General features: G+C 41.4%; 2 protein-coding genes across 3 annotated transcripts; one reads left to right on the top strand and one right to left on the bottom strand.

Moving 5' to 3' along the window:
• Positions 1 to 10,315: 10,315 nt before the first annotated feature.
• Positions 10,316 to 17,221, top strand: DCSTAMP (dendrocyte expressed seven transmembrane protein). Of its 2 annotated transcripts, XM_063080143.1 has the most exons (3): positions 10,316 to 11,344; positions 16,477 to 16,785; positions 17,140 to 17,221. In XM_063080143.1, the coding sequence occupies exons 1-3, from the start codon at positions 10,316 to 10,318 to the stop codon at positions 17,212 to 17,214; spliced, it is 1,413 nt and encodes a 470-aa protein (XP_062936213.1). In that variant the 3' UTR covers positions 17,215 to 17,221. The 2 variants fall into 2 exon arrangements, with proteins under 2 accessions (XP_062936213.1, XP_062936214.1); XM_063080144.1 differs by lacking the exon at positions 16,477 to 16,785 and having other exon boundaries at positions 10,316 to 11,142; positions 17,140 to 17,164.
• Positions 17,222 to 53,387: 36,166 nt separating this feature from the next.
• DPYS (dihydropyrimidinase) lies at positions 53,388 to 127,362 on the bottom strand. Its single transcript, XM_063079829.1, has 9 exons — positions 127,099 to 127,362; positions 113,568 to 113,726; positions 110,134 to 110,313; positions 108,682 to 108,871; positions 96,172 to 96,328; positions 94,906 to 95,047; positions 92,818 to 92,960; positions 63,768 to 63,975; positions 53,388 to 53,504 (listed from the first exon to the last, which is right to left on the bottom strand). Exons 1-9 carry the CDS (start codon positions 127,360 to 127,362, stop codon positions 53,388 to 53,390), a joined length of 1,560 nt encoding a protein of 519 aa, XP_062935899.1.
• Between the last annotated feature and the right edge of the window lie 16,817 nt (positions 127,363 to 144,179).

The following is a 144,179-nucleotide window of genomic DNA, read 5'->3' as shown; positions in this document are numbered from 1 at the left end:
TCAGGGTGATTTTTGGCACCTAGCCAGTATGGGGATCGAACCCTGGACCTGGGTGTTATCAGCACTACACTCTAACCAACTGAGCTAACCAGCCAGCTTCTGCATGTTTGAACTTGTCTGTATTGTTGAAGATATTGGATTATGTATGTGAATTAGATGAAAACATTTTGAAAGGGGGAGGAAATCAAGACTCTAGTCAAAAGACTATTTGTAAAGCATTGCTATGTCATATCTCAATGTACTTGGTACTTTTAGAAAAAGTTGTTAAATTGTAAATTTGCATGAGTAACAGTTTTGAAAATATTACTTGATAACTTTTGAAATTTCCTTTCATCTTCACTCAGTCATCAAACCAAAGTTATCAGTAATAGGATTTAAATCAATACCCTTCTTAGGGATATTTGCGTTTCAGCAGGAATCCATGAATTTTAAGATAAAGCTCTTGCAGATATATTATGGTCTCAACCAAAAGGTTAAAGCATAATTTTGTGGAAAGGTTTTGAGGTTTTCCTAATTCTCTAAAACCACGTAGGCTGGTCCTTTTGACTTGGAAGCTAAATTTCTAAGGTGGAAAATCCTATGCACGGTGAGAGGCATGACAGTGATTATTAGCCTGTCTTGGGTCACTAGTGCAGAGGTGGCTCCTTCAGGCAACCTGCCTCTTCAAGTGTGGATGGCAGGGGCTATGGCGAAGGCCTGTAATTCCCCCATTGCTGGGATGGAGGTGGGGAGTACAGGAGTGAGTGGGAAGGAGGATAGAGGGAGAAAGACCTTCTTAGTTTTCATAACTCACTCCCTTGTGTTTGAAAATATCCTATTTCTTCATTTACTGGCATTGATTTCTGTAACATCTATTCTGAGGAAAATTCCAGAAAGTATTATATACTTTTAAAATATAATATGTAATTCTCTTTGCATCAGTTTTATCCTTTGTTGATATTAAATGACTTAGTCACTTTTCAGGGGAAATAAAGAGATTGATTCATGGCGATGTGACCATCTTGTCACTTCTGGTTCCTTTTTTCCTGCCTTATATCAAGACTCACAGCCCCTCAGGAAGGAATTTTTGCACTCAAAGAAGGACCTGAGAGAAACCAGTAAGTAAACTTTCAGAGTAATCTTGATTCTAAAATTGCTTTGAAAAAAAAGTTTTGGTAAGCTAGTATAAACAACTGAGACCAGAGGATACTGTAAGACTCCCCCGCCTCTACCCCCAACAGTCTACCTATGTATAGAAATATCAGAAAGTCTTTTAATGTTGGTATCTGAATATTCTCCTCTCAGGGAAGACTGCTGCATAAGTACGCTCTCACTAGAGTAGCTTGGGTAAATTTGCACTGCGTGTTCCCCAGTTTTTGAAGAATTAATCCCTATGAGCCCATCTGCCTGGCCTGGTGAGGGGCCTCGCTGAGGGACAGCGGCCCTGCCTCACCCGCAATGGCGGCTCAGTGATGGACTGAATTGTTCCCTAAGTGCTGTTCTGTTTACCCGGCAGCTTTCATTAATCTTTCCTTTCTTGTGTGAAGGTTGCTTTCACAGAGTAAGGCATTTGCTGGCTTTCCCCAGGCAAGAAGGATGAAACAACATTAAGAGGAATTCATTCCACCTCAAACAGAGGCCTCGCTCCTGCTCAAGCTATTTTGGCAGTCTGTAAGAACAGTATGTTCTGAACCAAATTATAAGTTTGCAAGAGCTTTAAAAAAAAATGAAAAGGAAAAGAAACCCTCCATCCTTCTTTTGTCCCACTTACAGGTGCTGAGCTTTGATATCCTGTCTCAGAAGTCACTGCAAAATGCCAGCACCAAGAGCCAGCCCTTTGGCTCTTCCTTACCCTTCACTTGGGCTTGCGGGGACCTTAGAACCCAGCTAGCCCAAGGGAGCTGAGGTCCCAAGAGAGGCAGTGACCTATCCAAGGTCATGCCACCGGTTTTGGGTAGAGTCATGCAAGACCACAGGTCTCCTATGTCCCTGTCCAGTGCTTGTTTCCCATTCTGTTCTATCCTAGTGAATTTTCTTTTAAAATGAGATTTACATCTCGCTGTCATGAAGACAGCGAGAAAGGATGCTGGCCCAAACCAGGTTTCCACGGTGGGTGAGCAGAGCTGGTTGGAGGAGCACGGAGAGATCAGAGCAATTGTCTGTTTGGGTTTATTTTTCCCCAGGATGTCTGCAGGCTGTATCTGGGCTTGTTGAGCATAAGCCACTGGCTTCCGCATGGGAGCAGGGTCAGAATGAGCTGGTCTCACTTAATGGAAATTGCAGAATGTCAGATGAGGTGAGTGCCCTGCAAATGGGGCAAGAGGGCAGCCATGGGACAGATCCCCTGTCATTGTCCACAGGCCTTTCCCCAGAAGGCCACGTTTATTCCTCCTACGCTTGCAATAGCACCAGCCGTGGGGTTCTGTTTGCCAGCTCTGAAGCCTTGTTGGTGATGTGCATCTGCAGTATCCCCCAATCTAGAAAGCTCCTAAGGTGGGCCATTCATTTGGAGGCTCTCATTATTATTTTATGGCTTCATTTGTCATGGCTGCTGACCAGGCCTTGAATCTGAAGCAATGATGTGTTCTTCTGCACCTTGAGAGTTGATCTGTGCTCCAAGTACAGTGCTGGAGAATGGTGGTTTCCTTGACTCACCAAAAAAGGTGGGCAAACAGGGCTGTGGAGGTGGAGGCTGGAAGTGTGGTGCCCTCCATGCCAGGTTTCTGGCTGCTACCAGTGACATTTAATCCCCCAGGGAAAACAATTGAGGCTTATGCACCTTGCAGCGGTGTTTGCTAGCCTAGCTAGCCTGTGCAGAGTTGATGCAGAAGTCTGGCCACTTCTCTTTCCCATGGCCTCAGCTCTGCTCTGTGTAAAAGCTGGTAAATGTGGGCTCAGGCTGGATCCACAGACTGCACGGCTCTGCAGGGCTCTCTGCTTGGACGAGGGCTCCTCATCACCAACCCTGTTCTTTTCCTGCTTCCCTCCCACCCAGCCACACAAAAATTGCTTTAATCCTGTGAAAGAGAGATGGGGCCCTTGGTGATCCTCTGCCATGGACTCCAGCTAAGGCTTTTCTGTCCAGGGTATAGTGCAAGTTGTAGTTTAGGGATAAAAGCAAGAAAGTGGTCATTACTCTCAGGATATTGCTCTTGGTAAAAGCAAGCAGCAGGTACTCTATCCTGGGGAGACAAAGATGTTGAGTCAGTCAATAAACATTATTGATAATGGAGGCAAAATAAAGAGAAATTACAGGTTCAAGGGATCAGGTAGAATTTTAGAAGCTGCCGGAAGAAACAACGAAGAGTGGAAGGGAGGGACTCAGTTCAGTAAGCACAAGAGAGGAAGGCAAAATAGAGTTAGAGATCTTTGGGCAAAAATAAATATTCCTAAGACATAGAGAAAAACCTTTATGTGTGAGACTGGAAATCAGCTTACATCATTTAAAAATGTCCCAAAGGATAAAAAATGGGGAGGGTAACTTAGAGGAGTGGAGAAGGGGCAGGCTGAGGTGAGAGGGGCAGAGCAGAGAGAGGAGGAAACCTTGCGAGTGTCATCCGAAGACTGAGGGCTGCAGATGACATCTGTGGCCAAAATCAGCCAGCCAGAGTATTTAAAAATAATTTGAGCCAGTATTTTTTTTTTAAGTCAGGAGATATCACCCAAAGAAATCTAGATTTCTGACTTCTCTTGAAAAAAAAAATTAGAAAATCTGACAACTGGGTCTAAAAAGAGCCTTGAAGAAAATCTGCTGGGTTGGGGGCTGCTGGCTTGAAATTCAAAGGGGCTGGGGCTCTGCAGCTCCCCAGAGACCCACTGCTTACAGTCCTACACCCCACACCCCCAAGGAGTATCTGCATCCTCTTATTTCCTTTGCTCATTACGGCACTTGTCTGACCCCTGTAGGCATTTGAAATGCTTAGTGTTGCCCTCACTGCCCAGATTTGCCAGCACTAGAAGAGCCCCCAACTCTGACCCCCAGCTCAACAGAGAAGATGGGAACAACACTGAATGCATCTCTCTTACCCTGTCCCTGGTAGAGATGGCTCAGTTGGGAATGAAGGCCCCTTGGACTGGACCTCAGACCAGGATGGGCCTGAAATCCAGGGTGCCCTGATCTAAGGGATGAGCAAGGGGGACTCTAACACTACCTGTGCCAGTCTCTGAGTAAAACCTGGGTATTCATGAGCAGCACGATGCAGCTGGTCAGAAGCGCTCCTGGGGAGAGATCTGCAGTCAGCTCCAGAAGGCTCAGTGAGGCTGTGCTGGCAGAGGAAGGAGGTGGAGGATACTGGATGCCGGTGACAGTGCAAGGAGAGCTCCTGCTGCATTGTTGAATATGCATTTCATTATGCGTACGTGATGGGATCCTAGGAATACATTGCAACCAAATTTAGAGGCTACTCTTTGAAATTGTATTAAAGAGGGGCTAAGGAGTTGCCCATCCCAACCCCTTAGTGTCACTTAAACATGGGTTAGAACCTTGGTTCTTCCACTTATTGGCTGTGTGACCTTGGGCAAGTCTCAGTTTCCTCATCTGAGAAGATATAGATACAATAGTACAGGGCTGCCCTGAAGATTGGAAATCATGTATGTATATCAGATGTTATAACAGTGGCCAAGCACTTAGCAACATATCGATAACTATTACCTGTTATTAGTAGTGTTGCACTAAGTCTTGGACAGAGGCACAAGCTGGAGTGTGTCCACTTTTATAATTATGTATTTCGTGGTGCCTGAAGGCAAATTGGATATTGTTATGAACCGAGGGTTGGTATCCACCTTAAATCCATATGTTGAAGCCCTAAACATCAGTGTGACTGTATTTGGAAATGGGGTCTCTAAGGAAGTAGTTAAAAATGAAATGAAGTCATGAGGGTTGAGCCCTCATCGGACAGGATTAGTGTCCTTATAAGAAGAAAAGGTAACCGCCTCATCATTGCTGGAGAGAGAGATCAGAGACTGGCAGCTAAACAAAGCGTGGGTGAAACGATCTCTAGATGGCAGGCTGGGAAGGTCTTTGTACTTAATTAAAGATAATACAAATACAACATGGAAAAAAGAGAGAGAGAGAGAGAGGGAGACATCAGAGAACTTACGCTCCTCTCTTCACCATGTGAGGACACAGAGAAGGCAGCTGTCTACAAGCCAAGAAGAGGGTCCTCACCAGACCCTGACCCTGCCAGACCTTGATTTGGAACTTCCAGCCGCTAGAACTGTGAGAAATAAATTTCTGTTCTTTAAGCCACCCAGCCCGTGGTATTCTGTTATGGCAGCCCTGGTAGACTATGACAGGTATGTAGGAAATTTAGCTCCATTACCTAGGAGCCCTAGTAAGGATTTTAAAATAGGGCTCATGAAAAGTCAGAGATGAGATGTTGGTGAGATGACAAATGTGTTTCCAAGCAGTGGAAAACTGGGGTCTCACTCCTAGCTTTGCCGATGCCAGGATGGCCTTGGCAAGTCCCTTAGCCTCTTAGGGTTTTATTTTCCTCAACTGTGAAAATCAGCCGGTTAGGTATCAATCATCTGGAACTGTGCTAACCAATACACAGACACCAGTCGTTTATTTAAATGTAAACTAATTAGGTCTGGCCTGTGACTCACTTGGGAGAGTGTGGTGCTGATAACACCAAGGCCACAGGTTCGGATCCCTACATAGGGATGGCCGGTTTGCTCTCTTAGGAGAGTGTGGTGCTGACAACACCAAGTCAAGGGTTAAGATCCCCTTACCAGTCATCTTTAAAAAATAAATAAATAAATGTAAACTACTTAAATTTAATTAAAATTATATAAAACTAAAAATTCAATTCCTCCATGGCCCTAGCCCTATTTCAAGTGCTCTGTAGTCTCATGTGGCTAGCACCTACCATGTTGGACATGGCTTTCATCACAGAATGTTCTATCAGACCGCGCTGAATTCTAGAGCTTGCTCCTGAAGCCTGATCCTCAGATGAGCCATATCGGCAGCACCTGAGGACTTGTTAGGAATGCAGAATCTCAGATGCCCCCCTAGACCTTTCGAATCCAAGTCTGCATTTTAACAAGATTTCCCACGTGATTACATACTCATTTCTAAGGAACTCTAATCTATAAGATTCCCTCCAGCACTGAAAATGAAATGGGTATCTGCCTGACACAGTCTTTGAGAAAGAAACAAGCAAGCAGCTTGTCAAAACTCAGATTCACTGATTTGTCTAGAAGGGAAGAATTCAGAAGGATATCTGAAGAAAGATCAGCAGAATGGTCAAGCTCCACAGGAGCAAGAAGAAAGAAATCAGCAGATGACTAAAGGAGGCATGGATAGCATCCCAGTGCTGGGAGGTCGTCTAATCCAGCCCCTTTCTCTAAGCCTCCCATAGGCCTGGGCACTAAATCTTTGCCTAAAGATCAGAGAGTGGAAGTTCTCAATTTTCTAAATTTTCTAAGTTCTCAATTTGCCTAAAGATCAGAGAGTGGAAGTTGCATTTACTGGGCACCTTATTTCCAGGGAATCTCAAGGTGCTTGCTAAGCTTCCCCTTGATAAGCCTCACCAGGAAGGAGCTGGTGGGTCTTATAGTCAAGTAGGGAAAATGGGGAATAGAGAATGGGGAAGAAATCAACGCTACACTCAACAGTAACAGTAACAGAAAAGAGGAAGAGACTTGAACATCAGCCTCTGGGCTCGTGATCCGAAGCTCTGCTCTGTGGCTTGAGCTCCCACATAGGAGAGAATGCATTCAGTACTCCCACTGCTGACAGTTTGGGTGTTTTTTGGTGATGTCCTATGTTCAGCACAAATAAGGAGGATGACATTAGAGCCACTGTTTGTTAAGAAAACACGTGCCTCTTATAGGACAAATTGCAGCCATATATCTTATTTAATTGATATTAGATTTTATTGCAGAATGTTAAAATTTTAATATGTGTATAAATCCGTTTCATGCTTTTGGAGAAACGTCTGTATAAAGAAGCTACTCTACAAAGATAAAGGCAAGAGAAGGGAAAAATAAATCAAGAATATACATTATTAATTTTTTAGGAAGCAAGCAAAATGGTGCCTCAGAAAGGAAATTAGAAAAGAAAACAAAACAGCTGGGATTTCTGATTTGCTTTAGAGAAGAATCTGCTGATTTGACACAAATCCTTACAGGGTCAACTATTTTGATATGGGGGAAAAAAAGTGAACAGATAGTGGAAATAGGTCTGTAATATACAGGTCAGCTCTATAGTCACTGGCAGAAAGTTTCCAGCAGGGGCAAACACAGCGAGCTGAGCATTCTGTCACCTAACCCCGAGTCATGGAATCCGGGTGCAATGCAGGGAAGAGGGCCCACCCGGGAGTCAGAAAAGCCTGGTGTGAATCCCGCTGTCCCATCTACTCTACATGACCACTGACAAATTTCAATAAGCACTCAGAGCCTAGGTTTCCACTGTGTAAAATGCAAAGAGCATCCATCTCCATGGGCCTGGGGGGCGGAGAAGGGAGTGCAGAAAGGTACCTTATGAAAAGTGCCCTCAACACAATAGGCAATGAATACCTATTACATATCAATTAGTCCAATAAGGTTTGGGGCCACATCAAAGCAATGGCAGAGAAAGTGTACTAGGCATGGCTGATGGGAAAGGCAGCTGCTCCTGGCCTGCGCTGGTGCTGGGGGTCCTGCCCACTGCCCACCTGCCTGCCAGGTCCTCCCACCCATGCAGCACAGCAGATCTGACTTGGGTTGGTAATGCTGGGGAAGGTCAGGAGCACAGGGACCATTGGGAATGCCTGTTTCTATCTTCCCCAGGGGCTGTGCCTGTGAGCACTGCCAGCCTTCAGTCCAGTCTCCGACTGGATTCCAAAAGAACGCTAGCTTGCAGGAAAAAAGAACTTCGGCCTTTTGCTGGTCCCATTCTAATTATCATTTGAATTTCCTTTCCTCCTGATGGAGTAAGAGCATGCTTGTATGTGGAGTTATGAATCTCTGCTAAGGCAAGTTCCACATGGTAATGACCTTTCTTCAATACCTGAGTTCTCCTCATACCCGTTTTCTGCTCTGAGCATTTCTGTTCAGATTATGTGCCAGGAACTGCAAGCCCTCTGTATTCTTGCTGGAGAAATTTACACGTTTATGTCTAACCTGCCTATTTCTCTCATCTTATTCCTGCCCTTCATTAACCTCATTCAGCCTGAGCCCAGTCAGAGAATAAATTCCTCCCCTCGGGGTGCTCAGTTCATGCCCTCAAACCAACACTTAGATACACCTCTTACATGAGCATAAACCACTGGTTCTAACAGTACTAAGCTACTCCATAAATCCAGCTCCATCATATTTGATGTGAGAAGAGATTTATTTGAGAGTGCTTTAAAATCGATCAATGTCCTCATTAAAATCCCATTCGTGTGGTATAATGCTCATTAGATATTTTTATGTCAATCAAGAGAGAAAAATCTCACATTTATTTTAGATCATTCCAGATGAACTCAAGTCTCTTTGAGTGCATCACAGACTGAAATCCACATGACTGACAGGGTGGAAGCAACCCTTAGTACATTCACTGTAACTATTCAGATCTGAGAAAAAAGAAAAGATGATTAACTCAGTGAGATTCTCAGGAGGGAACAATACTCAGAGGGCAGGGGCAGAGGGGGAACGAAGCAATGGCTGCAGAGCAGAAATGCAGTGGCCTCAGTCCAAGTCCACGTTTGTCTGGATGCCTTTGGTGGGCTTTCTGGTCTGTAAAGAAGAGCACAAGAAAATAGATGACTGTTAAAGAGTAATTTTATATAATGCAGTTTATTGAAATTTCAGCCTATCCTTCAGCTTAGAGTTTGTTTCAACTATTAAGGCCTGTGATATAGTATTGTTGCCTTTATCAGTGAACAATTACTGCCTAACAGAACAATATGAAGTCAGTGGCTCAAAATAAATCAGTATTATTTCTTATATGTCTGTGATCAGTGGTAGGCTGGTTGGGGACTGGTTGGTCTAGGATGGCCTCTCTTACATGTCTGGCAATTGGATGGTGTATTAGTCCGTTTTCTCTTGCTCATAACAGAATACCTGAAACTGCATAATTTATAAAGAAATGAAATTTATTTCTTATAGTTTTGGAAGCTGGAAGTCCACGATCCAGGGGGTGTATTCGGTGAGGCCCTTCTTCTGCGTGGAAACTCTCTACAGGGTCCCGTAGTGAAACAGGCAATCACATGGAGAGAATGACAAGAGCTAGAGAGTTAACATGCTCACCTGCTCTCCTCGTAAAGCCATCAGAACTGCTCCCTAATAATCTATTAAACCATCAACCTGTTACTCCATGAATGGCACAGTCCTCGTGATCCAATCACTTCTTAAAAGTCCCACCTTTCAACAACCATAATTGGATTACCCACTCTCTTAACACTGTTACAGTGGGGGTCAAGTCTCCAGCACATTAATTTTGGTAGACACATTCAACTCATAGCAGATGGCCATTGGCTGAGTTGATGGAATTGACTGATCCAGTGCCTGTCATCATCCAGCAGTCCAACCTAGTGTAACAGGCTGAACAATGGTCCCCCAAAGACGTCCATGTCCTAATACCCAGAACCTTGAATACATTACCTTACATGGTAGAAGGGACTCTGCAGATATGATTAAGCAAAGGATCTTATGATGGGGTGACTATGCCGGATTATCTGGGCAGGTCCAATGCTAACACAAGGGTCCTTAGACAGGAGGATCAGAGTCATAGAGAGAAGATGTAAGGATGGAAACAGAGGTCAGAGAGGAGGGAAGGTGCAACATTGCTGGCTTTAAGATGAGGGAAGAAGGGCGCATGGGCCAGAGAATGCAGGCACCTTCTAGAAGCTGGAAAAGGCAAGGAAACAGATTCTCTCCCGGAGCCTCCAGAAAGAATGTAGCACTGTGGACTCACTTTAGACTTCTGGCCTCCAGCACTGTAAGTGAATAAATATGTGTTTCTTTAAAGCATGAAGTTTGTGGCAATTTCTTAGAGCAGCAATAGGAGATGAATGCAGCTGGACTTGTTCACATGGTAGTAGCAGGGTTCTAAGAGAGCATATAGAGTGACTCACAGGCTCAGGATTGGCACACGGTCACTTCTGCCACATTCTATTTGCCAAAGAAGTTACAAGTCCAGCCTGGATACAAGGGAGGGAGAAATAGACCCCACCTCTTGATGGATCCTATTTCTTTCACCTCTTGGTGGGAGATGATGTGAAGTCCCATGGAGGTGGACACGGAGGGGTGAAGAATTATGGCCATTTTTTGTAATCAGTCCACCACCGTGCCCTTTACAAATGACAGAAGACATTTGAAAGCAACTTCTGACCTTGGATTCTTTTTCATTTCCAGGGACACAGAGAGCATGGATGTCTGCACCTTAGGCACTGATATCTTCCTGCGTCTCTGGGAGACTTATGTGTCTCCAAGAAGCCCTGGATGGATGGACTTTTTCCAGCATTTGGGAGTTTGCTGTCTTGTCGCTTTCGTTTCAGTGGGCCTCCTCTCTGCGGCTTTCTGCTGGTTTCTGTCATCAGCCATGGCGTTCGCCACCTCCTGGGTTATCACATGCATCCTGCTGTGTGGCTCTAAGCACGCACGGTGTTTCATACTTCTCGTCTTTCTCTCTTGTGGCCTGCGTGAAGGCAGGAATGCTTTGATTGCAGCTGGCACAGGGATAGCGATCTTTGGACATGTGGAAAATATTTTCCACAACTTTGAAGGGCTCCTGGACAGTATGACTTGCAACTTAAGGGCAAAGAGCTTTTCCATACATTTTCCACTTTTGGAAAGATACATTGAAGCAATTCAATGGATTTATGGCCTTGCCACTCCACTAAGTCTATTCGATGACCTTGTTTCTTGGAATCAGACCCTGGCTGTCTCTCTTTTCAGTCCCAGCCATATTCTGGAGGCACAGCTAAATGACACTAAAGGGGACGTCCTCCAGGTCTTGTACCAGATGATGACCATGTCAGAAGTGATGTCCTCCCTGGGTCAGAAGCTACTTGCCTTTGTGGGGCTTTTGCTGGTCCTACTCAGCACTGGCCTCTTCATGAAGCGATTTTTGGGCCCTTGTGGTTGGAAGTATGAAAACATCTACATCACCAGACAATTTTTTCTGTTTGATGAAAGGGAGAAGCATCAACAAAGGCCCTGTGTCCTCCCTCTGAATAAGAAGGAAAGGAAGAAGTACGTTGTCGTCCCATCTTTCTGTCTGACTCCTAAAGAAAGGAAAAACCTGGGGCTGTTTTTCCTCCCCATACTCACCCATCTCTGCATCTGGGTGCTGTTTGCAGCTGTAGATTATCTGCTGTATCGACTCATTTTCTCAGTGAGCAAACAGTTCCAAAGCTTGCCAGGGCTTGAGGTGCACTTGAAACTGCACAGAGAGGTAGGGGCTCACAGCGCTTCTCGCGGTGTATCATGGCTATTTGCTGGTCTTTCTTACGAAAGATCATGAGCCTTCTGAGTCAGAGCAGTGTCTTATTCACCTTTGGATCCCTGGTGCCTGGCATGCAGAAGTCCTGATGTTGGAGTGTGATCCTGTATGACTTCCCTCTGGCTGTTGTAGCAAATTACCACAAACTAGGTGACTTAAAGCAACAGAAATGCATTCTGTTATAGTTCTGGGGGTGAGAAATCTGAAATCAATATCATTAGGCTGAAATCAAGGTGTGGTTGGCAGAGCCACATTCTTTTTAGACTCTAGGGGAGAATCTACACTTTGCCTCTGTCTTAGGGCATTTTCTGTCACTTATAATTGAATACTTGAGATGAGGTAATTTATAAAGAAACAGAATTTACTTCTGACAAGTCTGGAGGTTGGGAAGTCCAAGGCCAAGGGGGTGCACCAGGTGAGGGTCTTCTTCCTGGGGGAGACTGTCAGCAGAGTCCTGAGGCAGCACAAGGCATCACATAGGGAGAGGGCAAGAGTGTGCTCACTCAAGTCTCCCTTTCTCTTCTCATAAAGCCACCCGCTCTACTTCCATGATAACCCATTAATCCATTATCCCATTAATCCCTTAATTTATGAATGGATGAATCCATTCATGAAAGCAGAGCCCTTACAATCAATCACCTCCTAAAGGCCCGACCTCTGAAATTACACAATCAGATTTCCCACCCTCTTAATACTGGGGATTAAGTTGCCACATGAGTTTTGGAGGAGACAGGCAAGCCATAGCAGTGTCTCCCAGCTTCTGGTGGCTGCTGCTATTCCTTGGCTTGTATCACTCCCATCTCTGCTTCTGTCTCCTTGTTGCCTTCTTCATCGTATGTGGAAAATCTCTCTGCCTCCCTTTTAAAGGATGCATGTGACTGCATTAAGGTTCACCAGGACAATTTGTAATAACTTCTCCATCTCAAGATCTTTCACTTAATCACATTTTCAAAGACCCTTTTCCCAAATAGTAAGATTTACAGGTTCCAGAGACTATGGAGGGCCATTTTTCAGTCTCCTATAGTCAATGAACACTGAAATGTGAGAATAGGTGTCTCTGATGTTGGATACAAAGTTGATTCTCCAGCAGGAGTATCTGGCATGAACCTAAGACACCAGGATTTAGGGCCTGACTTCTCATGCTCAGACTGAGCATTTTTCTGGGTAAGAACTTCTTTTCTGTACATCCTGAGTCCTTATCAAACATAGGAGGGCTCCCAATGCTCCGGTGCAATGTTTAAAAGAATGATTGTTTAAAAAGGGCTCCTAAGTAACTCAATAATATAGCTGGCACCAGTACCTGTTAACACCCACTTTTTAAAAAATGCTACCCAGCTACACTTTGGTTTCCTTAGATTGCTTAGGTCAGTGGTTCTCAACCTTAAGTGTGTGTTAAGAATTACTGGGATGGATGCATAATATCAGGCCTCAATTTACAGAAATTTGTCTTAAATGGGAGAGCACTTTTAATGAGCACTCCATGTGATTTCAGAGTGGGTGGTCCATAGACCACACTTTGAGAAACACTGGCTTAGGTGCTGGAAAGCAAGGACCTTCTAAATCAGTGGTCCTCAATCTTGGCTGCGGAGTTGCTCCACTGCAAAGCTGAACAAACAGCAAACAAACCCAGAACTGGACTGGGGTGAGAGAGTTTTAAAACCTCCTTGAGTAACTCCACTGTGCAGCCAAGGTAGAGATCCACTGTTCCAAACTCATCACCCAAAGAATGAAGCCAGAAATGTAATCTCTAATCACCATTGGATGATCTTTGAAAAATCTTCATTAGCCAAGATAGTGTCTTTCTCTAAGCTGGTGCCTCATATGTCTGGAGGAATCTGTCCTCTTCTGTGTTCATCCTCTCCCTCCTCTCACAGCTGTGTGCCACCAGAGGAGACTGTGGTTTTTGTGCATCCTGTCATTTATCTTGTCTTTTCCATTTTCCCTGTAGAAATTTGTGATCATGTTGACATTTTAGAGGATCTCAATATTGTCAGACAATTGTGTTTTTTGTTTGTTTGTTTTTTGGTTGTTGTTGTTGCCTTCAGTTTTGTTTTGTTTCTTTTTCCCTCTGGCAGCTGATCAGGATGGGGATCTGAACCCTTGACCTCGGTGTTAGAACACCATGCTCTAAACAACTGAGTTAACTGGCCAGCCCTGTCTTATTTTTTTTGAAACCCAGAAATTGTGAAGCTGAGCTGGGTGGGGTATGTGCATGAGGGTGTATGTGTGTGCATGTATGCGTGTGTGTGCAAGTGGACGTGTGTGTGCGCACGTGTGTGAGATGCATGCTGGGGCTACGTACACTAGCCCAGGCTGGTGAAAACACCAAAAACTGTTTCCATGTGTCCTATTTGCCCTCCTCTTTATCAAGCCACAATAGGTGGTGCCAGGATGCTAGGGAAATCAAAGGAGAAATGGCAACAACGTTGCCTGTAAACACTCCTGTGAAACCTCACTTTCATTTTCTCTCTTTATCTCTCAGGATCTGGAATCCTCCTGCTGCATCCACTCTTTCTCTCCCTTTCCTTCTGGCTCAGCACATACAGTCCCCTGGCTCCTGCCCTCTTAATCCTGGGCTTCTGCTCAGAGTTGATTACTCTGAGCCCTCTGCCTCCGCTGAAGAGTTCAGTTAGTTACAAGGCACCCCGTTGCTCTGGATATTTGGGGCAGCGGGTGGATGATGGAAGCAGTGTTTCAAGTGAAAGCCAAACAAGAGTTTCAGACATGCTTGATCTTGTGGAGTGGCTGGTAAAAGGGCCTCTCTCCTTCCTCCCATTGTCCTCCTGGGTTCACAGTGTCTTTCTTTCTCAATTCTCTCTCACCCTCCTTCCTACTTTGCTTCTCTCTCAGCCAATACCCATGCCTGTTTTAGACGGGGAAAAAGAGCAAGTTCTGCCTTCCAAAAAAGCCCAGAAACCTTCCAATGACAATGTCCTGACACATTCATCTTTGGGCACTGCTGGGTACTGGGGATGCAAAGATGTCCAGACTGCGCTGGCCTCTACTGAAGGGCTCATATCTGGTTGGGGAGGCACTACGTACACACAGGACAGCAGGGAGGTGGGCACCCACCAGAGCAGATGCAAGTCCAAGACTGCTATGAGAGTGCCTCTCCCGCTCTCCCCTGCTGTGCCAGGGAGACTGTGCTGCCAGCAGGCAGCTTCCGCGTGACTGGCAATGCCCTGTCCTTATCCCAGGATGCCCTTGGAGGCTGCTGGTCTTCTCCATTGCTGCAGATTTTCAAAGAAGTCAAGCAGGAAGAGAAACATTGGCTCAAGGTTTTCCCAATATTTCTCTCACACTTTCATATGATTTTAAACAAATGTTTGAAATAAAGGAGAGAAATGACTCAAATTGAAATAGCTGTATAGATGGGCATTGTGAGTATAAATGGCCATAGTTCCTACTTATTGAGCATCTACTATGTGCTGGCATTTGGCTGCATTAACTTTTCAGGACTGTCTGACACCAGAGCCTAACCTCCATCCATTATTCAATGCTGCCTCAGCAAACTGTTTACTTAAGAGAGGTAAACATATTTTAAAAACATCAAGGTACTATTTAAAATATTGCTTGGCATTTTGAAAGATGTGCCTTCCACATTACCCTCAACCAACCCTGTTCAAAAATGTTGACTCACTCTTTATGAAGCCCTGATTCCCAACTGCAAAATCCCCAGTTAAATTCCTAGACTAAATAACTTCTTCCCAGCCCGAACACCCGCTGCTTTCTTATTGCAGAATATCTCATCACTGACTCAATCGATGTGTTTGTTTCTTCAATAGTATTAAAAAGAGTGCATGCCTTTGCTCTGGGGACTGAAATCTCTCTATTTAATTGTGGGCTGACTGTCTTTTTAATAAGAGAAAAGCAGAGGCAATACAAATGTTTTTCATTGCTTAGGCACAGTGCTGGGGGATATTACAGATTTGACTTGACATTTGTGTAGAGGTCCCAGGCTTGGGGTTTCCAGATTCTTCACAGGCACTGGGGTAGTTCCAAGGTGCATGGTGTTCTCTGGGTATGAACTCATGTACCTCTTCCTGGCCCCAGGGCTCTGTGGTGCTAGGGTGATAATAACTTACTAAGTGCTCCAGTCTATAAGGTTAATGCTCCATCCCCAAGGTGTTTAATTTACACTGGGAGCAGTTTATTCATGGGCAGGATCTGGCCCATTAATTCCTGTTTTACCAAATTAGAAAACAAATCCACTGAGAGATTAAATGACTTTCCCAGGTCAGGGAAAAGAAAGAGCTGAATCAGCACATGCTTCTCTTGCTGGTGGCTTGGCTGGGTGGCTCAATGTCATCGTCTGCCCTCTGTGTCAGTCTGCTGAGGGCAACTGCTTTGTCCTCTTCAAACAGAAAGGAATGCACCCCTCATGAGCATCCAAGAGAGATGAGAAAATGTCCTATTTTTAAGCCCTCTATACACAGGATTTTGCAGTCTCCTTCAGTAAAGTGCCTTGGGGTCAACATATAAACGTGGACAGGAATATTGCACACCATGTAAACTCCAGGTTGATTTAGAACATAATTTAGTGCTTCAACACCTTTGTGACCTTGTGATCTGCTGAAAGGGTGTTTGTCCAGACTGGGAGGACAATCTTCTCCCCCCAGTTTAGCTGACTCTCTCATCTTTTGGTAGCCCCATGTGCCCTAAAAGTGTAGAAACAAGAATTCCATGAAAAAGAGTTATGTGGTCAAATTTATTAGGAGAACTGCCAGCTAAAGTTAAACAGATTTCTCTGCCTTCTTCTCAGAGCCTTCAGCAGTCTAGTGGACATTGTAACTCTCTAAAGAAGGCATAGAGTAGACAAAATTATTTCATATACTTCTCAAGAGGGGATCTATATTTCCACAAACCCACTTTGGAAATATTTCAATAGCTACAAATAAGACTCATCCCTTCCTCTTTGCTCAATCATAACACACACATACACACAAAAGATGCGATAGTTCCTTTAGCCAAAGCTCCCTGCATATTTGAAGATAAATGCTACAAGTTGTAGGGAAATACTGAGAAAGGCAAGGACTGAGTACAAAAATGGCATGGGTCTTGATTATTTTTTTCTTTCATTTTAGAAGCAAAGTATTCAAGACATCATCCATGATTCTTCCTTTAATATATCTGTGTTTGAACCCAGCTGCATCCCAAAGCCAAAGCTCCTTCTATCTAAGACCTGGGTTCCTCTCAGTATTATTCTTGTGATATTAGTGATGCTGGGACTGTTGTCCTCTATCCTGATGCAACTTAAAATCCTGGTATCCTCATCCTTCTACCCCAGCGTGGAGAGGGAGCGCATCCAATACCTACATGCAAAACTACTTAAGAAGAGATCAAAGGAGCCTCTGGGAGAAGTCACAAGGAAACTGAGTCTGTACCTTACAAAGGTAGGGCCAAGATGCAGTGTAAGCTCTAATTAAGGAAGTGTTGAGTTTAAAAGGCAAATGAACAAGGGATTTTGAAACACTCTTCGACTTCACATCAGGCTTGTACCCAGCAGTAGATGGGACATGGGGGGAGGGGGGAAATTAACACATGTACATAGCCTAGGGTTCTTAGCTTTGTGATTTGAATGTTGGTCCAGAAAATTCTGCAAGGTAACCCCTGGGGATAAGATTTCCTGTCCATTTCAAAGGCTTTTGCACTTTTTCCTGACACCTTTAACCCCACAATGAAAAGTTTGTGTCAGAGGCATTTGAAATGACTCCAATGCTCATTCATCCACTTTTCTGTCTCTTCAGATTCATTTCTGGCTTCCAGTCCTAAAAATGATTAGGAAGAAACAAGAGGACATTGCAGGTGAAGACAATCCATGAGAGACCCTGAGCACCTCCTCAGCCACATCGCACCAGCAATTTCCTCAGGTCCACTGATGGTGGTCACTATTCACACCTAACAAGAGAACTATAGTACAAGGTCCTATCAGGGGGTTGAGTTTGCAGGGCCACCTTGCATTACCTGGTTATGCCACAAACTACTTTTCATCACAAAGCCAAAGGGCTGCCAGGCAAATGGTTATGTGGTCTGTCTCTCAAATGAAGCACTTGATCTGAAATGTTTCGTAGTGTATTAGACTCTTAATGGACCCCTTGGTGATGAGCAGAGTAATATTCAAAGAAAAAAAAAACTGAAAAAAAAAAAGAAAGAAAACAATTGAAATCCCTACTGCAGTCTCACAAGCAAATGTCGAGAACATACATGTATAAAGCCGGCAATGTATCTTTAAACTCTTCTGTCCCTTCTCTGCCCTTATTTCATAGCTATTCCCTGCTCCCACACCTGTCTCTTTTCCCCTGTCCCCTTATTCAAAAACTTTCTGAAAGCCATTTCCTGCAGTTCCTAGTTTCTTACCACCACCTCCGCTGCTACCCCCTGACTTGCCTGGATCTCTTTTGTTTTTCCCTCTCCTAGCAAATCCTTTAGCCCACTGTTTGTGACAGCATGGCCTAGGGACCGTGTGCATCAAAACCACAGGAAATGCTTGTTAAAATGCACACCTCATGCCCTTTTCACCTTTAACTATACTCAAAATACCTAGGAGAGAGAAAAACCTTCTTGAATACTGATTCTATTATCTCTAAAGTCCCAGAATTGGGGGGGGGGAGTAAAGAAACATTAAATTTTTGTTTATTTTTTAACTTCCATTTTGTAAATTTTTCACTTACAAAAGAGTTGCAAAAATAGTACAGAGTTCCATTTAACCTTCATCCATCATCCCCAGTGTTAACATTTTACATAACCATAATACAAAACCAAAAAAGTAACATTAAAAAATTCATAATCTATAGAGCTTATTCAGATTTTGCCATTTGTCAGCTAACATCCTCTTTCTGGTCCCTGATTCGGTCCGGGATCCTGCATTGCATTCACTTGTCACGCTTCCTTAGTCTTGGCCAGCCGGGCATGGTTTCTCAGACTTTCTTTTTCTTTCATGACCTTTACACTTTTGAATAGTACTGGCCAGTAATTTTGTAAAATGTCCTTTGATTTAGATTTGTCTGATGTTTCCTCAAGATTAAATCCGGGCGATGTATTTTTGATGCGAATATAGCAGTGATGATATGTGCCTTTCTTTGCAGGAGGCACTTGATGTCTTACTGCTAGGGAAGTTCCTTTTTAAAAAATTGACACATAATAAGTGTACATATTTATGGGATACATGGTGATGTTTCAATACATGTATACAATGTATAATAATCAAATTAGAGTAATTAGTATATTCATCACTTCACACATAAATCATTTCTTTGTGGTGGGAACATTTAAAATCCTTTCTTCTAGCTGTTTTGAAATATAGAATAAATTATTTTTAACTATAGTCACCCTACCGTGCAATGGAACACTAGAATTATTCCTCCAACTAACTGTGACTTATACACTGTTGGTGGGAATGTAGATTAGTGCAGCCACTACGGAAAACAGTATGGAGGTTCCTAAAAAAAATATAAATAGAACTACCATATGATCCAGCAATTCCACTACTGGATATTTATCTAAAGAAAATGAATCAGTATGTCAAAGCAATGTCTGCACACCCATGTTTATTACATCATTATTCACAATAGCCAAGATATGGAATCAACCTATGTGTCCATCGACAGATGAGTGGATAAAGAAAAGGTGGTACACACACACACACACACACACTCACACGCACACACACACGCACACACACACACACACACAATGGAATACTATTTAGCCATAAAGAAAGAACAAAACCCTTTTGCAACAACATGGATGAGCCCAGAGGACATGTTAAGTGAAATAAGCCAGACATGGAAAGACAAATACCACATCATCTCACTCATATGTGGAATCTAAAAACATTGATCTCATAGAAGTAGCAGAATAGAGGTTACCCAGAGGCTGAGAAGGGCAGGGAAGGAGGGGGAGGAGATTGCTAAATTTACTGTCGATCATTTGGCTAAGGTGGTATCTGGCAGATTATTCCTCTGTAAAGTTACTATTTTTCCCTTTGTAATTAATAAGTATCTTGTGGGGAGAGACATTGGCACTATGCAAACATCCTCTTTCTTATCGTATATTTACCTTCCAATTTAGTATATAAGGATGCAAAAATTATTACTGTAATGACCAAATAGTGATTTTCTATTTTCATCATTTCTTCTACATGTCATAATTGGAATTGTACTCTAAGGAACAGCTATGCCCCCAAAGGAACATATTTTGAAGAGTAAACTTTATCTTAGGTACCAGAGTAGGCATTTTACATGTACTATCTCACTTATGCTTATGAGGCAGGTATTAGCATCACTTCCATTTTATAGACTAGGAAAATTCAGGGACATAAGGAAAGTTTTCCATGAAAAACAGCAAGAGAGAGACCGAGAGTTTATGCTCCCTTCAAACAGCTCTCAGAATGCGGGCACTCACAGCAAGTTTTGCAGATGCTTCATTTCTTTCCCCTAATACCTGTCAGGGAAGGGGTTGAGCCATCTCAACAATTTTGTGATATAAATGACTACCAGTCAGCAGGGTCTCAGAGAACGCAGAGGTTTCCAGATCTTGGAGCCTGAGGGACAAGTCAATACTTGTTGGTACATTGAAGGAAGGGGAGAGGGCACAGTCAGGGTCTTTTCCCACTCAGCCTGGGGCCTTGGCCTTGAGAAAGGAGGTGCTCAGTTTCCGTGGGTTCAGGTTACAAGACATACCTGTGGGTTTCAAGCTACTCCCCAATGTCTCCAGCCCCTTTTCTAGGCCCTCTCCTAGAGGAGAGTTACTGTTGCTCATCGCACCTATTTTGGGTACCAACATTGGGACATTGAACTTATGCAAATCCGATGTCAGGGCATACTCAGTAGAAAGGAGCTATATAACCCTAGTAGCTGAGCATCTCAGTAAAATGGAGTTTATCCTTTGAACGACCTTCCACCAGAGGTGCTAAAGAGCACAGAAAGTTCTTGAATGTGTTTGGTGCATGTGACAGAATTTGACCAATGAGCATGCCCTGAAAAGAAACCAACTATGCATGTGCAAACCTGTTACATAACCTGTTATACAACTAGGAACTCCCCCTTAATTGAATATTCATTACATTTCATGACTATGTATTAGATAGCCAAACATAAAAGCAGAATCCTGGTAGGAGGTAGATTGTTGCTCAGTCTCTTGGGGCCGGGGCCGCACTTCTCCTGAGGTGTGTATTTCTTTCTTTTATATCAGATTTGCCTTTAGCAGGCTGCTGTTCACTCTCGAGCCAGCCCGTGCTTTGTCTGTGAATGTGTATTTCTTTTGTATTAAACTTGGTGCGGGCCCTGCTCAACCTCTGAAGCTAGGCTGCACTCTCTCTGTGAAATCCGTGTCTCTTATTCATTACATTAAACCTGCTCTCACTTTCTACTGTGACTCTGCTCCTGAATTCTTGCCTGTGGTGGAGTCAAGAACCTGGTAAGAAGACTGGGTGGTTTGGGGCTGGCTATTGGGCCTCCCTAGACCCTCTTCTCTGGTATCAGCCTCAAGCCCTCTGTTGCCTGTCTGTGGGCAATTCTAACAAAACCACTTACCAGGCACAGTGCTGGCCACCCAACATCTTTATATATAACCCATTCTACAGCTCTGCAAAGTAGGTATGTTACATAAATGGGCCAAAAAGGTAGCGTTTGTTTATTGGCCCCTACGTTGTTTATTTCTTTACAGTAGACCGAGACCCTTTAGCTCAAAAACCCACCTGCCAGCACCAAAGTTTTACATGTTCAATTATTTTTAAAATAGCAAAAACAAACAGATTTTTAGCCATCTAGAGGCTGCCTGCTTTACATAACCTAAGAAGCCTCACCCCACATCTGCTAGCAATAGGTAAGATAGAGCAATAGGTAAGAGAAGACTCCAACCCACTGCCACCCTTCTGAGTTCTCTGACCTAGGCACTCTTGGCCATTCTGTTGAGTGACATCACCTAGACGTGTAGCCCCCTCCCATCTGCCTCTACCCCCAGGAGTCCCCTTAACCTCCTCCTCTTCTGGATGTTGGTCCCCTGGCTGCCACTGGGTGGTCCTGCTGTGAGAGACTTCCCCTCCCATGCAGCCCTGTCCGAGAGCTGCCTAACAAAGCTTGTTTGTTACTGCCTGTCATGGTCATCTCTTTTTTCTCGATCAGCCCCCTAATGCTTCAAACTCTGACAAGATATTATGTTCATTTTGTAGTTATGAAAATGAGGTAGGGATACACAGGCAAGTTCTTAAAGGTGATTGTTGCTCACATGTGACAGAACTTGAACACAGATTCTTTGGAGTCTGTTGACTTTGCATACATCAGTTATGGATGAAGAGATCAACTTGCTTGGCCAGTGGGTCCCAACCTGGACCCAAGTCATTATTCCCTGGGGGGCAGGAGGGCGCCCAGCCTCATCCTCAGAGACTCTGACATTGCTGGTCTGCGGTGGGGCCTGAGCACTGGCATGTTTAAAGTTCCTTGGTAATTCTAATGTGCTGCTGGAATTGAGAACCACCTTCCAGGGAGTCTTACAGAATTGCTGGACTTCAGTGGTGAAATTTCTTCAACAAGAGCCTATATTAGAAATGCGTCTGATTTAGCATTTCCCAAAGTCTGTTCCTCAGACCACTAGCCTCTTAGCTGTTTCAGAAAAAGAGTTATGTGGAGAAGATTGTATAGTAAATTCATACTGTTTACCTTCTAACCTTGAAAATTCATAAAGCACATTGGTATAATAATAATAAAAAAAACTTTGAGAAACCTTATAATAAAGAAATCTCTTTTAATTTGTGTCGTCCAGAAGTTCCCCAAATTATTAAACCATGGGACAGTTTTATCTGTAATAACTATTAATGTCACATGGGACTAGTTCTACCACCCATAAATGTTGGTAAGTGCTGGTATAATTGGCATGAATGTGAACCAAAAAAAGGAATTTGAGAAGGTGAAGATGCAGTTGTAATTTTGACTTATTTAAATGCTCTGATGATTTTATACTTTGTTGTGTTTTCTAAACAAACATGTCTTTGTTAATGAACTGATATAGAGTATGAATTTGTGTGCTCATTTTGCATTTATTCCTCTTACGGAGAAGGGATCTGCCCCACTACAGCAAACATTTGCACAGGGCCAGAGAGAAGATGCTGGTGACGTCCAGGAGTTCACCTTGCTCCCTGCCTTTGGGAGGCTTCCAGTCTAGACAAGGAATCAGATGGACACTTTGACAATAAATAAAGATATATAGTAGTTTTAGGTAAGTGCCAAGGGCACACAACAGGCAGTGCCTTTAGTAAACCCAAATAAGGCTTGCTTATTACAAATGCCCAGTTTACCCCTCTTCTTTGTAAGAAGGGTACTAGAGGGGTGGTTAAGGGCTCTTAATTTCCTTAAAATCCAATCTACTTTAGGCATGTTGTTCTCAGTCTGAGGAGCTCTTCCCTGTTGGAAGGACAGACTAGTGAGAAGGTGCTGTCACAATAGGCAATTTTGATCTTAAAAACAAGATTTAGATTTGCTTAGCATCAATCTAACTTGGACATAAAATGCTTATTTAATTGCAGCTTATCCACTTTAAAGTTAAGTTAACGGTTAGTTAAATTTCTTGAGACACCTACTGTGAAATGTGCTCCGTTAATCTTGTAGAGACAGAGAGATACTGCCTAAGGTAATTTCATAAAGCTTCCTTTTTTCATCTCTAATTTTAATGGCCTATAAAAGTATATTGCATTATAGTCTAAGTCACCATTCATCATCTCACAAATCCCAATTTGTTAAGGTCTTTCAAGTGTCATTCTGATGTTCTCATTCACAGCATATTTTCTGTCAGTCGAGCTTCTCTTTGATGGGAAGATACAGTAATTCTAAAAACCTTCATAGCAATACATCTCTTTTATGCTTCTACTTGGGACATTATATATTATCTTCTTAGATTCTGTATCTGCTGCTTTCTCTGTTAGGACTTAATCGATCATAATTATAATATGGGATATCTTGAAGTCTTCACACATTATTTATTCCACTTAACAGAAAGAAATACACATATTTTGCTCCAAGAGAATATGAAATAGCTTTCTCACCTGAAGTCAATAATAGTGATTCCCAACAAGTAACAAGACCATTGAAGTTAATTATTTAAATTATATCATGGAAAAATGAGGAATTGGCTGAAAATGAGTGTGGGTTGAGTATATATACCTATATTTAAAAGCCTGTTGTATTAGGCCAATATAACCCCCACATGGTGAGGAGGAAAGATTTAAATTAACAGATGGCTGAGGCTTCCCAATATTCAGGATTCAAAGACCCTTCTTGTTTTAATTCATCGTGGTTGCCGTGACATTTTAAAGCAGTAAAGGAAAGGGAGATGAATAACAGGGTACAGGGGACAGTCACTTTCTGTCATCTACATTCTGAGTGTCTATGAAACTCATTTTGGACTAAGGAGCAGAAGAAATCCAAGTTGGGGTTGCCATCGGAGCAAATGCAGACAGAAAGGGAAAAAGACAATGACAGAAGCAAAAGTGCAATTAGCCACGGTAACTGCAACTAAGGCAGAAGGTGTTTGCACCACTTTACTGGACGCTGAGGAAATACGCAGTGTGGCATGCAAGGCGCCCCTGCTCCTGCCACAAGCCTCACTTGGAAAAGACAAGGAACAGGTGTGCCCACTGACCACAGCACGGGGCTCAGGAAGAGGACAGGCTTAGAGGACATAAGGAAGGACCAGGAAGGACTGAGGCCAAGATACATTCTTTGTCCACCCATTCATTCTCCAGAGTAGTACTTCCCAAAGGTGGCTGACAGTCAGGATGACCTGCAGAGGTTAATAAAATGAAATAGAACTACAGAGTCCCAAACCGAAACCCAGGTATAGTGACTTAGATAGTCAGGTGAGGGTCCTGGAATCTGTATTCTGAGGAAATTCATAGGCAATTCAGATGGTTAGACAACTCTGGTAACCATTGATTTAGAGAATTGTAGCAAGCCTTGGAGAGGAGGATTGCTGATTAAATAAAAACACACTTTACCAGGTGTCTATGTAACTAGTTGTGTGGACATACACACAGGACTTCCGTTCTGCCTGTTGCTGAGCCAGTTAGTGTCTCCAATAATGCAATATGCTAATTGCTTGTCAAGAAATGTATTGTTCTCAGTTTCTGCAGTCCATCTCAGCCACTTGTACAATGAGCACCCAAACAAAGACAAAACCTGTGATGACACTATGAATTATACAATTTTAACCTATAGTTAAGTATGATTAAATATGATTTGGTATCAAATATTACTTTTTTAATTAAACTATTCCCATTTAGGAGATGGCATATCACTTTTTTTTTTAATGGCAAGTAACCTTGACTATAACAATCACATGATATAGTAGAAAGAACAGAGGTTTTTAGAACGGGTAGGCTGGATTCAAATTCTAGTTCTGCTAATTATTATGACATAAACTTAGGCAACATAAGTCTTATTTCTCTGAGCTTTAGTTTTCTTATTTACAGAATGGGGCTTAAAATATCAACCTCACAGCATCTTTTTGAGAATTAAATGAGAGGACATATATAAAGTCTCTAGAATACTTCTATTCCAAATTAAATAAATGTTAGCTCTTTCCTTTCTCTTTCTTCTTCGCCATTGTTTCCTGCCCAACCTCGCTTTCTTCAACTTTTGACAACAGGCTCTGATACAAAAAGAGTAAAAACAGAAAAGAGAGGATTTCGACCAGGCTTGATATACAACAGGGATTGGCAAACATTTTTGTGAGGAACCAGATAGCAAATATTTTAAGCTTTGCAGTCATGGTCTCTGTTGCAACTCCTCCACTCTACCATTGTAGTGAAAAAACAACCATACACCTAAGTAAACGAGCATGGTGGTGTTCCAATAAAACTTTACTTGCAAAAACAAGTGGCAAGCCAGATTTAGTCTGCAGGCTATAGTTTCCCAACATTTGATAATACAAAAAGACTTTCTAGAAATTATAAATTTGCAGGATATGATGCAATGGGGACTCAGTCAGAAAAATGGTGAGGTTTTTTTGCCACCAACTAGCTGGATGACTTTGCAAGTCACTTCGCCTCTCTGAGCCCAATTTTCTCATCTATAAAGATGAAGGTGTGGAGCTAAAGAATCTATGATAAAGCTGCCATCACTTAACGTCTATGACTCTTTGGCAGACAACAGTATCCTGGAGAAATCGCCAGTGGGCTGTCACCTGAGTTTCAGCATTTTATTTGTTCTTTCACAGTTGATCAGTGAAGCATAAAGAACAACAGAAGCCGTCAGGTCATAAGTATGATTTATTTGATGAAAAATGGAAAAGATAATGTTTGGTCAAAATAAATATTATTTCCACAGACACAAAGAAGTAATCAGAATAGTTATTAAATTCTAAATGTCATATGTAATTTCATCCATTTTAAAGTCAGACTGTGATGTCAGAGCTGAAGATCTGAAAACTGGGAGTCTTGCTTTTCCAAAGTGAGCAGTGTGCTCACTCTAAATGTGACATATTAATTCAGGAGCGAAAGAAATCAATCAAAATTGTTTTTCAAAAGGAAATCATTGTGGAAGTATGTTTGTATTGAAACAATAAGTGTGCTATGTCTTGCAAGTGGAAATGCTAATGCATGCTGAAAAATAAATAATGCATTGTTTTAAAACATAGGGTGTGATGGATGAAAGGGTGTTGAATTAAAAACTGGAAGAACTGGTTTCTAATTCTGATCTGGCAAACCAGTAGCTTAGCCATGGCACCTCTTTCTTTTGACTCAATTCTTCATAAAAAAAATCACAATAGCTACTATTTAGTGAGCCTTTACTAGGCACCAGACACTGTTTTTCGTGTATTATTTCATTTAATTCCCACCAAAACCCCATGAAGAAAGTTCTGATACTATTGCTGTTTTACAACTGTGGAAACTGAGGCACAGAGGAGCTAAGTAACTTGTCCACAGAGTGTTCTGGAAGCAAGATTTAAACACACTTGCTCTCTACTATGCTGCCTCTCTGAGAGTGGCTTTCATGTGTCCTTTCCTAGTTCAGAGATCTGGATCCAAGTCATTTAAGCTCCTCTTCAATCTGATCCCAGCCTATTTCCCACCTTATTACTCACACTCTGCCTGCCTGAGCCCTTCCTGTAGTCGGAAAGCTCTTCCCACCTGGACCCCTTCGCTCGCCTGCATTCCCTTTCACACTTTTGCTTCCCTGGAACCCTCCATTTGCAAAACACTTCCTGATCTTTTCCCCCTATTCACTTCCTCTGGTCCTTCAAGGCCCTACCCAAGTCCTGCCTCCTCAGGACACAGGCACAGTGGGGACAGCATAGGAGGGCCACTATGTGGTTGGGGTGTTATCCTGGCTCTGTCACAAAGTCCACGTCGGAACTAGGAAATGTCATTTAACCTCTCTGGACCTCAATTTTTTTTTCACCCGAAAATCAGAAGATTTCAAAGTTTTTTGTTAACTATTATTCTTTTAAGCAGTAGATCCCTTTCTCTAATTAACTCTTAATTAACAGATCGCCCTTGCTTGAAAGAGAGGTGGGGGTGGCCTGAGACCGTCCTTTCCCCCTTCCCTCTACCTCGGCAGTTCCTGAGGCACCTGAAGGATCTGAAAAATAAAACAGGACACCAGACTAGAACATCTCAGGGCTTTTTCCTCCCCATCTCTAAAAGCAAATAAATTAAAACTTCCCAGGTTACCCTAATTTATAATCTCGCTCCTCTGAATTCATAGCTCTTCATGTTAGGTGCTTCGTTTATAACATAACATATTACATACGTTATAACTAATTTATCTTGGCTTCCTGACTAGACTAGATTCTAAATTTCTTACCAACCGGGATTGTATGTTTTACTTCTTTTTTATCTACAACAGCAACAGTATAGTCACAGGCCCTTGACAAATACACCATAGCATCTTCTATAAATATCCACCATGAAACCTTAATAAACACATGCTGAATGAATAAATGAATGACCCAGGCCAGAAAATATTTCTCAGGCCAGTCCATGCAAAGCATCAAGAGAATAAGGCCATGAAATGGCTTATTTTGTAACATAATTTAAGTTCTCTTTGAAGTAAGCCCAACATACTGCCTATTATTTCTGAGCCTGGGGCTGCTCAGAAATAAACCCCCCTGTGATGTCAAGGTTTCCCAAGCTTCAGTCATTCCTACACTACCTCCACAATTTTTTTTAAAAATAATATTGGCATAGGCCTGCTCTATCATTTACTTAAATGTTCTTTCAGTTTAGCCTTTTTGCTTAAATAGGTTCATTCTAAAAGGAAACTTTATGACACCACTGTAAATGGAAAAACAATATCACTTTCCATAAATAGAAAGTATTATAAATAATACAAACATATAAATAATACATACACATCATATATACATTATTTATATACGAGGGTACTTCAAAAAGTTTATGGAAAAATAGAATTAAAAGGTAATACAAATCTTTCCATGAACTTTTTGAAGTACCCTTGCATGCATATTATACAAATATACATTATATACACAGTATATACATTTTATATCTATATGTATATATTATATATATATTACACACACACTGAAAACAAAACATTATGACATCACTAACTTCTGACTAGATATTCACCTGCCAGAGCCTGCAGCCCACTTGCTCTCTGCATTAAACAGCTTATAGAACCATGCACAGGTGTTAACCCACCTGATGCGGGAGGGACTGGGGTATTTATACACCAACTCCTGCCAGTCGCTAATTGTGGGCAGCTGCTGCTTCTGGGTGGTGTCCATTTCTGGGCACCTCTGCACTGCCACAAAGGCAGAGTGGCTTTTCTGGGTTATGAAAAAGCCCCCAGGTGAAGAGATGCAGACCCTGGCAGCTGGACATCAACCAGAGCACACAGAAGTTGTGAGTCCTAGGGGGTTGGAGCAGGGCCTGCACAGCATCTTCAAAACCTCCATTTCTTCATCAGCAAAATGGGAAAGAGCTGCATTCTACAATCACCCAGGTCTGGGCTGACACTAAAGTCCTGCCACTGTCACGGTGTGGTTTTTGTCTGTAAAACATTGAGAACTCTTTGCTCTCATTCCTGGTTCCTTCTCTCCAATGAAATGCCCATTCCATTTTCAGGGAGAGCTATATAACTAGAAAATTGTTTTGCTAAAAATTCAGCATAATTCTCCATATTATCTACGTTAAAAACAGTCCTCAGCTGAGAGTACTTCAGAGTGCAAAAAGTCACGGGATCTTTAATTCAGTTTAAATTAATGAATGATTTCCCTTGGAAATGTTTGCATCATTCAACGATGAAATCCTAGACAACTTCCAGAAAGCTGTGGCCCAGAACACCCCAATCCCACGCAGAACACTATTTATAAGAATGCTCTGTGTGCAGTAGTCTTTATAGGGTTTTTTTTCTCTCAAACGTTCTTTAGCCTGTGTAGATGGCATTTATGCAATTCAGAGAAAGACGCCTCAACAAATTAGTCAGCAGCAATGTCCTCTGACGCAGCTTCTGTGATCTAGTTAAAAATAGGAAGGAGAATGTTTTGCATAAGTCATCACCATTGTGCGGTATGGGAGAATTGACCAACTTTTTTTGGTTCCCACACTCTGTTACTTTATCTAAGAATAGATAAAATCTCTGTCCCTGAATTTTTGGATAAGACCTTTTGCTTCTGTGACCTCGGCTCTCTTCTTGTTCCTGTGTTCCTTTATTCACATCCCCTCACCCCCGACGCCCCCATTTACAATCCCAATGGTCAGAATTGGGCTCAAGGCCTGTGCTTTCCTCCCCACTCCCATGGGTTGCAAACCCCAGGGCCTACAGCAGCAAGGTAGGTAATATAAGTTAGTGAAGCCTACCAGGTGGATGGGAGCAAACCAGACTGTGCACCCCTCCTCTGAAAGGAGTACAGCACTCAGCTTCTGACAGATCGGCTGACTTCTCCTACAGCAGCCAGAAACCCAGACTGTTAGGGGAACTTGCCTAATCTTTAAATGTTAGAAATAAATTTGAATCTTAATTTTAAAAAATAGAGTAGAGGTCAAACCATGAGCTTTCAGTTTGTGGCCTCTGCCCCATACCCTCTCCTTTGGGGAATTTGTGTCATCCGCGTTAAAATGGGATCCTACAAAATCACGATATTGTTGTCTACATCCTCCCATTTTTCCAGTTCTTGACTTCTAATTTGGAAAGAGAATGGGGTTATGATAAGAGTTCAGGATTCTGATTTTGGCTCTGCCCTTTGGTAGCTATGGAACTTAGGATGAGTTAACTTCACCTCTCTGGGCCTCAGTTTCCTCAACTATAAAATGTGGAGATTAGAGGCAGTGACTTGAGAGCTCTCCCAAGCTCTACTAGACTGTGAGTCTGAAAAAGCTTCAAGCTTGTCCCCCCTTTCTTGCTCTTGCTGATCTCAAAGATTAATTCCCACCACAGTTAGTGACCCAAATATTTTCTTGATTTTCTCAGCTTAGGAGTCAGCTTTATTTGTAACTCTGCTTCTACCTAACACTCAACCAATTCTATTGCTACAGCAGCCCTTAAACCCCCTTCCCCCAATTCCCAGGGCTGACTGTCTCTATCATTTCCTTAACAAACCACTACATTTGCTTCCATTGCTACTCCAACTTCTTCGTCACTCCTCAGCTCTAGAACCCTTTTTCCAAAAACAAAACAAAAAACAATTTTAAAGCACTTTGTTCAGAACTTTTCACTGGAAAAGAATTTACCATGAACATTTACAATTCCCATAACTTAGCACAGCCTACCCCCAAACTGCCTGCTGTCCTTGCTGGTTAATGAGTCACTAGCTGGTCATGGGGGGAGGATCCAGAGGTTTATGGCATGGTTGGGGCTGGCTGTCGAATAGCCTCTCATCAGGACATCAGGCATTCACACAGCTGTAAATATTTAGGCAGTATCTCAAATATAAGTGTCAAATGCATTATGGACAGTAATGTTACTGAATGCCAGGAGAGAAAGGAATCTCTAATATTTGTTTTTCTTGCATACAGAAGTGAAGAAAGTGTTATCACCCAAGAAACGAACTTGGCAAATTCCCACTTATCTGTGGGAGAGTTGAACCTTGAAGGCAGGATATTCCAGAGAATTCAAACCTCTCACCTTTATCTTTTTTCCAGTTGGCGAATGTATTCTTTACCTAGGGCTGCTGTAACAAATTACCACAAACTGGGTGGCTTAAAACAACAGAAATTTATGATCTCACAGTTTTGAAGGCAAAAGGCCAAATTCAAGTGTCAGCTCTTTCCAACATCTCTAGGGAAGAATCCTTCCTTGTCTCTTCTGCTTTCTGATGGTTGCTGGCAATCCTTGGCATTCCTTGGTTTATGGCAGCATAACTCCAATTTCTTCCTCTGTCTTCACATAACAGTCTGTGTCCATTATCCCCTCCTTTTATAAGAACAGCAGTTATTGGGTTAGAGCCCCCCTAATCTAGTGTGGCCTCATTTTAACTTCATGTATCTGCAGACACCCTATTTCCAAATAAGGTTATATTCACAGGTATTGGAAGTTAGGACTTGAACGTATCTTTTCGGGGGACACAATTCAATCCAGTAAGTATACAAACCAGCAAAGACTCACCCCATGTGCATTATGCAGAATCACCTCTTTAGAAAATATCTTTTACAAGTGGGTCATAGCATAGCTCCACAGTTATAATTAACTTTACGTATCTTCTGGTGCACTTTAGTTTTGGGGGTTTTTTTTGTTTGTTTTGTTTTCTTTTCTTTTTGGTTCACTTTAGTTTAAAAGGCAGACCTGAAAAGGGCAGGAGAAATCAACACTGATATACAGAGTAAAGTTGTTCTGAGGAACATAGAATTATACCTTAGCCACAATAAATGGTCATCTCCTTAGAGGCTCGCTGAGTATTGAGGGAAAGTTCTAGAGAGAAGAACTCAGCTACACTGCAACTGAGCCAATAGAGGCCTTAAGTGAGAGATACCTAAGGTGGGGATCAGTATGGTGCTTTACAGAAAGGCAAGCATTGGTGGTTAAGGACCTCAGATGAGGAATAATCCCAGCTGCCAGACCAAGGACATGCCCACCCACACTGGCTGTGAGTGGTAAATGTGCAGCAGACTGTTCTGTTGGAAGATGTGAAAACTCACCTTGAAAAGAAGACAAGCTTATCTTCAATGAGCATTAGTGGGCCCCATCTGAGTGTTTCCTAAAAGTCTTAAAAGTTTCCAGATGAAAAAGAGACTATGGTCAAAATACACAGTAAGAGGAGAGCAAAATGAAGTCTAGCAATGGGTCGGTGTATTAGTCAGGGTTCTTGAGAGAGAATCAATATAGTATGTTATAATTATTATTATTTTTTTAATTATTTTACTTATTGAATCAAAATCGATTATACATATTTTTTGGGTTGAACATTAAGATATGTTGATTAAATCAGTATTACTAGCATATATATTGTTACAAATTGTAATTACTCTTTCTGCCCCTTGTCCAATCTCTCTCCATCCCCCAGTCCCTCCCGCTCCCCCCTCTAATTGCCCTAGATTTCTTCTCTCCTTCTGAAAGAATAATGGTTACTTTGTTCACTTGTTGCCTAGATGATCTGTCCAATGCTGATAGATGGGATCAGGTCCCCCAATATTATCATAGAGCAGGTGCTTTTTCTGTCACTCTGAAATGGGTTTTGTGGAAAGAGACATCCTCTTCTTTTCTTTGTCTCTGCTGGTGACTCTTCTTGTGTGAATGCACTCCAGTGGTTGGCAGACCATCTGCATGGTGGCTGTGGCATCTAGCTGCTTTCGCGGCAGCCATGGTTATTGTGGTGGCTGTGTGGTGCTGTTTTTGGCATGCTCCTTGGCACTGGTGGTGTGCCTGGTTGTGGGGTGTGTTTGGTTCCCTTCTCCATGCCTCTGGTCCCTCGGCAGGCCCCAAGGCACTGGCGCCATGTGCCTCGTTGTGGGAGGGGGGTCCAATCCCCTTCTCCATGTCCTGGGTCCCTGGGTGGGCCCTGAGGTACTGGCACAGTGTGCCTGGTTGTGGGAGGAGGGTCCAGTCCCCTTCTCCATGCCCTGGGTCCCTGGGCTGGGCCCAAGGTGCTGGTGCAGTGTGCCTGGTTGTGGGAGAGAGGTCCAGTCCCCTTCTCCATGCCTTGGGTTCCTGGGCGGGCCCTGAGGCTCTGGCGCTGTGTGCCTGGTTGTGGGAGAGAGGACCATTCCCCTTTTCCTTGCCCAGGTCCCTGGGTGGGTCCGAGGTGCTGGCATGTTGTGCCTGGTTGTGGGAGAGAGGTCAGTCCCCTTCTCCATGCCCTGGGTCCCTGGGTTGGCTCCGAGGTGCTAGCAAGTTGTGCCTGGTTGTGGGAGGATGGTCTGGTCCCCTTCTCCTTGCCTCAGGTCCCTGGGCAGGCCCCAAGGTGCTGGTGGTGTGCCTGGGCCAGAACTAATTTTTTGTCCTTTGCTTCTAACACGGGGGAACTTCCTGTGGGAACCAGTACCTGAGCTCTGTGGTTGTTTAAATTTCTACTTTGCTGCTGTTTCCCTAGGGAAGGCTTTTTGTGCAACTCAGGGTTTAATGGTTTACCTTATAGGTACTTCCAGCTCTCCAGAGACCCAGTGGACCTGTGTTCTGTAGAATCTCTGATCTGGGCCTGAGTCTTTTCATCAAACTGCACCCTATGCAATTCTGCATTCCTGACCAATCTCCTCTGAGTGGTCCTGTGCTGATTGGGGGGTGGGTCGGTTGTCCTTGCTGTGTCCCAGTGTTCCCCCCACCGCCTGTGCTGCAAACACTTCCCATGGGACTGGCCCTGCGCCGGTCCCTCACTGGCCTCTGAGTGGCTCCCTTTATTCAGTAGTTCTGGCTCCTCCCTCCTACGTGGGTCCACGGGAACCCTATTCATGGTCTTGCTGTCCTGGGGGCCACCAAGGCCCTCTTCTCTCCTGCTGCCTCCAAGTAACTCCATCTGAAGGGCACAGCTGCGGCTTCTGCCGGCTCCTGCTCCATGTGCTCAGCAGCTCGGGCCTTAAAGCAGCCGTAGCCCAAAATGCTCAGAGCAGTTTTTTCTTTCTCTCATCATAGTTTCTCCCACCTTTATGAACTCCGTAGGTCTCTCCTCCTCTTCCCCTGAGCTCCAGCAGCCCCAGCTTGGCTGATGTTACATTTTTATTGTTGTAAATTTGGTTGATTTGTGGGAGAGAGTGACGCTGCAGACCGTCTATTCCGCCATCTTGATTGGATCTCCCTAGGGTATGTTATATTATACGAGAGGGATTTATTAGGAGAATTAGCTCAAGCAATTGCAGAGACATCCCACGATAGGCCATCTATAAACTGGATACTGGTAGTATAGCTCAGTCCAGGTTCGAAGGCCTCAGAACGAGGAAGCTGATGGTGTCCTTGCTGTAAGTCCTGGAACCCAAAAGCTGAAGTTTCTCGAGCTCTGATGTCCACGGACAGGAGAGAAGAGTGTATCCCAGCTCCAGCGGATCAAGAGAGACCTTCACCTCTTTCCTCTGTCTTTTGTTCTCTCTGGACCCCCAGTGGATTGGATGGTTCCCACCCACATTGAGGGTGGGTCTTTCACACCCAGGCCATTCAGACTCTCATACTAATCTCTGCTGGAAACAGCCTCATGGGCACACCTAAAAAGACAGCTTTACCAGGTTTCTCAGCGTTCCTTCATCGAACCAAGTTGACACCTAGAATTAACCTTCACAGTCAGCAAGATCCATCTTCATTAAAGTGATGAAGGCCGTATGTTGGGAGTCTTAGAAAACACAAATGGACCAGTCTAATGAAAACAATGCAGTAAAATAAAATTAAATGTTCACCGTGGCTCTTGTTCCTACATTTGCTTGAGATGGTGTTCGGTTCTTCTTCAATATTGATGGTAAGACTGCTGGTGGTCTGATCATGACAACAACCAGGAGGGGACAGAGTCCACAGGGGCAGGTGAAAGTCTGAGAGCCTGACATGAGTTTTGGAGTCAAATGCTTCTCCTGGAGACATTTCAGGGCTCGCTTTCAATATGTGTGGAGAAAACAGTTTTGAAAAGAGTCAATGAAGTCGGCTGACAAGGACAGTTGTTTCTTGACAAGGAAGTTGTAGAGAAATTCTCTACTTCTACTTTAAAAAAGAAAAAGATCATGCCATAATGTGTTTCAATGCATTTGTAAAGTTAATTTCGGGGAAGACAATGTTCCCTTAGTTTAAGACATTCTGTATCAGGACAGGATATAAACACAGCTGGGAACTGTCATGGTTAGAAATTTGAATAAGGTACAGCAATGCCTGGTGACTAGTGGCAGATCGAGAATGGTGCAAGATAGAAGAGAGTTTCCATGGAAACAAGCCACCAAGGGCAACACGACCATCCTCAGTTCATATGCTGTGAAAAGAGAAGGGAGGGAGAACAGGGCCATGCTAGGTGGGCAGGATTCTCAGGAGGGACAGTGAGGGTGGGCTCCACATCAGCTATCTGGTGCTAGAAAGAAGGCCGACAGTTGCCAAAAGCCAATAAAAATGGGAATTAAAATCAGAACTGGTTGGGTATTTTGAATTTGATCATATCTGTCATTCATATGTTGGTTCACTCCAATAAACACTGAGTGCCTTTTGTGTGCCAGGCACTGGGCTAGGTACTAAAGTGACAAAGAGGCACAAGGAGCCACTGTGACCTCTTTGCTCTCTGGAAGGGCAAGACCTAAACACAGTCCTTGTCTCACTCCTGGGAATCAAGCCTCCCTTCACTCTGTGGCTCCGGTCCTGTTCCAGGATGCCTGCCAGGTCTCCTTCCTGGCTGATGGGTACCCTTGCCACCTTGCCCAGAATTCCAGATCCTTCGGAACAGATCTCCTTGGCCTCTATGCCCACCCCATGGCAGGTCCCTACACCTGCAGTCAGCCTCTTCTGCACTCCTCTGACCTCCTCCCAATGCCTCCTTGCTGGGCTTTCTCTGAGCTTGCCTGGAACGTCCAGCTCGTTTCACCATCCTGGTCCTCCTGGCCCAGTGCGTTGTCTCCACAGGTTCTTGTGCTCAGTCCTGGCCTTGGCTTTGGCATGCCTGTTCCTGGTCTGGCTTTTGCATGTGACCCTCAGTATGGATGGCACTGTGACTCACAGAAAATGCTCATGTCATAAGCTGTTACCACAACCCCATTCCTCTGCACATCAGTGATCAAAGTCTCCAGCTTCCTCCAGGGGGACCTGGCAACACTTCCTCTTTCTCTGTCACCACCGCTAAACTTCCTGTTCAGGTCCCACTTATTTTCTCCATTCCTTGGTACCCTCCCCTCAAAAGTGCCCTTCTGTTATTACCGTGATCTTACCAACCTATTTTTAAATCTTCCATTGCCTTTACAATCTCTCTCATTCTGCATCCTCTTTCACTACTCACCAACTTTCCAGAACAGCTGACTTTTTGAGCATGACATTCATATGGTAATTATATTATACTCATTGTACTCCTTACATTCATATTGCTTTATTGTTCATGAACTTCATCTCTTTTAGCGGTGCAGTAAAATAAGCAGGGCATGTATTATCATCTTCAGTTCATGGATCAAAAACTTGGGGTTCAGAGAGGCTGAGTGACTTTCCCCAGGCCACATGCTGGGAGGCGATGGGATCCAAGTCTTCTCACTCTAAGTGGGCTCTTTGTGTTGTGAGGTTGTTGCCCATGGAAGGAACCAAACGCTTAATTAAGAATTTTAACAGAGTTTTTATTAGCTGGCTGGTGGCTGCCTCCCCTAGCTATTTTGGGAGAACAGTCCCAAGCCTTGGTTTTGTGGAGTTTATAAAGGTAAAAACCACATCCCGTTGGCACACGGGTTTGTCCAGGTGCACAAAGCAAGCTAGGTAGCTAGGTTACAGAAGCCAAAAGTGAGCAATTAAAGCAATCAAGCATAAAAACTTGCATTGTGTGTGGTTCCTGTGCCCATGTAACAGTTTACTGTGTATGGTCCCTGTTTCTATGCAATGATTTTTGTTTCTGTGAGAAGGTTGATGGTTTCTCATGCAGAGGTGGGTAGTCAGACAATGAGAATGGAGCATCTACCCAAGATGACGCTGGTATTGCTCAGGATTCTCTGCTACACTTGTCCATGTCACGTGTCCTTTGGTGCGTGAGGCCTGCCTTCTGCGGCTCTGGGTCTTTGCCCACACTATTTTCCACTGTTAAGAGTTCTTCCTTCTTGATGTTAAGCCAGCGTCTTCCAAAGAAATCTCAAGAAACCGAAACACCAGCTCATGCCTTCATTTTCCCATTGGATCCAGCAGCCTAATTGTACATTCTAGGATCATACAACTAAGATTCTGGTAGCTCCATTTTTCCTTTGTTGCCTACAAACAAAACAATAAGAAAACCCCAGAGGCTTCCCTCCCCTCAGGAGCTCCCTTGAAATCCCAGCACTGCCTCGTGGACTCCCTGCCTGCACTCCCCAGGAGCCTGGGCAGTTTTAGACTCCTCTCCCTGTAATGTTTTTATTATAAGCTCCCCAAGGGCTATGTCCACATCTTCTTAATGTGCTGTAAACCTCTCTCCCTATCCACAGACCTGTGCAGAGCAGTAAATACTGATTGGAGGGGGTGCGTGTGTTCTTTTAAGAAGGAGAAAGCAAGCCTTCTTGTAACAAGAATTCCCTACACAAGAGACTTATTTATAGTGAGATTGGCCCCAAGGTGTAAAGCAACTCAAAGTATTGTAAACCACTTAAGAAGAGAAAACAGAACCTGGGGAGATGGGGGGGAGGAGAGTAAATAACTCCCCAGATGTCTGACTGCAGTGCTGAGAGAGAATTCTAGAAAGAAGATGAGTCCGTAAAGGGCCCAGTGGAAGCTCGCTGGGTAATGAGCTGGACCGGCTGCATACGGGGTGTGGGGGAGGCTGGCTTTGCTCCGGTCCCTTTCCAGGAGCCTGCAGTGACTCAGCGAAATGGCACCTGCTACAAAATTCACAGTCGTCGTCATTTACCAGTGGCTCACTCCTTTCAGCTCTCTGCTGGGTCTGCAGTCTCATCTTTTCCTCACTGCACACTCTGGTGACCATACTACTGCTCCCATCTTCCAGCAAGGAGCCTGAGGCTCAGCGCGGTTAGGTCCCTCGGCCATGGTCTCCCAGCTGGTGAACGTTCGTTGTTCGATTCCAAAGCCTGTGTGCTCTTAACCACTGTAAAAACAGCACTCTCCCTTATCTCTATCTGGCATTTGATTGATAGGTATCAAAACAATTTCACAGTCTTCAACTCATGTGTGCCTCACAACAATCCTGTGAGGAAGACGGGTGAAAACTACCCCCTCCAGCTGAGTAAATTGAAGCTCAGAGAGGTTGAGTGACTTGCCCAAAGCCACACAGCTAGAAAGGGGGCAGAGATGGGCATAGAGCATATTCCCTCTGACTCTGACCTCAGGAGCCTATTCATGGCAAATCTAACTCTGTGGTCATATGTCATGACCATGAGCAATGTCACTTCTTGGAGGTTCCTTCCCACAGGGTTTCAGCCTGGAGAGTGGGAGAAGAATGCAAATAAGTGACCTCAGAGTCAGTAAGGATGGAACATGCAAGGTACAATGCCTGGCCCAGAGAGGTGATCCCTAGAGGTTCTCGTTGCATTAAAGGATAAATTTGATCCAGGAAAAGAGTCAGTTATAATAACTTCATTATAATAAAACTGTTTCCATAACCAGTTCTGGTTCCTTCCAATAGCATTTTCACAGTGGCCATTGCTGAGTCGTAATCTCTGACTGTTCACAGTCCCTCTGGAAGGACTTGGTTTTTCTAATTCTGGGAAGAGGGCTGAGGGACATCCAGCAGGCTCCTTAAACTTTTCATTGTCATTAGGAAACATTTACTTTTCAACCCCCCTCTTCATCTTTCCTTCAAACTTTCCAGCCACCTAAACTCCCAAATCTTTTACTTTTAGTAATTAGTTTATTTTAAAATGGTTGTTTGCCTATTTTTTAAAAGTTTTTCAATGTGGTGAAATACATATAACCAAATTTACCATTAAACTGTGATATAATTTTAAAGTGTACATGCTGGGAAAATAGAATAGTTTAATCAGGCCCCCTTGCCTTGGGTCCGGTTGGGTGTGATGCAGCACATTCTTTGTAAACAAATTCTATGTGTGTGGGTGGAGTTAGTGCACATGCACACCAATGTATCTTTTTAGTTTTGTTGCTATTCTGGTGTGCTCTGGAAAGTTGTATGGAGCATCGGCCCTGAACTGCTGGCTGGCAGAGAGCTCACATCTAAAAATAGAGCATGTTTACTTTGCTGGAAGCTGCTCAGGTTTTCTTTGGACTTTCCCAGTAGAGGTTGAGTTTCTGAGTTTCTCTGTGGACTGGCTAGCTCTTATATGTGTGTGTGCTGAATAAAGACTACTCTTTCTTCAACCAAGCCTCCAAGGACCTTTTTTCTGGTTACTTAGCTCATAGACCTGCGTGTGAAGGGTTTGTGACCCAGTCTGGACAATGGGCTTGATGGGTCTGTGAGCTCCAGACCCGGCCCTAGCTCTACAGTACAATTCAGTGACTTCTACTATTTTCACAGGATGCGCCCCCTGGACCATGGACTTCCCTGCCTCCAAAACTATAAGAAATAAACCTCTTTTCTTTGTACATTATCCAGTTTCAGGTATTCTGTTATCAACAACAGAAAACAGACTAATATAGTATTTCATTACTTTTTAATAATATTCCATTGTAGAGATACCACATTGTATTTATCCATTCATCAGCTGGTGAACATTTGGGTGTTTCTACCTTTTGACTATCATAAATAATGCTGCTAGAAACATTCCTGTACAAACTTTTGTTTGAATGCCTGTTCCCAATTCTTTTGGGCATATACCTAGGAGTGGAATTGCTGGGTCATATGGTCATTTTATGTTTAACTTATTGAGGAGTCACCTTCCACAGCTGTGCCTGGTATCGTGCTACGCACAAAAGCTGCAGAGGTGATCAAGACATGGTCTCTGCCTAGAGGAATTCATAGACCACTTGGGGAAATGGGCACGTGGTAGGAACAATAACAGACATGTGTAACTGGTGACTTTGCTCAACCTCAACTCTTTCAGAGGCTGTGGCAAAGCAGGACTCGGATGGGGACAGCACTATGGGGTATTAGAACTTCAAATTCTCCTAGAATATTCATGGTTGACGGTGGTCAGAATATGTACATGTGTCATAGAAGCTGAGAACAGACTGGAAGTCAACAATTGCTTTGGGACTTAGAATAGACATAGAAACAGGGGGGGAAGGTAACACTATTGATTTATCACCCCACTCCCCCACCGCCCACATACCAACTTTCATCCCATGAGCACAGCATAATGTAGACAGATTCACAGTCTCAGAGAGGAAAGAGTTGGCTCCATCCTCAAGAGGTCTCAAAATGTTCTGTTAATGACATTAATTCTGTTTCATGATGATTCATTGTTGACATGAATAAGTATTCAATAAACATTCATGACTTCCTCCTGTATGCCAGATACTGTGTTAAACGTTTGAGAACAACTATGCATTTTACCCATCAAGGTGCTGGTTGGAATGAGGGATAAAAAGAAAGCAAAAGATATTGCTTTTGGCAGTGAGGAGATTCTACTGAGAAGACAACCCCAGCATGTACAAAATAATCACTATGACAAATACTAGGATTCCCCCTGGGTGTGTGGTTGACTGTAACTGCAATGTGACAGGACAGTTCCAGGAGCTGTAAGGAGCTTCAAGAGGGAGGGTAGAGGAGCAGAGATGGATAAAGAAGATCGAGAAGGGGTTGTTGGAGATACAGGGTAATCTTTGGTGTCCTCCCTCTCTGCCCCCAAAGCACCTGTCACCATCACAGTCCTTACCACACTCTCCTGGAGCCACTGGTTTCCTTCCTGTCTAGTCTCAGGGACTTTGAGCTGGACCTTCAGTGCATCTAGCTCAGTGCCTGGTACATGTCACCAAAAGACACCAGAACTTTCCTCAGTGAGAGGATTGAATGAATTGTCCCTTATTTTATAGCTTAAGTTGCAGAGCGGAGCTTTGGAACATGAGCCCAGAGGCTGGCATTCCAGGCAGCCCTTCTGCCACTGTTGGGTGTTGCCTGGATATCTTCTCCATTTTCTGTTACTCATTTTCCCTACTTCAATATAAGTCCAGCCTGAGCAACTTCCTGGTGATGTTTAACTGGGGAAACCCTAGCAAGCACCTTAAGATCCTGTGTTAAATTAATTGAGGAATTAACTGGTACAGTGTCACTGTAGTCAAAGGATAGGCGAGTTTCAAGAAAAGAGTAATTAGCAGTGCTGACTAATAGGTGAGTAGGCTACAGCCTGCACAGTCATTGCATGTGGTGACTGGTGGAGATTAGACAAGTCTTAGTCTGGTTGTTGTGGGTGGATCCGAGAATGCAAGGTTTGGGGGAGAGTGTGGATAGTGGGGATGTAAGTATGGACTACTACTCAAAATTGGGCTGGGAGAGAAAGACAATTGGACTATAGCTTGCGAAAAATGAGGCCAAGAAATTCCTTCAGGATAGGAAGCACTTAATCATACCTGTAGGAAGGAGAGAGAAGACACTAATGACAGTAGTTGCTAACATTTGCTTACAGGTGCTTATCAGGTGCCAGACACTATTTGAAACTTTCATTTAAGCCTCCTGGCCATCCAGTGAGGTGGACAAATATTATCATTTTAGAAATAATAACATTGAGGCGCAGGGGTTCAGTGACCTGCCCCAAGTCCCACAGGTGGCGCTGTGTCAATTATTGGAGGATCTGCAACTGTGCCAGGTGAGGGGGAGAAGTTGGGTAGGGACAAGAGAAATAAACGGGCATGGTTAGTGAGAAGGTTCGACTGACTTAACCAGGAGACGCATGGGCTCATAGTTTCCTAGACTGGACTGCTGTTCTGTGATTATTAGACTGGAATCGATTTTCTAACACCAAAACAAGGCTCCTATTCTCTTGCTATCTAAGCATGATCCTCAGAGCTATGGGATCTGCCCAAGATTTAACCCAAGGAAGAGGAGAGAATGAACCCAGAGAGTGAGTTTGAAGAGACCACAGGAGAAAGAATACAGTTACTTTATGACGGTCTGCACCCTACCAAGCCCTGCTCATTCATAAAGGGGTGACTTCATATTCCAAGAGCCCAGCCCATTACCTGAAAGAAAATAAAAGTTAGCAATCGTTTGCTGAGGAAAGAATGAATGATGTGCTAAGTAGCTCAGGGTGCAGTTCCATCTCACGGGGAGAGCCCAGAGACTTCTGCACACCAGACACAATGCCAAGACTACACCCCCACTGTTTCACATTTGACACACCTTATTTCAGAAAAGACTTGAAGAAATGGTCTCATTTTATACTCACATCATTGCTTGGCTGTCTGTGTTACTATTATTTGTACTTCCAGATCGCAAAACTGGGGCCCAGTCAGTGTCTCAGTTTATGGAATAATATTGAGGACCTGGTAAATTGGGATCTTTTGTGGGGGTCACATCTGCATAGTTAGATGCTACTGCTCAGAAACTGGGGTTTCTAGTCCAGAAGAATTAGTCTTTATATCATTTTACTTCAGTAAGTTTAGAGTTTGCCCCACTTGAACCGTTTGGATCACATAATTCTCTATAGGGCCACTGATCTCAGGTGACTGACTAGCTGTGGACTTTAAGAAATAAGTTTCCTGATAATGGTGGTGAGCATTAACTTCTACCAAGTACCTACTGCACGCTGCTGCTGTGATAATTGATTTCTTCACACCATCTCATTTAATCCTGAGGTGGATAATATGATTATTACAGTTTACAGGTAAGGAAATGAAAGCTTATTCTCTTTTTTTGGATAGGGCTCAAAAACTTAATCTTGGACTCAGCTTTCTCTTCCATGTTCAACACCCTCTTTGATCTCTCCACTTGGATATATCACAAGCATCTTAAATATAACATATCCAAAACTCAGCCTGTCTCCCAAATCCAGTCTTCTTTTTGTCTCAGGATGGGTCGGTAACATCCATCTCATTTCAAAAGCCAGAAAAAGATGAGTCATCCTCGATCCCTTCTTCTCCCTGACCTAATCCGTCACAATTTTTTTCTCTCATTTTAACCAGTGAAATGTCCCTTAAATGTCCCACTTCACTTCACCTCCACCACCATCACCACCACCCCCACTGTGAAAATTATCATCATCTCTGGCTCAGTGACCTGGTCCTTTCTGGTCTTCAGGTTCCTACTTGGTCCTCTTCAATCTATGCTGTGTTCTATGGCTCCGGTGATCTTTACAAAATGCAGCTCTGATCAGACCACACCTCTGCTGAAGACCCTTCAAAGCCTCCCCATTGCTCTTAGGGTGAAGGAAAACTGTCCTGGCTCCTGCCCACCTCTCTGGCCCCACCTCTCTTTTTCTCAGTCTCTCTGTCCCTCGCTCTCTCCTTCTGTCTCATCCTCCTCCTGCCACCCTGCCCCACACTTCAGCCTTCATTCCCTTACAGTTCCAGGTGCTCACCCTCCCCGTTCCCAGCCACTCGCTCGGGTTTCTGCGGGGAAACTTCTCCCCCTCCTTTGCCTGCTTCTCTCTTGCTCATGCTTCAGGATGCATCTCTGACCTCTCTTTCTCAGGAAAGCCCTCCCTAACCACTCTTCATCAAGTCTTTTCTTTCAGGTCCTCTTTTCACTGCCTAACCCTTCTTTGTAGCACCAGAGTTACAAATTTAGGTTGGCTTAGATTACTATCAATGTCTTTTTTTCCCAAGAGAGAAGGGACAATGTCTGCTTTTTTCACAATTTTATCTCTGAGGTCAATACCTGGCATAGAATATACACTCAATAAATATTAGTTGCCCGAGGCAAAGAATAGTTAAGGTAGCAGTGAACAGCTCATGCTGGAGCCAGAGGAACTCCTATGTTTCCTCCTCTCTATGACGTGGTGCTAAAGGCCTTTCCAGTCCTACGTCTCTATCGTGCTTGGATTTCTTGTCCAAGTGAAGCTTAAGTCTGATCCATGTTTTCTTAAAATTTAAAAAAAATTTTTTTTTATCTATTGAAACGATTGTACATAACTTTGGGGTGCAGCACTGAATATCAGTACCTCTGTGCAATATGTGATGCTCAAATCATTATAACATGTTTGAATATAATGAAGGCTGTATCCAGCAAACAACTCTCTCTCTCTTTTTCTATTCTAACACAAGTTTTGAAGAATAAACACTCTCAGTTTAAGTTTGATTTTGTGAAAGCAAAGTTCCAAATAATTTGATTTTGGAAGAATTCGTTACAGAAATGTTTTATTTATTCATTATTGAAACATAATTGGCTGTACATATCTGTGGGGTACAGAGTTGATTATCAATACCTGTGTGCAATCCGTGATGCTCAAATCAGGACAATGAGTATATCCAGCGTTACACAATGTAACCATTTTTTGTGGCCCTTCCCCGATTTCTCACTAGCCTTCCCCTCCCCCTTTCCCACCTCTGGGAAGCTCAGTGCAGAAACGTTCTAATTCCAATTATTGTTGTCATCTCATGTACCAATAAGTGACTCGAAAAATAGAGCTTGCTGTTTCTTTTCAAATTTTCTCATGAGCCAATTAAACACGTCTTTTAATCTCATAACATATATTATTTAGGTGGTTTCATAAATTATTGGGGTAGGGAATGTGCTTTGTTGCCCCTCAATGGTTAATATATGTGATCACTCTTTAAAGCAGGGAACCCACAAACGTAAGTAGGAAGGTAATAGTCAGTCGACCACTAGGGAACCTCTTTTGGGGAAGGGTTTGTTTCGTCTCTCAGTTTTAGTTTTGTAACTGTGCTATTAAGCAACAATGACCATCAACTGTGACTCAGAGGAGACCAAAAATTTCTAAGATGACATTGGATGGTTTCATTCTGCTTCAGCTAGGACAATAAAGCTGTCTAGTTCAAAGAAATCATAGTAGATAACATTGATTGAGGGCTTACTTTGTGCTCAGCACAGTGTTAAGTGCTTATGCCTTATCCCATTTCATTCTCCCAAAACCCGAGAGGGTGAGTGTTACTATTGCCCCAACTTACAGATGAGATATGTGGGGCTGGGAGAGTTGAAGTAAACAAAATTACACAGGTGACAGAGGGAAGTTTTGAACGTAGTCAATTGGATTCCAGAGGCTGTGCTCTTCAGGGCTCCCCTGTGCAGCCAGCCACACCTCCTCCTATAGAAGAGGAAGATGAAGCTTAGAGCAGAGCTGTAGCTTGCATGAGCCACACAGGTAAATGGTGCAGAGCTGGGACGAGCACGAGTTACTGGAGTCGAGCTTGCTTTGCATCATGGCAAGAGGTGCTGGTGGGTATGAGAGAGTCCAGGAATGACAGTGCCAGATGATGCTGCTTCGAGTTCAGTTCCCCGATGGCTGGGGGAGCAGCTGTGACCAGGCTCTTGCAGTTCCATAGCAAGGGCTCAGCAGCAGACGCCCACACCTAGAGAAGCAGCAACTCAGTCAGAGGGCCATTTGCAGGGTGAGTCCCTCTAACCCACCACTTGCCAGCCTCTACCTCCCACTTGGGCTCTTGAATTTAGCTTCAGGGAGGAGGAACAACAAATCTGAATTCTTGTAAACAAAATGCGTGAAAGAAAGAAAACCCAAGCTTCAGTCTGCTCCAAGAGAAACATCCTTACTTTAATGCTAGATTTCAATGAAAATCTAGCATGAAGTCTTATTCTATGATAACTGCCATTGATTTGAGGGAATCATTTATTATGCTCCTCCTTTTTATGTATTACTAGTTGGAGAAAGTAGACAGGGAACTGTAGAGATGAGATGAGACACTTTCACTGGTGTTGTCTTGGGTGGTCTGGAAACTCTGTTTACTGAAAAGGCTTAATACAACTCTGAAGCCCACTTCCAAATCATCCTGTGACAACAAGTAGGGTCTGAGAAGTTACAATTAATGTGCCTCTCCATGCCTCGGTTTCACCATGCGTAAAGTGAGGATAATCAGTTCCCACCTGGTGTTGTTGGAAGGATCAGGTGAGCTAATGCTTAGAAAGTTCTTGGGGCCTTAATATGCAAGCTCTTAATGGCTGTTAGCTACTGTTCTTTTCTTCTGAGTTCTAATGATGTTCAGGCAACTGTACATCATTCAGGAGTGGGTTCTTTCTAAAATCTTGACTAAGGAATATACCAGAGTGGGCCTGTGGAGTTAAACACACCAGGATTCATATCCTGGGTCACCCACTTACTAGCTGAGAGCCTTTGGACAATTACTTCTCTCTCTCAGCCTGTGTTTTCTCATCTGTTAAAGAAGAAGAACAGTTGTACCTATTTCATAGGGCAGCAGGGAGAATTAAATGATAGTGTCTATACAGGGCTTAGCACTGGTCCAGGTACCTAATAAGGGCCTAATAAGTATTATCAGTAAAAATTTATTGAGCACATATATAGGTTTCATTAAATAAAAAGCCAAAGATCCTGTGTTCTTGTGGAGACTATATTTATAAGACAAAAAAAGAAAGAAAAGAAAACACTGCTTGAAGAAGCCCTGTTAATGCTTCCTTACTACCATAGCTTGTTATGCAAACTCTCTTTGGCCCACAGAGTCTCAAAGGCCAGTCCCCAGTGCCATTTATATTTTTATAAACATCACTGACACACTATGGATAGCTCTTAAGACAAATGTAATCATGACTCATAAACACAAATAATGATTTGCTGTAGTGTTACTTTTTGTTCATGAATTATTTCTCTCCTCCTCCTCCTTCATCGTCTTCTTAGATCTCCACATTAATCCAATCCTTCAACAGGACTTACTGAGCACAACTCTTGTGTCATCACTGTGCCAGGCATTGGAGGGGCAGTGGCAGCGGAGCTAAGAGGTTTGGTTCTGTGTTCTGTAAACAATAGGTTTTTTAAAAAAATTTTTTCTAATTTTATTTTTGGCCACAAAACAAGTCTTAACACATTTAAAAAGGAGAAATATGTTCTGTGACCATAACAGAAGGAAATTCAGAAAATTCACAAATGTGTGGAAATTAAACAACTCTTTCCCAAATAAACAATGAGTAAAAAGAAAAATCACAGGGAAATCAGAGAGTACTTTGAAATAAAAAAATCAAATCACAACATATCAAAATTGATAGGATGCTGTTTTAGTCCATTTTGTGTTACTATAACAGAATTACCTGAGACTGGGTAATTTATAAAGAAAAGAGGTTTATTAGGCTCACGATTCTGGGACAGCTGCATCTGGCATGGGCCTCAGGCTGCTTCTACTCATGGCAGAAAGGGGCAGGCAGTCAGCAGGTACAAGCAGATCACATGGTGAGAGGAAGCAAGAGAGAGAGAGAGGAGGTGCCAGGGTCCTTTAAACAATCAGCTCTCATGGGATCTAATAGAACGAGAACTCACTCATTAATCCCCCCTTCCCCAGGGAGAGCACTAATCCATTCATGAGGGATCCGCCCCCACGACTCAATCAGTTTCCAACACTGCCACATTGCGGATCAAATTTCCACATGAGTTTTGGAGGGGACAACACATCCAAACTCCATCAGATGCAGGGCTCATGCAGTGCTTAGAGGAAAAGTTATACTTGTAAACACCTATATTATAAATAAGAAAATCTCAAATCAGTAATGCAAACTTTTACCTTAAGAAAATAGAGAAAGAAGAGCAAACTAAACCAAAAGCAAATATAAGTGGGAAATAACAAAGATTACAAAACAAATACATGAAATAGAGAACTAAAAAACAATAGAGAAAATCCACAAAAAGTTGATTTTTTAAAAAGATCAACAAAATTTGCAAACCTATATCTACACTGACCAAGAGAAAAAGAGAGAAGACTGAAATTAGTAGAATCAGAAATAAAGCAGGGCATGGTACAGCAGATGCTCCTTCTATTATTCTGGAGTGGGCTTTGAAGAGAGACACGTCTTCTTCTTTGTCTGGTCTCTGCTGGTGACTCTCCCCTAGTCACTGCAGTCGAGTGTGTGGTGGGCCACCTGCACTGTGGCTGTGGCTGTTGCTGTGGCATTGAGACACTTTTGCAGCAGTGGTGGCTGTGGCAGGCCACTCACGTGGAAGTGGTGTTTTCAGCATGCTCCTTGCCTGCTTCCAGGCGGGTGATGCTGCCCTGGGCTCCTGCCTGGGACCCAAGGTGTGCTCTGGTTCTTGCCTGCTTCCAGAGGAGGGAGCTGCCTCCCACAATAGGTATTTAATAAAAGGTGGATCGACTGCTTTTTTTTTGTTGTTTACCTTGTGGGATCACTCCACACTCCCATTCTTGGCTTTCATGCTTCTGTGGCTGCCAAAGGAGCTGGCTCTACCCAGCATGAATTTCACAAAGAGAACAGTCATGATTTTGGCGGTCTCTGGGTAGCACATCATTTATTAGCTATCATATCACCATTAACATAGTAATCACAGTAATCATAGCTAGCAATTGCTGACCATACAGTCTGGGCTTGGTAACCCTCACAGCATCCTTGTGGATTGGGAAGACACTATTATCATTCTTCTCTTATAAATGAAGAAACTGAGGTTTGGTAAGGTCAGTTAAACTGCACAATGAAAAGAAGCTCAGCCTCATTAGCAATCAGGAAAATGTAAATTAAAACTCCAATAAGATACTTTTGGGGCTGGCAGGTTAGCTCAGTTGGTTGAGCGTAGTGCTGCTGATAACACCGTGGTCCAGGATTCCATCCTGGTGGACTGGCCAGCCACCAAAAAAAAAAGGTACCTTTTACATGGATCAGATTGGTAAAATTAATAAACTGGACAATATCTAATATTGGTGAGACTATAAAGCGACAGTGTTACCTAACTCAGGTCTGGCTGCCTGCCCTGTACAAAAATCCTGGCTTGGCTCGCCAAAATCTGTTCCAGAACCCAGGGCGTTCAGCTCCTGGCTTAGGCTCTCCAGATCTGTTTACTGAACCTCAGTCCAGCTGCCTGCCCCAAACAAACCACTCAAAAGTCCAATGTTGGTGAGAATGGAAGCCAGCGTTTACTCAGGAATACCAGTGACCTGAGGAGAGATGTGAAGCTAGCCCATCTCTCTGTAAACCTGAAGGACGATGGCCAGGCTAAAGCCATCTCAAAGACTCAGATTTACTGAGGGGTTTTTAGAGGGACTTGAGGGAATGGAACGTGGGAAGTGGAAAGCAGGAGGGAGGGCACGTGAGAGGGGCCGGGTGCAAATGCCCGCCCAGGCTCCGTCTGGCTTCTCATCCTTGATGTCTCATCCTTGATGTCTCAGCATCCTGCAGGATTTTGATTTGCTTCGGGGTGGAATCAGCACAGCTTTATTGATGTCTTCCTTGGTTTCTCAGTGTCTGGATAGTACGAGTCTTGTAGCAAGTCTACAGCTCCAGGCTGGCTGGAAAACAACTTTACATTCATGTAAATAATGTCATCTTGCTCCATAACTAAGTTTCAAAATACCAAATAACCATGGGAAAAGAGGGAACTCAGAGAAATGCATGCCGAGAAACAAACTGTGTCTTTTAAAATCTCCCTAAAGCCCACGCGGTTTTAGGTCTCAAATGGCTTCAGTCCTGCTCACTCCAACAACAGACACCAGAAACTCATGCTCTGTTACTGAGGGCATAATTTACCACTCGGGAGAACAATTTGCCAGTATTTAAAGTGAGAATGTGCATACCTTAGGATGCATCAATTCCACTCTTCTATACCAAAGGCATGTACTCTACAGAAACTGTCATGGGCATATAAGAAAATCTGTACAAAAATGCCTATAGTAGTGTTGTTTTGACAGCAAGATAATAGAAACAAAGTAAAAGTCTATTGAACAACAGAATGGGTAACTAGACTGTGGTGGGGTTATATGATAGAATACTATTGTAGCAATGAAATAAAAAACTAGAGCTAGACCTATTAACACAAATAACTCCCAAACATGTTGACTACAAAAAACCAGGGATCAAAAGCAATGCAAGCTTTATAATGTTTTTATAAGATTTAACCCATACAAAACCATGCTTAGAAGTATGAACATATGTAGCAGTGGTATAAAAGATGTGTGTGGGAATAAAACACCCGACTCAGAATACTGGTTACTTTGGGGCAGGAAGAGGAAAAGAGTAGGGAGAGGAACCAGGGGACTTCAACTGTGTTGGTAGTTTTGATACAGAAGGGTGTCGCCAATGAAACTCAGTCACCCAAAGAGAGCGGTGTACACAACACAGATTTATTAAACCGGCTAACTCAGGAGGATTAGAATTCTAAAGCCCCGAGTCCCGATTACAGGGAGGACTAGGCTTTTATACTTTCCTTGGGTAGGTAAGCAGCAAGCATTTCTATTGGCTCTTCTGCCTGTCTTCAGGCACAGTCCCCCAAATCGGGGGTCTTCTAACAGTTCACTAGGTTACTGTGGTTATGAGTTAAAACTAGGTAAAGAAGCTTTTTGGGTAAGGGTCTTTATCACACCTGGGTGCAAGGGCAGAAAGTGTGGATACTTGAGGAGGGGTCTTCCTTGGAAAGAGCTGGCAGTCTGTAGTTTCTTGCTAACACAGGAACAGGCTTGTGACCACAGAGCTATAGAGTGCAGAAATGTATTTAGCTATTTAACCCTTAACAGACTCTGGGTAAAACTCACATACAGGCAAATATTAGATAACACAATTAAAACAACGATAAAAAAAAACAAAACAAGGATTTAAACAAGGGAAGGACAAAGAATCTAGCCATTACAGTTTTATTTCTTCAACAGGGTGATAGGTTCATAGGTATAATTATGTTAATTTTTATGCTTTTTGTATGTTTTGGTGATTTCACAATACATTTTAATTTTAAAAATTGCTCAAGACTTCATAACTAGTAAATAGAGGAGCAGGTGAAGGGCCTACGCTTTCTCCTGGTACATCAAGCTACCCAGTAGAGGAAGTAGGCGGTGAAAGGTGACTATGGAGAAGGGAGGTTACTCATTTCGCCTATGCTTCATACAGACCTTGAAAATGCAATTGTTTAGTGACAAAGAGCTCTTACTTTGTATACCAGAGGCAATCTTGGAAAATATGGTATTAAATATTCATAATTTAAATTGTGTTTTGCCATTGCCTTATATTATTATTTTTTAAAAAAAGAACTATGTCTCTACAAAAAACATTGGTGACAAAACCTAATAAAGGCAGCAAAGGGATTCCCATATTCATTTCAAATGACTTTGTTGATGCAGAATCCTATAGCTATTTCATTCTCCCACATAGATCTATCAAATAGATAATGGACCTGTGCTCTCCATTTAAAGCAACCTTACACTGAAATACTCCACAAAGTTTGTCCCTGTTTTCTTGAGAGTTCTCACTAACTTCATGTATATCAATTTAAGAATTTGGCAGGAACTTCCTCCTTTATTTAAAAATTAATAAATATCCACAGAATGCTCATCAATTGCCAGGTACTCTGCTAGATACTGAGAGAATAATAGTCAACCAGAAAGGTTCTGCTTTGAATGAGCTTTCACTGTCTGGAGGAGACAGACAAGTAAAGCAGGTAATTATAACCCAAGGATGAGGTGCTGTGATAGGGTAGATGCTGGGCCTGCTGCAAAGGAACAAAAAGAGGACCCTAACCCTGTTATGTGGGATCTGGGAAAGCCTCTGAGAGGGAATGATCTTTAAGCTGAATACTAAAGCATGAGTGGGAATTAGCTTCTAGGTAAAAAAGCAATTTAATAATTTCAGATGATTCAATAGTCGTATTGTAGAGTTTCCATTGTCAACCAAAGCGGAGGAGAAATAACAAAATATTTTAAGGTATCTCTTAACCTGAGAAAAAAAGATCTGTAGTTTGATTGACTAGAAGGTTCTTCCTCAGGTGCAGCTCACCGTCCTTTCTTCTGCATGTTCAAAACAAATGACAATTAGGTAAATGTGCAAATATAGCTGGATCTGAGTATGTCAGGGGCGGATGCACTGCCATGAGAGCCCTGATTTCACTCCATATTTCAGAAGTCCCTCTTGACCTAGTTACCCAGGAGAAGAAATACAGTCTCAGCTTCTCTGCACAGTCCAGGAGGTGTAGGGGAAGGGAGGTATTAGTGCAGCATCTTTCAGCTGTGCTGATTCCATTTAATTCCCTCAAATCCTGCATTCATCAGTGTGATTGGATAATTTGCCTTGGACTTATTCTAAGGTTGAACATCGATTTGATTACATGGGATTTACCGAGGGACCTGATTTCCAAGCAGATGTCCCATAGGAAATCATGTTCTCTAATCAAAACTAAGCTCTCAAAGTCCCAGTCCTACTAGTCAGAAGGAAACAACATAACTTAGATAACAGGAAATAAAATGAAGATCTCAGTGTTTATTAATTACAATAAAATGTAAAATCACACTGCTATTTTTAAACAAATGTAGCCACTTTTTTAAAAAAAGAAAACCTTTAAACAAGAGAATGATTTTTAAAATCTCAAAGTAAGAAATCTAGTACAAGCAAAGATGACATTTTAAAGTATCATCAATGAATTTTCACAGACTTTCCATCACAATAATATTCATTTATATCTTCAATCTTACACAGCAACAAAGGCACCATGAGAAAGACAGAAATTGCTTCTGAAAGAAAATCAAAAAGGCCTAGAGCGATTATTTTTTCTAAAGGATCTTGGGGAGTTGAAATAAGGCCTGTTCTCCACGGGCTGACTGTTTGACTGTGAATGGAACAGCAGCATCCTTTCCTCTGATTTTACCTTTGAAGAGAATAAAGGGAGCTCAGTGTAACACTCTCCCTCACAAAGAGATGCAGAATTCCAGCCTAACCCCCAAGGAATGCTATAATCAAAGTCAACACTAATCCCCCTCCTACCAATGTCGTTAATAGCACATTATAGCATTCTATAGCATTTCTTTCTCTCGCTAATCATCCTCTGAATTTTTAACAAAAAATTCCTGGATTGGAAGAATAATTCCTCTCATCTGGAAATGACAAAAAGGCTAAAACTTCTGGCTAGATAGCATTGTTAAAGACTCACAACATTCCATAATGAAAGCGCACAGCACATTGTATGGAGGGCTTTGCTATTCAAGCATTCATTATCCAAATCCCTGCAGTCACTGGCTTTACATTAGGGAAGCACTGGTTGTCAAAATGTGAAAATGCGCATTGCCTGAGTATGTATAAAACCAGTCCTTTGTCAAACAGTGCCCTTAATTAACAAATGTGTAGCCCAACCCATTAAGTGAACCTCTTGTGTAAGTCTTTTGCAGACTGCTAAATGTTGAAACATCTAAAAACATACCAGGAACTTTAAAAACAAGAATCCAGAGTCTAGTGAAATTGCAAAACTAGCAAAACATACAGATTTCATGAAGTCAGTGGAAGTAATGTTAGAGAGATGCTAAAATCACAGCAAAGCCATTGACAAATAGGGATCTGCAGAGCAGCCCCAGAAAGCAACCTAAGGGAAAAAAAATGGGCAAGGATGATGATAATAGATGCTTCAAAACGAAAAGATCTGCATGTCAAAAGACTGAGAGAAGACTGATGAAGTGCTCAAATAGTTTTGAAAAAATGACCATATCTATAATATTTTTCTAAAGATTAAGTGTGAAATCAGCTACATCAACATTATCAAATAATTTTCCTGAAAAATTACACCCTAAAAAGCAAGATTTGATTTATTTTTCACTCAAAGTTCTAGAACATAGTTGCATTTACAATATGAAGATGAGTTTCTCCAGATAAAGTTTTAATTAAAAAATAGAAAATTTTGACCGTAAAATTGCACTCCATATCTTAAGCAGTCCAATGACAGTTCCCTCAGTATGTGACCAGCCTACTACGCCTTGCTCATAATTCATTCTCAGGGCTCTGTTAAAGGTTTTCCAGAACCTCAGGGAAGGAATCTCTAGCTAGCCCAAGGCCTTCTTCAATCTGGAAGGCTCATCCAGGGGTTCTGCATCAACAGGTCTTTTACCCATCTTCCCTTGGCTCAACTGTCCTTGAGTCTTACATCAATTTGAAGCCTTGAATTGGGTCCCTTCAAACGCATATGAATAGAGAGATGCTAACTTCATACGCTGTCGTGCAGAAACCCTTTCTTTGCCCTTGTCCCTTACCATCAGCACCCAGCTCAGGGGTGGGCCTGTTTCCTGGTCCCAGCCGTGGAGCTGTCTTCGGTCCCTCTGGATTTCAACATGATGACTTCTCCCCTGTAGGGCGTGCGCTCCACCGGGGTAGGAGTGCAAGTCTGAAACGGAACATTTCATGTGCTTTTTGTGGTATATTGAACTCAAAGCCAAATGCAGCTCCTTTAATGAATTGTGAGAGCAAAAAAAGAATCTTGGGAATTCATCAAGTGCCTCCACCCCCTGTGCTTTCACAGAAGTTCCTGGCAACCTTGCGGATCTGGGCTGCCCTACTCTGTGGGTGTTTATCTCCACCAGACATGGCCCCAGGGAACACTTTCCTCAGGACCTCTGCCATATCTCACACTCTCTGAGACATATAACCATCTCCTACAGTCCTTTTCAATGTCCTTCCTTTTCTTCTAGTTTCAATCTTGCTCATATGTGTTCCCAGAATGCTTTGCTGTATCTCTCTTAAGACCGTCAGAGCATTTTGCATCAGATTATAGCCATTTGTGTGTGTGTTGACTCTGTAACAGGCCGTCAGTTGACCTACTCCACCGACCAACTCCACAGCAGAACCCTCTGCTGGATTCAGCTAGAGTTAACTCAGTGCTTGAGCATGGTTCTGAAATTTAGATTTTATAAGCAAAGGAATTCTTGAGAAGTAACAAAATCATGCTGTTTGTAAACATGCACACAAATTCATTGACAAGTTGAGAGACAGCAAACCATAGTGATTAAGAGCATGGGCTCTGGACCAGATTGCCTGGGCAAGTTATTTAACACTGTGCTTCAGCTCCCTTAGTTGTAAACTGGGGATAATAACAGTTGTAAACTGGGGATTAAATGTTGGAAGGATTAAGTATAAGTAATGCATTTGGAATAATGCCTAGCATATAATAAGCTCTTAATAAATAAATATATATGTGTGTATACACACAGAGAGAAATAAATTATTGTGGGTCTCATTTTGACCGCCAATACTAACATATTGTAGTGATCAATGATGTGGGCTATAGGCTGGCCAGTTAGCACAGTTGGTTAGAGCACGGTGTCGATAACACCAAGGCCCAGGTTCAATCCCTGTACCGGCCAGCTGCAAAACAAAACAAAACAAAAAACAATGTGGGCTTTGGAGTTAAGACAGATCCAAGTTTGAATTCTCCTTTTGCCATTCACTAGTTGTAGGGAACTGACAAGTTCATTAATGCCTCCGAGCCTACTTCCTCATCCATGAAACGGGGGGAGTAAAACCCATCTCTTAGATACTTGAGAATTTCCAGAGACAAAGCATTTTCTTCATTCATCCAACACACATTTACTGAGCTCACACAGCCCCAGATATTTTTCCAAGCACAGAGGATACCACAAAGGACAAGGCAGATGGCCCTTCAGCTGTGGAACTTGAAGAAGAGTGTCTGGCACCTACTGAGCACTCGGTAGTTGGGAGGACCCCTGCCCTCCTGTCATCAGGCCAAGCCTCTGGCCACTCACTGGGCCTGGTTAGAGGCTTCTCTGGACTTCCATTTCAGCTCACTCAGTCCTGTTCTTCACCCTGGGCCCTGTCATCATTTTGAGGAACACAGACCCCAGGAAATGAATACCAGCCTCACATTTCTGCCACCAGCCCCTGGACATTGTGATCACCACATCTGAAACTTTAAACTCACCTAACAGCCCTGTTTCTGACCATGTCCTCCCTTTCAGGTCTTTGGTCCCTGTGTTTTTTCCTCTCCTGGCTTTACTTTCCAAGCCAGACTACACAATATATCACTTAAACCTTGGGCGACCATATAATTTATCATCCAAACTAGGGCACTTCAGAGAGTGAAAGGGCACTGAACATAATTAACAGGCAAAATCCAGATTTATTCCCGCCTTCCTTCAGCCCCTCTCTGGCCCATCATTAGAGGGTCTTGCCTTTCTCTCTGTTGCTCTTGCCATTTGCACTCAGCAATGGTATATTTCAGTTCAGCCATCGGCTTCCTCTGCAGTTGAGTGCCGTGGAGAAGGTGATGTAGGTGGGCAGATATCTGTGTCATCTACCTTTGTGCTGTGCAGCCCTCATCAGCTCCCTCTCCATCTCCCTCTGCCTACAACAGTTCCCTTGAACCTGCACTGCTTGTGGTTTTCAGCTGTTGTCTTGGACTCCTTCTTGGGAACCGATCACCAACACCAATGGCTCAGGCGGGACCAGCCAGTGTGGAGCCATGTCGTCCTCATTCAGGGTGGGCTTGCTCTGCAAGCTGGTCAGTTCCCTGGAGGAGCCAGGCTCAGGGATAGTGCATGACCCAAAGCAGGCCAAAAAAAGGCCTCCTGGGGTCTTTTTGCCAGGGCCATGCCTTTGCACATGCTGGAATGCCCACTCTCCTTTTTGCCTAGATTATCTCTGACTTTCCTTTTATAACTCAGCCCAGGTCATCGTCAGTCTAGGAGGCTTTAGCCCTCCATGCCACATCCCCTCTCTCACTCATCACAGTTTTCTGTTTATCTGTTTATGTGTCTGTCTCCCCAGCAGACTGAGGGCTGGTATACTGCTCTGTGTCTCCATAACAATACCCAATAAATATGGGTTGATGGGTTTTTTCGGGGGATGTATGAGGTTTCCCATCTAAGCTCTTTCCTCTTTTTGTGGGTTGTCCTGGCCTGGGCTGACTCAGTTTCTCTCATACTCCCTTTGTTGTGCTTTATCACGTATGTGCTCTCCAGGCTGCACTTTCTCTTTGGCTGGCTGCCTTCTGGGGGCAGGTCTCAAGTCACCTGGTTGTCTAATACCTCCTTCTGGCTGCTCAGTCACTGCACCAGCAATGCCACCAAGCAGTGTGTAGCGTGGCTGGTCACTCTGGTCATGCTGACCATCATATGTCTCTGAACTGGTCTAATCCACACAGTCTCACTCTTTATCTGCTCTGAGGCTCTGGGTGGGCAGCGTCTGGTTTCCTTCCAGAACGGCCATGGATAGAACCACTCCTGTCCACACGGCCACCTCAGAAACAAAGTAACCTTCTCTCAGGAGACCTTTGCTATCCCACACGTCACAGTCTTTCCTTTTGACAGATAAGTTGACAGGAATCAAAGACAATTTAAGTTCTCATCCCAAGCCTATGAGCACTTTTTAACTTTTTAATATTTTCTTCTCCTTAGAGGTGGGTTACGTAAGCTCCGTAATGGCTAGACGCACATTCTATTCATCTCTGTGCTGTCACTGCCTCTGGCATTGTACTCTATGCATATTTGAGAACCTCAATAGATGTTCACTGTGACAAAATGAATAAGTGGTGGCACTCACTCTGCAGAATCTTAAACCATCACTGCTGTTGTTCAGAAGTTCAGTTGTACATTTGTTTTCTAAGTAGACTTAACCTACAATTCCTAGGAAAACCAGCCTTGTTTCTCCTCTCTGTTGACAATGGCAGATCTCCACCTAAAGCCCAGCCTAACACAGAACCCAGCATATGGTGGGATCAGTGCTTCATGCTTGTAGGTTACAGTAGTGGTCAGGTCAAAAATAAAGTGATCAGTGCTCAAGCCTGAACCGCCACCCATCCCAAATACACACACACACACACATATACATATATATATATATATATATATATATACACACACACACATATATACACATATATACACACACACACATACATACATATATACACATACACATAATTTTAAAAAATAAAGTGGGCTTTCCCCCCTGGTAACTCAGATGAGTATGGTGACAATAGAGACTCCATCTTGACTCTTCCAGCTAAAAGCGTACCTAAGTCTTAGAGGAATTCCATGAAGCATAAAACACACTGAAAGACCAGGATGGAGAATCGGAGTGTTCTGGGATGAATGAAGTAAGCAGGTTTCCTCTCTTGCGTTCTGGGACTCCATGTTGTCCTGATTGTGTTCCTGCCTTGCTGGTCAGCTTTCTCAGGCTTCTTTGCTGGCTTCTCCTCCCCTCAACCTCAGAAAGCTGGTGGACCAGAGCTCTTTTGTAAGCCCCCTCTCTTCTCTAACACAGTCTCCTTGGCCTCAAACTCAGGTTTTAAATCCATGTGCTATGATTCCCAATTTTATCTCTAACCTTGATCCCATCTACAGATTCTCTTATCCAAGTGGCTAATTGACCACAGCACAGAGAGGTGTAAAAGTGTTTCAAATGGAACTAGCACCACAAACCACAGTTGAAACAAGCAGAATGAAGTTCTTTGAGATCAGGGACTGCTGTTTTATTGATGCCTGTATCCCCGGCACCTAGAACAGTCCCTGGTGCTGAACAAATGTTTGTGAAATGAAGAAAGATTTCTTGACTGTAGGATTTCTCAACTTTTTATGTGATACTGGGCAATAGAATCACTTGAGGGTAACATTATCTACAATTATTTGACAACATTCTTAAGGAACACCTAAAAGGTAGTGTCCTGAGAACACACCTTTGGGAGGCTGATCTGTATTGTGGCATCTTTCCCCCGCAGTATGTACTGGTCAGGATTAGATGATCACAGCTTGACAGCAATGCTTTCCATCCTGATGGCATCACACTGAAATTAAACGGCTTAAGGATAAAACTGTTTGAGGGGCTGTTCTAAGAAATAGAAAACATAGATGGCACCTCACCTAGCAGGATGCTGGTGGTTTACTTTGGTAGATGAGAGTTCAATTTGAGTTCAGAATACTTAATGACGATTGTCATTGTGATGAGTTAATAGAAAGACAAAATTGAGAATTATATCATATGCATTGCTATGAATAAACATTAATTGCAATTATCATTACACCTGAATAATTGCAGAAGTTTTTGCTTAACTGGGAAAGACGGAAAGAGAAAGCTGTACGTTGATAGAAGATTTAACCATATCGTCTGCAGAGAGTAGAGTGCTGTCATGCTAGATTTTCTAAGAATAGCAAGACCAATAAAAAAGAATCCCTGGACCCCAGAGGAGTTACTGATACGATGCTTCCCACAGAGGCTAAGATACTAAAATATCAATAAAGACAACAGAGTTTCCAAATATCAAACAGCAGACACTGGTCTGACACCAAACAGTGCAAATGAACAGTGACTCCCTGAGAATGAAATTCCTGCCCAGCCTGGAGACCAGGAGGGCACTCAGTGCACATGGAACTGAGCTATCCAGAGCTCTGTGAATCACTAGTACATGAGCAACCCCTCGGTTCGACAGAGGTGATCTATAACAATTTGAAATGAAAATTTGCATGTTGATAATGTTTTACAATCCACTGAATGTCTCCATTTAATCCTCAAAATACCCTCTGAGCTATTTCTCAAGAAAATAGCTGCAACAAGGCTGGGCCCTGTCATTTCAGGACTAGCTCCTCTGATGAGTTTGCCAGTGTAAGGGTATGTGGACCTTGTGTGAGGGGGGAAGAATGGGGAAGGATGACCTGAGAATGGGGGTGGGGAGGAGTGGGAGTGGTGGTGGTAGTGGGAGGGGCTATTTGTTTGAGTGGGAATTAAACTTTGTGATTAGTAAACTGTAGTTATAGGGATTGAAAGGATTGGTTTTGGAGGTAGACAAACCTGGGTTTGAGTTCTGACACTACCACTTAGTAATTATGTGACCTCCCTAAGCCTCAATTTCTTAATCTATAAAATAGGAATACCACTATTTGCTCCATGGGTTGTTGTAAGAATTAAATTATGTCTGGCACTTAATTCGTGATCAATAAATATTTACTGAATGAATGTTGTTGAATGATCAGATAAAGCATGAAAGAGAGTCCTTAGAAAGTGCCCCGTATACAGGGGTGTGCTGGTAAATGTTAATAACCAGTTCTACCCTGCCTTTTTCTCACCACCCTTAAAGCTCGAATCCATAGCACTTGCCTATTCTGTGGTGCAAACACTCCCACTGCTGCAGATTTCGAACTACCGAAATGACATCACTGAACAAGAAGTTGGGCAGAGATGCACACAAGGGTCTCCTGTGAGCCAGAACGAGCCAGCTCAGCATGTATACAACCTTTTATGCTTAGCAATCAATCTGAGCAAAAGAGGATTATATAGCAGTTGATGACATGTCTTAAATTATTTCCTCTGAGCTACAACCTTGAGAAAGATATTGACAAACTGTTAATTCAGAAACGGAGAATACCCATTTCAAGGACCAGATCAGCTATCCACTCAATTTTATCTTATCTACAAGGCAACTGATGCTTGTCATCGCAAAGACACAACCCAGTTTAAAAGCTTTGGCAGCAGTATTCTGAAACCATACATTACTCCATGAAGCTATTCCTGTTTCTCTATAAAATGCAATGTGACCCTTATATTCCAGAAAAGGTTGGGGTTGCTTATTTATTGAAAAAAGAGAAAAAGAGATGACTGAAAGAATGACATAAAGAATGTCCATACTTTCAAAGTTTGATGGAAATTATAACACTCTAAACACATGAAAATTCTAGAAATATAATCCATTTGAATTTTAAGAGCTATATATTTTTTGGTAAAGAATAAACAGTATGTAATTCTGTTCTTTCAGGATTTTCTTGAACATCTAAGTTGCTTCTATTTTTTTTCTTTCCACTTTCCTCTTTCATTTCCCCTAACACTCTTCCTTAAGTGACTTTTACATAACATTGAAATATGTTTTATGTTATATTTATCAAATAAAGTTTGATGTCTCATCTTCTGATTTAAATTTTTCCTCTTAAGGATCACCTATCTACATTTTAAGTTAAATAAATTAACAATTCCCCAAGGTTGTGAAATTGGATAAAAATGTCTTTTCTTTTCTTTGAAATTCCTCACAACTTCTTATAATAGTGACAGCTGCATTGTAGGAGGCTGATAAATTTTATTAAATAATCACATGAGAATCAAGTTCACACATCCCGCTATTTGGGATGGGCAGGTGGCAATCTTCTCGGTGAACTAAATCTCCTTGAATGCATCTCTGAAACTGTAGCCTTTGCTCCTCCTGTCTGCAGTTTATTCATTTATCAATTGCCTGCTATGTACCAAGTGCCAGTATAAAAAGAATAAGATGCTGTCCTGAAAAAACTAACACTCTTGTCAGGAGACCAGCCGAGTTCTGGAGCTGGCAAATGCTGGTGTGACTCTATAATCTGTGCTTTGGGAGTCCAGAATGGGAAATGATTAATTTTCTTGGAGAAGATAATAGGTGAGCAGGAGAAATAATGTAGGTCATTCCTGCTTGCCTTCAAACTCTTCTCCCCACTCACAAAGAAATCTGAGTATTTTAGATGAAAACCAAAGCAAGATCTCTGTGAATTTTGTTTGTGTGAATTTTATTGACATTCAATATTGTACCCCACAGATATGTACAATCAATTATGTTTCAATAAAAATAAATAAATAAAAAGAGGTTTATAGAGAAAAAAGTTTATGTGAATTTTAAATCTAGAGTTTCTGACAGCTTTTTCTCTTAACCTGACTACAGTATTTTTATTCTGTAAATTATCTTTGCCTAATTGGGGTTGCGGATGGGGTCTGAAACATCTCCAGACAATTCCCAAACCTCACTTCATTTTACCTGTTTTATTTGATATTTTTTCCACACCAACATTTTTTTAAATAACGCATTTCCCCGTGGTTTGAGTTTCATGATTGTTTTCTTCTCTTTTCTTGTCTCTGTGGGGGTCCCATGGTATAGTGGGAATCACAAAGACCTTAACATAGATCTTAGCTCTTATGCTTACGTACTGCTTAGCACAGAGATACTTAATCTCGCTGAGACTCAGCTCTCTATTCTGTAAAATGGGAATGATAATATCTCCCACACAGCTTGTTGTGTGGATTAAGTAAAATAATGGCTACAAAACCACCTAGTACAATGCGTGGCAGAGAGTACGTGCTCAGTACAACATCTAATAATAATGATAACTATTACTCCTCATTATTTTGAAAACAGTAATGCACTAGAATGCCTAAAAAGCTGATATCAGAAGAAAATACTAAGAAACTGAAATAATTCATAAAATTGATTGTCAACTTATAAAAAATAAAGTTGACTTTAATTCTGCCAACAAAACACAAAACAATTTGAATATTAGGAGAACTAATGGGACCAGTCACTTGGTGATCTCTGCTGTTCCAAACATTTTCTCTACAAGAGGAAGACTATGGCAAGGTTGGTCATTTAAAAACTGTCCACCAGGAGGTCCCTGTTAGTCTCGCATCCTTGCTGGCGAGCAGCTGGAACTGACCACGAAGAGTGGCCCTGCCTTGCACTCACTTCAAGTGTCATCTTTCGTATCACCCAGTTCTATTGATTCTATCTCCTTATGATTTCCTAAACCCACCCCTTCTCTTTGTCCACTGGATTACTACTACAGCTTCATGAATGAACCAGCTGCCATCAATACCTCCAATCCAGATTAATTTTTCTGGGAGACTCTTTTCCAAACATAATGCTGAGTAATTTATCTCTCGTTACCTCATTTAACTCCATCTTTATAATTTACAGTATAGTTGGTTGCTTAAGTATACAGTTTTTGGAGTCAGATAACCAAGGTTTACACTCTGGCATTGCCATATACTAGCTGTGTGACTTGGATAAATTTCTTAATTTCTTGAAGCTTCAGTTTCCTAATCTTTAAAATAAGGGAAATAACACTTCCCTCCCTCACAGGAAGGCTGCAATGACAGAGCCTTTAGCACTGTGGCTTGTATTCAGTGAGCACTCAAAAAATGCTGTTATTTGTCACGTAAATGTTCAGAAACACCTAGGATTCTTATATTCACCATCTATCTGTCACTGTCAGTGTCAACATTTATAAATTACCCCCTCCACAGCAAAATGAACTATAACCTTAAATATCATCTCTTTTGACTGGTATACAATATATAAAGAATTGTACTATTTCTGAGAACTTAAAGCATTCTAGAGCACTGTTTAGGTCTTAGGAAGTGTTAAAAAAGATGAATCTTGTCTAAAGAACTCTGAGAGTCCACACGTAAAAAATGTTCACAAGACATTAGAGGAGAAATCAAAGAGACTACAAGATCCAAATGAAATGAACCAAACAGCTAGAAAGCTTTGGAAAAGGAGAAGTATATTTGAAATATGGGATGGAAAGAGAAGCCTTAGAACTAACCCAAGGGCTGCAAACTCTAACATCTACATGGCCGGGCAAGGAACATTAATGAGTGAAGCCTGCTGGGTGAAAACCAAAAAACATATCCTATCTAAGGGCCTAGCTCCAGCTCCGGCCTATTCCAGCCACGTGGCATTGAGAGAACAGGGTCATCTGTCCGACCCCCAAATACAGAAATCTAGATTTTATAAATCTGAAATTTTCTGATATTTTAGTGTATTTAGTGTAGTGAATTTTAGAAACTATTTAAAACTCTGTGTGAACTAAACAAAACACGTGTGAAAGCCCAAGAGATATTAAGAACAAATATCTCTTTTATAACAACACAGAGTTATTACAAAGACTTGGGTGCCTTTATCATAGATTTGGTCATCAAAAGGGGAAAGCAAAGAGACAGAACTGACATTTCTTGGCCTTCTATTATGTGCCTTATGTTTCAGAATCTCATTTGAGGCTCACAATTTGTTAGGGAGAAAATGCTGTTGTCATTTTCCAGATGAGGGAACTGAACCCAAGGATGATAGAAAAACTTGCTCTAGGCCACCCAGCAAGGAAATGGGAGGGCAAGGTAGAATTCATGTTTAGATCTACCCAATTCCAAAACTCCACCACACCACACTCTGGTGGTCAAGAGAATGCGCCCTGCAGACCTGGGGTTAAAGTAAGTGGAATTTTTCAAGGCCCCCCCCCCACTGCGCCCCGAGCCCCGAGGCCACGCCTCCCACAGTGGCTCCCAGACAAAAGCCGGGCGCAGCCAGTAGCTGAAAGACTTGCCCTCTGCTCAAGGACTCCTGCAGGCCTTGCCCAACCTGTCTTGGGTGCTATTTAGATGTACGGTGCTTCCACCCCGTTTTCTCTCCCTTCCTACACTGGGGTCAGACTTGAATTACAGTCTGAGGGCTCTCCTAGCCTTTCCCAGCTCCCTCCCATTGTCTCACAGGTGTTTCCCCTAATAAAACCACGCACATTTACCCATGTAGGTGTCTGCTCCCCAGGCAATCCTGACCCTGACTAACACGATCACCAGAAGGCTCCCAGAGTCCCTGAACTTGCCTGGGAAAACCTGACTTGGTCCATCAGAAAACTCTGAATAGACTCACCAGTCTGCAAGGAGAAATGCATGTATCCAGTGTTTCTTTATTTGAAAGGTGGTATATGTCTGTAACCTTGCATATTAATCCCGACATCCCAGGAATATGTTAAACCGGTGGGATGTGACACCACCACCACCACCACCAACAGCAAACCAGTCAACCAGGAGCAGGTGACAGTCCAGCCCATGGCAATAGCCCCCCCAGAGTACCACTCACCTGGTCTCGCTGCTTGATTCGTTTGTAAATATATTCAGCAAATGGTTTGCGAGGAACAAACTTCCCATCTCCTGCTGTGACATTAAAAACTCCAGCTTCATACACCACTTTGCCTCTTGAAATAGTCACAAGGGGCACCCCATGGCAAATCATGCCCTCAAAGATGTTGAAATTAACAGCCTGATGATGAGTTTTTGCTGAGATAGTCCTGTGTTTGTAAAAACCAAAAAAGCTCCAGATCATCACCAGCTCATCTGATGGACATAAAATATTAAAAGAAGAATGATTTAGAGGAAAATTTAGCAATTCTATTAAGCTATAGCTTCATCACTGTAACAAGTGACTTTAGGAATAGAACATAGCATTAACATTTCATTACAAAGTAATTACATTTTTTGAGAGAAAAACCTAAGAGATCACTCTTCAAGGTGATTAATAAGAATGGAGTGGTGGGGAAAGGGCATTGTCCGTCATGCTTAGATTTTTAGATTTTTTTTTTTATCTATGTGTTAAAGAACAACATATTTTTTTCATTTCTTAATTATGAAGCATTTTTAACACAGATGAATCTCATGAACACACTGACCAGATACCCAGCTATACAGGATTTTAACTTTTTGTAGATGCAGTTGAGGCTTCCACAATACCCCTCCCCAAATTCCACTTCCATCCCTGCCTTTCCAGAGGTAATTGCTGTTTGACAGTTCTCAAACCAAATTTGGTAGTTATCAAGGAAATACATACATTGAATTTCTTTCCCTTGTCTGTGGCAAAACTGGAAATTTGAGGATAATAGAAATAACCAAATGTGTTAGAACATTCTTTTAGCATATTCTATGTCACACATTTGCACATCCATCTATTAGTTTATTAATACGTTTCAATCTTACACAATGTGACTGATGACCTCCAGGCAGGGTATTTGGAAATGCTGGGTGCCTCCTTTTCTTAAATCTCATTAGATAGAAAGGAAAAAACAAAACAAAAAACCCTGGCAGAAGTGAATAATACGAGCACAGTCTGAATTCTTTTAGAAGTTTCTACAATCCTTCTCAGAAATGAATTCAAGAGAAGTTCTCCGCTAAAATCTGAGTCTAAGAAGAGCAACCCAAAGCTGCCCCAACCCTAAACTGCTAGGGCTGAGCTAGGATGCCCTCGCCGTGTGTGCTGCAGGCCTAGAGATGCACGAGCTACGCTGGCCTGGTCCTCGCTTCCAGGCTCCCATCCACGGCTTACCTGGCTTCCAGTCCTAACATGCCCGAACAGAATTGTTGACTTTCAGCACTTACCACGACCTACCCACTCAAGTTTGCTCCTCCCTTCAGCTTCCCACTATATGAGACCACCATCTACCTCTCCTCACCCCGCAAACCATCATCAAGCCTGTTGGTTCTCCCTCCCTCCCCAACAAGCCCCAAACCCGCCTCTCCACTGCCCCCATAGTGTGTGCAGCACCATCGCCTCTCATCTGCACGATCCCAACGCCCTCACCCGCCTCTTTCTTTCTGTTCTCACCATCCTATACTCCATACCGCTCTCCACAAAGCTGCTCAAATGATCTTTTGAAAATGAAAATCATCACCCCTAAGAGGTCTGAGAAAAAAAGAAAGAAAGGAAAAAGAGGAAAATCAGATCATGTCACTTTCCTGCTTAAAACACTCAATGGCTCCAGTCTGCTCCCCAAGAGCCAAATAACTGCTAAAAAAAAAAAAGTAATAATAATTTCTTTAAAAGCATGGGATGATGATAACAATAATAAAGAATCTGCTCCCATTGAAAAACATCCACCTTGGAAAAGAAAAAAAGGAACATCCAGTATGTCAGGTAGATGGTTTATCACATTGTATTTCATGTTTACAACACCTCTTCAAAGAAGAGAGTATTTTCCACATTTTGTAGGTAAATAAATTGAGATTTAGAGAGGATAAATAATGTCAAAGGATATATGAATAGTTTGATGCAACTGGGATCTTTTTATATTTTTAAAATTTACAATAAAAATGACTTTTGGTGTACAGTTCTATGAATTTTGATACATATATAGATTTGTTTTGCTATCAAAACAATTAGGACACAGAATGGTTCCATCCCCCAAAACTCACACTATCCCTGTGTAGTTACTCCCCACTCCTAACTCCTGGCAGCCACTGAGTTTTCTCTTTTCAAGAATGTCATATAGATGGAATCGTAGAGTGTGTAACCTTTTGAGACTGACTTCTTTCATTCTGCATAATTCCACTGAGATTTCTCCAAGTTGTTGTACATATCAATACTTTGTTCCTTTTCATTGCTGAGTAGTATTCCTCTGTATGGATGCACCAGTGTGTTACCCATTTATTCCCTGAAGGACATCTGAGTTGTTTCCAGTTTTTGATGATTAGGAATAGAGCTGTTATAAACATTCAGACACCTGTTTTGCATGAACTCTTCTCTAGTGTGAATGCCCAGGAGTGAAGATGCTGGGGCGTATGGTAAGTGTACGCTGCAACAAAAAGTGCTTTTGGTAACCTTAGGAACCAATTTACTGACATAAGAAAAAGTGTAAAAGATCACTGATGAGTAGGAGGCAGGTATGAATACAACAATAATTGCAAACACTGAGGAAGAGAGAAGCATATTGTTCAAGTGGTAAGTTACCAAAGTAGGAAAAGTAGGAAAATATTTACAAGGATACTAAATATAAAATGAGTTATGAATTATGAGTTGGTGATGAAAGATACAAACTTAAATAAAATAAATCTAGATAACAATGTAGAGGGCTTCAGAACTTCAGGTTAAAGTGACTTTTAAAAAATTTTTTTTAATTGAAACATAATTGGTTATATATATTTGTGAAGTACAGAGTTGACTATCAGTATTTGCGTATATTATGTGATGATCAAATCAGGATTGTTAGAATATTCATCATTACAAAATGTACTCATTTGGGTTAAAGTAACTTTTTATGGCCATCACAATCTTTCTGCCAAATATTTTCACAGCCTGGGCTGCTGCTTTCCAACACATCACAGTTACACTGATGGCAGAAACTGTTGGACTTGTATTGTAGAATGCTCCATAAAGATGTCTGGACTGATGCATTAGTAAGGCTGTTATATGAAGAAAGTAAAAATACATTAAAAATTCATGGTGAAATGGTTAAAGTACAAGAATGAAAAAAGAGAAAACCTTAAGTTAAGAGTTATTAGAATGATTAGGAAAATAACTTACAGAATAAATACACTCATACAAAAAGATTGTCACTACAATATTGCCTAAACTATTAAAAAACTGAAGCATAACATTTTCCCAATGATCATTAAATGGACTATTACGCATTTGTTAAAGATTAGAATTAAGAATACTTTAGGGAAGCAAAAAGCCTAATAATTATGTAATATTAAGTAGAAAAAACAGCCTATAGAGAGTATGTACAGTATGTCTACAAGGAAAATACATATGCACGTGGGTAAACAGGAAAGGAAATATACAAAGTGAAGTTTTTTGTGGGCTAGGAAAAAGGAATATGAAGGATTCAAAGTATCTTCAGAGTTCTTGTTATACTGTTTCTATGGCTTAAGTTATGATCTGAAAGCGAGGTTGATACAGCACAATATCAAATCAGATTTCTCTACCTCATGCCAAATAAAGGTCATTATCTTCACTTTCTCAGCCTTGGGGTTAGTAAGAGAAAGAGGACAATTAGACAACATCTAAGAGATTCTTTATAATAAGGCATTATGTAAATGAAGTCAAATTAACATGAAATGTAAATTCTAGGCATTATCACCAGCAGCAAAAAGAATGTGCTTCCACTTTCACATTGGGAGGTGTCGGTGTCTGACAGGGTGTCGTTCCTCACCCAGCCAAAGCTGTAATTCAGTTCTGAGTAGCTTTCACACTTCTGAGTCTTTGTGCATGCAGTTCTCTTCACCCCAAATGCCCTCCTCACTTCTGCTCCTCTCCCTTCCCTAAAATTCAGCTCAAGATTCCTGGTCCCTAAAAGCCAATTCTTGCAACCCAGGGTGACACTGAGCATTTTTCCTCTGAGAAATTTCCACTGAGCATTATCCAAGTGTATTGTAATGATCTCTTGACAAGTCTCTCTTTTCCTACTTGGTGCACTCTTTAAGGCAAAGACCAGGTTGTTTTATCCTCAGTGCACAGTAGGTGCTTTATAAATATTTATGAAATGATCGAATAAAAGGGTCACATCATTTTCCTCCTGTTTAGTAAGGTCGATTTTATTTCCTGTCTCTGCTTCCTTTTGGGACATGACTGTGTTTTGGAAACAGAACATTGAATTAAATGGGAGGTAAACATCCAGTCCAGACATTTGTTGTACCTAACATTTCTGGTGAGCTGTACATGTTAATTAGTAATAAATAAATAAGTAAAATTATTATAATTATCATTCTTAGTTGCATCTTATCAACTTACACGAAACACTTGTTCGTCCATACCTAACAATACTCAGCAATACCAGTATTATTATCCATAATAAACATGCAGCTAAGTATTATTACCCCACTTCCCATGATAATGCTGAAATAGAGCTGTTTGAGCTTGCCCAAGGTTCACATAGTTCAATATTGAATGAACTTCCAAGAGGTAGGAACCACATTCACCTTTTGAGAATACTGTCAAAGTTGTAAATCTGCCATAGAAGGTTAAAAAAGTTGTGGTACATCTTCAATATCTAATTAATAGACAGTTTTTAACACAAAAATACAACGCAATATAATCATATGATTTATAAAGTTATTACAAAGTATTATTTAAAGTCTATTCATTCACAGTGCAGTATGGGAGATGTGTTCCAAAGTCACATTCTGTTGTGGAAGGTGTCGCCAAGGAAATGCAGTCACTCAGAGAGATGGAGAATCAGATGATTTATTATGCTGGCAGGCCTCAGGGGAACTAGTGTTCCCAAATCCTGAGCCCAGAATGCAGGGGGAACCAGACTTAAATACTTTTCTTGAGGAAAGCAAGCAAGTGTTTCTATTGGCTCTTTTGCTTGTATCCAGGCAGAGTCCCCTAAATTGGGGGTCTTTAACAGGTAGGCAAAACTGGGTTACTGTGGTTATGCAGAAAGGGGCTTTGGGTAAGGGTCTTCACAGAGATGGGGGATGAGGTCGGGGAGGTTATTGCAATGCCACCTAGAAAGCAAGTCAGTCTCTCGTCTACTCAGGAAACTGCTGACAGGCTGTGGTTTTAGCTAAGTCCCCTACTCACACAGGAAGACTAAGGGCTGACAAGCTGACCACAAAGTCACAGAGCTCAGTAGCTTCATTTAGCTGTCGATGTGGTTAACTTTTAACATAACTTTAAACATTCTTACAAACAAGCATATTTCAACTGGAAAACTAAAATAAAGGTTAAAATAAGGAAAAGACAAGGAATTCAGCCACATCAATACCTTTGTAAGGACACCTGCGATTCCCATGAACACACTTTCTCTGGGGAGTTCTCCCCAAGACAGAAGCCAGGAACACATTTTCTCAGCCTCCTTTGCAGCTGAGGCCCAGTCATGCACATGGGGAGCGGGTGACTCGGGAAGCAGGCACCACAGAAATCCATGTTGGTGAGGGTGGAGACAGATAAACCCTGCATTTAGGATCACCTATGACAAAGGTTCTAGCAGCAGGGGTTGAGCCCAGGGAGAGCATCAGCACACCCCACTGCCCTGTGGAATGCCTGGGGCATCGTCCTGGCTGCAGAGCCTCTCAGCCTGATCCTCTCTTCCTGCTGGAGATACTATGAGCAGCCAGTGTCCTTTATATATCCCTTTCAGTTTAACTACCTAGGTGGATTTCTCTTGATTGCTGCTACAAACCCTGCCTGATAAATCAGTATCTTTCCATTGTGCAGTGTATCTCTGGGACTTTCAGAAAAATCTCCTTCTGTGGTATCTCAAAAGTATAAATTAGAGTTCTTTCTTAAATATGAAGTCTGAGCCCAACTGCCCTGTAGGCATTGTTGCTATGAGAGGCCCTGGACAGGGGTGAGCGCTAAGCATGTTCTCTTAACTCCCTTCTAAGGCTGTTTTCACGTAGACCATGGGAACAGACCCATTTTTCTCATAACTCTCCTGTTACTTTTATTTCACTGTGATGAAACATCCCCCAGGTTTTCATAAGTTGACCAAAGGGGCTTTCTCTGGTGAAGCTCGGGCTCAGGTGTGAAGGCCAAAATCAGACTCCTATGACATCCGCTGCCAGGCTGGTGGGCCACATGCCATCTGGTGAGTGGGCAGTGCTTTGAACTTTGAGAGACCATCTTGGAAGAAAGCTAAAGCATACACGCCCAGGCTCTGACTTCAAGGGAGATTCAGCCAATGGTACAACACAACATGATCATAAGGTTCAGTGACACTTTGAGATCATCAGAGCAGTATCATGGATCATTAGAGCACAGTTCATCTCTTAAACAGGCCACACATACAATCCCATCTTGACATGTGCAGGGTAGCAGGAAATGTAGTTTTGCCCCTGGGCCTTCATTCTCACTTCTTCTGGTGTCAGCACCCGAATTTGTCTTTAAGAAACTTTTTTCCCCAAAGGATATAATCTGACAAGATTCTTAGGCATGGCATCTTACTCTTCCCTAACCAAATGATAGGCAATTGTGCTGTTTTTCCCAGGAATTAGAATGTTTGGCAGAGTGACAAAAAGAATTAAAAGCGATTGGAGGGTACATCCTTGAACTCAGACCAGTTTCTGCTATAGGCTGCCCTGGGCTGCCCTAGTCTCCATCCTGCACAGCCAGAGCAGTGGCCGTACCTTTGGTCTGTGAGCTGCCTGTGGCCTTCCCATAGAGTGCACTTTTACTTAAGTGAGCACAAATAGGTTACTATGGTTTCCAGCCAAAGACCCTGACTGATAGAGACCTTACTCTTCAGGGAATAACTCCCTTAATGAAGAGCCCATGGATGTTCCTGAGGCAGAGTTTAAAAGGGCTGTGACTCAGAAAGAACTACAAAGATATTTTCAACCAAATCTGTCTGTGGAACAAAGGCAAAAGTGGGGAGATGCTGTCATTCCTTTTGTGAGCAAAACCAAAGGCTTGCAGGGTTCATTATCAAATATTTTCAAACTTAACAATATGCAAATCAGCTCAGGGGAATAGCATCTATGAGAAATACCTTCTCTAATTACTGATTGGAGAGCTAGGACACGGAATGATTAAAGCCTTCCCCCCCAGTGAGGGAGCCTGCAGTTCCTGGGCCATTGACTCTTCATTAGCAGATTCACAGAAGGGTGTTCTCTGTGGTCGCTCTGCCCCAAGAGAAAAGCTGCTCTTTATCAAGCTCGCTTTGACCCTGTATCCAACAGGCACATCTCACCGCAGAGCAGTGTCAAGGTTGTCTTACCGAGTCTCATTTATACACATCTCCAAGGCAAGCAGAAGCCCCAATGATAACATTAGCTATTTTCCAACTTAGTCAATAACTTTGATAGCACTCACATCACAGCTGCAGAAAAACATTCTGTCCCTTTGCAAATAGCTTTCTATCAAAGAGCCGCGTGCTCTTATAGATGAGAAAATCACTGAAGCAAAGCCGGCAAGAGGCTTCAACACTGCCCATGTGCATTCAGAGAGAACACTGTGGAGAGAGAGAATTTCTCAGGGCAACACGGGTCTTCCTGACCCCAGAGAAATGACTTGTTTAGGTATTTTGTTATATCCTTTGCCACTCAGTTACTTGGTCTGTGGCACAGATGAATGTTTACCAGGTTGCCATGAGAACCAAAAAAAGTTAATAGAATCATGTCAGGGTTATTAGTGGCATCTGAAAAAACATATACCTCATCTCTCTACAATGTGTTATATGACACCTTGTGTATTCAACATGAAACAATAATAGTTAATCATCATATCTTCCCAACAACCCTACAAGGTAGGAATTGTTATTACTCCCATGTGATAGGTGAGAATGAGGTTAATAACTCAGCCCATGTTGTATAGCTAGGAAGTTCATATAGCTGAGGGATGAATATTACCCATGATATGAACCTGGCCTTTGGCTTTAGAGGTTGGGCTCTCATCCACTAGACAATACCAGCCCTTGAAAGCTGTATGGGAAACTACCTGGAAAGCGTTCAGCTGATGAAAACATTCTTCATTCACTAGACAACTGATGGGAAGCAGCTCATTCCATACTTCCTGATGTTTCTTGGTCTGTTTTCTGCTGAGCAGCAAAGGATTTAAGATGCTATTAAAAATTTCTTAAGCCAAAATTGACCAGTCATTCTCAGTTTGATCACAATGGAAGATATTTTTATGACGTGTGCTCCAACTGTCTGTTTTAAACTACCTCTTCAGTCAATTTCTTGGACGTGACAAGTTATATAAATGGGGAGCAATGCAGGCACATCTCTGGAAATGCTAAATGGTGCAACTTCAAGTACAATGTCATTATTAAGCAAAGTTGCTGCTCGCTGCACCCATCAATCTTCTATCCTCAATTCAGACTTGTACACCCACTTCCTACAGAGGAGAAAATGGGAATTGCTTCAGCCACGTTATTAAATCTAAATTGGACAATAACTTTGAACTCTATTGGTGCTCAATGAGTGACAAAACATTTAATGAACATTCATAAAAATGCTTCCCAAACATTGACTTAAAGGAATATACTGATCAGGTAACCCTGCTATTTTGTCCTTGGAGCTGTGTAATGTAGGTCATAGATGGCGGTATAGATCATGGTTAGATAAAGTAGATTTAAATACTAGAAATCTGACCTTGGATGTAGGTATCACATCCTTCACCTTCCATGCCTCACACAGAACTGAGCAAACAGAAAGCATTTTATATACATATTTGTTTATCTGAAAATAAGTTATTAGCAAATTTCCAGATTGCTACTTAACATAAATATTGCATGTTCTACATACTAGTTTTCAGAAACTGGGGAACTAAAAATAATTTAGTGTCTCAAAGGAACAGGCACTGAATGTGAATCAGTCAAGTTAACATGATACTAGGATGTATGTCCTATGAATATTAAACAGTTAAGTGCTTATAGTGAGGCATGATTATTAGCTTTTGAAAAGCTAGGCTGTCGGCCTGACACACTGGTAAGAGTTAGAAATAACTTTCTGGGGTGATGTGTGGATTTGGTCTTATAAATTTATTGTCACCCTTCCTGGGGAGCTGACCTGCCTTTGGCAAGATGACATTGCTTGACAGACTATCTATGGGCATGACTTGAGCAGAAAAAGATGTCAGTTTTCTATACAGGAATACACTGAGTAAAATCCACACAACCTCCTTCCTGAAAGTACAGAATAATCCAGGTACTTATTATTATGTTCAGTTCTAACTCCATATTTTAGGAAGAGAAGGGGATGGCTGGAATATGAAGTAAGACATTAAGGCTCTCAACTAGGGGATGCAAAAGAGAAGTTGGATAATAGAAACCTCAGTGAAACTTGTAAATTTTACTCTTTTATTGAAAGGAAGAAGTCTTCCCTCCATCCCTACTGAGGGAAATAAAAAGACTTAGCAAGCATAAATGCTGGCGAATGAGGTGCAGTTTGACACTGCAAAATAACTTCTTGACAACCAGGGTGTGAGGTATGTTAGTGAAAGAGAAGAGAGTCTATGGCTGGGCCAGACAACCATGAAACTCAGAATGCTAAGGAATTGTGTGAAATTCACAAAGATGTGCAGCAGCGCCCCTTTAAAAGTCAGAGAGCACTTCAAGCTCCATAATCCTAAAAATCAAGACCTGGCCTCCAGCATTCCTCAGGAGACAGACAAACATATTGCTGCATGGTTCTGCTCCCAAGTCACAATCAGAGGGGCACTCAGAAACTCCCAAACCATCAAAAGCATTTTTTATAATAAGTATAACAAATATTTATGGACTCTTTGCAGTATGTTAGGCATTAAAAGCATTATCTCATTTAATCCTCACCATAAGCATATGATACCTATTTTACTATTATTATCATACCTAATTTATGGATGAGAAAACTGAGGCTGGAAGAGGTTAAACTGCCTAGGGCAGAGCCAGCAAATGGCAACGCTAGAACTGAACTCAGGGCTGTGAAGTGAAAGCTTCCCTTTAATGATGAAAGGCAGCTCATTCACCACAGTGCTGGGTCTGAAGCTTTTTCAGAAGGGGCCAGAGACAAACAGCCAATGACCATGCAAAGTGCATGGTAGCAACACTAGCTTATGTATTTCTGCCACGGCTAAGTTTTACCTAATGCTGACTGCTCAAAAACCATCAGTCGGTTTTGAATTGTTGGAGCCACTTATGATCCAAGTGTCTATTGGAATGTCTTAAGAATCTTCTGAACTTGATGAGTGGATACGGAAAATGTGGTACATCTACACAATGGAATACTACTCAGCTATAAAAACGAATGAAATACTGCCATTTGCAACAACATGGATGGACCTTGAGAGAATTATATTAAGTGAAACAAGTCAGGCACAGAAAGAGAAATACCACATGTTCTCACTTATTGGAGGGAGCTAAAAATTAATATATAAATTCACACACACACATACACACACACACACACAAGCCGGGGGGGGGGGGGGAAGAAGATATAACAACCACAATTACTTGAAGTTGATACGACAAGCAAACAGAAAGCAGAAAGGACATTGTTGGGGGGGAGGGGGGAGGGAGGAGGGAGGGAGGTTTTGGTGATGGGGAGCAATAATCAGCCACAATGTATATCGACAAAATAAAATTTAAAAAAAAAAGAATCTTCTGAACTTGAATGGTATTTAGTTGTGAATAACAAAAGTAGCCTTTTCCAATCAGTTCTTGATTCACTGTCTGAAGACTGTGCTGTGGAAAAATATGGACCAAGAGCTATCAAGGCATCAAAGACTTCCTTAGTGTCTTGGTGTGAACTGGAGATCAGGGTGTCCATCAGAGGAGCTGACCTTGGATGTTCAATGAGAGGAGTCTGCAGTCTCCAAAACCCTAAAGCTGGGGTAGGGAAACTGCAGACTATATCCAAATCCAGCCCACAGCTTGCTTTTGTAAATAAAGTTTTATTGGAACACAGTCATGCTCATTCATGTCTATATTGTCTATGGCTGCTTTTGCACTGCAATGGTGGCAGAGTTGAGTAGTGACAGAGACCCTATAACCCACGAATGACAAAGTCCCAAATATTTACTATCTGATCCTTTACAAAAAGAGTTTGCTTTTCCCTGCTCTAAATACCTCTAGTGGCAAAAAAAAAAAAAAAAAAAAAAAAAAAAAAAAAAAAAAAAAAAGGTGTGGGGGGAGGAGAGAATAGGGGATAGGGGAAGGGGTAAAGAAAAGCAAAAAAATAATTGAAAAAGCACAAAGGAGGGCAAGAAAAGTGATCAAAAAGTTGCGGGGCCAGAGAGACACCAATGACCATCCCAACAAATTCCAGCCATGGTCACTATCCATTAAGCAGCTGCTATATTCCAAGTACTTTCGTTTACATTGCCCCATTCAATCTCTCAACAATCCATATTATTATTTCCATTTAATAGGTGAGAAAATGAAAACTCAGAGAGGTTGAATAACTTGTCCTGAGTCACCCAGTACGTAACTGACAGGGCCAAAAATCAAATACAAGTAGGCTGACCCCACTCCATTCTCCTGCCACCTCACCCCGGCCATCAGTGGCTATCTTCTGCTTAAAAGATGAAAGCACTACATCCTTCACTCATTAAAAGGATTACCAGAACACTTGGAATTTTAATAGTAACTATCTACTTCCCATTTGGGAGAGAAGTCAGTGACAGCTAATCTTTTCTTCCAGCCGTGGTGCACTCTAGCGTTTCATGGACCCTCCTGCATTTTGGAGGCTCTATCAGAGACAGAAGCACAGCCTCAGAAACCCAATTAGTGATAAAGTTGTGTGGTTCGAGCTTGACCCAATCTAAAAGGTGCCTGCTTTTAGAAAGCACGATCAGCTGTCAGATCACAGAAGCGCCAGGGCTAATGTAGTCCCTGAAACATGCGCCTCCAGCAGGCACAAGGCTCAGAGTCCAAGGTGAGGACACCTAAAAGCTGCAGAAATGCAGACCTTGAAACAAACTCAGCTTCAACACAAGCATGCCTAGGGGCAAACTCACCGGCAAGGGAGATGAGGAGGGAGCAGCTCCCAGGAGGGTGTGCTGAGCTCCCTCCACAGCCAGACACTCAGAGATCACTGACTTAAGCAAACTGGGGTAGTGGCATCCCAGTTCACAGAGTGCTTAAATGCTGGGCAGTGTTGCAAAGAATTCCTGTATATTAACTCCTAACTCTCCATGGCAGCATTTGATGTGGGTGTTATAATCATTCCTGTTTGACAGGTGAGGAAACAGAAGCAAACCAAGGTAAGTAACTCACCCTAGGTTACAGTTAGTAAGTGGAGGGCTGGTAGTCTGGCTCCAGAGACCAGGTCTCAAGCCCTGTGCTATGGGTGCTCCATCCTTGCCTGTCTCTTGGGAGGCTGTAAACTTTTCAGTGTTTTAAGAGTCCAGATACTGCAGTCAACCAGGCCTGCTCTGAATCTCAGCTTTACCCTTTCCAGCTGTGTGAATTGGGATAAATGACTTAACCTCTCTGAAAAGCAGTGTCTTCATCCTGAAAATGAACACCGACATTGATAATGGCACCTATGCCTCAGAGGGTAGAGGGTGGAACTGAAGTAGTAGCCATCTTGTAGCACACACATGTTATCTGCTAACTCATCTCATGGTGCAAAGAGGTGGCCAGACCTACAATGCCCCACCCTCCCAAGATCCTGCTCCAGCTGCTCTGACTCCTGGGCGAGGTGTTTGCCTTTGGCCCTGGGACCAAAAACAGACACCCACACCACACCCCCCAGGGTATTTGGTGTACATGCATGTGTGTGAATACACACACATACACACACGCACACACTGCATATAAGTGGTTATACTTCTTTGATTGAACCCTGACTAATGTACCCTGGATGGGTTACTGGGATAGTTTCACACAGGGATCTTTCTTTCTTTATCTTTTGCTGTCCAAAAGTATTCACCCTTGGCATTGTCACTTACTTTTCTAATAATTGCTAATTGCACCTATATGGAAAGTGGAAAAAGTTTAGTCAGGCTCACTCACCTTACATCTGTTACAAATGGGCAAGATTCAGCACGTTCACTAGAAACAAGTTATAAAAGTAGTGTAAATGCACATTTGTGCCCATTTACTGATTCAGGATGATTGTTGTAATTATATAATGCTTGGCTTGTGGCTGCTATTATGGACTGAGAGCATAAAGGTAACTGCTCTGAACGGAGGGGGCAGAGCAAGGAAGGAGGGCAGAGCATGGAGGGTCAGTGGAGTAGAGCCTGAGCTTGTGTCTGAGAATAAAGTATGTCTGTGAGGCTCATATCTGAAGAATAAAGTATGTCTACCTTGCATAAAGCTGCCAGTATCTTCTTTCGATTACCTGACTCATGACCTGCACAGGAAGGGGCAGAAGGATTTGAGATTCCTGCTTGACAGCACCCCAGAGGCTGGAAGCCATGGCCAAGGTCCTCTATGATGAATATGATAATAATAAATCATATTCAGCGGCAGCTTTCATTTACCGCATGTTTCTATATTAAACTCTACGCTAGAAGCTTTTTGTACATTATTTCATTTAATCTATATTACAACCCTATGGAGGAACGAGTTTTCATATTTATTTTATAAATGAAGAAATTGAGGCTCAGAGAAGTTGAATAACTCACCTCAGATCATAAATAAGAGTCTATGTGACTCAGACACTAAGTGCTTAACCACTGTATATTGCCTCCCACTGTAAGCGATCCATGCAGAATGGAGATAAATACACATTTACATGAAATTTTACCCCATCTTTTTCCAAGAATGTTAAAGTACCTTAAAAGAAAGCCACAGTGTAAGGTAGGATAATAAGGGATAAAAATGGAACAGAAAAACTTTAGAAAAGAGATGGTACCAGGCACCTGCTGTAGTTGAATTTAGGTCCATATAGGAGATTTTATACTCATCAGCATAAATTTCTATACAAAACCTTTCCCCACAAGTAAGCATCCAAAGAATGAGTCAATTTTAAGACATACTGTCATGTTTTCTTTTAGACCTTGTGTACAATCTATTCTTACAGGTACCAGAATAATAATAAAGGAGGCATGGGAAGAGTAGTAGGTCTGCCAAATATTTAGGAATTAGAAATGCTGGTAAATTAAAAATGAAGTGACAACTTGGGTCTGAGAGATACCAACCCCCACTCCTCTTTGATTAAGAGCTACTCCCTTCACTCATTTCTCTCCCTAAATCAGTTTTTTTGCTTTCCTCCCTTTCATTCCACAATTCTGATGGGGTGAGAATGCAACTCTGTGATAGCAACTGAGGCTGGTGGACCAGGGAGTTTGTGAGCTAGCCCCAAGCCTGCCCCTAACTTTACCTTTTGACAACCTAAGGCCAAACCCCCTTCATTTTAATGCTTACATGGGTCATATGTAACATACACGAGGCCACACTAGGCGTGGGCGCTCACCCCCACTTGAATATGCACAGGAATAACCCAATCCCTTGTTAAATATGTACAAACTCCCATAGCTAGATCCTTAAAAGCTGTAACTCTCCTCTGTTGGGGAGCTTGGTCTGTGTTGTGAGAACAGCCTCTGCTCCTGGCTTGTGCAAACCAAACAGAACTCTTTTCTGTTGAATGTTCGATCCCCCCCCCCACCCGCCCTCGTGTTTCTTTCCGCATTCACAATAGACAAGGACCCTGCGGGTATTTACCAGTGACAACAATTCTTGGGTCATTAAACTCTTTTTGTCTTTTGTTTTTTCACTTAAATAAATGAGGTAGAATTACTAATTAGGCTTATGATTTTACCATAAAGAAAGTTAGGTTTTAAGAAATGGGTTTCCTAAGTCCAGAGTTTTAAGACCACCATTTCACAGCTCTGGCCAACCACCTATAGACTACCCTATTCACTTTTGGCTTGAGGCAAAAAAGAAAGTAAAATGGAGAAGTCATCTTGGTGAAAAAATGTAGACAATCCCTTTCCGTCTATGGGTTTATTGTACACTCCTTCATTTAACACGTATTTACTGAATCACCTACTCCGTGCCAGGCACTATCCTAGGTGCTGGAGATGCAGCAGTGAACAAAACAGATGGAAGCCTCCGACCCCATGAAGCTCACACACTAATCACTCTGTTTCTGAACTTGCAAGGACCTCTTTGTTATAAACATGATTCTGACATATCTCAGTGAACAAAGTCAATGTTTCAATAATAGTGACACCCAAATGGTGCTTTACAGTTTATACAAAAGCACTTTCATGTAACTGCAACATTTATTTCTCAAAAGAACCTTGGGGAGTATGCAGGAAAAGTGACAGACTATTTAAATAAAGATACAATTAATATTATGTTACCAAAAGGAAAATGAACAAAGAGCATGAATAGATATTTCTTCATAAGGGGAAAACAAACAAAACAAAACAACATCCAATGACTAATAAACATGAAAAAGTGTTCAACTTCCTTACTTCTTAAATATATGCAATTTATAGATAAAAGGTAATAGTTTTACCGGCAAAAGTAGCAAAAACCAAAGGGAAAAAAGATTGTGCTATATCAAAAGATGGTAGCTTTTGATATATTAATTCCGCTTTTAGTAATTCATCCAATGGAAATAATCAAAAATTTGGTTTTAAAATAGAAAAAAAAAATTATAAGTGACCCCTTACTATGAAACCTAGATAAAGGATCTAACACCAAGAAATTACATGAGTCTTCCCCTGAGGCCACTCTTCCATACCATCAGGAAGAGTACCTTAGAATCAAAGCATTCTTAAATAAATGTGGACCTGGCCAAGGTCATGCAGCTGGTATTGGCACAGTTGTGATTCGAATCCAGTTACCTACCTGGGCTCTAAATGCCATGCGCCATAACCACTGAGACACACTTACTGTGATCTTTTACCTTATATTATAGTTATTTGAGTTATTTGGGGTGTTTCTTATCTGTCCAATGAGACCATAAGTTCCTTTATGGTAAGAAATGTTTTCACTGAACTTTGAGTACAATGTATTACACCCAACTGGTGCTCAATAAATGCTTGGATCATAAATGAACAAAGCTGCAGCTGTTTTGCAGTCACTCCTGACTCCTCTTCCTCACTCCATTTCCAATCTTACACCAAGCTGTTGAGGAGGAATTTTTCTCCTGAGAAAATTCTCTTTAATCAACTCCTTTTTTTCATTTCCTATGCCTTCATCTTGTCTGAGTTCTTATTCCCTCAAGCCAGACTCCAACAACAGCCTCCTGACCATTCTCCCTGACACCAACCATTCCTATACACTCACCACCCTAAAATACTATTTAATCAGATTTCCCCAGTGATGAGCCTACGTGCAAGATCGAAATTCTCCGACGCCAGGGTGACCAGGTGTGGGTAGAGCTCTGAGTCTAGTTGCCTTTGACAAAAGGCATCCTCTTAGGGTGACAACCAGTCACAGTGTAATCTAAGACCAAGGGAGTTTCCAAGGGCACGGGACTTTCAGTGCTGAAACTGGGAAAGTCCTGGGCAGACCAGGATGAGTTGATTGTGCTACATCCTCTTCTCAGTCTCCATCCCCTTCTCTTTACCACTGGACACTCCACAAATAATGCCATTTTCTACCTGTGCCACGTAAAGATGGGGAAGTACAGATTTAGATCCACTCAAATCCTCACCCAGAGACATTCAACAGCTCATGCTGCCTCCCAGAAAATCTTCTAGACTTTAATCTAATATTCAAAGCCCTTGGAAGTCTGGCCAGGACTACTCTTATCTGCAAGTCCTTGCCATCCAGGCCCCTCTGCTCTGCAGTGTTTTCATTATTCCTTGAATATGTCTTTCCCATTTTCTCTCATTTACCCTGATTTCTCCATCTGGATGGCTTCGCTGCCCCCTGTCTACTTATCCAGAGCTACATCCAAGGATTTGGTTAGCTCAAAGCCCTTTCCCAAGCCCAAACTGGTCTTCTGTGAAGTCTTTACAGATGACCTTAACTCAGGACAACTGTTTGGAGCACTCGTTTGTCAAGAATATGAGCCCTCACTCATCTCTTGTACGGATGTGTTGAATTGTTTTTATTTTTCTCTTCCAAACGTTATTTATCCTTTCCCATGTTTATATCTTGTCTGTTCAACCAAAACACAGCCTCATTGATGGCAGGTGTTACACCTTATATTTATGTCCCCCACAGTACTCAGCAATGTCTTGTACATTTCTTATACATGGTGAACACGTGATAAGTATACACGTATAGACAACTGATTAATACTCTTTTTCTCCCCCATCGTGTGAGGAATGCAGCAAACCTTCCACACAGATAAATGCTCCATTTTTTTGGGGGGGGGGGGTAAATCGCCCTCTCATTATTAGCTTTCCTTAAACTCCTGGTAGGAGAATAGAACTGAGAGCAGAGTATGAACATTTCCCTCCCCTGGTGAGAAGAAAAGGGCTGAATCATGGATGGGGTGGGGTGCTGGTGGTGGGGCTGACAGGAAGCAAATGTAACAGGAATGTAAAGAAAGATGTTCTGCAGAAGCAGAGAGCATTGCAAATATAGAAAAAGATCTAGAGAAAAGGCAGTAAGAAAAGGGCTTCCCAGGAAAGACAAAATAAAACAAAGCTATCTATACTAGAAGATAGCCAGAGCAACATATGCAGAAAGCCCCAGCATAAATGCCAAGCTCGGTCCTGAGATGGTTGGCCCTGCGACCCCCTCCAGAAGGCCCTGTCATGGGCTCCGCACAGATGGGGAGGCTGCTCTTTGCCCAGACAGCTCACGGTACCAATTACAGGGTTGAAGGCAGGCACAGCGAACCGATGGAAAATTTCCTTCAGGCAACATAACCTCAGTATAAAAAACAATATTGATCCATTTGCCTCCCAGCCAAAGAGAAATCAAGTTAGACAAAGGAAATTAGGCAATAGGTTTAATGTGATTCCAGTTGCAGCTGCAAGATAAACCTAATGTACCCTGACTCTCCTTCCCAGGCTCTCTCTGGTTTGCACAGGCCACTCTTTTGGGAGGGGTGTTCTGCAGGCACATGAAATCATTTCAACTAAAAAGTCAGCTGTCCTCTGGTGTCCAAAGAAGCCCCACTGCCAACAGAATGTGCTCAGAACTGGCATCCAGGAGCTCTGGCAGTTTTGTGGGGATCTGTGCCACGTGCAGACCAAGTGCATACTTGTAACCAAGGACAGAACTTGCAATCTGTTGCCCTGGAGCACAGTGAGGAAGCACTGACCTTGGATTCATGGATCTCAGCTTCTGTGTAATGAGAGTTGGGAAATCAAGGGCCAACATGTATGCTTGTACAAAATACATGTGGCTGTAACCAGAGATTATGACTGATAGGAAACAGTTACATGTCTATGTGCATGTGTCTTGAATGGGTGCCAATATTCTATATTTCAAGGATTCAGTGTGCCGTTAAGACCAAAAAAGCAGGTACAAACCCAAGTCTAAAGGTGAATATTTGGTTGTGTCACCTCAGGGGAGGGGATGCGGCCCTGAGCCTGAGTTGTCTACACTTCCTCCTCCACCCATATCCCAGCTCCAGGCCCACCCCTGCCGTAGTCCTGCCTACAGGCTTTGTTTCTGTGGCTCCGGTTGGGTAAATCTGGAATTTTCAGAGTAGTGGGCTTACTCTGGCAGTGAGAGCTAATACCTAGAATGTCGGAATCCCAATTCAAAAAACAATGACTGGAGCAAAAAGCAAAAGCCACCACCTCTCTGCTGGCCTTGCCCTTAGCACCCTGGGTACAGAACGGGAACATGCCTCATCACTGTCTTCAGCCATCTACTATGTCTCTGGCAGATGGCAGGGGCCTAACATGGTTTTTATTGACTGAATAAACAGATATGAGGTAAGGTAAAATGTAACAGAGACAGATGGAAATTTATGCATTTAGTTACAAAAATGAAGTAATTTTGTATGTTTCTACTGGGAAAAATGTGACAGCATTTCACATAAAACAAATCTGGGGCCAGATGGATGCCCTAGAAAAACTCTCACACCTGTATTCAAAGATATACAGTGTCTGAAACAGTGACAAATTGGAAACAATTTAAATGTCCACCAGCAAAAAAATATATAATCAATTACGGTATATTCATAAAACAGAATACTACGCAGCAGTGAAAACGAATGAAGAAATGATAAATCAGCTTAAATTAAGTGTTGGGGGGTTTTGCTCAGGTCATTCAAAATGACTGCCCCTCCCTGAATTCCTCGCGGCCTCCAGATACACCCCATTGTGATCCTCCTCTAAAGGGAGGCCGCCTTTTTACTGATGCTTTCTCCAAAGGTCTTTGTAGGAAGCCAGGGCTCTTTGCTGTACGTTAAGACTATAAGGACTCTGGAATTCTTTTCGGATTCTGATATTTAATTTCCTTTGATCCATTTCCACTCTGTCTTTGTTCCTCTATAACCAAGGGTCCATGTTTTTAAGATAACTAGCCAGAATCAGGGGTGAGTCTGAGACCAATATACAGAGTTGTTTGGCCCACAGTTGGATCCAGTCTGGCTTAAGCCACACTAAAGGACAAGTCTGGTGATGCTAACGAGCCACTGGCTCTGGAGTGCTTCTTTGTCCAGCACTGATTTGGGGAAGGAGAAGACAGAAGTGCTGAGAATTCTTTCCTTTTCTTTCTTTTTTTTTTTAACCCAAAGAGAAGAAAATGTAAGACGTGGATCTTGAACCAGTTCCAAGAACAGATAAATGAAGTCCAGACAAAATTTTCAAATCACACATTTGTTCACTGGTCCAAGACTATTAGTATCTGCTTTATTCACTCACCAAATAATTATTGAGCCCCTATATGTAGCTGGCACTGTTCTGAAACCTAGGGATACAGCCGTAGAAAAGATAGGCGAATGCCCAAGACTGAAAAACATAATAAATGTCAGATAGGAAGAAAAATATAGCAGGTGCTTAGTTGGGAGAGCCTATGTCTTTCATACAACCTCCCTTTGGAGCTTATTTTTTGCCCAATCCTAATGCTGAAAATAAACTGTGATTATTCTGGCAAAGGCAAATGATCAATGATAGAATGAGTTTACTGTGATTCATTTCTAAGCTGCTTTTCTTTTATAATTTGGCAAAAAATTCAGCTTTTAGTAGTAAAGTCCCCAGAAATCATTTCTAGTTCACTTGAAAGGTTCAGTTGCATAAGAACATGTTTAAATAAATAACTTGGCTTAGGTAATGGTTAAAATTTTACCCACATGTAATCAGCAAAGCTACCTTTTTCATGCATAGTTGAAACTTTTAAAGCAAATGTCTTCTGAAAGTCACAAAATGTATCTTAGGTGGTTTTTTAAAATAGATTCACTGCAAATAATTTTTAATGATGTCAGCTCTGGGGGCATTTAAGAATCCTAATTTAATCAGGCTATCTTAGCCAAAAGAATCCACCCAAGCTTCTGAATTTTAGTCATTCTCAGTAAAAATTGGAGAGATGCAAGAAAACAAAACAAAACAAAACATGGGAGATGGAGTTTTCATATAAAATATAGTTCTACTATTTATGGTCCTGTCTAAATTGTCATTACTACAAAGACTTCTGAATCACAACAATAGCTAATAATAGCTCCTACTCATTCCAAACATTGACTACCTAATGCTACTAACAACTAGTACTTACTACTGATTGACCACCTGCTACATGCCAAGCACTACTGAACAATAATTATATACTATATTAGTCCATTTCTGTTGCTTATAACAAAATATCTGGAAGTGGGTAATTTGTAAGGAAATGAAATCTATTGCTTATAGCTTCAGAGGCTGGGAAGTCCCAAGTCCAGGAAACACATCTGTGAGTCTTCTTTGGTGGTGGCTTCACAGAATGCAGGGATCTCACATGGCAGAAAAAGGCAGAGCAGAGAAAGAGAGAGAGCTCCTCATGCCTTCTCCTTTGAAAGCCTTCAGAACCACACCCACGACCACCATTAAACCATCAACTTAATCACCTCTTCAAGGCCCCACCTTTTAATTATCATAATAGGATTTCCCACCCTCTTAAAAGTCACAGTGGGGATCCAGCCTCCAAAACATTAAACTTTGAGGGGGACACAATTCAATCCACTACTTGTATCAAGCATCTTATGTACAGTATCTTAAACACTCCCAACAATGCTATGAAATAAATATCATCATGACCATTTCACAAATAAAGAAATTGTAATTCATAAAAATTAAGCAACATTCCCAAGGTCATACCCAGCTAGAAAGTGGCAAAGCTGGCATTTAACCCCAAAGCCTTTCTCTTCACACTCTGGTGCTTACGCTCTCCCAATAGCCCAGATGGTGGGTTGGATTTTGGATGGATTAGCAAAAGACGCTTATTCCTCAAGGTGCTTTGCTGTCATGTCATCTGCTAGAAAATTGTCATAATTACTGTAAAAATCTACGTGGTAACTACTATGTGAAGGGTGCTTCTGTAGCTGTGCAAAAGCACAACCTGGACTACCTTGAGCAATGGTCCTGACACCACGTGTGCCTCCGTGAACTTAAGCAAGACAACGCTGTGAAAAAACACGGCATAAATCATCTGAATTGCCACTCGTGCACCGAGGACAAGTCTTATGTCTCCCACCCTCTCCTCCCACACAATGTGCACTGGGATGGTTGTGGGTTTGAGGACTGGGGAAGGAGTTAGTTATAAACACTCTTACAACCAGGCATGAAAAGAAGGGTCTTCAGGCTGACCCACTTTTATAAGCAGAATAGCAGGCTGCCATGCTGATGTGCATGTGTGTCAGTGTGTACCTGTGTGTGTGCATGTGCTGCTTTTAGGTGGAGGAAGATTATAGGGTACAAATTAGTCAAGTGATACACAATGTGCAATTTCAAGGGAAAATGCTTAGTAGCTTCAATGAAACAGTCACTGATAATATAGCCATACCAATAAGCCATAATCTTCACTATTTGCCAAAGGGCACCTCGCTCCTCATTTCTTCTTTTTCCCCACATCCTACAATCCCCACTGGCCACAGATGAAAGTCATTCTTCCCTTGCTTGATTTCACACACAAGCCCCCTCTGGAATCCAGAGGGCACATTCAGAAGCTGCAATCCATTATCTTCACTGAATATAAAGTTAAATTCACTTATCTCTATCTTCAATGAGAAAGGGAAGAAAATTAAGCAGGAAAGACAACACGATGCCTTGTGTTCAAGGTCAAAACCTGCTATAATTGAGTTAAAAAAATAATAGATTAACATAACTGTGAGCAAAATATGCCTGTTCTGCAGAATACAGTCCAGCTAGACGTCTTCATTAAATGTTCCAGTGCACACAATGTGTTAGCTGTGTGTTTGTGTGCTTGAGATTCCGTGAGATATCCTGCAGCTCATAAATACTGAAAAGGGACAGTTTCCATAGTAACTAAGTGTGATTTAATGAATACCAAAAACTGAAGCTCAGAGGATAGTCTTAAATTGCCAGAACACGAGTTACTGGTGCTGCTATGGGCTTGCAAGTAACTGAAATGCCATTCTCTCTAATAAGATTGTTAATGAGTTGGCCAATTTGGCTGATCTCTGTCTTGACCACATGACACCACAAGATTCTGTCTTGATACCACATGAAAATCATGCTCCTGATTTCTTCCTCCTGATTCTAAATACCAAGATATTCTATAGAAATGGATCAAACATTTAGATAGGGAATATGTTCTTAAATTTGAAGCTTTGACGCAAGAAGTTAGGACACTTACCTCTGTCACAAGCAATAGACACTGGCTTAATGAGCCGTCAAGCTGAATACAGCAGACTCTTTCACTTCTGAAAAAGGTGCATGCTCCCTTTGCACTAAATGCAGTTTATTTTTATTGTGCAATGACACAGAAGAGCTTATACAGTTGGTTTTTGCAGGAACTTTTTACAGGCTAATAACATCTTAGGTCATCTTTCATCAGGATGTCCAAACCTTCCCTACAGACGCCCACTCCCAGTTCTCTCTCACCATCCATCACTACATGTCACATTCCTCACGCTAGAATCATCCGACTCTTTACAGGTTTAAAAAAAAAATAAAAACCATGGCTGTCTTGCTTCTCTCTCCACTCGTCTGCCTTGGCAACATCCATGTATTTTTAAGGTTACAGATTGTGTGGCAAGCATACCTACCTCTACGTGCCATTTATAAGTAACAAGAAATAAAACAATTGAAAGCATCTATGTTGGATGAAGCCAAAAATCATTAGCAAATGCATCCGTTCTCTAGAGGCTGGCTTGCTCTTGCATAACAGCTCCAATGGCCCGGTTGGAGCCACCGCGCTCAATGTGGGCTGTGGGCGCCACCTTCAGGATCTGGGGTGCAATGCATGCTGCTCTCATTTGAAATAGTAACTAGTCAGCTGGACAATAGTTTTTGCTAAAATCATTTAAGGAAATTTTGACCAACATCTTGTGGTGTGGTCAGAGAGAAAGCCTGAACATCACCAGCCTGCAGCTAATATTAAAATCATGTAAGTAAAATAAAAGGGGGGAATTTCTTGCAAGAAAAAAAAAATAGTTTAGATTTATCCATTTATTCATTTGATTGAATAATGCTTCTCCACAAGGTGAGCTCTATTTAAAATCGCCTCTGTCTGTAACAAATAAAACTAGAACTGGAGACAGCCCATCACCTCCTCACCTCCCCACTCCCTTCTGCAGCTGGAACCTGTTCTCTCTTTCATGTGGTCCCTGGCCTTGACTGCTTCCTCCCAGGCCCCCACCCCCATCAGTGCCTCGGTCTGCCTTGCCTCCATGTTTAGTCTTGACTCTCAGGGCCAAACACTTCCTTTACTCTCCCGTCTTATGTGATCTTGTACTGATGACTGCCCCAACCCAAGACTGATCATTCTTCTTGTTTCTGTCTCTCATGTGATATTCTTAACACATGCCTTCTTAGACTGAGAATACTGGACTTTATACCTCATCTCCTCTCCCTAGACTGTCCACTTCCTAAAGACAGGGCCTGGTTCCTGGACAGCCTTGGCCATCAGCTGGCTCGAGGATGAGGTGCTCCTGCAGAGTGAGCTCATCAGTGAAGAGGCTCACAAAGGCAACTCTCTGCAGTCTCATTTCTTCCCTGGAAGAGCTCTGCTCAGCAAATGAACTGCTCCCAATCTCACAGATGAAGGGGACACTTAAAGAAAATAAGACCAGAGAAACAGTTCTTCCTCCTGTCCTTGGGAAACCCTTTCTATTTACATTCATCTTTATTCATTCTTTCTTTCAAAAGTCATTTATTGATCACTTGTGATAAGTTAAAAGCATGAAGCGGGAAATGCTATTCTTACTTTCCCCCCCACCGTAGCTGTTGCTGAATACAATATTTCTAATTTCTTGTCATGCTGTTTCGTAGTCACACCTGTCTTCCGTGCAGCGTGGAAGGCTGCATTCTTCTCGCTGCCCTGTGCAATGACATTTATTGTGCTTCTGCAGTGTTTGTACTGGGCCAGGCCCAGGTCACATGGAATCAATTAAAACATAAAATTAGAGCACAACTGCTCACTCCTTAAGTATGGGCTGTGCACAGTGACTTTCTTCTAAAAACTGCAATATGGAAAAGAGGGGGAAATAAGTGTATGGTGGAGAAATCTGGCACACTCTACCTCAGCCAGCTGACCCAGGTCAACACCACCAGTGATAAGTCATATCCATAGCGTGTGCCCCTCATAGGATGTGATGGAAATGTGTTTTACTTCTGCAGTCTTCCTCCCTAAAACCCATAACCCGAGGCTACAAATGAGAAAAACATCACAAAAATCACAATAGAGGAACATTCTACAAAGTCCCTGACCAGTAGTCTCCAAAACTGCCGAGGTCATTAAAAACAAATGAAGTCAGAGAACCAGTAACAGGTCAGAGGAGTCTAAGGACACATGACAACTATCTGGACCTGGGAATGGAAAGGACATTAGACAAAAATTAAGGCAATCTGAATAAAGTATGGACTCTAGTCAATAATAACATATCAATATTGGTTCATTAATTGTGACAAATATACCATACTGATGTAAGATAATAATAAACCAGCTGTGGGGTATACTGGAACTCTCTGCATATCTCTGCAGCTTTTCTGTAAATCCAAAACTATTCTAAAATAAAACATTTATTTTATAAAATGAAACGAGGCCTCAAGAATATTAATAAATGAGACAGTAAGTGAAGGTTGTGGTACAAGATTGGTACAAGTGGACATGCAGGATTCAATAGAACTTGGTCTGCAGGGTAAGAAGAGGCAGACCATGACGAAGACTGGGCTAGTGTCTAAGGACAGTGGAAAGCTGTGGATGATGTATGGACAGTTAGAAAAGGCTAAAAATATGGCTGTGCATCAGAAAAGTCCTAGCTGAGCTCGTCAGCATACATTTTGGTCAGGAGCAGCCAGCCCAGATGAGCAACTTTCTCGTAATAACCAGGCCAAGAATAGAGAAAGCCGGTGCTGTGATTGACCCAGATAAGGACTCAGCATACAGTTTCTGCAATAATCTCTCTTTTGTGAACCACAGTGAACACACTTTCTCCTGTTCTTCCAGATTCACTGTTCCTTGAAGTCTCCTCAATAGCCCCTTCTCTTCTTTTCCCCACATTCTGCAATTTTCACATTGAAAGAGATGAATAGTGAGAGTGCAGAATATTCTGATTTTGAGACAAAATTCTTAAAGGGTTGAAGAAGCAAGATACAGAATAAATCATAGAAAACCAAAGGGGACTAGATTGATTCAATATACCTTGATAAGATTTCTCCAATTTCCAAAAAGACAGTAAAACAAGAAAAACCAAAAGGTCTCTTGTTTTTTAAAAGGATCTAAGGGTCAGAGAAATAGAACCTTATGGTTCATCTGCCTTCCTGGTCACCAGGAAGCGAAATAGCTGAGGATACCTAAAAACAAAAATGCACTTCAAGAAATGACACCAGTCAAACTAGATAAATATAGAATAACCATAATAATACATGTCTTGTCTTGGGTAACATATTCTTGGTTTACAAAGCATTTTCGTATGTATTATCTCTTGTGATTCTAACAAAAACCTCATGAAGTAGGCATAACAATTATTAGTAATTTCATTTTATGTATGAGAGAGTAGATATTCAAAGACTTTAAGTGACCTTTGATGGGGCTGCAACCAGAACCTACACATTAGGCTCATGTCCTGTGCTGGTTTTCATGAGGCCTAGAACCTAGGTGTACACTGTAAGCAGATGTAGATAAAGACTAAGTACTAATAATTAAAATATGTATCAAATATGTCAAACATGTATCTTTACCCCCAATAAATAAATATATGAAAATGTAAATATTTAATTTTCTGTTATCATTATTGTATAAAGTGAAGGACCGGTATTATATAAGAAATATTAAAGAACTGATGAGAGAAACAGATAAAAACTTAAAAGCATAGAAGCTTTTTAGTTTGACCTTAAGTTAGACATTCTTAGATTAGAAATGAGCAAAATTAAGCAGGTAATATATATATATCTTTAAAAAAATCCCAAAGCCTCTACATCTGGATCATTATGTAGTATTTCAAAACAACTGCATAGGAAAGGAAGGACAAAACAATGTTATAAAAATCAGTAGCTAAAACTTATGAGAAAATGGTCTAAATTTATTCAGTCTAAAAACATGACTCAGGGAGGCATAATCACAGCCTATAAATATCTTCCAAGCAGCAATATGCAGTAAATAAAGTAAGTGAATTATTCACAACCTTAGGTTCTGGTGATTTCTCTTTGTCCAGTTGTCTAAGGAAGACAGTGCTTTATACCTGAGCTGGTGTCATCCTTAACAATTAAAACAGCCGAGGAGGACCCCTACGGCTGAGCCCTGCTGGAGACACTCGGGTGTAGGGTTAAAAAGAAGAATCACAGGCAATGGCCTCCAGAGGCTCTCCACATTGTTAGGAATTAGACTGGATAGTCACATCACTCAATAGAGTATTTTTATTTTTTCCTCAATATTGATAAGGAATGAAATCAAATCCAAAAAAGCTTTTAGTTACTGGCTGTCCTGATTAGAAGAAAAAAACATGGATACATGGATACGATCAAGTATGAGGGTACTTTAATAAGTTCATGGGAGGATTTGTATTATCTTTTAATTCCATTTTTCCATGATCTTTTTGAAGTATGCTTGTATAATATAAAATGCTCTGCTTTGACATCAGGAGATAGCATGGTACTGAATCTCATGAAAAACATACAAGTTTACAAAGTCAAAGCCACTGGGTCAGGGTTCTGGTATCAAATCTATCACTTACTGTGGACAGCTATGTTTTTCTCATTGCCATAATGTAATTATATTTGTCTTACCTATAAATCACATTTTAGATACCAAAGCATTTTTAAAACCCACTGAGAGCTGTGCAAGTACAAATTACTACTAATTATTATTATTATGACTCACAGATGTTATGTTTCAAAAACATCATTTTTATAAGTATTTCTTCCACATAGTTTTCTCCCCTTTGAAAATTTCTAGGTTTGGGATTAAATCTCATGATCTCCTCAAGCCACAAATAATTTCAAAAGACCTACATGGTCCCAGCCCTTGGAGCACCCTAAATTGTGTGAATTACAGCAAGGATGACCCTGGGCAGGCCCTGCTGGGTGTACAACAGCCCTCTGTTGAACGATATTTAAAATATCAGGAATTCTGTAAATCCAGCACGCTCAATTCATCCACAGATCAATCCAAATCCAAACAGTTTTTGTTGTTTTTTTTTTTTTTTCCATTGCCTTCCCAAGTACAATTTTTCTAGCCAGGTAGAGAAGTTGCCCACATTTGGTTTCACTTGTTTTCATTTCTTATGTAAGGAGAGGCTCCTAGGTCATTTGACAACCAGGTATTTAGTCCTTACATGGACCTAGTTCCTCGTTAACATAATAGCAAAGACCCTGAGTTGTGTCTAGTTGGTATCTTAGCACATTTATGTAAATTAGATGTTCATATCACCATTTATGGTTTTGCCTAGATCTTAAACCAGTGATGAGATGATTCACTGAAGTGTTGTCACAAAGGCAACTTGCCTGCCAACCATGTGAATTGGTCCCTAGATGGGGACAATGAGTACCCAGAGGACAGTGTCAAGCACAAAAGGACAAGTATTTTCTGAGAGACCATCTGGGGCTTGTTTTTAGGCTCACAGTGACAACAGTAGCTTAGTGCTTCAAATGGCCATCTTTTTCCCAAAGGGTAGCTCAGGAGCACTTAAATTGAAACTGGGTCTTCATGACAATATCATCCCTCCAAAAACTATAGACTTTTGCTTACTACAATAAAAAACCCAAGAGTTTTGAATAAATGCCTATACTATAGAGGCAGAAGGGCCTATTGTATTCCTGTTTACACACACACATAAACACATAAAATGTGAAAGTATGTGGGATTTTCTCCATTACAGCTGCAAAGTTTATGACAAACACAAATCAGGATGCAGGTGCTGTCTGTGCTAACATCCTATAAGGAGAAATTAACATCTTCAGCCTCTACTGAATGCTTTTCTGTGTTAGTGGAATTTGCCAGGCCTGCAATATTAATAGAGAATTATGGGAATTGGAAACAAAAAGCTAAAGTCTACTGGGAATGATAGGCTCAAGATGAACTCAATTGGAAAATCGGGCTAACTGAAAGTGATGTCCTTTGTGTTGGAAATTTTTTTTTTTTTCTGAAAGCTTTAAGAAGGCTGTAATTATTTTGAGTTTTTAATCCAGCTCTTTTCAAACTAAGCCTTTTATTTTCTTCATTGCTCTGTACCTTTCCTCCATGTGAATTTGGGTGTTTGCCAGGCACTGAAGTGGGAAATTCATGTTGGTTTTATATACATCTCCATTTCCAGAGAATGCAACACAACCTTTGCATCTTCTGTGCCAAGAAAAACAAAGGGATATTTGTACGTCAAAACCTTTACCTTGTGCAAAGGCTCAAAACACCTGAGCATGGCTAAATAAATCACCTAATAAGAAATGGTTGATTAAGGCCAAAGCATAATTCCTTTGCAAGTTAGTGCTTTTTCTCCATGGTGAAGCCAAGGAAACAAAAACTTAGACTTACCTTGTGGCTTTTGGGTCCCAAATCACAATGTCAGCGTCTGATCCTACAGCTATTCTTCCTTTTCTTGGATAGAGATTAAAGATTTTAGCTGCATTTGTGCTGGTAACTGCTACGAATCGGTTTTCGTCCATTTTACCACTGTGCTGTTAAACAATTCAAAAAAGAAAATGCGTTTGTTCTACTGATCAAATACTAAAAAAATCTCCTACCAGTAAAAGCACAAGATTTGCATCTTTTAAACCAAACAGAACTGCACCTAATTTCTTCTGTTGAGAAGCTTTACCACACGTGTGGATGCTGGTAAGTAGTAAGCAATCATAATGACAATGATGGAGATGACGGGGTAACATATGGAAGTCTGAAGGTGACTTTTCAAAAACCTATCAGCTTAAAAAACACTCCCACTGATTTTTCCCATCCTTCCCAGAATCACACGCGATTGCTACAGATGACAGCTAAATGATGGCAATGGTATTTTAAATTTTCATTTAAAGTTTACCCCCACCACCACCTACTACATTTATGATCTGCCTTATTTATTGCAGACCTGTGATTTATGAGATGATCATGTAGACATTAGATAGAATATCACAGAGTTAAAATAAGATAGTTGACAACACTTTTAAGACAGGTGACAATGCTTTTAGAAAAATGAAAAGTTGACTCAAGAATTTCAATTTTATGCAACTGAAATTTACATGAACCGACAATTGTGGAGAGTCTATTGCAAGAGATTTTAATATAGACAGACTTTGGAGGGATGTAGTCCCTCTACACTTTCTTTTAAAAAGTGTTGAAGGTTTATCCCTATGGACATTTACATGGTAAGGGTATCCTTAATGTATATTTAATTATCAAAGGGGGGCCGGCCCGTGGCTCACTCGGGAGAGTGTGGTGCTGATAACACCAAGGCCACAGGTTTGGATCCCATATAGGGATGGCCGGTTGGCTCACTGGCTGAGCGTGGTGCTGACAACACCAAGTCAAGGGTTAAGATCCCCTTACCGGTCATCTTTTTAAAAAAAATAATAAATTATCAAAGGGCCTCTGCCTCAAAAATAATTAAGATTCATGTCCTAAAAGTAATATTCCCATAAGTAAACTTTAATGTTTCAGAAAATAACATGGTTTTCTGTATGTTATTAAGAAATATTCATTCACTCTACAGCCATTTATATGCCTAAGAACCACAATAGATTATGAAAATCTGCTGTAATGAAGATCCTCAACCTAATAACACAAGTTCAAGAAAATCTAAGCAAAGAGAAAGAGAAGAGAATTCATCTGTGATGGTTGGAGTTAGGGTGGAAGAAGAGGGGGTGGGAAGGAATTGGGCAGAAGATAGGGCTGTAGAGATGTTTTGAAGATTCCTGTAGGTAAATTAATTGTTCAAATATCATTCTATAAGTAATGGAGAAAACTAAAGGGTTTGTGAGAGGAACAGAGCTTAGTTTCTGAATAGTAACCCTGGTACTGGAGTATAGAATAGATTGCAGCAGGTGAGAGACTAGGGACAGGGACACAAGCTGTGAGACTACTGCACTTGTCCAAACAAAACTTGGGACTCCAACTAAACTAGTCAATATGAAGACGGAAACAAGAAGGCATTCTGGAAATAAGATTGACAAGACTTGGTGAATAATTAGAGTTAGAAGTGGGTGGTACATGCAGGGGAAAAATAGTGAGAGTTCTGCAGTGTGAGATATGATTGATGTGTCACATGAGGGAGGGATCCTGGGAGAAGGATCAGAAGGGGTTGACAGCAGGGACCTCAGGTCTAACCAGGCAAGTCTCCCTTGTGATCTTTACAACTATGCAAGTCACCTGGCTGGACACATTAACACAGGGACGTTTAGTCATTCGATTCTTCTCCATCCTCAGGGAGAAATGTTTTAGTAATGGGAATTTTTAAAATCCTTTTTTCTAGACTTTGAGTTATTCTTTATGTGACTTCATACAGTGATTTAAAACATAATATCCAAGCGTTCTTTAAAAAGGGACATCTACAAAGATTTCATGAAAAGGAGGTACAGGTAAGATCCTGGCTGAAGAACTAGGTAAAACAAGGTTGGAGCCTGTGAAACCCACCACGCCTTTTTCCCATATTACTGACATCCGATCCTCAACACCGTTCACCCCATTGGGGATCTTAGTAAAATCATCTTTCCCAAGAGCTTTCTGGCAGGTGTTGAAAGTGCAGTGGTCAGTCCCTGTTGTGGTTAGATCATCACTGTAAAAGAAAAAAACACAAGAGTGATGAGGGTGAATAGATTGAATATGGTAGGAGGAAACCACCAGAACATTTCCCAATCTCACCTGAAAGTCAGAGCAATACAATGGTGAATGAGTGGCTTTTTCAAGTGCATATGTCACCCCTCTCCTGTCTTTATTCTAGGGAGCACGTCTAGAGAACACACTTACTAGAAGCGTGACTCAGGATGATGGGTTAGAAGGCCTGGGTTCTAGGCTCAGCTCCATCACTTACTGGCTCTTTGATTACGAGCTTATCCCAGACTCCGTTTTTCATCTAGACATTGATAGTTAAATGTACTTGATGACAATAACTCTATTGCTAACAATAATGTAAGTGAGAATTCCTTGTGAGCAGAGTAGTTCATGTAACTGAAATTTACATGAACCAACAATCATGGATAGTCTAAAAGATATCACCATGATGATCTATGTGAATGAAGGCAGGTCCTCCAGGACAACCCCTGGCCAGCCAGGCATGCTGTGATGAACAGAGGAATGAGATTGGCTGAGGATGCTGATGTCATCAGGGACAGGACTGCTTTGACTTGTGAATAATCTTAGGGATGTAGAAGCGTGAAGGAAAAAGCTGAAAGGAGGGGCAAGTGTACAGTGTACAGTCTATTATGGAAAACTCTTTACTAGCTTAAATCTGAGTATCTGTGGATGGGGAGTATCAGGGTGTCCACGAATGGTGTAATTCTCAAGAAAAAATGATCATATCCTCCCATAAAGTAACAGAGTTACCTACACAATAATCTGGTTCCTGGATTATATCAGCATAGAAAAAAATCAAGAATATTCTGATAAAAATAAGGAATAATAAAGGAGTCCTGGCTCTGGGCAACAAAAAATGGAAAAAATTCAAGAGAATAAAATTTCCATAAAAATGATCTGATTTCTCTGTGTCCAGGAGAGGTTTTGACAACATAACATAATTAAGCGAGGGTTTTTTTGCTCAGGGCCTGTCAACAAGTAGAATAAAATACTGGGAGGTCAAAGGAAGGCCCACATGGTTGGACAAGCTCTCTTCCACCCAAACCTGAGACTCAAAAAACACCTTCTTTTGGAAAAACACTTCCCAGCCATGTGCTAAATGATTACTTAGCCAATAGATTCATGAGAAAGTTGGGTGTTGAAGGGTCCGGTCTCAGGGGTGGACCCATGACGTGGTGGGCTGCATGGCTCCAGTCTTTATGCCAGTAGTGAGTGCCGTCTGTGCCGAGACTTGCTGCTATGGGTTCTCCATAGACCACCTTCCCTGCAAAGTTTAAAGGAAGCATTCAGCACCTTAATTTGCTCTTGAAAGGACAATATGACAAACACATAAATATTAGTCTTCTCAGCTATAGCAGAGGATAATATCGATAATTTAGCAGAATCCCAAACTATAATTTACTTTTGGGAACAGTATTTAAAAGTCCATGATGAACACAAATATAGATGAGAAATAAATCTCTGTAGTTGTAAGCCATTCATGTTTTAGATCCACTGTTATTGCAGCATAACCTAGTGAAAGCTGGCTGATACATGTGCCATGCTAATGGAAACTTCTCAACAACCCTTGCAGGTAAATGCTATTATTATCTCCATTAAAAGATGAGGATAAAGCTATGAGATTAAATAACTTCTCTACAGTTACATTACAGACACTCCGCACAGAGTGCAGAAGGTAGGATTTAAACCCAGGCATTCTGACCCCAGTGTTCCTAACTTTTATGCTATACTACCCTGATGACAGACTCATATAGATCATATGAAATTCAACCACATGCATCTCTGTTGCAAATAGATCAATAACCTTTTCACACCCTTAAAAAAACCTCCTGAAAAAATTTTATATTAGATAAAAGAACACTCAGATATTAAAATTATAGCCAGAAATACATATTTTAAAAATCATGCAAATGAGGCCATCAAAATCACACAATGTTATAAAAGTTAACAGTGTATAGTGAATTTGAATTTAAAATCAGAATCCCATCCCTCATTAGCATTTGTCAGAACAATAGATTTGCTGACATCAACCTGATGCTGGCATACCAAATTAGTTCACGCTGGTTAATCTGATGCCAACTTTTGGTTAAAATCCTGACATGTAACTGAAATTAATTGATTTCCTCAGATAGTACTGACAGTGGATAGCCACTGGCTGCCTGAGTTGTATTAAATTAGAATGTACTATGCTATTACCTCACAGATCATTTCTCCCCCGAACTAGCCATCTTCCTCTAGCTAGCCTGGGACATTGAACAGCCATGAAAGCAAGGCTTATAGAAGCCTGGGAACGTCACTTCTTAAGTGGCCAAGTATCAAACCATGACCAATAAGAGCTATCCTCTAGGGATTTAGGCACTGCTAAGATTCCTGGCTTCCACGAGGCACATATACCAGATAAATCCCATCCCCCTCCTGGTTCTTACTGCACTGCTCCCAGAAAAGGGGAAACACCATTAGCAACTCTTCTGGCATATAAAATAAGCAACGATCATTTTTAGTGAACTAAGAGGTAATGTACTATCTGCTGGAGAGATAGGAAGATGGACACAATATTCCATTTGCAAGTACAAAGAGACCTTCCTATTCCAAGAGAACCTATAGTTGCTTGGACAATTAAAACTCAGAGACTTGATCTGCAACCACTTTATGAGTTGCCAGCTCAGGATTTTTGTGGTGCTTCATCATAGAGAAAATATCCTTATCACATGTTCTCTTCAATCATTCGGCCCATCAAGGTGATGTGGCAATACCATCCTGAAAGTTCTACAGTTTTAATAGCTCTCAGGAAAAATTAAAAGTGTCAGCAGCTACCAGGAATCTGCCAGGACTGTTCTGAAACCAGATGACAGGTAATTTCCTCAGAAGGGCTTAGCTCTTTTAGAAGTGACACCACTTTTTTAGTGTATACATCAAGCTCTTTATTAACTGGGCTATTTTCAACTTTCTCCCCATTAAGCTTCTGTAAATATAAAAAATTAAAATTAAAATTAAAAAGTAAAAAATTCCTAACCGCTCTTCCCCCATCTCACAATGGTTCTAAGACATTTTCAAAGGACTAAAAAGTATGCAAGAACAAAAAAAGGGAAAAAATACAGAAGGCCTGGATAATCCATAAATTGGATAATCAAACTAGATAATTCAGCATAATTGTGGGTTTGGTTAGATTTGGGCTAAAAATAAAGTAACAATAAAAATAGCTAACATATGTGTAGGATTATGTAGTTTGCAAAGTTCTCATGTACTGTCTCATTGGATCTTCGTAACAACCTGTGTGCTGGTTTGACAGATTAGGAAATTGACGCTCAATGGGACTACCTAATTTGCCCAAGACATACCTATAATCAGTGGTGGAGCCAGAATTAGAATCCTGGTATTCTAATATCATATGGCACGTACTACGTTATTAGGAGAAGCACCATTTTTCATTTCTTGGTAAAGAGCATGCATTTCTAAATCTTTAAGTCAACCACAAGCTATCTGTGGATGTGGCTGAGCAATTTTCCAATTTCACTTACTGGTGTCATTTACACTTAGCGGGTTGGCAATGAAAAGCACTATCTCTATCCTTAGTCTGGCACTGTCCTGATTATATTTGAGACCAGATGGCTTCAACACTTGGGAGATAGATACATCTTCATCATTAATCTCCTCCTTCTGTCTTAGCAAGTTTCACCCTAGATTGTACCCTGTCTACCCACAGATGTTCTCTCTTTCTTTCTCCATCCTTTGGCTCAAATCCAGAAATAAGAAGACTCTGCACTTATGAGGTAAGCTCCCACTTCAAGGAGTTTTGCCCTCTGAGAAATTCTGGAGATTTCTGAATAAGGAAGCATATCAACCCAATACAAGCTACCCACTGCCCAGACAGTTGTTTGCCAGATGAAGGTGAGAGAGCGAATGTTAACACCTTGTCTGGATCTGCAGCACTTTATTGAGTCACAAGATCTGTTAGAGAAAGTCGAAAGAAGCAGGAACCAAAGCTATGCCTCCCAAGTAGAAAACAAAACACGTTTATTACAATAAATGCTCCTAGCTAAAAGGAGCAAGTGAAACTTTCCTGGGCTCTATTTTGATTCAAAATATTACATTTACAAAAGAAGAAAATAATTGAAAAGAAAAAGGCATAGAGGCAGCATGGTAGAGTGGAACTTACAGATACAGGTCAAATCCTGATTTTGCTATTTTTAGGTGGGGCTCTTAGTCTTAGTTCTTTTCTCCTCTATGAAATGAGATCACAATGTCCCCTCTAGTGTGGCAATTTTGTAAGGGTCAAATAATTTAACGTATATGAAAGTACCTAGCATCTTCTTGGGACCCTGAAGTCATTTCATATTATTGGCTGAATTCTGTTCCTCGCCAAAATTCAAATGTTGATGTCTGAATGCCACAGAACCTCACAATGTAATTGTACTTGGAAATCGGTCCTTTATAAAGATTGTGAAGTTAAATTGAGGTCATTTGGGTGAGCCTTAATCCAATAAGACTGAGGTCCTCACAGGAAGAGGAAACTTGGATAGAGACATGAACGGAAGGAAGATAACGTAAGGACACAGGAGGAAGACAGTTGTCCCTAAGCCAAGGAAAAAGCCTGAAACAAATCCTCCAGAGCCTCAGAAGAACCAGCCCTACTGATGCCTTAATCTCGACTTCTACACTCCAGAAATGTGAGAAAATAAATTCTGTTGGGTAAGCCACACAGTGTGCGGTACTTTGCTATGGCAGCCCTAACAATCTAATACAGCCCACGAATGCTGCTTTCCTTACAGCCACACAATTCTATTTTCAAAATGGTTTAAAATGGCCAGTTTTCAACTGCTTTGCAATTGGATACAAAGTAGATCATCTTGTTCTAAATTTAAAGGACAATGTGATGTTTAGATGTTCATACGCAAGAAATAAAAAAGAAAGCTCGAGAGTCAAATCTACCTTGACTCAGGTATGCATTCATCCCTCCCCCAGCACTGGTTGCTAAGCCTCAGCTCATTGTCTGTGTGTAAATGAGATTTGGCTTACTCTTGTTTAGCACTAACAAGCACCTGTCAACATGACCACTTAGGGAGACAGTAGCCACGGTGTGGAACTTTCTCCCCATCTTTTAAAACACAAGAGGAATACATAAGGCACGGAGTTTAAATAAAATGGAAAACAGGAAAAGTTCTCTTTGTAAGAGAACTTTACATTTTACAGTAAGCCTGCAAAGTAAAGCTTTCTACTATAAGGAAAACCAAAACCAAAAACCAAACCAAATCAAACAAACAACAATAAAATAAACAAAAAACCCTCCATAATGTAAAGTCTACCATGAGCTACCTGAGAACCAAAATTATCCTAACCATGTTTGCAAATTCAATGCCTGGAAACCGGACCTAATATATATTTGGTGTCCAATAACTTGTTTCTTATGAAAAATATAAAGAAAACTTTTTATTAATAAGTTCAAATGAGAATCAAAATTATACCCTAAAGGCAGGAATGTGGATACAAAATAGAGTTGAACTTTATTAAGACAAATTAAAACAAGTTTAACTGGAAACTAAAAAAAAGTGCATTGAAAATTTCAGTCATAAATAGGACACAAATTAGAATAGATATATATCAAGTAGAGTATCAAACTAAATTGCTGAGAGAAACCACCACCAATCTAAACAAAGTACCAGAGAAACAGTGAATCCAAGTGCACGTGAGTTCTGTTGGGAAGTATGGGGAAGAAGGAAACAACATATTTTCTGGAAGACCATTCATAATTCCATATGCCAATACTGTGTCAGAAAAGGAACATGTAGAAACAAACCTACACAAACCAAAGTCAAAGTTGTCACTGAAGCCAATGACACACATTGACACATATTGTTTGGACAAAGACTAGACTATGGTGAGTGGTAGAGGTCTGGGCCGGACACAATGACAGCTGGTTTGTCCAACTTTACACTTGGGCTATGAAGCACGGGAGGCAAACTCTGCTTCTAGAAGAAAAAGATAACACTTTAGGGACAAATTCTGATTCCCTTGCCTCAGTTTTGTAAAAGTGTCTTCTCATAGGAAAGGTGGGTGGGAACCAACCTGGTTATAGTTACTCAACTCAAGAAAGTTAAGCATGCAACAGACATTCCCTGCAGAGTCAAAGGCAACTCGGCTTTCGATGGCTTGAACTTGAAAGTTTTCTTCTTTCTCCTCTAACCTGCTGTTTCCTTTTTATTGTAGGTTCTAAATGCTAAAAGAAAATATCGAGGTATGAGCAAAAGAAAACCTCAGGCTTTGAATTAAAGTTGATGGACCGATCATACATCCCCCACTTCTTCCTTCTCAATTCACATCAAAATCCTGGTTGAAGATGTACAAAAGGGAAGAATCCATAGCTGCACTGAGAACAAAAGAGGAACCATGGCCGAGCAGAGGTTGTGAGAGATGTTAGGAAGACGTAAAGCAGACAGATAAGCAATAATTAATAAAGGAGCGTTAGAGGGAGCTACAGCCTGAACTCAAAGGAGTGGAGGGGGTCACGAAGAACATTCCTCCAGGAGCAGAAGGGCAGTGAAAATGAGGGGAGAGGAAGGATAGGTTGGCAGCACGCACCCTCCCCTCTGCCTGGGAAACAAGCTTCTGATGGTGGTGCTGATGCGACAGAGGGAAGCCCCCACACCTTAAAGGGGGCTCATCATTGGCTATTTACAAAGCTCCTCCAGGAAAAAGACCCAATAGCAGCAGAAGAAATCCAGACCAGCTCCCCACACGAATCAACTGACCTGTGCAGTCATACCTATGGACGGTCAAGGATCACAGACATTTGAAGAAAACACAAACAGAACCAAAAAGACAAAAATCCAAGATTTTAAAAACTAAATAATTGACTCAGAAAAAAACAGAGCTAACCCAAGAAACAGAACAGAATTAAAAAGAAATCTTCATTCATACCCATAGACAGATAAAGAAGATAATGATCCATTCAAAGAAAAATGTAAAAAAGAATAAACAACCATAGAAGAAAGAGCAATCAGAGAACAAGAACGTTTTTTGGGAAATAAAAATATAATTACCAAGACAAAAGCATATTAGAAAGACAGAAAAGGTAAACAAAACATTTCCAAAAACACAGAGCAAAAATTTTTTAAAATTTTTAAAAAGGTAAAAATAGTTAAAAGACATGGAGGATCATGATGAAGGAGTTCCTGGAAAAGGAAACAGAGAAAACGAATATGGAAGAAATAAAAGAACAATTTTCAGGTTCAAAGGTCAGTTTTCAGATTGAAACAGGCCTCTGAATATAAAGGTGATTTTTAAAAAAGACATACTGCTAAACATAGTCTTAATAAAATTTCTAGACATCTACAGTGAAGAAAAAATTTAAAAATTTTCTAGATGGTGAAAAAAGCTACTGACAAAAGGACAAGAATTTTATTGGCATTTGCCTGTTCATCAGTAACACTGGATGCCAGAAGAGAATGAAATTGTGCCTTCATAATTCAGAAGGAAATAATTCTGTGCCTAGAATTCTATGCACATTCAAATCACTGAACAAGTTTGAGGACAAAACATCAAAAAATATACCTTCTATGTACTTTTCTTTAAAAAATTATGAGAATCTCCAAGATAATTCAAGAAAAGGGGAGATATTGGAACCAAGAAACAGTATATCCAACCTGTAATATCCTAGGATGACATCTCTATAGCAGGCTTAGAAAGCAACTAATGGAAATGAAACAGGGAGTTAGAAGAAAGTTCTCCTCCCCAAAAGAAACTCAGCAAGAAGGGCTGATTCTATTCAATATAAAACAGGATGAAGAAGATAGAATCTCTTCATAATATAATAAAGAAGGCATATGTTTCTGTTTTCAACCCAGTTTTAAAAGAACTCATTGGAAAAATTTCAGGAAAAACAAGAAATTTTACAAGACAGTAATGGTCTACGTATGCAGTACACTAAAATAAGGTGTGCCCTTGAGCCTTATGGGAGTGAAGAAAACCCACTTGACCCTGAAACTTGGAAATTGCTTCTCCAAGAGTTAATCTGAATAACACTAACTTGCACTCCAAATTAGTGATACGAATTTTTTTGAAGTTCTCTTCTCACTAATTGTTTCTTCAGAGAAGAGTATGTCCACATCTTGCACTGTAACAGTTTTAAATTTTAGACTTAACTTGTAGCCAAAGCATGGAAGTCCTAAATATAGCTACAGAGCCAAGTGCAAGTGCCATGACCTGTCCCTGTAAAGGTAATTATATAGTTAATTGACATCAGGCGGAGAGAGGATAAGGTAGGGCCTCCAAGTTCCTTTTTCAGTCTAGCAGAGAATGAAAAGATACCACTAAAAGTAAAAGCTGAGACATAAATTTAAGCATATTATTTGAAGTGACAGTTATTACTAACAAAATTCAGGAGGTGAGAGGTAAGATTTACATTAACTAAATGACTCATTTTCGTAGTTGGGAGTCAAGTAATACTATCAAAAATTATAAATCACTAGAATTTTGGAAGTAACTACCCAAAACTAAAGATAAATGGGGTTAAAATCACCAGCTCCAAAGAGTAAGATGAGAGAGAGGCGATGCTTACTTTCCATTCAATAGTATCTTTATTATTTTCATTCCTGGCATGTATTATTCTTTTAGTAATGATAAAAATAACAAGATGATGATAATGTCAAATAAAATTTTAAAATGTAAGGCCGAAAAACAAAAACCAATTAAATGTTTAAAACAACAGCAACCAGTTAAATATGAACTTGATATCCATGTTTCCTTAACTCTAGACCAATTTCTCCTTGAACAGAAAAAGTTTAGGCTTTGGGTCAGATGAACTTGGGCTTGGATTCCAGGTTTAAAAATTCCTAATCAAAAAATCCCAACCAAACAAACAAACAAACAAAAAAAAACTTCCTAATCAAGTGATCTTGAGCTAATTTGCCAATCTTTCCCAAGCCTCAATTTCATCATCACAAAACAGTGATAAGCCTGAAGTGCTATTCTGACTATTAAAAAAAAAAGATAATGTATATTAAAATACATTGATGCAATGATATATAGTAAAACTTGAAATGAGATAAAAGATATTAAAATACTATTATGTGCTAGGCACATACTAAACACTCAACAAATAATGTTAGTTGTTATAATCACTATCTTTTCTGGGTGCAGAATTGGCTATTGAGCAATCAAGTCAAATTGGATAGCACTGTAGGTCTAGACTGTTACAACAGAGGCAATCAATAATTGGACATCCTTTGTCCTTCCTGGAGCTGTGATTCTCATACTGTAACACGCATATGAATCACCTGGGTTTCTAACTGTAAGTGCACATTTTGATTCAGTGGATGGGGTTCAAGACTCTGCATGCCTAACAATCTCCCAGGCAATGTTAATGCTGATTCCAGGGACTGCACTGTAAGTGTCAAGGCCCTAAAAGATAGAATGGGGTAGTAAAGGCATTTACAGATGGGAATATTATAAATCTGTAAGGCTGAGTGATTTCTTATTTAAACAAGATGACAATTAATAGATGTATATCGTTCTTTTATGTTCAGATGTTATGTTAGATAATGAGTGCAGACAGGGTAGATGAATCTTTTGCATAAGGTCAGTGCGGTCCACCAGCTCTTGTCACTCGGCACTCCCCAGGGATCTGTCCTTGGGTTTGCTGATGCAGTTACCATGTGAACAGTTTAGCACTGTTGATGTCCAACCCTCCCCCTGCTCCCTTCAGGCTCCTGCTTGACTGCAAGCCTTGGTCTCATTCTAGGGGTCACATGCAAGGGGTGCGGAATCTCTCACGCAAATTTCTTCTGGAGCCCTTCTGCCTCTTTGACAACTGTGCATTAGGGTATTTTCACAAGTACTATTACAAGAAGTCTGACTCAACTAGAACATCTGGGGTAACATTTTAAATATTTCATATTTTAAATCTCTTCAGAAAGGAATTTAGCAATATACAAAAAATTACATATGCTTTTACCCTTTGAACCAGCAATCTCACTTCTAGGAATCTACCGTGAAGATACCCTCTAGCAGTGGGCAAAATAATGGAGCCCAAAAGATGTCTGCATCCTAATCCCCATAATGTGTGAAATATTATCTTACATACTAAAGGGGACTTTACAAATGTGATTAAATAAAGGTACCTTGAAATGGGAAGATTATCCTGGATTAATCAGTGCTTGATATAATCCAAGGGTCCTTAAAGCAGAAGAGAGAGGCAAAAGAGGATGTCAGAATGATATGATGTGAGAAGGGCTCAGCCCAGCATTGCTGGCTTTGAAGATAGAGGAGGAGGCATGAGCCAAGGAATGAGGGAAGCTTCTAGAAACTGGAAAAGGCAAGGAAACAAATTCTCCCCAGAGCCTCCAGAAAGGAACATACCCCTGCTGACACCTTGATGTTAGCCTAGTGAGACCTATTTCAGACTTCTGACATCCAGAACTGTAAGATAATAAATTTGAGCTGTTTGAGGCCACTAAATTTGTGGTGATTTATTATAGCAGCAACAGAAAACTAATATACCTTCCACAAATATGGAATAACATACGCATAAAACCATCACTGTGGTTTTATTAGTAACAGCTAAAGATTGGAAACAACCCAAAGTCCCATCAATAAGGGACTAGTTTAATAAATACAATGACACACTCTGCACCTGTAAAAAAGAATGAGAAAAATCTCTGTGCCTTATGTGGGCTGACCTTTAGGACATATTTTCAAGTGGGGGGAAAAAAAAGCAATGTCTAGAACACTGTATACTATGTTAGCTTTTGTATAAGAAAAGGGGGGATAAGAATATACATATATTCATATTTTGTAAAGAGAAACACTGTAAAGATAGGCCACAAATAAATTAATAAAAATAATTATTTATGGGGTGTGGTAAGAAGGAGCTAGAGAAGGAAGTAAGACTTCTCTGAACTTTTGACTTTTGGACCATATAAATGTTTTACATATTCAAGAAATAAAACTAAATTTAAAAATAATTTGAAATAAAATTAAGATGTCCATACTGAAGTTTAATAATTTTCTGACTATGATCTACATTCCAAAACCTTCCTTCGATTTTTTATTCTGCTCCTAACGGAATCTATCTCAGTGAAAAATAAATACTCAAGATGAAGAAACTGCTTCCCGACAAAACTCTCAAAATTGTAGCTTGATAATGGGTTAGGACTGACCGTTTCTTCTGATTTTACTGTTCTTCAAATCATATTCTGACAGTGTGGTCCTGCTACACGATTTGCAAAGTAAATAATTATGGAGCAACCAATTTCATAGAGTTGGCAACAGCGCCACCTGGTGTGGAAAACCTAATACTATAACTTTAAATTTCAGTACAGTGCTTTCTTTTTTAAGGGCTGCTCTCTTTTATACGGAAATTCTATTACATGGGGGGGAGAGGGGAGGGAACAATCAGAAATAGTTGGTAGTAAGATCTTATTAACTCCTTGTGAAATTAAGCTTACTCTTAACACAAGATATTGATGGATTACATTTTAAAAGTGCGTACGACTTGCACAAAATCCTTTTTCATGCAATCAGAAGCAATTTTGGCAAAATTTATTTTACTATCAATTGTAGACAGGCCAAATCCATTTTCATAGTTTTGATAATGTATATTATAAGAATACAGCCTGTTTCAGTAAAACAAAACAAAACAAAACACAGCAGGGATGATTTATAAGACTCTCTGATTATCTGGGTTCCTAAAAATGACATGATAGAAGCTACTATGGGCCTGAAGTCATTGAATAAAACGCACCATATTTGTTTTTCATCCTTCCTTTACCAGTACTGCAAATGAATGAAGTTATTTCTTTGTACGATTCTTATCAAAAATAAGAATTTCTTTTAAGATGACTATTTAGATACTAGAGTGAACTAGAGAACTGAGGCAATTAGACAGTTTGGGGTAAAAATAACTTTGTTTTAAAATCTTAAATAATCATCATAAAAATACTATTTGGATAACGCTTCCTCAATTGCTCCAACACCCAGGTTGCTGTCACACAAACCAATTCATTTTTTATTTTTATTTATTTTATTTTATTTTTTTTGTCTTTTTTTTTCTTTTTTGTGACCGGCACTCAGCCAGTGAGTGCACCGGCCATTCCTATATGGGATCCGAACCCGTGGCGGGAGCGTCGCTGCGCTCCCAGCGCCGCACTCTCCCGAGTGTGCCACAGGCTCGGCCCCACACAAACCAATTCAATTCAAAAGAAATTTGCTGAGCATCCTCCTTGCGCCCAGCACTGCCCTGTTCAGGCAGTGGGAGTGGTGGCGGAGACTCCTGAGAGGAAAGCTTCTTTAAAGCCAACTAGAGAGGGCTGGCCAGCTGATCTCAGTTGGTTAGAGGTCAGAGTGTGGTGCCAGCTGATCTCAGTTGGTTAGAGGTTAGAGTGTGGTGCCAGCTGATCTCAGTTGGTTAGAGGTTAGAGTGTGGTGCCAGCTGATCTCAGTTGGTTAGAGGTCAGAGTGTGGTGCCAGCTGATCTCAGTTGGTTAGAGGTCAGAGTGTGGTGCCAGCTGATCTCAGTTGGTTAGAGGTCAGAGTGTGGTGCCAGCTGATCTCAGTTGGTTAGAGGTCAGAGTGTGGTGCCAGCTGATCTCAGTTGGTTAGAGGTCAGAGTGTGGTGCCAGCTGATCTCAGTTGGTTAGAGGTCAGAGTGTGGTGCCAGCTGATCTCAGTTGGTTAGAGGTCAGAGTGTGGTGCCAGCTGATCTCAGTTGGTTAGAGGTCAGAGTGTGGTGCCAGCTGATCTCAGTTGGTTAGAGGTTAGAGTGTGGTGCCAGCTAATCTCAGTTGGTTAGAGGTTAGAGTGTGCTGCTGACAAGGCCAGGGTCCGGGGTTAAACGAAATGGAGAACTTGGTATTTAGCCATTAAATTTAAAAGTGGCTGCTTAGTGGTGTTGACAGTGGGGGCATAAGGCTGAAAGAAACAGTTGGAGGTCCCACAGAGAGAGAAGAAGTAACCTGAAGGAAGAAACAGTCGTGAAGACTAGCAGAGGAAGCAGAAAAAACTATCCACGCACAAGGATGAAAGAAAGCAGACAGGATGCTAATCAAGAGGAAGAAAAGCTGTGCCAATGCGTGTGCCTTTTTCTCATAAGCAAAAGCGGAGGTCACAGGTATTTTACCGCCCTCTGTAGCTAGGAAGCAGTCCCCACCCTCCCATCCGTGGTTTCATTAGCCACAGTCGACCGCGGTCTTAAACTACGACGTGGAAAATCCCTGAGACAACTCCTGAGTTTTGAGCCACACGCTCTTCCGAGCAGCGGGACGAAATCCTGCAGCAGCCGCTCGTCCCGTTCCTCCCTTCGCCTCAGAGCCACGCTGCAGACGCCCCTGCCCCTTAGTCACTTAGTTGCCATCTGGGTTGTCAGATCCACTGTCAATGCATCGCAGTGCTTGTGTTCAGGTCACCCTTATTTTACTTCATAATGGCCCCAAAGCGCAAGCGTACCGTGCCTAATTTATAAATTAAACTTTAACACTGGTACGTTTGTATAGGAAGCAACATAGTCTACACAGGCTTTGGTCCCATCCCCAGGTTCAGGCATCCGCTGGGGGACTTAGAACGTGTCCCCGCGGATGAGGGGGGCTGCCGTACTGAGCTGCAGGTGAAGTTACATCGGGAAAGTACCGTCTCTCCTCGCGTCCGATATCACCTTGGCCGCAGACTTGCTCATCACGTGCACGACGTACAGGGGGCAGTTCGCGGCGCTGGCGACGGTGACAGCTCTCAGCGTGGCCTCGGCCTCCACTGCTTCCGGGCGGCACAGCTCGTGGCCCTCGGGGCCTGTTATCCCCAATGCCAACATCTTCTTTGCTCCCTGCAAAGACAGCAGGCACAAACACACGTGCAAGGAGGTCTACTCAGGACAAACACCACTATTGTCTGGTAAATTAAATACACTGCCAGGCTTTTAGATCTGTTAGGTATACGCACACGTGTGTACGTGAATGTATGTGTGTGTGTGTGTTCAGTGTGTGTATTTGATAAAAATAATTTTAATATTCCAATAGTTTATGTTAATTGCTATCTGCATGTTTTACCATCAAATTATTTTGACTGAAAAGGTGAAAAAAGATATGAGGTTCATTTAAATCACTTTCTTTGAAAAGCATTGTCTAGATCGAAGACAATATTGATTCAGAACAAACAAAAGACTACGGATCCTTATTGGTGGGACAGATTGTAATATATTATGTAATTAGTTCTACTTTTTTAGTGAATCATAGTCTTCACTGGCTCCCCAGCCCAACCTGCTAAATGTTATTGGACCAGTTATTTGCCTTCTCCAAAATTTTCTTTCTTCCTTACAGGAAAGGCTGAAGTCAAGACTCAGAATAACACAACTTGCCTGGTGTCATGCAGCCAGGAAGTGGGAGAGTCAAATTTAAACCCGGTCTGTTTGATTTTACAGCTCATGCTTTCTCCTCCTTATTCCCACTGCCTCCTGGCCACTGAGACTTGATCTCACTGACTTAAATGGGAACTGAGCCTAGGGAGAGAGAAAAAACTCAGCTACTATAAAGGCTAAGAGACAGCTCTTTAAATCTTGCAGATGGTGTACCCTTCATGCATTAATAATGGAACTAACATGAGAAATAAATATCATCTAGATTCCTCCAGAGCACATTTTAATACCCAGTTTCTGAAAAGCCTAGGGCTTTAAACGGCTACCTAATGCACTGCTTAAGTCACCAGATTACACTGGTGTTGTCCACAGTTTAGCATTCCGAACCAGCAGCTGAGCTACTAAAACACAAAACATAACAAAAAGTGCTGGGGGACACAAAGAAAAATATTTGTGTTTTTATATTTGCAAATGTTTGAGATCAAATAGCTGGCTTGAAATAGCTGGATTGAAAACGGGAAATTCTCATTCAGGTGCATATGCCACCTGAATAAAACTAAGAACAGAGACTCAGGTAAACCAAATTAAGTACTTCTGAGCCACAGAAAATCTGTTTCTGGATTTCCATTCTTCCAGGGCATTACATGAGTTTACCTGCTTGGGGCTGATCATCTTCACTTTAAGTTATGGCTGTTATCTTTCAAGTTAAGAAGATTTGGAATGCAAATGCTTACCTCTGCAATTAAGTCTCCGTTTTCTGCATGGACCTGAGCAACTGCTCCAATTTCCTTGCACTGAGAGAAGGCGGCATACAGCTCTGCATCCCTCACCATGTACAGATCTTTGTACGCCATAAACATCTTGAAAGAGTTAACGCCTTTATCTTGGGTAAGGATTTTCATCTCTTCTTTAACCTAAAAGTGAAAAACAACAACGAAGACAACATGTCACTCTTTAGTTTAAATGAAAATTTCAACATTCTCCAAAGTGTTGCATTCGGAAGAGAACTAAGTAAAATAGGGACAACAAAATGCAATTAAGGCCTTAGTCTTTCCCCCAGGTTTTACCCTGTTTCATCTAAGTTGCTGCCGCTGTGATACTATTAAATCACTAAAACGTTAATAGCTTCCCCCACAGTACTTCATTTCTGTACTTGGATATAAAAATCTCTGCTTCTATCTCCAGTTTTAAGGAAATTATTCTAGAAAATGAAAACAAAGTCATGTGGCAGCAACAGATACAGTCATGGATTTAGAAGGAATCAATGCTCATGTGAGATAAGGATTTGGACTCAAATCTGAAAGCCACAGGATGAATTCTTGGGGGAGGAAGTAGATGTGGATTGGCCCAGCTTTGCCTGAGAAAGCAAGCCACAGCAGGCACGTGACCGGATGGCAGCTTCTAGAAGGTGAGAGCTGGCCTTTCACAAGACCCTGGATCAGTCGAAGCACAGGGGCCTTCAAGATTGCCAAGAGGAAGGGGCAAGTTAAGATCAAAACTAACTCAGTAATTACCTTTGCAGGTCCAGCTCAAGTCGCAATAAGGATTAAAGATTTCGAAGGAAAAATCAGTAGATTTGACCAAATAAAACCATTTGAATATCTATATATTAAAGCACACACACATACACACAAATAAATATAACAAGCATAGAATTACTACTCTTGGCTGATAAAAGCTCTTTCAACTTGATAAGAAAAACCCCAACACCCAGGTAGAAAATGTTGCCAACATAGAGTGAATATAAATGACTAGAAAACATATGCAAAAGTTGTTAACCTTCCTGCTAATTAAAAAGTGCAAGACAAAACAATGTAATTTTTTTCTACTGAATCAGCAAAGTTTAAAAATGACAATATTACATGATAAGTTACTCACTTCCATCATTATCTGTTCCCTTACTAATTTTCCTTACTTTTCTTTATGGGGCTTTATCACCAGGCATACTACATACTTACCTATTGATCATCAGTCTCCCCATTAGAATTTCAGCCCCGGGAGAGAAGGGGCTTTGTAAGGTTTGTCTACTGCCTTGTCCTAGCACAGTGGCTTGATGCATAGTTGCCACTCAATTACTCTTTGTTGAATAAGTTAATTAATTAAGAAAGAGAAAGAAATGGAAACAGCATAATGCTGAGAGTGGACAAGTGGTGGGATGAGCTCTGAGATGTGTTAAGTAGCAACAGCAGGGGCAGAACATGGTATAGTGTGCCTCATTTTTCTCTCTATACTTTCAGAATTTTTACATTGAGCATATAATTTTTATCATCAGGAAAAAATAAGTGTTCTTAGCATATTCACATAATGGGCTTACAAAGGGGATTATGCTCTGCATTGCTTAGATGAAATACCTCTTACCCCATTCTGAAGGTGACCTCCTTACATCCTGCCATCCACATCTGGATAAGTCTCACCGTGCTACTCTCAGGCACAGTAGCTCAAGCCTTGCTCCCCCAAAAGTGTGATACCTGAACCAGCAGCATCAGCATCACCTGGAAGTTCACTAGAAATGCAGACTCTCAGGCCCCACCTGTCCCTGACCTACTGTCATAGGTTGACTTGTGTGTCCCCATAATTCATATGTTGAAGTCCTAATACCTTATTTGAAAATAGGGTCATTGCAGATATAATTAGTTAAGATGAGGTCACCAGTGTGGCCTCTAATCCTCAAATGATTGGTGTCCTCGTAGAAAGGGGAAATTGGAACACAGACATGCACACAGGGAAAACACCATGTGCAGATGAAGGGAGAGGCTAGAGTGATGCTTCTGCAAGACAAAGAACAGCACAGATAGTCATCAAACTACCAGGAGTTAGGAAGAGGCACGAAACGGATTCTCACTACGAGCCCTCAAAAGAACCAACCCCACCGACAACTTGATCTTGAACTTCTAGCTCTGGAACTGTGAGGCAATACATTTTTGTTGTTTCAGCCATCCCATTTGTGGTACTTTGTTACAGCAGCCCTCAAAAACAAACAAACCTACTAAACAGAATCTATTTTAACAACGTTTACCAGGTGACCATTTCCCTATTAAAGTGTGGGAAGCACTGGTAAGAGCAAACACTATCGCCTTGTCTACCTCATAAAGCAAGAGAGGAGGAAAGGAGGAAGGAAGAGAGGAAAGAGAAAGGAGGGAAGAAGGAGGGAAAGCCCTAAAGGCATGAGAGAGATCAGACGCATCACTTAGAAGAGCATTTTTGGAGAAAAATCAACTTTAACTGTGGACTATAAACCTTCCTATTATTTTTGCCAAACTATCCGTTAAAGATTGATTACTTGTTTTATATTAACTTGGTGTCTAAAGCCCAATTGTTGGGGGGCAGAGGCAGAGGAGGGAGCATTAGTTACTCAAATAATGTCACTCTGGTAAAAAGATTTCTGAATTAAGTCCAGTGTGGAAAACATGTTGATTTAAATCCCAAGTAAAACTTTCTTCCAAAGTACACCCACAAATTTATAAGGGGACAAATCAACATATTTTTAACATCTCTCAAAGCTGTCTCTCCTATCTGAATCACATGATCATTTCTGCCATGGCCTAAGTAGTTAGTGGACATGGAAGGTTGGTTTAAGCCCTATAATGAAATGGTCTGACCAGGTAACATCAGCAGAGCATTGTAGGAAGAGCACCCAGTCAGGGTACAGCTGCGAGAAGACTTTGGAAATGGTCCTGGTCTGTTCCTTCCTCTCTCAAGAAGGGTCAGGAGTAGGAATAAGGCTAACAGTTTTAGGGAATTTTAAATCTACAATCTCCTTGATTTTTCTCCAGCAATTAAACATTTCTAATTGAAGTTCTAATCTGTGGGGAAATACTGTTTAAAAGATTTTGGGGATGCTGAAGTTGAGAAAAAGGGAGATCAATTCACTTAAAATTACATTTAAAGCATTTACGATTCATGAATTAAATAGTAGGAGAAGCTGTTGTAAATGAGCATAAGGGATTTCTCCCTTAGTCTTGATATGATTTCTAAAAATGTTTTTAAACTGATAATACTTCACAGGATTCCAAATTCAAAAGCTATAAAAGAAGGCGCAATGAAAAGTCTTCTGCCCCCTTCTGCCTTCAGTCATCCAGGAAGCAAACAACATCACCCAGCTTTTTGCTGTTGTACAGAGCAAGGACTAGGGGACTAAATGGAACAAACTGGAACCCAGGCGGCTCACCTGGTCACTCCACCACGTCACTGCCACGTGAAGGCTGTAGTCACAGCAGACTTTGGGATCAGCCCAGCTTCGCCAGGTCTCGAAGGCCTCGATGAGGGAACCCCCTTTCTGAGGGATAGCGAAATCCATGATCATGGTGGTGCCTCCTGCCAGAGCAGCCTGGAATCACGAGAGCGTTTCAACAGGTTCGCCATCAACGTTCTAGTTAAGTCGTTTATCACCTTGAACAACGTGCATTTGTAAGCACTTGGGCAAACTTGATGGATCCAGGAAATTGCACAAAGATGCTGTTTAAGAGACCCAGAGGGATGTGAATAGGCTTTCCATAGATTAAAATTTGAAGCATTAAAACTGCTGGAATTGCTATTGCACAAAGAATGACATATCTGATAAGATGAAAATGGCTTGGACACAAAGAAAACAGAGTGAGGACTATAAAGAACAACCAAAATGGAAAAGTGGAAAAGTACAATCATTTTTCTTCTCAAGAAACTTTATTCCTTACTATGTAAAATTCCATTTTATTAGGCTCCATCTTAGTAAATTGTATCTCCACTGCCCTGTGATCCACGCAGAATCCTGGAAGGTTTACATGGGTCATGCCTCACCTCTATTCCCCGCAACCAGCTGGTGGCTCCTTAATCTGTCTTTGATTCACATCTGTCCCCTCTATCCGTTCCCACTGCTCTGGTATGGGTTCAGGTCCTCCTCATCTCTCACCTTGACAATTGTAACAGAGTCTCGATAGGTCTTTATCTCTCCAGTTCTCCTCCCACCACCCCTCATTGCAAAGAGAGGGATATTTCCAAAGCACAAATGTGACCACTTGACTCCTAAGATTAAAACTGAATGCTCTTACCGCCTCTGGAGAAAAGTTGCATCTTTCTAACATGGTCTGTATGTCCTCATTCTGCCTCAACTCTCAATGTATCCATTGGCATATTATATGACATTACACCACAACTAATTTAAAAACTGCTACTAAATCAAAAGCCTTCGACTGTCTAAATTGAATTCATTTAAACTAAAATCACAAGGTGGTTCATCTGTTTTTGATTGCTGTGCTCAAACAATGTAGGTGAAGAAAACAAACACAGGCAGGGAGCTAGACAGCACAGTGGCTTAGGGCCGGGACCCTGCAGGCTCATTGGCACAAGGCTCAGATTTAACACTTCGTAGCTGTGGCATCCTGAGCAGTTTCTTAACCTGTGTGTGCCTTTGATTCCTCCTCTGTAAAGTGAGGACGATAATTGCACCTATACCATAGGCCTCTTTGGAGAGCTGGTGTATATAAAGTCTGGAGGACAGAGCTTGACTCATGGTACATGCTTTCTAAGCCTCAGCTCATGATAAATCATAAGCCTTTGCACCATGATTTCAGAATTAGGAAGTTTTCCACCTTTGCTATATCGTCTCATCTCATCACCAGAAATGTGATCATGTGATAACACAGGAGGGGACAGTGTCACCAGCTTCATTCCCAGGCCCTTCTGACCACAGCCCAGTCACATCCCTGTGCAGTCCCACAGTCTTCCAGATACATCAAATGCTCCCGTATCCTATCTGGGATATTAGCTCTATTCTACCTTCTTTTTTTGCTTGCTTCAATAGATATTTAATTTTTCCCTTATTTGGCCCTACTCCAATTCTTTTAGCTCTCGAAAATTTCATTTTTTGTACAGTATCCTGTACTTTGTCTTCACCTTTAAATAACATTGGCTTATTCTTGGCCCAAAAAATACATATTTGCATTTCTTAAGAAATTCCTATTTGTGTAATGACAATACTAGAAAAAAAATTCCTCTGGGCTCTGTATTTTTATTTGAATACAGATTAATCTTCTTACCTTCTTCCTTCAAGTGTCTTCACAATCTGACAGAGTCATCCCTTGAGGATGAAGGGCATTTTTTAATAAAATGTGGTGTTAATTAAAGCATTAGAAGAAAGTACTTTTCTATTGTCTACTGAACTAGAAAATCAAACTTAAAGAACTATTCTTTCTACCTTTCCCTATTAAAAGTCATGTAGGGTGTGATGAAAATATACACTACTGGTGGAAATATAAAGTGGTACAGCCACTTTGGAAAACAGCTTGGAGCTCGTCAGCTAAACATAGAGTTACCATATGGCCCAGCAATTCCACTTTTAGGTATATAGCCAAGAGAAATGAAAACGTGTCCACACAGAAAGTTGTACACAAATATTCAGAGCAGCATTTTCCATAATAACCAAAAAGTAGAAACAACCCAAATGTCCATCACCTAATGAGTGGATAAACCAAATGTGGTGGATTCATATAATGGAATAGTATCTGGTCATAAAAAGGAATGAGGTTATACATGCTCCGACCTGGATGAAGCTTGAAAACATGATGCTGAATGAAGACAGACAGAGAAGATCACATACTGTATAATCCCATTTACATGAAATGTGCAGAAGAGGCAAATCCATGGGGACAGCAGGTAGAACATGGTTGCTGGGGACCTGGAGGGGATGCGGAGAGTCGAGGGTGAGCTAAAGGGCGCAGTGTTTCTTTTGGGGGTGATAAAAAGGTTTTAAAATTTTTGCAATGGTTGCACAACTCTGTGAATATACTGAAAACCACTACACTGTACACTTTACATGGCTGAATTGTATGTGAATTATATCTTACTAAAACTGTTATCAAATCCCCATACTGGCCAAAAGCCAAATAGTAAATAACTGAAATAAAACTGTTACACAAAAAAAGTCTACCACGCACAGACCACTACACGGAGTGAAGGGAATGGAAAGGTCACACAAACAACCAGACAAAGATTCTGCCCCTCAGGGTGCTTACATTCTAGAGGGGGAAACAGAAATATATAATAAATATAATAAAATAATTAGGTTGTAATAACAGGTAGCAAGTCTACTTCTGTAATAAATGGTAGTACAGAAATTGCTAAAAGGAGATAAAAATTGCTAAGCTCCCTGGAAGAGGAAAAGATGACCAGGAATTCAGAGGAGGAAAGATCAACTCAGACATCAGAGAAAACATGAATTTAAATTAGGATTAGGACATACTCCAATAGTATAACAATACCTAACTCCTGGTGAGCACTTACCCTGTGCAGGAACGATTCTGATGTTTTGCATGTTCTAATCACCTCAACAGCTCTGCAGTGGGTACTACTGTACCACTTTACAGTAGAGGAAACTGAGCACAAGAACCATTAAACGACTCGGCCAAAGTCTCACAGTGAATGAGTGGCAAAGGCAGGCTCCAGAGCCTGCGCTTCCGGGAAGTGTGAACAGCCCGAGGGGAAGCTCTGCTAGAGGAGGAAGACAGGACGATGGTTGTTTGTAGGGGCAAAGGGAGTCAGGTGAGCCGATGTGACTGGGATGAGCAAGAAGATGGCAGGTGAGTGGATGGAGGAAGAGGGCCATCTCGTGTTCAGGAGGAGCATGAGTTAGGTATGGAACACCCAGAGTGACAGGTGCTTGGGCACGTGTCCACTTGGTGGTTATTTGTCGACAGGAGGAAATGCAGATCTGATGCTGAAGAGCAATCAAGACTAGGGGAAAGACGTGGGGGTGACTTGGAGAGATGACAGAGGGGTCCTGAGGTTGGCCCTGAAATGGCCAGAAGAGAGAAGCAGGACATGCAACACGGGCCACAATAAGATGCTCCAGAATATTCCAACACTTAGCATGAAAGCAAAACAGTCCTGAGCCAGGACAGAAAGTTCACAGTGGCTGTTTGTGGGTGGTATGATTACAGATCATTTTAGTTTCCTTCCAATTAAGCTTTATTTTTAATATTTGCTAAATTTTCTATGAAAAATATAACTTTCATAAGGAAAAATATTTTGCATATATATGACACAAAGACATATATACATGCATATGGTATGTAATTAAGTAGACAGGTCTTCTTACTAGACTGAAGAGGTGATGGTCAGAGGACCACCTTCTAAAATCAAAGCAGACTGAGATTCCTGGGGCTACCGTTCCAAAGCTCTTGAATAAGGATTGATCACAAAGGCTCCACATTCCTAATTAACCAGGAGCAGGAGAGAGAGAGGAGAGAAGCAACCGCTTGTCTTTTCTTTGTTTCTTCTCTTTCTGTTTCTCCCTGTTCCTCTTCCCTCTCCTCACCCTCAGACCGGGAATGAATTTAGAGAAACGATAGTGAACAGGAGAGGATAGCCCGGGATGGATTTCTTTCATATTGCTGTATGAAACCTAATTGTTTCCTTCGTTTTTACCACTGATTGACTTCTCTCCACTTTTATTTGTCAGTTAGCCAAGGAAAATGCATTTAGTTTTTCTAATCTTGGCTCATAAATCAATTCTTTCAGCTCCTAGTTATGTTGGCTGTTCTCTTTTGAAAACCTTGCAATTTATCTAAAACCCTCTTTTGGGGGTCGGGGGAGCCTATGCTGTCTCCTGTGCAAATGAATGGAGCATAAATTGAGATCAGCTCTAGCCAACAGTGGATCATAATGTTACCTGACACGAAATTTTATTTAAGAATGCATTAGGTTGTAAATCATTATTGAAAGTGTCCCAAGCCATTTTCATGTCTAAGCTCATCCTGGAACAAGTGACTTTGTTTCACTAAAACCTATCACAGGATCTGCTCCAACCAAGCAAAACAGAAAGAAACCCAACAGTACATTTGAGCCTTAGAGAGGAAAGCTCTGGGATGAATTTCTAGCTTTCTCATAGTCATAAAACTTATGAAAACAAACTTCATGATCGCAACTGATGTCTCAAATCCAAAAGCACATTTAGCTTTGTAAAAATGTCCTGCATGTTGTCTGTCTACTCTCAGCTTCTTGTCTCCCCAAGTTTGAAATATTAACCACACCATCTTCTATCCAACAGTGCAAACCAGAGACTTAAGAGTCACACCTCTTCTCTCCTGAATCCCCAAGTTCAGTCGACCTCCTGCACACTCCAGGAGTCCCTCCACTTCCCGCGTCTTCACCTCCCCTGCCCGGTGCCATCTTTGTCTTCTCCTGACTGGACTAGCGCAGGGGGGTGACGAGATGTGAAGGGAAGGGAGACAAAGGGAAGAGGGCCGTGGATAGGGCGTGTTACTGAGCAGCTTACACTGTGATCGCCCACAGCACAATCCCCCTGGGAATCCTCAAGAGACAGGTAAGCACACTCTAGGTGGGAGGTCCACCTGCCATATCCTGCCTGGCCGCACTTGCCACCTCCAATCCTTTATTAATTTATTAATTCCTTTATTAATTAAGAAGAAACAATTGTTACACAGCCCATAAGGCCCGGCATGGTCTGAACTTTAGCTGTCTCCTCAGGTTTCTGTTGAGTCTCCCCCTCCCAAGTCATTCACCCGCTCAAGTGACACTGTCCCTTCCTCTCCCAGAAGACCTCTGAGTTCCTTTCCACCTCAGAGAGCGACGTCATTCATGTTTTCCCCTCCCAACCCCCTCCTCTACCTAGTCCAGTGATTCTTCTCTCTCTTTCTCATTTTTTTTTTTTTAAAAGATCTTAACTGACTTTACTTGCAGTTCTAGAATCTGGCAACATTTCATTCCATAGCAGAATAAGTGTTTCCTAGACCAGTGATTCTTACCCTGGCTGCATGTCAGAATCATCTAGGGAACTTTGACCCCATCCACCAGAGGTGCTGATGTAATTGATGTTGTTTCATCTCTGTATGCCCTGTGACCATTACAGTGCCCGGCATGTAAATATTCTCTAAATGTTTAAGAGAGAAAGGAAGGAATTTCCCCAAGTTATAAGATGGAGTAATTATGATGGTTCACTTTTCCAATAGCAAACTGTGAAAGTTGCATAAGTTGTGTGCTAATGTGAAAATATTGCTAGCTCTGGCCATGTAGTTTCTTAGACCCTTCTGTGAATATGTGAATATGGAATGTAGACTTTGAGCAGGTCTGAAGGCTCAGTTTTGTCCAAAGTCCACTACCAAATCAGTGTTAACTAGGCTTTTAACAAACAAAGTTATAATCTATTTCTGTATATATGCCTCAAAGAATTTCTTGATTTAAAAAAACAGGATTAGGTCTTGTTTTACTTAAGCTAATTTTTAAGGTCTTTCATGTGTGAGCAACAGTTCCTGCAATTTCCCCATTAGATGCAATGAAACATAACTAAAAATCTGAAGTGTCCTCCCTCAAGTTGTTACTTGACACATGAGAAGAGAGGACAAAGAGGTGTTGAGGTGCAGGCTGGGCAGTTGCCAAGGTCACTTATCAGCCAAGTAACCTGCTCAGAAGCGCAGCTCGGTGGCGCAAGCCGTTATAACGGGCAACTTAGCAAGAGGCAAAAAGGAAAATGTCAGAAGTCACTGACCTCAAGTGTTCACTCAAAAATAGTCACAGTCATCAAAGTTAAGTCTACAAGCTAAAAGTCTACTGCATATAATTTATTACTAAAGCCCAGACAGAGTAGGGACCCATATACCTCCAGTCTGTCTGCCATTGAGAACCAACACAATTGTTTGCATCTCTGTAATCCCCCACCAACCACAATGCTTGACACTTGTGGCTTTCCAAGAAATATTTGTTGACTGCATTGATGAAGACTAACATCAATTTGAAAAATCCTTAGTTTGGGGTTATTTCATATTAGATGGCAGTTAAGGGACAGAATATGCCCTGTAGCATAAAATTTATTTGGAGCCGAAGACACTTGAGAATAGGCGTCCCCCCACTGAATTCCTGTATGTTCTATAAAGCAGAGCATCCCAGAAGAACTGGGTGGTCATAAATCCCCTCTCCAGGAGTTTCACAACCAGAGAAGATCAATTAGATTGATTCTTATCACCAGAAACTAGAAGCCTACACCACACCTAGATAGACATTGTCACAAAACTGTCATATCTCCCATCTGTTCTCCTAAGGGCCCATTTATCTTTTCTAAAAGACATGTTTTCCCATGAGTGCCCTTTCTCCCCCAACCTTCCTCTATTAAGACGTCATTTGTACGTGAATATGCTCCCCTTTCCTTTTCCCTGTTAAGATGGTGTATAAGCCCTAAATTCTAACCACCTCCTTTGAGACACATTTTTCTGTGAATTCCCACATATATATATGTGAATTAGGACAAAAAATCTGTCCTTTCTCTTCCTCATCTCTCTTTCGTCAGTTTTGTCTGCAGTCCCCCAATAAAAAACCTAAGAGGGTAGAAGAAATGTTTTTCCTCCCCAACAGCAACACCATAGAAACCTTGATTTCCAAACTACCTCTGTCGGACATTGAAAACACTCAGGCTGGGGCGGGGGGAGGGAGAAATTGGGAAAGGGCCATGAAAAATGATTACATTGTATAGTGTTGAACATACTAATTATCCAGATTTGAACATGACATATTACACACAGGTATTGATATTCAACTCTGTACCCCACAGATATGTACAATCAAATATGCTTTTAAAATAAATATATGTATGTACACACACACACACACACACACACACACACACACACACGCACACACACACACACACGCACGCACATGAAGAAAACACTCAGGCCAGACAAATAAAGGAGAAAACAAGCTGTGGAAGTAAAAAGCATGAGGTACTTGAGTATAAAAACTGAAAGAAGGCAAGTCCTAGATTCTGTTAAGTTCAGTGAAAGGATTCCTAACACACAACACCCTCAGTAGTGCCAAAGCCTTATTCAACATCAAGTGGTTTCAAATTAATCTTTGAGATTTTTTTTCTTCTTTTGATTAGTTCGAAGGTTGACTTTGTAGTCATTAAATAGCCTTTCAAGGCAACCATAGAACTACAAACCTTTAAAGCTGGAACACAGCAACTATTAACACAATGGGAACATCCAAAGCTCAGCCTCACCAGTAATTAAAGAAATTGTCTTCTAAAAATATTAAGAAATTCTATGTCTTTTAAATTAAATTAGCATAGATTTTCTTTTTCAAGTCAATATCCAAGGCTGGCTGATTAGCTCAGTTGGTTACAGCATGCTGTTATAACAACAAGGTCAAAAGTTTGGATCCCCTTACTGGCCAGACTTCAAAAAAAAAAAAAGAATAAAAGTCAATATCCATCACTGTTTGGCCAGGAGCAGTGAAATGGACATTATACAGCTGGTGGGAGCATAAACTGAAGAGCAGTCTGAATGTGTGCATTAAACTCCTTTAGGATGTGTCTAATACTCATTGGCCTAAGTATTTCACTCTGGGGGATGATTTCTAAGGCAATCATCAAGAATATGAACAATGATTTGTGTACAAGGATGTCTGTCACAGCATTGCTAATATCCCATCAAAAAACTAGAAACCACAGAAATGTCTGTCATGGAGAAGATGAGAGCAGAGCCATTAACAGTTTGGGAAACAGGATGAAAAATGGGTGGGCACTTGGAGAGGAGGCTAAGTTTCATTTGGACCATGCTGAGTTTCGGATGTTTCTCGGGACATCCAGGCTGTGATATCTGCAGACAGGCAGAAATGGAAGTCTGAGGCTTAAGAGATACGAAGGCTAAAAAGAAAAATCTGAGTTCCTCTAGCCTTGGAGGGAATAATGGGGCCACAAAATCACATTCTCCAACGACCTTAAGGACATGAGAAATGTTTAATGAAGAAGGCTGACTCTAACTGGTATGCCCAATTTGGTAGAAGGAAAAATGTTTGCATGCCTCCCCCAAAAGAAAAATCTAAAGGGATAGGTGAAAAATGCTAAAATTATAGATGATTTAAAATATTATTTTTCCTTATATTCTTCTGTTTTCTTTTTTTAAAAAAAAGCAGTTCATTCATTCAACTAAGATATATTGAGTGACTATGATGCTCCAGCATCTTCCTGAGGGCTGTTTGATGAATATATATATATATATATATAATATATTATGTTTTAAATATATATTTTAAATATATTGTTTTAAAAATTTTTAATTAAAAAATTATTTTGAATTGAAGTTGTCTAACCAACACCTTATTTCATAGATAAGGAAATGTTGACAACCCTGAGAGAAGTGACTTGCCCAAGGTCACACAGTCAGCCCACGTAGCTCCTGAAGGCCAGCCTGGAGCTCAGGCAAGCAACAGAAAAAGGGAGTTGGTTTGCAATCAAGACTTCTGAACATAGCTCTTCTACAAGGTGAGGAAGCTCTATGAATACAATGAATATGTGCTTAGTCACATGTATTATACTGCCTTGTATAATACATGTCATTTTACAAAAAAGTTTCAAAGCAAAGTATAATTTCCTTTCTCAATAATTTTGAGAACTTTTCGTCCTTTACAAAAAAAGAAAAGAAAAGCGTCCTGAATGTTTTCCCAATTTTTTAAAAGATAACCCTTCTGCCAGCTACTGACACTACCAGGTTTTTAACGTGAGTCCACCCACTCCAACCTGCATATATGTCTAAATATAAATACACATATTTGAAAACTCACTGAACTCTTGTAATTCACTCTCTAATCGCAGGATGTAGTAAACGCAAAGTCATAATTACTTCAAGTTTATTTAATTCACAATATCCATTGAATAAAAAAATCCCATTGTCCTTCCTCATGGATATTGAATTACTGGAAGTCCACTGTACGTGTAGTACAGACCAACAAAATGAAATATGAGTTCTTTAAAGCAGAACATTATTTTCTTTAGTTACATCAGATAGAAAGCTTTTACCTGTAATTAAGTAAATATTTTATAGGCTTTAAACCAACCTGACATGAATTAGATTTATAAAATATGTAACCTTTAGTTGACCTATATTTCATTTTTTAAACTGGGTCCCCTCACAATCTAGTGATCAATAAATAGAATACCCCCAACAGTATCCCTTCTATTTGTCAGGTATTATAAATGATCAGCCTGGTGGATGCAGAAAACAAATAGCTATTGGTCTAACTGTAACGGCTGGGTTCCTTGTCCTCCACAACATAACCTTTTGGGGCCCATCTCCTAAAAGCATGATGTATTATTTTTACTTTATTGCTTTCTGTACTTAAGGTACCCACATCTGTACCCTTAGAGATCATGTGGCTATAAATGCATGTGGCTACAAAGGACTAATACCTTCAATGTGTATTTATTTTGATACCCTTAACTGCCTCCAGCTTTGGGAAGGTTAAGGGTTACTATATTTCCTAAGGATGGCTCAGCTCTATTTTTGAGAAAATCCATCTCAATATTAACACGCAACTCACATGGGCTTTCTCATCCATCACTTGCCACCCTGACAATTTGGAACATTAGATAGAACCTAGTAGGTAAGAACTTTAATAATGGAGTCAGCCAGTACTGAATTTGAAGAGCCACTGGACCACTTACTAGGTGTGTGACCTTAGGCAGGTAATTTAAGTTTCAGTATAACGCACAACTTAGCGTGGTGCCTAGTATGTAGCAAGTCTTGATAAAATAAATGTTACTTAACAGAAGATGTTGCTTAACAAAAATGTTACTTAACAGAAGACTTTTCCAAGTTTAATATTTATACAACTAGCATTTACGAAAGACTTCTTTGTCCCTAATTCCCCAAACCAGAGACCTACCAATATTGCCATGACAATTACTGTGAAGACTAGAAAAGAAGACAGAATAAGTCCATAATGCCCTCCTTCTAGAACTTGGGACAATACTCTAATGTTTGTTTATCTATATTTACCCATCTGGTTCCCTTTATGGAGCCTCCTCTGTTCTGGGGGATAGAAGTTGTTATCTCCTGGAATCCAGTCAACCAATTTTTAAGGTGGACTTTTGCAACTCACCCCCTTTGTGAGTACCATTTAATATTTAACAGGAATTTGGTATTTACTAAACCTTTGATCTTAATATCTCTGCCCATATTCTTTTCTACTTAAAATCCTAAGCTCATGAAGAACATGTTTTTGTTTAATGTTTTGGCAACCTTTAAGTACACAAATGCCTAGAGAATCAGCTGGTAGATAAGTCTTTTCAGATGCTGACAACAGACGAGGACATGCCTTCTAAGTTAGGAACTAGAAATGTCTCTCTGCTAGAAAATCCGAATGGCCAAAGAACAGATATTAATTAGACTAAGGTGCACTGCCCAGGGCCTTGGGCCATTCATAGATAATCTTGAGAAAGGGAGAAAATGCCCCTCCCTCACAGCATTCCAACCTTTTCTTCTTGGCTGCTTTATCTGAAACCCTGACAGAAGAAAAAGAAATGAAAAAGCTACAAGAAGGAGGGAGGGAGGAAGGAAGGAATGAAGGAAAGAAAAGAAAGAAAAGACCACAGCAATACATTGAACTTTCAGAAGGAGAGAACTGTAAGAACCCAAATGCCCCAAGGGATCACACCGAGGAACCCAAATGCCCCAAGGGATCACACCCTGATCACATAAGTCCTTCTTGGCCACACCCCATCATGGCGCTTGTTGCCCTTCTCTTCCGTACTCTCCTTCCCGCTGGCGCTGGCGTGAATCGCACACCAATCAGCTCACCCCAAGCCCCATGCGGTATGCTAAGTAGGGATTGTATTTTAAGCCAATCAGCCTTCCCTAAAAGCCCTATATATATGTGTGTGTGCCGCCTAATAAACGAGCTCTCTCCGGTGGATCGTCAACTGGTGTCGACTGGTCCTTTCAAGAACAAATCTAAGGATACTTGAGATGGGGGGGAGGGAGAGAGGGGGTTTGGGAAGTGATAGGTCAGGTAAAGGGCATAAAGAAATATCATAATTTGTAAGAATAATTTGTAAGAATGAAATATCATATTTGTAAGGCTAATAATAAATAATAATTTTTTAAAAAAAGCTACAAGAGGGAGAATGATGGTAGTGGGCCCGGCATGATGGTCAGAAATAGCAGCTCTCCACCTTGCAAAGGGGTAGGCAGGTGTTCAATGGAATTCCCTGCCATTAGCAAAGCACTTCGTCAATGAGTCTGTGATAACAGAAAGTGCTTGCACTATGACTGAAAACAGCAGGTTACAAAATTTTATATACAGGTATACACACACGCTCATACACACATGTGCAATCCGATCCCAATTATGTAAAGTAAAGCCTATTAAAAAGCATAAAGGCAATACACCAAAACACTGGGTGTCATTGAGAGAAAGAGTATCAGTCATATTCTTCTTTTTTCTACTTTTCTATTGTTCTTTACAGTTTTCTATAATCATGTACTGTTCTGATAGCTGAAAAATTTATTTAAAATGTAAAAATCAGTTCATTAAAATTCAGCACATTTTACTTTTTAGCAAATGGGGAAAATGAATATTCAATACAAAGTTTGCCAGTTTTCAAAACAGATAATGATGTGTCTTACAAAGGACTCTATTGACCTGATGGTAAAGGTGGATAACAGTAACTAGGAAGAAGCTTTCCATGTTGATTTGAGCAGCCAGCCCCAGATCCTTTTCTCTGGGTCAGATCTACCTGCCTTTCTTTTTCTGTTAAACATTCTGGCCAGTCACAGATAAATGGGGGACGTGGAGGGGGAGAGGTATAAGGAGAGTAAGACTGTTAGAAATCAGCACTGCAATCGTCAGAACTGCTTTGAAAGACTGCCCGCTTCCACCTGGACTAAACAGCCGGATGTCTCCCAGATGAAGGCCTGGGCCTCAGGAAGACCTCGCCTACATCCTTGGGCGAAGAGCCTTGGCCTTAAGGATATCAATACGTACATCTTCACTTTGGAAGGAGCCATTTCTCTTAAGCCCGCCCAAAACACAAGACTCAAGGAAGGTCTGGGTTTGGCTTTAGCCGAAAGCGCTCAGAAAAGAATGTTAACTGTGTTCTTGTAAAGCTGCCCTGTTAATCTCCTGATCTTGTTTCCAGGAGCTTTGGGGAAGCGTTTCAGGCTCCTCTCACTGATGTGAGCTTCCAGGCCTTTGTACCTAGAGAACCCAAGCCTCCCTCAGCTGGGGCTCTGTGATCCGGCTGACCTCCCACAAGATGAGCAAAGCTGCGGATTCTCAAGCAGCAAGAATCGGGTCCGTGTTCCACGACCCTGGGGCAAGAGGGTCTGAGAAGAGATGGGGCGAGTTTGCCTGGGTGTGAGTGTGTGCTGGGAGATCATTTCTGGAATATTTTCTCTTCGATATCCTGGTCAGGGCTATACTTTTTCTACTGGAGGGGGGAAGGATCGGGGTAGGGGTGGACTCAGTGGGTTTCCAGTCCACCCAGACCCCACCATAGTGCAGACGAGCTACTAGGGGAATGGATCTTTCATTTGGTTTTGTCTGCGGGTGGAGATTAGGGAGGAATAGCTGGAGTGCCTACTAAAAACAAATTCTACAGACATCATGGAAGATTTGTGGACTTCCACAGAGCACCAATGAAAATGGGGTTGGGGGTGGGGGAAGGTATGGGGGTGTAGACAAGTGAGGGTAAGGGAATAGATTGCCTTAAACTTGTCAAATTAGCCAAAGGGAGGGGTAGAGGGCGTCTGGTTTAGCCAAGGCTGGGGTGCTACGGAGAAGGGGCGCCTAGAAGGGACCTCCTCACTGGGCATCCTAAGCGCAGCCCCACGCCCGCTCGTGTCGCTGCCCGCCCGGTCCCTCCGCGCAGCGCAGGTGCCAGCCGGTCGCGCCCCGCAGCCGTCCCGGGGTGGAGGGCGCGGCGGGATGGGTACCTTGGTGCCCTGGTGGAAGTCATCGACGCTGCACGAGCCCATGAAAGGGAACTGCATGTGCGTGTGAGTGTCGATGCCGCCGGGCAGGACGAGCTTGCCGGCGGCGTCCAGGACCCGCAGCCCCGCGGGCTCGCCCCCGGGCGGCAGCAGGTCCTGCCCGAGAGCCCGCACCACGCCGTCCTCCACCAGCACGTCGGCCACCTGCGAGAAGTCGTCATTGACCACGCGACCCCCGCGGATCAGGAGCCGCGACGGCGCCGCCATGGCGGGGCACACGTGGGGTCCTACCCGGCTGCGGGCTGCGCTGTCCCCGCGGACAGTCCCCAAGCTGCAGCTGTGGCTACGAAGGGCGGGCAGGTTTATACACAGCTGCGGGCTCCACCCCGGGGAGGGCTGGGCTGGAGCCTAAAGGCTGGGACAGAGCAGGAGCTCAGCACAGCCCTTCCACGCTCAGAGCTCGAATGTTCTGTCCCCGGAGTCTAGGTGTCACCCAGGTTTCTCAGTCATTGGAAAGGAATGATCTCGAAGTTTTAAGAATGAGGGACGTGTGTTTTCCTTCAAAAGATAAGACGGTTGGGGGGAAAAATCCACCCCATCCCTGCCCTTGACGAGGAGTGTGTCTGCATCAAAAGAGGGACACAGAGGGAGAGAGAGGAAGAGCCAGCACCCAACGCAGCAGCAACACCAAAAATTACCAAACCCACCCAAGCCAGAAGAGATCTGGGTTCCTTTTAAACATTCTTTAACTATTGGAGGAGCAGATCGTCACACAGTTCCAGTAAGCAGCAGACACAGAGTGAGAAAGTTCAGAGTAAAATATTTAATCTGTTTGAAACGAAAACAACGTGGTATCAACTATTCTGCACGCTTTAACAATACAACATATACCAGCAAGCATTTCTTGGAAAATAACAGGTACTATAACGCAAATCTACGTTTTCACTCCCAGCTTTTCTACAAAGCTAGTTTAGAGATCTTCAGTTAAATCTCTTACCTTTTTGGTTCCTCAGATCGCTCATTTATGAAACTAAAATAATATTCGTTCTTGCCTTCCGGATTTGCTTTGAGAAGCAAAAATGATGGATATGAATCCCCTTAATAAAGTGGGAAGTGACATACAAATTTATTTAACAAACAGTAGCTTTGTAAGGACTAACCACAGCAGGGGATTGGCTAGGGGGCTAAGTGATAAACATTTCTACCCTTGAAGAGCTAAGAGCCGATGGTGACACATATACATATTTCTATTTTTAAATTTATCTTATTTTTTATTTTTATTTATTTTTTACTTTAACTTCTCAATATTCATTGTAGTCGATTTTCGTGTCCTTTTACCTGTTCCTTTCCCGCCCCCACTCCCCCCACTACATCATATCTGTTCACATGTCTTAACAAGTTCAAGGAATTGTTGTGATTGTTGGGTCTTCTTCCCCCCACCATTTGTTTGTATATTTATTTATTTATTTATTTATTTTTAGCTCCCACAAATAAGTGAGAACATCTGGTATTTCTCTCTCTGTGCCTGACTTATTTCACTTAATGTAATATTTTTCTAAGTCCATCTATGTTGCTGCGAATGGTAATATTTCATTCTTTTTTACAGCAGAGTAGAATTCCATTGTGTAGATATATCACAGTTTCCTTATCCACTCATCTGATGATAGACATTTGGGCTGGTTCCAGCTCTTGGCTACTGTAAATAGTGCTGCAATAAATATGGGAGTACATGTATTCCTTCAACATGATGATTTCCATTCCTCTGGGTATATTCCAAGCAGTGAAATAGCTAGGTCATATGGTAGATCTATCTGTAATTGTTTGAGGAATCTCCAAACCATTTTCCATAAGGCTGCACCATTTTTCAGTCCCACCAACAGTGTAGGAGGGTTCCTTTTTCTCGGCAACCTTACCAGCATTTATCATTCTCAGTCTTTTGGGTATTAGCCATCCTAACTGGAGTGAGATGGTATCTGAGTGCGGTTTTGATTTGCATTTCCTGAATGCTGAGTGATGTTGAACATTTTTTCATGTGTCTGTTGGCCATTCATATATCTTCCTTTGAGAAGTGCCTATTCAGCTCCTTTGTCCATTTTTTTAATTGGGTTATTTGGTTTTTTGTAATAAAGTTGTTTGAGTTCCTTGTATATTCTGGACATTAGTCATTTGTCTGATGTATATTTTGCAAATATTTTCTCCCACTCTGTTGGTTGTCTTTTCACTCTATTGATTGTTTCTTTTGCTGTGCTGAAGCTTTTTAGTTTGATATAATCCCATTTGTTCATTTTTGCTTTGGTTGCCTGTGCTTTGGGGGTCATGTTCATGAAGTCCGTATGCACTCCTACTTCCTGGAGTGTTTCCCCTAAGTTTTCTTTAAGGAGTTTGATTGTTTCAGGATGTATATTTAATTCTTTAACCCATTTTGAGTTGATTTTGGTATATGGTGAGAGGTTTGGGTCTGGTTTCTTTCTCCTACATATGAATATCCAGTTTTCCCAGCACCATTTGCTGAAGAGGCAGTTTTTTCCCCAGTGTGTAGACTTGGTACCTTTGTCAAAGATCAGATGGCTGTAAGTGTATGAGTTGATTTCTGGGTTCTATATTCTATTCCATTGATCCATACATCTGTTTTTATGCCAGTACCATGCTGTTTTGGTTATTATAACTTTGTAATATAGTTTAAAGTTAGGTACTGCTATGCTTCAAGCTTTTTTTTTTTTTTTTGCTCAGGATTGCTTTGGTTATGCATGATCTTTGTTATTCCATATAAATGTCTGGATAGTTTTTTCCATTTCTGAGAAAAATATCATTGGAATTTTGACAGGGATTGCACTGAATCTGTAGATCACTTTGGGTAATATGGACACTTTCACACCATTAATTCTTCCAATCCAAGAGCATGGGATATCTTTCCATCTTTTTGTGTCCTCTTTAATTTCTCTCAACAGTGGTTTGTAGTTCTCTTCGTAGAGATTTTTTACATCCTTGGTTAACTTTATTCCTAAGCAATTTATTTTTTTGGTGACTATTGTAAATAGGCTAGCTTTCTTGATTTCTTTTTCTGCATGACAACTGTTGGAGTATAGAAATGCTATTGATTTTTGTTTGTTGATTTTGTGTCCTGCAACTTTGCTGAAATCATTTATCAACTTTAAGAGTTTTTTTTGCAGTGGTTTTAGGCTGTTCAATACACAGGATCATATCATCCACAAACAGGGACAGTTTGACTTCATCTTTTCCAATCTGGATGCCCTTTATTTTCTTCTCTTCTCTGACTGTTCTGGCTAATACTTCCAACACTATGTTGAATAGGAGTGGTGAGAGTGGGCATCCTTGTCTAGTTCTTGTTCTTAAGGATGATATTGGCATTCCATTCAGGATGATATTGGCAGTAGGCTTATCATATATGGCTTTAATTATGTTGAGATACTTTCCATCTATACCTAACTTGTAGACAGTCTTTATCATGAACAAATTTTGAATTTTGTCAAATGTGTTTTCAGCATCTATAGAAATGATCATATGGTTTTTGTCTTTGCTTTCATTGATCTGGTGTATCACATTTATTGATTTGTATATGTTGACCGAACCTCGCATCCCTGAGATGAATCCCACTTGATTATGGTATGTAACTTTGTGTATGTGTAGCTGAATTCTGTTAGTTAGTATTTTATTGAGGATTATTGCATCTATATTCATCAAGGATATTGGCCTGTAGTTTTCTATTTTTGATGCATCTTTGTCTGGTTTTGGTATCAGGGTATGTTTACCTCATAGAATGAATTTGGGAGAATGGCCTCTGTTTCAGTATTTTGGAATGGTTTGTAGAGAATTGGTATCAATTCCTCTTTGAAGGTTTGGTAGAACTTTGCAGTGAACTTGTCTGGTCCTGGGCTTTTCTTTGTTGGGAGCCTTCTCATAACAGCTTCAATCTCTTTTATTGTTATTGGTCTGTTCAGATTTTCTACATCTTCTTGGCTCAGTTTTGGTAATTTGTATGTGTCCAGAAATTTATCCATTTCCTCCACATTTTCAAATTTGCTGGCATATAGTTGTTTATAGTAGTCTTTAATGATTCCTTGTATTTCTGAGGTATCAGTTGTAATATCACCTTCTCATTTCTAATCTTTGTTATTTGGGTCTTCTCTCTTCTCAGTTAGCCTTGCTAAAGGTTTCTCAATTTTATTTATCTTTTCAAAAACTCAACTTCTTGTTTCATTGATCATTTGTATCATTGTTCAGATTTCAATTTCATTTAGTTCTTCTCTGATCTTAATTATTTCTTTCGATCTACTACTTTTGGGTTTGGATTGTTCTTGTTTTTCTAGTTCTTTAAGGTGAAGTGTTATGTTGTTTTTTTTGCCATCTTTCCATTCTTCTGAAGTAAGCATTTAATGTGATAAATTTCCCCCTTAACACTGCTTTTGCAGTATCCCACAGGTCTTGGTATGATGTGTCATTATTTTCATTAGTTCAAGAAATTTTTGATTTCCTGTTTAATTTCTTCTTGGATCCATATGTCATTAAGTAGAATGTTGTATAATTTACATGTGTTTGTATAGTTTCCAGAGTTTCATTAGTTATTGATTTCTAACTTTAATCCATTGTGATCTAAAAAAGTACATGGAATAAATCCAATTTTTTTGAATTTGTTGAGACTTGCTTTGTGACCTAACATGAGGTCTGTCCTGGAGAATGTTCCGTGTGCTGATGAGAAGAATGAGTATTCTGAGGTTGTTGGATGGAATGTTCTATAGCTATCTGCCAAGTCCAATTGCTCTAAAGTTTTGTTTAGATCTTGTGTTTCTCTATTGATATTTTTGCCTAGATGATCTGTCCAATGTTTAAAGTAGGGTGTTCAGGTCCCCTGCTATTATGGTATTAGTGTCTGTCTCATTCTTTAGGTCTAATAGTGTTTGCTTTATAAATATGGCTGCTCCAATGTTGGGTGCATGATGTTTATGATTGTTATGTCTTCTTAATGGGTAGATCCTTTTATCATTATGTAGTAGCTTCTTTATCTCTTTTTATGGTTTTTGCTTTAAAGTTCATTTTATCTGATATAAGAATAGCTACTCCAGCTCATTTTTCATTTCTATTTGCATGGTATATCTTTTTCCATCCTTTCACTCTTAGTCTATATTTGTCTTTACAGGTAAGGTGAGTCTTTTGAAGGCAGCATATTGTTGGGTCCATCTTTTTAATCCAGTCAGTCAGTCTGTGCTTTTTGAGTGGGAATTTAACCCATTTACATTAAGAGTTATTATTGAAAGGTGTTGATTTACTCCTAGCATTTTATTGATTTTTGTTTAGATGTCTTAAGTATCTTTTATTCCCTTCTTTCTGATTTTCTCTTTGTCTTCTGTGTTTGTTGGTTTCTTGGGATGGCAGATAAACTATTTTTTCTATTATTAGCATTCTTGTTTTACTGGTAGGTTTTGTTCTTTCTTGAGTATTCATGGCAATGATTGTGTTTTTCAGGTATCAAACCCAGTACTCCCTTGAGAATTTCTTATAAGGCTGGTTGTGTGGTAGTGAACTCCTGCAGATTTTTTTCATCTAAGAAATATATTATTTGTCCTTCATTTTGGAAGGATAGCCTTGCTAGGTAAAGTATTCTTGGCTGGCAATTTTTGTCCTTTAGTATTTTGAACATGTTATCCCATTTTTTTCTGGCTTTTAGGGTTTCTGATGAAAAATCTGATGTTATTCTGACTGGGGCTCCCCTATAGGTGACTTGCCACTTCTCTCTTGCAGCTTTTAAGATTCTCTCTTTGTCTTTGAATTATGCCAGTTTGACTATAACATGTCTTGGAGAGGACCTTTTTGGGTTGAATATGTTTGGGGATCTTTGGGCCTCCTGAATCTGAAGATCTGTGACTTTCCCTATACTTGGGAAGTTTTCTGCTATTATTTTGTTGAATATGTTTTCAAGACCATTTCCTTTTTCCATCCCTTCTGGAATACCCATGATTCAGATATTTGAGTGCTTATGGTTGCCCACTATCTCTCTTAGATTTTCTTCAATTTTCTAAGTTCTTTTTTCTTTTTTCTGGTCCACCTGTGTTAATTCAAAAGCCTGTCTTCAAGGTCAGAAATTCTCTCTTCTGCATATTCTATCCTGCTGGTTAGGCTCTCTGTTGTGTTTTTCATTTCAATGAATGAATCCTCCAGTGCCACAAGCTCTGCTACATTCTTTTTCAGGGCATTGATTTCTTTGTACATTTCTTCTTTCAGGTCCTGTATATTTTTTCTCATTTCATTGTGTTGTCTAACTGAGTTTTCTTGTATCTCATTTAGTTTCCTTAGAATTGTTGCTTGATATTCCTTGTCAGACATTTCAAGGACTTCCTGTTCTGTAGGACCTAGAGCTTGAGAGTTATTATTTTCCTTTGGTGGTGATGTACTTTCTTGATTTTTCATACTTCTAGTATCTTTCCTTTGGTGTTTAGTCCTTGTGGCAGGGGATATCACAGTCCACTTGTTCCACCCTGATGTCTGGTCTGGACCCTGAATGGACTGCCAATTCTGGGCAGTAGGCACTGCCTTGGGCCGGGGGTCACATGGTGCCTGCCTGTTCCAGAGCTGCTGACTCAGGGTATGTGGGCCTGGTGGCTCTCAGGACTCTCTAGGTAGTGGAGAATGACCTGGATTGGGAGTCCCACAACACCTGCCTGTTCCAGCATGGCTGACTCAGGGCATGTGGGCCTGGTGGCTATCAGGCCTCTCTGGGCAGCAGGCACTGGCCTGGGCTGGGGGTCCCACACTGCCTGTCTGTTCCAGCACGACTGACTTGGGGCACATGGGCCCAGTGGCTTTTGGGCCTCTCAGCAGTGGGGACTGAACTGGGCTGGAGGTCCCATGGCACCTGCCTGTTCTGGTGTGGCTGACTTGGGACACGTGGGCCTGGTGGCTCTCAGGCTTCTCTGGGCAGTAGGCACTGGCCCAGGCTGGGGGTCCCGCAGCATGTGGCTCCTGCCTGTTCCAGTGTGGCTCTTGGGCCTCCTGTTGTGGCTTTTTCATAGTTGCAAATTGATTGATTTGTGGGAGAGAGTGACATTAGGAACTGTCTACTCCACCATCTTGACTGGAACCTTGATACACATACATACTTCAATATTTAAGTGTGGAATATACTATAAAGCATATGTACTTCACAGGGCCTGGTTTTCCAAAGCCTTGCAGTTTCAAATATTGACCTTGTGGAGGACTGGAAATTTCCCTAAGGGTATAAGTCTCTGTTTCAAGATAAGGATTGTGGCACAGCAGGTTGCTGGCTCAAAGACAGACTAGTTACTGATCATTTTGTAAAGATACTGAGAAATTGCTGTTAAGAAGGAATGTTTGCTAAGATCAAACTGTTGTTGATAGGACCACTTAATTGCCTTACTGGAATGTCATCTGGCTTGTTTCACTGAAAGTTACCAGCCTATACTGTTAAACTATAACCCCACCTTTGTTCTCTTCCTGTAACTTCCTGTTCTGGAAAATAAATGCAGGAAAAGAACCCCAATTCAGTGTTAATTTCCCAAGGAAGGGATGCCTCTCTCTTGAGGGTGTCAAAGGGGGATTAACCACTTTGGGGCCTCTCACTGCTCAGTAGAGATGGGCTTTGAGTAATCCTTTCATCTCCGTCACCCAGAGGAAGTGGGGTGACAAATCCGTGGGGGGCAAAGCAATGCAAAGCAATATTTAAGCCAGAAAATTCCATCTATGAGAGAGGATAGAGATAAGAGTTTAGGGTAAAGGGGGAGTTTATTTCTGGCTTGAAGAAGATTAGAAATGGAAGATTCATGAAGAGATATTTGAACAAAATATAGAGGCTATGAATATGGAGAGGTAGGGGCGGGAAGAGGAAATGGTGTTCCAGGTAGGGGGGAAGACGGTGGGCAGAGGCACTGAGGAGGTGGTGCAAGTTTAGGAGTCTGAACTCATTTGGTTAGGCTGGGAGGGAGTGGTGGACATTTGCTGTCACAGCATATATTCTTGTCTTTGTTTTGGTAACAGTCACTGGTGTTTCTTTGGTGGGAAATGCTCCACCTGCATTCTCAGAACACTTGCCTTGGTGGAACTGATCGGACTTCTGACTCCAGGACTGAGCTGCTCACCTGGACTTTGCCAGTCATGGCAGGGCATCCTCACAGCCACAGTGATAGGTTCAAGAACATGCTCCAAGCAGACTAATCACGCCCAGCGAGAGCAGGTCATAAGACTTTTGTTAGGTTGAGCAGACAAGAGGCTTGCTCTTTTCTCCTGGACTTTAATCCAGTGGGGTGTAATGAGGCTTCTGGGAGCCGTCTAGGCAACAGAAGGAAATAGCCCCTCTGTGAACAAAGCCAACAGAGAGAACAGTAAGGAAAGATGGAGAGAGACTGGGATCTTATGTTTGAGCTCCTGAAACCAACCACGCCTAAATCTCCTCCCCTAGACTTCCCACTTTTTGCTTAAGCTGGTTTACTTTGGGTCATCTGTCACTTGCAACAGTCAACTGAGAGACACTAGAAAAATACCTTCTTTGGGTTTGGAGACTAGGTGGTCACATGTGACCTCAAAGATGGCATGTTCAATAATAAAATGCAAGGTATTAATATTGCCAAATTTCCTCAAGCTTCAGATTGCACAAATCTCAAAATCGTTAAAAATTAGAAAACATCAATAATTTGAAGTCCCATAAACTTGGCCGTCAAGCCAGAAACAAGAAACCCAAGATGGTTATGCAATGTCAAGGGACCTTTGTGTAAAGGTGAAAGGGGTAATTATCAACATAATGAAACTCCTATAAGCTGTGCAAGTAAGCAACACTGTAGGAAAACAAGATTGGATGTCAGCGCAGTTGTGACATCGTTTCTGAAACTGTCCAGATTAAAGATTTCAAAGGTTTCTTTATCTCAAGACACTTTATATCATGAAATGCCCTGCTCCACAACACAAAACAAACTTCTCACATTTAATTAACTTAAACTTTTATCAGAAAACGGGGTTTATAGAATGTCACTGAAGCAGGAGGAAATGGCTCATTGAGATTCACTGACAGCAATGGAAGAGAGGAGGGGAAGTTGAAGGGAGAAATGCTAGCTCACAGGGCTGAGGGGCTTCCCCCTTTCCAGCCATTATTCCCACACACCAGATTGCAGGGCAGGAAATTGAGCCTGGACAAGCCTGCTCTGCGAGGGAAGCCTGTCCTCAGGACTCTGTCACCTTCCTTTTCTCCACCCTACTCTGCCATCTCCTTACCCAGACACTCAGGGCTCCCAATGGGCAGTAAACAAATATCATGGGACCCCAGTGTTGACACTGGGAGGAAGGTAGGAAGCAGAACTCCAACTGTTTTGCATTCTTCTTGCTGGGGAAGGAATCAATTTAATTGACCAAACTATCAAGGTGTGTCTGAGAACACATGACTCCTCAAAGGAGTAATTTTAAAGCAGAATGTCAAAAAGTGTAGATGCTTAACCTACAGTAACACATTGGTTTTGAAGTATGGGTGAGAACGATTCAGCGTCCCAGCCTTGCCTGATGGCCTACAGGGACAGAAAAGCTGGAGGAATAGCAGGTGACTTCCTTCACTGAGTGGTTCGGTGTTTTTGGAAACAAGCCCACCAGGCTCAGTCATATTTCAGTCCTCAGCTATCCTGAAGGTGTCTAGTTTGCTTTCTCTGTTCTCCTGACCTAGGCCCACTCCTACTACTACAGGCCCCCATTGGCCAGGAGCAGTCTGCAGGCCCTCGTTTCCACCTAATGGAAAAGTTCCCCATGGGGCAGAGGCAAGGGGTGGTGAGCACACGTTTGAGCACGAAGAGCTGGGTGTCTCAAGAGAGTGTGCCTGAGCCGGGGTCTGTGGAAACTCCAGTTCTCTGGCCAATGCTGGGATAGAACTCCCAGGTGGGGTAGTGAGTTTCTACCTGAATCAGTGATGGATGTGGGGGCTGGGGCAGGTGCGTAGCATGGAAGGGTTGGAAGAGAACTGAACACTGAACAAGGAATTGGAATTAAGAGTCTAATCCTAGTTCTGATGCCAATTTCTGTTGTGAGCTTGGGCAAGTCACTTACTCTCAGGAGCTAGGTTGGTAAGAATTTATAAGACCTACCCTTCTGTGAACAGAGAGTTCCTGGTGTAGTTTTAGAATTAAACTCTTCTTGGGTCCAGATTAGTGAAGTAGAGGCCAAATAGGACTTGCCTCCTAGATTCAGGAGTATTTTTTTTCTTTTCCTTCCACTGGGGCAGAGGGGCTCTGCTTGGAAAGGGAGCTACAGAGTGTGTAACATCTGCAGCCATTGGGGGATGATGCTTAGTGGGACTGGTTTAAAGTCCTTGGGCTGATGAACAGGAACAACATTTTTATCACTGCTCAGTAATAACATGCACGATAGGCAAGAATGTCACCCCTGACTCTGTAGGGCCACTGAGAGAGCCAGCCCACTACACAAGTCCAGGAGGTACTTGTCCCTGAAGCACTACTCCCGGGCAGAAGGAGAGATCAGTTACCCCAGACAACAATACCAGCAGCAGTAGCAAAAACTTACTGAGCACTTACATTAAGTCAGTACTGGGCTGGATGTTTTACATGCATTATTTTACTTAATCCTCATAGCAACTCTTTGGGCTAAGTATTGTTTTTCCCTTTAACAAAAGTCAAATGATTTGCCCAAAGTCACACAGCAGCAAACGTTGGAGGCAAGGCTTTCATTCTGGAACCCATAATTTACCCGTTATGAAATTCCATACGCCGAAGCCAAGTTCAAATCCCGGCTGCACCTGGGCCTCAGGATTATGTAAATGAATAAACAAAGATCCAGGAATGAATTCTGACACCCTGACACTTCAGACCTTTATCACTTCTAACAGCTTCTTCAAAGCTGGCTCATACAGTCATCTAAATATTGTGGAGCCAGTCTGTGTTTCTGCTCAGTGACTAATGTCATCATATTAAAAAAAGAAAAAAAAATTGTAAAGTAGTCCTTCCTGTAATAGATTAACAAATTTAGTGGAACCAGATTCAACACAGTGACATTGACCTACCTGCAGGAAAAATTCTGCAGATGTGCTGTTCTGTAACTCCAAGAATCTCAAGGAAATTAAAAAGTTCCTGTCTCCTATATATTCTGGTTTTACATGTTTTTGTTGTTGTTGCTTGCCTGTTTTTTTGTTAAATATACTCTAATGCTAAACTGGTTGTTTCAAGCACATCCTGGAAAAATTGGCTCTACCAGTCTTGGTGGCTTGAAATTTATTCTCTTACAGTTGTGGAGGCCAGAGGTCCAAAATAAGTTTTACTGAGCTAAAGTCAAGATGTTGGCAGGGCTGATTTCTTCTGGGGCTCTGAATGGAAGAATCTGTTTCCTTGATTTTTCCAGCTCTTGGTGGCTGCCTGCATTTATTGGCTGTGGCCACATCACTGCATTCTTTGCCTCTGTGAACACATTGCCTTCTCCTCTTCTGTGTCAAATTTCTCTCAGTCTCTCTAAGGATCTTGTGATTACATTTACAGCCCACCTGGTTAATCCAGGATACTCTCTCCATTTCAAAAGTTGCTAATTTATTCACATCTGCAAAGTCCGTGTTGTCATATAAGGCAACATTCACAGGTTCCAGGGATTAGGACGTGTGCTGTAGATTGGGTGCCCTCCCAACCCCATTGAAGCTTAAATCCCCACTGTAACTGCTGAGGGTGGGAAATCCTATTATGGTAATTGAAAGGTGGGGCCTTGAAGAGGTGATTAGATTGCAGGACCATGCCCTAGTGAATGGGTTAATAGTGGTCATGGGTGTGGTTCTGAAGGTTATAAAAAGAGAATAAGACGTTTGCTCTCTGCTTCCACCATCTTGCAATATGAGACCCCCTGCATTACCATCACCATCACCAAGACCCTTACCAGATGTGTTCCCTGGACTTTGGACTTCCCAGCCTCAGACACTGTAAGCAATAAATTTCATTTTCTTCATAAAATACCAGTTCTGTGACTTTGTTATAAGCAACAGAAATGGACTAATACAACCTGGATATCATAGAGGCTATAATTCAACCTAGCATAGTGCCTGTCATTGTTCCCCTTGAACAGAAAGATGCCGCCTTCTTGAATGATGGCACAGGAACAGCAGGCTCTGCTTGAAGGTTTGTTCTGCTCATTCTGTCAGCAGCACTAACATGCTTCCAGAAACTCTCCTACTCCCCTAACCCACTCATACTTCGTCACAATTTCCAAGTTATTTTGAGTTTTCTTAGCAAAATTTATTCCAGAAATATAATAATTCTTAGGGAAATAATGAAAGTGCTTCCTTGAGTAGAAAGAGTATAATAAAATAAAATAAAATAAAATAAATGAATAGACTTGTACTTGGGAGCGAAACTGATCTGGATTTGAGTTCTGAGTTTATTGTCTACTATATGTGGATTCTTTGGTAAGTTTCTTAACCACTCAAAGACTCTTGTTTACCTCTTAATGGTGCTACCAATCCATAGGGTGGCTGTAAACTCTAAATGAGATAATTTAAATCTCCTAGTACAGTGCTTGTTACATATTAATATTAGCAAAACCAACTATTTGATTTCCATATTTTACTTTTAACATGAGATCCACAAGCTTATGAAATGCTTCTATTGATCTTGAGAAAAAAAAAAATTTTTTTTTAAAGATGACCTGTAAGGGGATCTTAACCCTTGACTTGGTGTTGTCAGCACCACGCTCAGCCAGTGAGCAAACCGGCCATCCCTATATAGGATCCGAACCCGTGGCCTTGGTGTTATCAGCACCGCACTCTACTGAGTGAGCCACGGGCCGGCCCGAGAAAAAAATTTTTTAAGAAGCAAATCATTAACAAAATATGACTTGGACTTTTGCTACATAGACCAAATAGAGTTTGAATATTGTATTATATGTATTTTTTGCTTTTTAATAAAAATGCATTACAGTAAAAGTCACCTTTTGAAAAGTGTACAGTTCTATGAATTTAGATGAATAACCACCATCTTAACCAAGATAGAAAACATTTCAATCACCTCAAAATGGTTTCCTCATGCCCCTTTAAAGTTAATCCTTTTCCCCACAACCCTGGCCCCTGGCAACTACCGATCTTATCTCCATTATTTGTATTTTATTTTGTTTAAAGAAAACACATTTGACTTTAGGCTTGGATACACAAGCAAGCTATAGGATGTCTGCAGAGGAAGAGCATTTACCTACTTTGGTCTTAAAAGTCTCGTGCAATTTGGCAGCACTGTTCCTGCCCCCTACATATATATAACAAAAACTATTGATGATGTTGAGGTCTAACGCTGGCATTTACTGCAACTTTTTCAGGAATCTTAGGAGGCTTTGGGTCAGAACCACAGCTGGGGCTGGAGCAGGGAAAGCAGGTGCAATTCCAGAGCCCTCACAGTACTGCATTCAAGTTATGTAGATGTGACACTGGGAAGACTCTGATGACCCAGATGTTGGAAGAATCACTGTAAGAGCAAGACCATGAGATACAGAGACAGGACAGTCAAGGTGTGGTCCCTTCTACCTGTGCTCTTCCCACTCCCTCTGAAGTTAGAACTTTTCTATCTCTGCACTCACTGTCCATGCCATCTAATTTTACTACACTTGCATTTCTCTAACATAAATTGAATTATAATGTTCACATTAAACAATATTTCTTGGAAGAAAATTACTGTTATTTTAAGAGGTAGTCATTTAGAACCAGACACAATAAACACAGTGAATACGTTGTGGTAGGTAAGGAATAGTACCTAAGTACTCATCTGTTATATAACCATGTACTTAAGAGCACTAATCTGTGAACTTCTGGAAACAAAAAAGTGCGATAGATACATATTTGTATTCAGATACCTATCGCAGAGCACTGTGGCACATAAGAAGAGCTCACTAACTTCATTTTTACCTTGTTGACATTGCAGTATGGGACTCTACGATGGGACTTTAATGTTTGGTTGGTATTAATAAGGACACAATAAGAGTCTCTTTTAAACTTCTTTGGAGCTCCAAACTCAGCTTTAGCATTATTTACTTTTCAATTTGTGCTTTTGACTTCAAGGAAGTTCATTTGAGTGTTATAAAAAACAAGTTATAGAGCTAATTGTGTTGCAAAATAAATAAATCTAATACTGAAATAAACCACTAGATGGCTTCTTGAAAATACCAACAATTTTTTTAGTTCGCTCAGCAATTTGCCATCAAAAAACGGCAAGTCACTTCTGGTGACATTGTGTCTACATTCATATATAGCTGTTGTTATCCTTTCTTCAAAATTGGAAAGGAAAATAGCTTTTCTCTTCTTTCTGTTAAATGTGACTAATGCATCCTTTTGTGGACATCTATAAGTTACAAGTCCGGTTTCATATTATAAAATGATGACTTTCTAGATTTACACAATGTTTTCTTCACATTAAGAAAGATTTTCACATTATTCTATCTACATTTTTACCTGGAAAAAGTCTACTGCATATAGTACATAGAAAATCTGCAAAAATGACTTTTTTAAAACAAGGAACTTTTATTGTCATAGTATAAAAACTTGAATTTTCCTGCACTGAGCCTTTCAGGGGAATGAGAAAAAATTATTAGTTAGAAATGAAGTGAAAATGCACAATTACTCCAAGCAATAATCCTTCTCTTATTATAGTTAAAACCAAGCAGTCTTCAAGGGGAAAGATGAACTTTCAGAGCCATAGCCGTATAGAGTTAAATGGGCTTGGACTTCAAGGGAATAGAAAAAAGTTAAATGAACTATAAGTATTCTTCCAATTAGCAGAAATAATTTGGTGTTTTTAATAGGATTCATATTTGTCTTGGACACCGTTTGTGCCAGAACCAGCCCTACTCCTTAATTTGCAGCGCTCAGGGCAAGAGTATGAATGATGAGCCCTTGTCCCTTCTCTTTGCACCCCAGGCCCTGTCCTGCCCTGTGACAGGCATTGTGCTCTTGCATGTGGACACCCCAGCCTGCATGACAATGTTCCATCCACAGCTCCTCACTTCCCCTAAGGCCTGGGGCATGCACACTGGCAGCCCCATCCAGCCCTGGGAAGACAGATCCAGGGAATAGGCCAGGCAGACCCTGCATGTGGGCTCAGGCCATTTGGACAAGAAATTCTGGGATTCTGGGTATTAGAAGTGTGGTCTGGGGTGGGGACATGCATATCCCAATGACCCTATGGATTACTTGCCCTTAGGGGGGCATGTGGTGGAGGAGAGCAGAGCTCAGGGTGCTCTCAAGAGTGGTACTAGTTACAACAATGCCTGGCTTGTAGTAGTCTCTCCATGAATATTCACAGAACAGCTGATAGAGTTTAGACACGTTGTCTCTGCCAAAACTCATGTGGAAATCTGATCCCCAATGTGGCAGTGTTGGGAGCTATTTGAGTCATGGGGGCAGATCCCTCATGAATGGATTAATGCTCTCCTTGGCGGGAGGAGCCTGAGTGAGTTCTCACTCTATTAGTTCCTGCAAGAGCTGGTTGTTTATAGGACCCTGGCACCTCCTCTCTCTTGCTTCCTGTCGCCATGTGATCTGCTTGTACCCACCGGCTGCCTGCCACTTTCTGCCATGAGTAGAAGCAGCCTGAGGCCCATGCCAGATGCAGTTGTCCTGGAATCATAAGCCAAATCAACCTCTGTTCTTTATAAATTACCCAGTCTCAGGTATTTCTGTTATAGCAACACAAAACGGACTACAACAATAGCTAGCTGTTGAATTTGAATATGTTAGACATTGGGCTAAGGCCCTTACGTATATTACCTCCTCTCTACAAGAACCCCAGGAGGTAGGAAATATTACCTCCATTTTACAGACATAAAAACTGTGGCTCAGAGAGGTTAATTGCCAAAGTAATATGTTTCTTTGATCAGATGTTAAGCCCAATTATACCCACAACTTCTACACTATATTGTTGACTATATAAGTGAAGACGAGCAGTATTTTTCGTAACTTCAGTTTGATAAAGCAACTACTTTTCTCCTGAAGAATAAGCAGGCTTATTTATAGAGGAATGGCTTAGATCCAATTCTAAAAGCAAACAGAAAAAAAGGATATTATCTGTATTTTTGTTTGCTGATCTTTTTAAAATAGATTTATTGAGATGTAATTTAAATACCATAAAGTTGTACAATTGAATGGTTTTTAGTATGTTTACATAATTTTGCAACCTAATTTTAGAACATTTTCATCATCCCTAAAAGATTGGTCATACCCATTGATCAAGACAGCATAAATGTTCCCCTGAGCTTGACTAAATTTTAGACAGGGTTATTCCTGATTATAGGTCTGAGATCTCCCTTTTCGTAGAGCACTTACTTTAGAAAACTTGTGATTGAAATTTTTTTTTTGTCCCTTTGAAATGTAGATACCTCTTTTCCCAGCCTCTCGCCAGTTTTACAGCCCAAGAACATCTTTTTCAACGACCTGAGAACCATTCCTTTCAATGTAGTCATCAAAGAATGTACTATCAAATGTACTATCAAAGAAGATAGTACCCTTATCTCCCAGTCTCTGTGGGAGGGTAGGAGCCTAATTTTAAAAAGAGACAATTAGCAAACACAGATGAGCTAATCACATTAACCAATCTCCTGACTAAAGTCCTCCAGTTCTTTCACTAGCTCACTACAGCACCTCAAAATCTGCCTGCCTTTTTTTCAGCAGACTTGAGTTCTCTCTCTCCCCCACTATTGCAATAGTCTAAAATAAAGCCTACCTTGCCTCCTTAACTCTGTCTAGTGCAATTTTGACACTCACCTACTCCCAAATTCCTTCCCCCTTCATTAGCCTTAAGAAACCACTAATCTACTTTATGTCTCCATAGATTTGTCTCTTCTGGACATTTCACATAAATGAGATCATACTCTTTGTGGTCTTTTGTGACTGGCTTCTTTCACTCAGAGTGTTTTTGAGTGTATTAGTCCAGGTTCTGTTGCTTATTACAGAATACCTGAAACTGGATAATTTATAAAGAAATGAAATTTATTTTTTACAGTTTTGGAGGCTGGGAAATACAAGGTCCAGGGAACACACAGATGAGGGACTTCTTCTGGGTGGTGACTCTCTACAGCAATGCAAGGTATCACATGGTGAGAATGACATGAGCAAG

This window comes from Cynocephalus volans, chromosome 15 (genome assembly GCF_027409185.1).
Source record: "Cynocephalus volans isolate mCynVol1 chromosome 15, mCynVol1.pri, whole genome shotgun sequence".
Classification (NCBI taxonomy): Eukaryota; Metazoa; Chordata; class Mammalia; order Dermoptera; family Cynocephalidae; genus Cynocephalus; species Cynocephalus volans.
This window is presented reverse-complemented; position numbering and strand designations above follow the sequence as displayed.

Excerpts from the sequence above, each read along its gene's own strand:
- DCSTAMP (XM_063080143.1), top strand. The coding sequence starts at position 10,316 with ATGGATGTCTGCACCTTAGGCACTGATATCTTCCTGCGTCTCTGGGAG. Across the intron at positions 11,345-16,476 it reads ACTTGAAACTGCACAGAGAG|AAGCAAAGTATTCAAGACAT; the intron begins GTAGGGGCTCAC and ends CTTTCATTTTAG. Across the intron at positions 16,786-17,139 it reads TGAGTCTGTACCTTACAAAG|ATTCATTTCTGGCTTCCAGT; the intron begins GTAGGGCCAAGA and ends CTGTCTCTTCAG.
- DPYS (XM_063079829.1), bottom strand. The coding sequence starts at position 127,362 with ATGGCGGCGCCGTCGCGGCTCCTGATCCGCGGGGGTCGCGTGGTCAAT. Across the intron at positions 96,329-108,681 it reads ATCGGACGCGAGGAGAGACG|GGAAGGTGGTCTATGGAGAA; the intron begins GTACTTTCCCGA and ends TAAACTTTGCAG. Across the intron at positions 53,505-63,767 it reads GAATCAAGCAGCGAGACCAG|ACTTGCACTCCTACCCCGGT; the intron begins GTGAGTGGTACT and ends GTTCCGTTTCAG.